The sequence below is a fragment of the Ranitomeya variabilis genome, chromosome 1, assembly GCF_051348905.1.
Source record: "Ranitomeya variabilis isolate aRanVar5 chromosome 1, aRanVar5.hap1, whole genome shotgun sequence".
In the NCBI taxonomy this organism is placed as follows: domain Eukaryota; kingdom Metazoa; phylum Chordata; class Amphibia; order Anura; family Dendrobatidae; genus Ranitomeya; species Ranitomeya variabilis.
In genome coordinates, this window is record NC_135232.1 from 629804132 (window position 1) to 629948310 (window position 144179).

The 144179-nt window shown below is 45.4% G+C and overlaps 1 protein-coding gene and 1 long non-coding RNA gene across 5 annotated transcripts in view; one reads left to right on the forward strand and one right to left on the reverse strand.

Moving 5' to 3' along the window:
* The window catches only part of EXD1 (exonuclease 3'-5' domain containing 1), a 178305-nt gene extending 146225 nt beyond the window's left edge, over positions 1-32080 (forward strand). For 3 of the 4 annotated variants that reach the window (XM_077293359.1, XM_077293375.1, XM_077293365.1), the window contains exons 9-12: positions 2267-2347; positions 8978-9121; positions 18723-18914; positions 31770-32078. In XM_077293359.1, coding sequence (XP_077149474.1) covers positions 2267-2347; positions 8978-9121; positions 18723-18914; positions 31770-31895 — 543 coding nt within the window. In that variant the 3' untranslated portion in view covers positions 31896-32078. Of the gene's footprint in view, positions 1-2266; positions 2348-8977; positions 9122-18722; positions 18915-31769 lie in introns of all 4 variants that reach the window. The other variant, XM_077293348.1, reaches the window with a different exon arrangement.
* Positions 32081-43789: 11709 nt separating this feature from the next.
* On the reverse strand, positions 43790-110936 carry LOC143813382 (uncharacterized). The gene is made up of 4 exons (XR_013223607.1): positions 110721-110936; positions 96658-96722; positions 92126-92179; positions 43790-43856 (listed from the first exon to the last, which is right to left on the reverse strand). It is a non-coding gene; the product is annotated as an uncharacterized LOC143813382 (long non-coding RNA).
* Positions 110937-144179: the final 33243 nt, after the last annotated feature.

Sequence of the window (144179 nt, forward strand, 5' to 3'; positions counted from 1 at the left end):
TGAAAGTGGTTTTGGGCACCCTGAGGGGTGCAGTTTTTAGAATAGTGTCACTTTTGGGTATTTTTTTGTCATAAAGACCCCTCAAAGTGACTTCAAATGTGATGTTATCCCTAAAAAAAAAATAAAAAAAAAAAATTGAAAATTTTGTTGCAAAAATGAGAAATCTCTGGTCAACTTTTAACCCTTATAACTTCCTAACCAAAAAAAAATTGTTTCCAAAATTGTGCTTATGTAGACATGTGCGAAATGTTATCTAATAAGTATTGTGTGTGACATATCTCTCTGACTTAAGGGCATAAAAGTTCAAAGTTTGAAAATTGCAAAATCTTCAAAATTTTCTCCATATTTCCATTTTTTTCATTAAAAAAATGCAAGCTATATCAAAGAAATTTTACCACTAACATGAAGTACAATATGTCACAAAAAGAAATCTCAAAATCAGTGGGATCTGTTAAAGCGTTCCAGAGTTATAACCACGTAAAGTGACAGTGGTCAGAATTGTAGAAATGTGCTTGGTCATTAAGTAGCAAATTGGCTCTGTCACTAAGGGGTTACATTTCTAAGACACATCTACATTCTTTTTCTATGATTTTGGGGGCTATTATGATATCTATTTTCAATTTGCAGCGTTTATTATATTATATATACTATGACCATTTTGGATATTGCCATTTCCTTTCCAAGTGTACCCAGTTTTAATTTTAAGTAAAAAGGACCTTTCACCAATTTGAGCATATCAAACTGACCACATCATGGAATAGTGAAAGCAGAGCTGAATAAAAACATAGTTTTTAGTTTTTTTCTCCCCGTTATGGAGATATCGGCTTGCAAAGCTTAGGTTATAACTTACATGAAGTCCAAGGAGTTGTTAGCAGAGATTTTTCTTTTGGGAGTGTGTACTTCTTCCCCTGTATGTTGTTAATCAATCACAGTCGGGGAGCAACATACAGGGGAAAAAAGAACACTCCAATTAAAACAGGTTTCTCAGTGTGAGACCTGTTATGACCAATGGTCTGCTCTCCTCGCTATCTTCAGACTGGGAGTGCAGAAGAGATTAGGAACGCCCTTCAGTTTTCAAACCACAGGAGTCGGTGTGGGAGGAGGGGCAATGCAGTTGAGCTGAGCTCTGTCTCATTAATAAACATCATTTCAGCTCAAGTTCGCTTCTCACAGTGCGGTCAGCTCTGCTCCTGCCTCTATAAACCCCCAAAAGTGTCCACTACTTGCAAACTACACCCTTGCAACAAGTCATTAATGCGTGCAGTGGCTATATTGATCCTTCAAAATTTTTTTTTAGAAGTTAGTTTGCAGTCGATGTTGTAGAATAAAAATTACAAATACATTGTGCCCATAAATTGTTGAAATGTTATTCCCACAAGATCAATCGTACCTCGGTGGCTTTAAATCCTAAAATAAAGTTGTCAACTGCAATCAGTTTCTAAAAGTGCTTGCTGTTCCAGAGATTGCTCTGAAAACCCACATGTCAGAATATCAGAGGCTTTTGTTTACCTGCTTGCCTGTGTATGTCTTGTACTTTTTGTTATAACCAGCCGCACATTCTCAGTAGGCAGCTTTTTTTTTTTTTTCTTCCTTTGAGTGGGTGAAAATCGCAAGGAAAAATAAGCAGCGTGTGCATGAGGTTTCAGGAATCTCATTCACTTTGCTGGTACAAAAAAACAGTGGGGTTTTTTTTACAGCAAAAATGCACTGGGGTGGAAAACGCAACATGTGAACAAGCCCTACGGCTATGTGCACACGTTGCAGATTTCCTGCAGAACTGCAGCAGATTTTTCTGCGCAGAAAAGGTGCAGTTTCGCACTGTGATTTACAGTACAATGTAAATCAATGGTAAAAAAAAAAAGCTGTGCAGAATTGCTGCAGATTTAAAAGAAGTGCATGTCACTTCTTTTGTGCAGTTCTGCAGTGTTTCTGCACAAAAACTGTACAAAATCCGCAACAAAAACACACAAAAACTGCAGAAAATCTGCACCTGCGGATTCTGCCAGGAGATGCAGATTTAATGCAGAAAATTCTGCACCACATTTCCTACGTGTGCACATAGCCTAAAACAGTTTAACCATCTTTTAGGGAAGGGGAGCACTGTAAAACAAATTTAAAAACAATGCCAGTATTGCATCGCTACTGAGCTGGCTCTTTCTGAATGACTATTAGTCAGTGCCGGGCCATGCTTACAGTCACCGCGTCTAGTGCCTCGAGCAAATGTGCATTAATAAAAATTAAAAATCTATATATTTCCTGTTTGTAGGTTGTTCATGACTGCCGTTGGCTTGGGAATTTTTTGTTCCATAAATACAGCGTGGTACTCGCCAATGTCTTTGATACACAGGTATGTTTTTAATACTAATGCACAAGCAAAATGCATAGCTATAATAATGATATATAGTATTCACATGACTCTAACTACATAATAAAGAAATATACCTATTAGGAAAAAAAAGGGAACATTAAAAATCCATGTGAGGAGCCGTCACCAGGTGGACAGGTTTTGCTTGAATTTTACTCACTGCTCCCCTGAGTATTTGTATTTTGTTGTGCATACAGTGGATTATAAAAACAAACAAAAAAACAAAAACAAAGCAAAATACGAATACAATTCTATAGCATAAACATATATGAACATAAAGAACATTGAAGAGAGGGGAAGAAGCATTGGGAATAGGGATGATGGATGTATATGGAAACCATTAAGCAAGGTGTTCTCCTAGTGGGAGTTATCTATTATGAACAAAGAAAATATGTGTACATTAATATATTATCTTCAGACATTTTGACCTTTCTTGCAAGTTCTGTGTGACATATTAAGAGACGCATTTTTCGCATGTATTTACTTTGCACTGTGAGCACTGTAGCATAGATATTAGTATTATTGCTATAGTATTAATATGATTTATCCTCCCCTTTCTGTATCTTGGGTAGGTACTATGTAAATTATATTCCTGTATCTGCTGACAAATTATTATCTGATGCATGTCTATGACTATTGACTTGATCTACTTTTTGCACTAATGGGGTGTTATTTCATCTAGGTTTGGGATCAAAGTAGTTACTTATTAAGGTAACCTAGGGATTTTCTACACGGAGTGGGGGGGCGGGCACATTGTTTTATTAAGGGGCAGGTAGGGATAACTTAGGGCGAGTTTAGGGTCATCTCCCTCCCCCTTCATTATATAGTGGATAATTTTGTTCCTTCGTCTATGACCTTTTCCCTTTATCTGACCATGTCTTTGTATTGCCCTTCTTTTTAAAGGTACTTAACGAAGATATTTTTTAGTTTTGTTTTTTTTTTCTTTTCCTTTCTTTAGTTGGTTTATAAGTTTAGGCCCTCTTATACTTTTATCTTCTACTGGTTGTGTTCGTAAGTGCCAACACAGCACTAATTTAAAAAAAAGATAGATCTTTGTTTTTCCCTTCCCCCATGACAGCACACCTGAGAGAGGGGATCCGCCCAGTCAGGACAGGAACCCTACTGAAAATAAAAGGGCGGTACCTTTCCCTCACTTGAGTTGGGTTTCCTGTCCTGACAGGGACCCTTGTGCTGAAGACGGCGATTCAAGGATTTTTCTTTTTTACTCACCCATGCCTGTCCCGGCACTGGAAGAACAGGCAAGGGCGCCTGTATTCCGGCCTTCTGCTGCTGGAAGCGCCGTCCGCAGGTCCTGGGGCCTTGTCATACGTGCGGGTGTGGGGCAGCGCAGTCAGGGATCCAGCGACTCTTCTGTGGGTGCCGTGCCGCTCTCCCTCCTCTGCCGGCCATCCATCACTCCAGGTTAGGAGCTCCACTTCCGGGTAGCACTGCTGGCACTGGGAATGGACATGCCCACGTGACGCCGGTGTGATGCGCCGGATCCAAGATGGCGGCGCCCATGGTGGATACGCCGGCCTGTGGCGTGGAGTTTTTTCAAGCATCCCGACGGGGGGGGGGGGGGATGAGTTGGGAGGGGCACCGGAGGAGGCTGAGAGCGCCGTGCATCCCTCTTAAAAGGAGGGATGACCACTGAAGAGGCACTCATGTCCAGTACTCAATGGAAGAGTATATGGTGCAGGAGCCCTTAGCAAGTTCTAAGCCTGGTTGCCAGAGAGGATCAGGCACTGGGAGAAGCAGCCGTTCGAGTGGCAGGAGTGGCGTTCGTCCCGACCAGAGGTCACAGTGCTCCTCAATATCTAGGAGGGACGTGGTTCGTACCCCTGACCAGCCTCCGAATCCGGTACCCTTGATTGACAGCGGAGGTGACTGATCTACGAGAATGTCACCCTGATGTTAATGGGTGTCATATCTCTGTGCTTAAATCACCAGGGGCCAAGGAAGGCTGGTGCCAAAACAAGGAGTAAGGCGTGTGCCCTTTGTAAAACCCCGCTGGGAGTTCAGTAGCAGAAGGATATCTGCGCTGACTGAATACATAAAACAATAAGGGATGAGACCCCTAACTTTGCCACAAGCCTTAGGGCCATAATCAGGGTGGAGGTAAAAGGTTCCTTAAAGTCAGGCTTGGACTCCACCTCGACAGTGATATAGGGGGCCGTTTGTTCTTCCCAACCGAGGATGTGGGCAGATTGATTAAGGCGGTCAGATCGACTATGGGCTTTAAAGAGGACAAAACACCTAGATCCATGGAGGATGTTATGTTTGGAGCCCTGGAGGAAAAAAGGAAGTGTACCTTCCCCGTTAATACGCAGGTGAAGGCACTTATAGATAAACAGTGGAAGAGGCCAGAGAGGTCGGGTAGCTTACCTTCCTCTTACAAAAGGAGATACCCCTTCGAGGAAAAAGACTCCGATACCTGGGAAATCCCTAAAATTGATCGGGCCGTGGCTAGGTCCTCTAAAAAAAAAAAAAATGTCCCTGTCCTTAGAGGACTCTGGCATACTAAGAGACCCATTGGACAAAAAGGCAGATGGGTTCTTGAGGCACACCAGGGAGGCAGCGGCAGGGGGCTTGAAACCAGCAATAGCTGGGACATGTACTGCTCGCTCTCTCTTGATCTGGCTGCAACAAATTAACGAACAACTGACGAATAAAGTTCCAAGGGAGGAGATCTTGGCCAACATGGCGCTGGTGCAGGGGGCAGCAGCCTTCTTAGTGGACTCCTCAGCTGACTCAGTAAAGTTGGCAGCCAGGGGCGACAGGCCTGTCGAACGCATTGAGATGCGCCCTGTGGCTAAAAGGGTGTCCTGGTGATTTGCCTTCAAAAAATAGACTCTGTTCCATCCCGTGTGACGGTTAATTCCTCTTTGGGCAGAAGCTAGCAGATATTTTGGCATATCTCCCTCAGTGGTTGGGTTCTGAATGTCATCAGACATGGCTTAAGAATGCATTTCATCCGTCAACCCCGACAGACCTTTGTGTTAACACCTCACAAGAAGTCACAGGAGGAACAACTAGACAGAGGTCTTGGGACTTGTACAGAAACAGGTTCTACGGGAAGTCCCGAAGGAAGGGGATTTTATTCCCCCCTCTTTTTGATACAAAAGCCGGACGGTTCTTGGAGAACTTCAAGATGGAGTCATTAAACACAACACAAAGATGTTTTTCCAGCACTGCTTCATGGCTTCACTGCTTCATGGCAGTGATGGACTTAAAGGATGCTTATTACCATATCCCAATCTATCGGGATCATCAAAAGTACCTGAGGGTAGCTTTATGTATCCAGGGACAGATCAGGCACTGCCAATATGCAGCCCTTCAGTTTAGTCTGTCTACAGCTCCAAGGGTTTTTACCAAGATAATGGCAGAAGTGATGTCTTAACTATGTTCCGAGAACGAAGGTATCCCATACCTGGACGACTTCCTCATAGTAGGGAGGTTGGATGGTCACTGTATAGATCAGGTGAATTAAGTGACTTTAATTCTAATGGAGCTGGGATGGGTGGTGAACACCCTCAAGTCGAAGTGAGTACCAAAAAAGTACAATCCTTCCTCAGGTTGGTACTGGACTCCAACTTTGCCTCCTGCCAGAGAGCAAAATTGTAAAGATAAGGGCTTTGGTTCTGTCAGCAATACAGGAGCCATAATGACACTGAGAAGGGCAATGTCACTGCTAGGCTCTCTAACATCTTGTATACCATCAGTAAGATGGGCACAGTTTCACCTAAGGCAGCTACAGTTGGAGGTTCTGTCAGCGCAGAGATTATTGAAAGGACATTTGAAAGTAAAGTACATCTTTCCTTGATCGTAAGAGATTCTCTAACTTGGTGGACTGTAAGAGGACATTTGGCATTGGGGGTCCAGTGGCTAAGACCAGTGGAAGATATGATCGCGACCAATGCGGGTGGTACGGGATGGGGAGCACATCTTAGATCCCACGCAGTGCAGGGAACATGATCTTCTTTAGAAAAGAGTCAGTGTTCGAATATAAAGGAACTGTGGGCTGTGGAAAAGGCCTTGAGACGTTTTCTTCCCTTGCTTCGGGGCCGCCATACCCAGGTCATGTCGGACAATCGAGCAGTGGTGGCTATCGACCTTCAGGCGGGAACAAGATACCGTACTCTTATGGAGATGGCCAGCATCCTGTTTCAGTTAGCAGAACAACACCTGTTATCTCTCACAACACTTCACATAAGGGGCGTCGAGCGTACAAAGGCAGACTTCCTGAGTCGCAGGGAATTGAGACAGGGGGAATGGTACCTGAACCCTCGAATGTTCCAGCAGATAGTACAGGTCTGGGGCAAGCCAGAGACAGACCTATTTGCCACCTTATGCAACAGAAAGGTCAGGAATTTCAGCTCTCTAAATCCATCAGAAAATCCGTTAGCGGTAGATTCCCTGGACATACCCTGGAAATTTACCGTGGCCTACGTGGTTCCCCTGATAGCAATGAATTCTGACAGTAGTGAGGAAGATTAGAGAGGATCAAGCAAGGGTGATCCTTATTGCTTCATTTTGGCTGAGGAGACCGTGGTTCTTCCTTCTAAGGAAGATGTCGGTTTCAGATCCATGGATTTTACCAGAGATTCCGGACCTACTTACCCAGGGGCCAGTGTGCCACTCTCAGGTGAAGGGCTTCCATCTAACGGCATGGAATTTGAGAGGGTGTTACTGAGTCACCGGGGGTTCTCTCCAGGGCTAGTCTCCACCCTGTTGAAGAGTAGGAAGCTGATTACATCTAGAATCTATGGTAGAACATGGAGAAAATTTCTTGAATTCCTGGGTCAACCTTTGGGGGAGGAGGCGCCAGTGGACCCTATTCTAGAATTTCTACAGATGGGATTACAACTTGGGTTAGCAACTAGTACACTCAAGGTTCAGGTTTTGGCCTTGGGGGCCTTATATAATGCCAACCTAGCATCCAATAGGTGGGTGTTCCGTTTCATAAAATCCTGTAGTAGATCTAGACCGGTTGTAGTATCCAAAATTCCTCCCTGGGATCTAAATCTAGTCTTAGACCCGTTTGAGCCCTTACAGCAGTTGTCACCAAAATTCCTCACGTGTAAAACGGTGTTGCTAGTGGCCCTAACATCAGCCCGTAGGGTGAGCAACTTACAGGCTTTGTCTATATACCCTCCATACACTCAGGTTTTTGAGGATAGGGTAGTTCTAAGACCAGATCTGGCCTATCTCCCCAAAGTAGTTTTTAAGTTCCATAGGATCCAGGAGATCACCTCGCCATCATTTTGTAATAACCCTAGGAATCCAGGGGAGGAGAAGTTCCATACTTTAGACGTGATAAGGTCCATTTTGCATTACATATCTGACTAGTCAGTGGAGGAAAGATCAGTCCCAATTTGTAGCCTTCCAGGGTAGCCGAAAGGGGTACGGTGTATCTAAATGTACCATTGCCAGATGGATCAGGAAGGCCATTAGTTTATCCTATTCTGCGAGTGGCGCTCCAGTTCCTGAAGGCATCAAGGCTCACTCCACCAGAGCCGTGGCTACCTCCTGTGCAGAAAAGGCAGAGGTATCGATTGATCAGATATGTAAGGCCCATACCTGGTCCTCACCATCTACTTTCTTTAAACACTACCTACTAGATCTATCCTCCTCTGCTGACCTAACCTTCGGCAGAAGGGTGCTGCAAGCGGTGGTCCCTCCCTAAGGTTTTTCATTCTCCAAAAGTCTCTCAGGTGTGCTGTCATGGGGGAAGGGAAAAAAAACCGAGGTTACTTACCGGTAGCCGTTTTTTCCGGTACCCATGATAGCACCTGTATATTCCCCCCCTTTTCACTCTTTTGGTGTGCACTATAGTTTGGGGTGTTTTTTTGTTAGTTTAATGTGGTGATAGTTTGCCATGTGAGCTAACCGGGGGGGGGGGCCTCTCATGCTCTGTAAACCAACTGAAGCGAGGGAGAGGTATCACCCTTTTATTTTCAGTATGGTTCCTATCCTGACTGGGCGGATCCCCTCTCTCAGGTGTGCTGTCATGGGTTCTGGAAAATCTGGCTACCGGTTAGTAACCTTGGTGTTTTCCAGTTCCTTTACTCTCTCACCTTGAGTTGACAGATCAGGAGGCTGAATTCATGAAATGTAGCTGCCTGTGCTGGTCGCTGAACGGCAGCTTTGCACCAAAAATGTATGTTGCGTGGATAACAAACATTAATGTTCAAACTAGTGTGTCAGTTTCTGATTTTGCACAGAACAGAAGATCGATTATGCTACTGTAAGACCATCTAGTGTAATTATAACACAGCACTTCCACTCCAAGCTACTTTCTAGATTAAGGCTATGGTGAACCGTCAAAAACGGATGCAAAATAGGTGACACATGAGAAAAAATGGCTTGGAATATCAAGATTTTTTTTGTATTCCATATACCTCAGCAACATTTCCTTGAGATCTATTCCTCCTGCAGCCTAGAATGTTTCGCATATCAAAGGAATATTGTAGAATGGTGCAATCCCTGACCACTTGTCCTGTCATGGTCTATACCTTAGAGAGTGACTTTATTATTAATCCAATGTTTGTCTTCTTATTTTAGGATGTCTATGAAATACTATACTGTATCTGTTATGCGTTTTTTTTGTAGGTAGCAGACGTCTACCTTTTCTCAATGAATACGGGTGGCTTTCTTCCCAATCGCACAAGTACATCTACAGAATGTTTGACTCGATATCTCAACTTGTCGTCCTCTCAAGTTTCTTTCTTAAAGTACAAGCAAACAATAATGAAGGTTAGTGATTCTAGAAATAAACCACAATTTGGCATATTAATATCTACATTTGTGACCAGAATGTTGTGTTTCTCCATTTCTTTAAATTCCGGAACTATCAGCGCTTTGGACGCAGCTTATTTTCAGTGCGCCCAAAGCGCTGCCGTCAATTTAACGCAGGTAAAGCCGCATGTGATCACTGAACCGTGCGGATTCATTGCCTTCAATATATATCTATTGATTACATTTCTGTTGCGGAGACTAGCATTTTGACAAGAAAAATTGACATGCTGCGGTCCTGAAAGACATGCCACGTGTCAGCGTTCGAAGGCGCACATGCATGCGCTGTGGACATGGGATTTCTAGAAATCCCATCCACTATGCTGTAACATCTGGCCGCTGTGGTTTTGACACTTCATGAATATGCAGCGTCCAACCCCCAGCAATTCCTGATTGTGGGCACATATACTATTAGTACCTTGACAAATATCCCCACAGTATCATAGCTAGCTATGTACAGCAGGGGTGTCAAACTGCATTCCTCAAGGGTTGCAAACAGGTCATGTTTTTCGAATTTCCTTGTATTGCACAGGTGATCATTTAATCACCTGCACAGAATGATTCCAGCACCTTGTGCAATGAGAAGGAAATCTTGAAAATACACATGGTTTGAGGCCCTCGAGGAATGCAATTTGACACCCCTGATGTACAGTATTTTGAGTTTGGAGACTTAAAAGGGTTACCACTACCTGGGCAGCCCCCTTTTAAAATTAGTAGCCCCTTTTTAAAAATAGCATTTACTCACCTTTCCAGTAATGTCTGCACTGGGTCTCCCAGGGCTCGTGTGACATTGTTATGCAAAGTGGGCCTTGAAGTCAATCAGTGACCGCTATTGGGCTGCTGCTCCATCACTACTCGCATTTTTCTCAGGGTCTACTTATTTTATAAAGGGATTTTCCAGGTACTGGACAACCTGTTTAAACCCCCCATACACATTAAATGGTTTGGCAGATGCTTCGGCTGGCAGCGATCTCGCCCCACTCTCCCAAATGCAGGAGTGCTTACTATGCCAACTATTCTTAAAGCAAGCAAAGACTTCAAAAGTTTCAGACCTGACACCTGAGAATCCCAGATATAGAATTTTCTACATGCGTGAGCTGAAATCTTGTGTAAAACCTTCCGAAGTGCCCAAATTGCCTTTGTGCCAAATTTGGCATAAAGCACAGACAACAGATTTTTATTTTTTTTAACCCATAAGATTAATATATAAACTCATTTAGAAATGGATAGCGGCGACACACCTCAAAATAGTTGGGTCTTGGCCATGTCTACCATTGTGTAGCATCAACTCTTCTTTTTGCAACTGTCTGGGAAGAGATGGGACAACTGCTGGAGTTTTGGAAGGAATGTTGTCCCATTTTTGTCTGATGTAGGATTCTTGCTGCTCCACAGACCCATAATGCACCAAATGCTTTCTATGGGGTAAAAGGTCTGGATTGCCAGCGGCCGTCTCGTTATCCGACTTCTGTGAAGCTGTGCTTTTTGTGATGGATGCAGTATATGGGTTAGCATTGTATTGCTGTAATATGCAATACCTGTCCTGAAACAGACGTTGTATGGATGGGAGCATATGTTGTTCTAAAACCTCTATATAATTCTCAGCATTGATAGTACCTTTCAAGATGTGTAAGCTGCCCATGCCATAGGTACTAATGACCCGTGATGTTGCCTCCAGAGATACTTGCTCGTGCAGCTTGGTTCTTTTCTACCCCCATCCTGTCTCCCCATTACCATTTAGCCTCATTTACTTTTATTCAACCCCAAAACTGTTAATTCAACACACCTTATACACAGCTTCACATACTGATCCATGAGCGGTGCAAAGACAAGAATCCTGGACCGGTATCGGGTTAGCTCTCTGTAATTTCACAAAAGGAAATAATCCAGCACTCAATCTCCAAAAAGATTTTTTTCTTGAAACACTAGTACTTTACCTGTATTAAAAGCAATATAAAACAGGTCATCTACGCGTTTCAAACCATTGTGTTTCATGAGTATGAACCTTTAGAAACACGTAGTATAGTGTTTTGTTTTGTCAGGTTTTCCCTTTTCTTAATTGTGTAAAATTACTACATTGTTCTAAGAAAAACCTTTTGGAGATTGAATGTTGGACTACATCTGTGAAATGACATGTTCTCAAACCTACACATCTGACTGTAATCTCCCATGAAAAAATAACTAACCCATAACTACCATTCACATCTTTATCATCACTTCCATAATTTATGTAAGATAGTAATGCACAATTACCGTATATACTGGAGTATAAGCCGAGATTTTCCGCCCACTTTTTTGGGCTGAAAGTCCCCCTCTCGGCTTATACTCGAGTCATACCCAGGGGACGGCAGTGGAGGGGGAGCGGGGGCTGTCTAATTATACTCACCTGCTCCCGGCGCGGTCCCTGGCGCCCCAGCTTCTTCCTGTACTGAGCGGTCACATGGTACCGCTCATTACAGTAATGAATATGCGGCTCCACCTCCCATAGAGGTGGAGCCGCATATTCATTACTGTAATGAGCGGTAACGGTGACCGCTCAATACAGGAAGAAGCTGCTGGGGAAGCAGGGACTGCTGTTGTGAACTCTGTTTTCAGGCTCCCTCTTGTGGTCACTGGTGGTATGGTGTGACTTTTGCTTTGGGCTCCCCCTGGTGGCTTTGTTTGTTATCCTGCTGGTCTCTGGCTATCAGCTGGTTCGTTATCCTCTGGGAGGTTCCTATATAGCTCTGTTTTACTTTCACTTGTTGCCGGCTGTCGATGTAATCAGTGCTACTCAGATTCCTTCTGACTACCTTGCTCCCAGTCCATCCAGGACAAGCTAAGTTTTGTTTGCTCATTTTTTGATCAGCAGTGTTTATCATGTTTTCTTGTCCTGCTTGCTAAAATGTGATTCCCTCGCTTGCTGGATGCTCTAGTGGACTGAGTTTCTCCCCACACACCATTAGTTGGTGCGTGGGTTCTTGAAATCTCAGGATGGATATTTTGTAAGGGTTTTTTGTTGATCGCATAGACCCCTGCTCTATTTTCTGCTTTCTAGTACTAGTGGGCCTCTTTTGCTGAATCTGATTTCATCCCTACATATGTGCCTTCTTCTTACTTCACCGTTAATATTTGTTGGGGGCTTCTATATCTTTGGGGATTATTTCTCTGGAGGCAAGCGAGGTCTTTCTTTCTCTTTAGGGGTAGCTAGTTCCTCAGGCTGGCTCGAGACGTCTAGGAATTTTTTAGGCACGTTCACCGGCTACCTCTAGTTGTGTTGGATAGGTTCAGATTTGCGATCAGTCCAGTTACCATCTCCCTAGAGCTTGTCCTTAGTTTATTCACTTGCTGGTCTATTCGTGATCCTCAGCCACTAAGGATCATAACAGTACAGCCGGCCCATAAAGTGGTAATTGCATGGCAGAAGCAGGAGAAAAGAAGCCTTGAGAATTTTTTTTTTTTTTGTTGCCGTGTGTCTAGCTGCTGTGGCTAGCTTCTCTCCTCCTCTTAATCTTGGTGTGGCTTTGAGTTCAGCTGCTGACATGGATGTCCAGAGCTTGGCTTCCAGTCTGGATCATCTTGCTGCTAGGGTTCAAAGTATTCAGGATTTTGTTGTTCACAGTCCTATGTCAGAGCCTAGAATACCTATTCCGGAGTTGTTTTCTGGAGATAGATCTAGGTTCCTGAATTTTAGGAACAATTGTAAGTTGTTTCTTTCTTTGAAACCTCGTTCCTCTGGTGATTCCGTTCAGCAAGTTAAGATTAGTATTTCTTTCTTGCGCGGCGACCCTCAAGATTGGGCCTTCGCATTGGCGCCAGGGGATCCTGCATTGCTTAGTGTAGATGCGTTTTTTCTAGCCCTTGGATTGCTCTATGAGGAACCTAATCTTGAGAACCAGGCTGAAAAAACGTTATTGGCCCTCTCGCAGGGGCAAGATGAAGCAGAGGTGTACTGCCAGAAATTTCGGAAATGGTCGGTGCTTACTCAGTGGAATGAGTGTGCCCTGGCTGCAAATTTCAGAGAAGGTCTTTCTGAAGCCATTAAGAATGTCATGGTGGGGTTCCCTACACCTGCAGGTCTGAATGAGTCAATGACTCTGGCCATTCAGATTGATCGGCGTTTGCAGGAGCGCAAACCTGTGCACCATTTGGCTGTGTCTTCTGAACAGACACCTGAGTCTATGCAATGTGACAGAATTCTGACCAGAAGTGAACGGCAAAATTATTGACGGCAAAATGGGTTGTGCTTTTACTGTGGTGACTCAGCTCATGTTATCTCAGCATGCTCTAAGCGCAAAAAAAAGGTTGATAAATCTGTCACCATTGGTACTTTACAGCCTAAGTTCATTTTGTCTGTTACCCTGATTTGTTCCCTGTCATCTTACCCGGTTAATGCTTTTGTAGATTCAGGTGCCGCCCTGAGTCTAATGGATTGGTCATTTGCCAGGCGCTGTGGTTTTGATTTGGAGCCTTTAAAATTCCCTATTCCACTAAGGGGAATTGATTCTACACCATTGGCTACGAATAGACCTCAGTACTGGACACAAGTGACCATGTGCATGACTCCTGTTCATCAGGAGGTGATTCGCTTTCTTGTACTGCATAATTTGCATGATGTCGTCGTGTTGGGTCTACCATGGTTGCAGACTCATAATCCAGTCCTGGATTGGAAAGCTATGTCGGTGTCAAGTTGGGGTTGTCAGGGAATTCATGGTGACGCTCCTGTGGTGTCAATTGCTTCGTCCACTCCTTCTGAAGTCCCTACGTTTTTGTCAGACTACCAGGATGTATTTGAGGAGCCCAAACTCAATTCTCTACCTCCTCATAGGGACTGTGATTGTGCTATAAATTTGATTCCTGGTAGTAAGTTTCCTAAGGGACGACTTTTCAATTTATCTGTGCCGGAGCATGCTGCCATGCGGAGTTATATAAAGGAGTCTTTAGAGAAGGGACATATTCGCCCGTCCTCATCCCCTCTTGGTGCAGGATTCTTTTTTGTGGCTAAAAAGGATGGTTCCCTGAGACCCTGTATTGATTATCGCCTTTTGAATAAAATCACGGTCAAATTTCAGTATCCTTTGCCATTGTTAACTGATTTGTTTGCTCGCATTAGGGGGTCTAGTTGGTTCACCAAGATAGCTCTTCGTGGTGCGTATAACCTTGTGCGTATAAAACAGGGTGATGAATGGAAAACTGCATTTAATACGCCTGAAGGCCATTTTGAGTACTTGGTGATGCCTTTTGGACTTTCTAATGCTCCTTCAGTCTTTCAGTACTTTATGCATGACATCTTCCGTGAATATCTGGATAAGTTTATGATTGTGTATCTGGATGATATTCTGTTTTTTTCGGATGATTGGAAGTCTCATGTTAAACAGGTCAGGATGGTCTTTCAGGTCCTGCGTGACAATGCTTTATTTGTGAAGGGCTCAAAATGTCTTTTTGGAGTCCAGAAGATTTCTTTTTTGGGTTTCATTTTTTCTCCTACTATTGAGATGGACCCAGTCAAGGTTCAGGCTATTCATGACTGGACGCAGCCTACATCTGTTAAGAGTCTTCAGAAGTTCTTGGGTTTTGCTAATTTTTACCGTCGCTTCATAGCTAATTTTGCTGGCGTTGTTAAGCCTTTGACGGATTTGACCAAGAAGGGTTCTGATGTGACTAATTGGTCTTCTGCGGCTGTGGAGGCCTTTCGGGAGCTGAAGCGTCGGTTTTCTTCGGCTCCGGTCTTATGTCAGCCAGATGTCTCACTTCCCTTCCAGGTGGAGGTTGATGCTTCTGAGATTGGAGCGGGGGCTGTTTTGTCGCAGAGAAGCCCCGATGGCTCTGTGATGAAGCCATGTGCTTTCTTTTCAAGAAAGTTTTCACCTGCCGAGCGGAATTATGATGTCGGTAATCGGGAGCTGTTGGCTATGAAGTGGGCATTTGAGGAGTGGCGACATTGGCTCGAGGGAGCTAAACATCGTGTGGTGGTCTTGACTGATCACAAGAATTTGATTTATCTCGAGTCGGCCAAGCGGCTGAATCCCAGACAGGCTCGTTGGTCGTTGTTTTTCTCTCGTTTTGATTTCATGGTCTCGTACCTGCCGGGTTCGAATTATGTGAAGGCTGATGCTCTTTCTAGGAGTTTTGTGCCTGACTCTCCTGGAGATTCAGAGCCGGCTGGTATCCTTAGAGAAGGGGTGATTTTGTCTGCCATCTCCCCAGATTTGCGACGTGTGCTGCAAGAGTTTCAGGCGGATAGACCTGACCGCTGTCCACCGGAGAGACTGTTTGTCCCGGATAGATGGACCAACAGAGTCATCTCCGAGGTTCATTCTTCGGTGTTGGCAGGCCATCCTGAAATATTTGGTACCAGAGACTTGGTGGCCAGGTCTTTTTTGTGGCCTTCCTTGTCGCGGGATGTGCGTTCCTTTGTGCAGTCTTGTGGAATTTGTGCTCGGGCGAGGCCTTGCTGTTCTCGTGCCAGTGGTTTGCTGTTACCTTTGCCTGTCCCAAAGAGGCCTTGGACGCACATTTCCATGGATTTTATTTCAGATCTCCCTGTCTCTCAGAGAATGTCTGTCATCTGGGTGGTGTGTGATCGTTTTTCTAAGATGGTCCATTTGGTGCCCTTGCCTAAGTTGCCTTCCTCCTCCGAGTTGGTTCCACTGTTTTTTCAAAATGTGGTTCGTTTGCACAGGATTCCTGAGAACATTGTTTTTGACAGAGGATCCCAGTTTGTGTCTAGATTTTGGCGGACCTTTTGTGCTAAGTTGGGCATTGAATTGTCTTTTTCGTCGGCCTTCCATCCTCAGACGAATGGCCAAACTGAGCGAACTAATCAGACCTTGGAGACTTATTTAAGATGTTTTGTTTCGGCTGACCTTGACGACTGGGTTACTTTTTTGCCGTTGGCCGAGTTTGCCCTTAATAATCGGGCTAGTTCTGCTACTTTGGTTTCTCCTTTTTTTTGTAATTCGGGGTTTCATCCTCGTTTTTCCTCGGGTCAGGTGGAGCCTTCTGACTGTCCTGGAGTGGATGTTGTGGTGGATAGGTTGCATCAGATTTGGAATCATGTGGTGGACAATTTGAAGTTGTCACAAGAGAAGGCTCAGCTCTTTGCCAACCGCCGTCACTGTGTGGGTCCCCGACTTCGCGTTGGGGACTTGGAGTGGTTGTCTTCTCGCTTCGTTCCTATGAAGGTCTCCTCTCCTAAGTTCAAGCCTCGGTTTATCGGTCCTTATAAGATTCTGGAAGTCCTTGGCCCTGTGTCATTCCGTCTGGACCTCCCGGCATCATTTGCTATTCATAATGTGTTCCATCGCTCGTTGTTGCGGAGGTATGTGGTACCTGTGGTTCCTCCGGTTGAGCCTCCTGCCCCGGTGCTGGTTGAGGGAGAATTGGAATATGTGGTGGAGAAGATCTTGGATTCTCGTGTTTCTAGACGGAGGCTCCAGTATTTGGTCAAATGGAAGGGCTATGGTCAGGAGGATAATTCTTGGGTTGTCGCCTCTGATGTTCATGCGGCCGATTTGGTTCGTGCCTTCCATGTGGCTCATCCTGATCGCCCGGGGGGTTTTCATGAGGGTTCGGTGACCCCTCCTAAAGGGGGGGGTACTGTTGTGAACTCTGTTTTCAGGCTCCCTCTTGTGGTCACTGGTGGTATGGTGTGACTTTTGCTTTGGGCTCCCCCTGGTGGCTTTGTTTGTTATCCTGCTGGTCTCTGGCTAACAGCTGGTTCGTTATCCTCTGGGAAGTTCCTATATAGCTCTGTTTTAATTTCACTTGTTGCCGGCTGTCGATGTAATCAGTGCTACTCAGATTCCTTCTGACTACCTTGCTCCCAGTCCATCCAGGACAAGCTAAGTTTTGTTTGCTCATTTTTTGATCAGCAGTGTTTATCATGTTTTCTTGTCCTGCTTGCTAAAATGTGATTCCCTCGCTTGCTGGATGCTCTAGTGGACTGAGTTTCTCCCCACACACCATTAGTTGGTGCGTGGGTTCTTGAAATCTCAGGATGGATATTTTGTAAGGGTTTTTTGTTGATCGCATAGACCCCTGCTCTATTTTCTGCTTTCTGGTACTAGTGGGCCTCTTTTGCTGAATCTGATTTCATCCCTACGTATGTGCCTTCTTCTTACTTCACCGTTAATGTTTGTTGGGGGCTTCTATATCTTTGGGGATTATTTCTCTGGAGGCAAGCGAGGTCTTTCTTTCTCTTTAGGGGTAGCTAGTTCCTCAGGCTGGCTCGAGACATCTAGGAATTTTTTAGGCACGTTCACCGGCTACCTCTAGTTGTGTTGGATAGGTTCAGATTTGCGATCAGTCCAGTTACCATCTCCCTAGAGCTTGTCCTTAGTTTATTCACTTGCTAGTCTATTCGTGATCCTCAGCCACTAAGGATCATAACAGACTGCACCACGCCAGGAGCAGGTAAGTATAACGGGGAGAGGAGCGCTGTACGATATTCACCTGCTCTTCGTTCTGGGCGCCGCTCCGTCTTCAGCGTCTTCTGCAGTGATGCTCAGGTCAGAGGGAGCGATGACGTGGTTAGTGCGCGCCCTCTGCCTGAACGTCAGTGCAGAAGATGCTGAAGATGGAGCGGCGCCGGAACGAGGAGCAGGTGAATATTGAAAGTGCCGGGGGCCTGAGCGACGGAGAGGTGAGTATGTGATTTTTTTTTTTATCGCAGCATCAGCATATGGGGCAAGTGTCTGTATGGAGCATCTATGGGGCCATAACGTTTGCGCAGCACTATATGTGGCAAGTGTCTGTATGGGGCCATAACGTTTGTGCAGCACTATATGTGGCAAGTGTCTGTATGGGGCCATAACGTTTGTGCAGCACTATATGGGGCAAGTGTCTGTATGGGGCCATAATCAACGTTTGTGCAGCACTATATGGGGCAAATATCTTTATGGAGCATCTTATGAGGCCATAATCAACATTTGTGCAGCATTATATTGGGCAAATATGTCTATGGAGCATCTTATGGGGCCATTATTAAGCTTTATGCACGATTATATGGGGCATATTTTAACATGGAGCATCTTATGGGGCCCATCATGAACTGTATGGAGCATTATATGGGGCTCCTGATTCGATATGGATATTCAAAAACACTTAACCTACTGATGTCTCAATTAATTTTACTTTTATTGGTATCTATTTTTACTTTTGACATTTACCGGTAGCTGCTGCATTTCCCACCCTAGGCTTATACTCGAGTCATTAAGTTTTCTCAGTTTTTTGTGGCAAAATTAGGGGGTCGGCTTAAACTCGGGTCGGCTTATACTTGAGTATATATACGGTATGTATTTTGGTCCCCATGTCCCTTAATATCATACCATAATACCCTTTTCCTATAGCGGTGTTCCATTTCTCCTCTTCTGTCCTCACTTGTGACTTGTTGAATCCTTATATGATTGTGACGCTGTTGCTTTATCTTTTTAAATGTTGAATTTTCAGAAAAAAAAAAAAAAAGCGTCAGACCCCCAATTCTTCATGTCTAAGGGAGGAAAAATAGATGTTACAGTTGTGAAAATTCCTTAAATGGAATATTATAAAAAAAAAATCTTTATATATGGAAAATCTCTCTCTGCAGGACAACCCAAATATTTGGTGTGATCGTCCAATGCAAACGGCTGCCCAGAAGCTCCTGTCTCTGGAAGTGATGCACCTACTGGCTCTGCGCTCCGCCATGCTGGATGCTATGCTGTCTGACTATACACTACTGGTTGATAGTTATCTTAATGGATATTGCCACAAAGCATCTGATGTGTTGCTTACTATGGAGGTACTTAAAAGTTGTTTTATGGCAGCTGGTAATGGAATTATTAGTAATTCAAAGTTTTAATGTTTTCAGTTTTATAGGTTTTTTAGATTCTGGTGAAGGGGAAAGAAAGGAAGAAAGCGCACCAATGTAAATGTATAATTAGATTGTAGGAGAATATAGGTGGCACTCACCTTTTATAAATCTTGATAGCTTGCATATAGGTCACTCACTCGGGACCATAGGATATTCTTCTGTGGTAGGTATTCTATAGGAAGTAGTATTATGCGAAGTAGGGTGTGGACCACTCTGCAGTATCAGGGACAGTCCTCACTGGGAACCTCTAGATCAGTGTTCCCCAACTCCTGAATGTTCCTGTGTCTACCGTGCGCAGTGTCATCAAGAAGTTTAACCCCTTTCTGACATCGGACGTACTATGCCGTCGAGGTGGGGTGGGCCCCCATGACCACGGACGGGATAGTACGTCCAGCGCGATCGGCGGTGCTCACGGGGGGAGCGCGGCCTATCGCGGCCGGGTGTCAGCTGCCTATCGCAGCTGACATCCGGCACTATGTGCCAGGAGCGGTCACGGACTGCTCCCGGCGCATTAACCCCCGGCACACCGCGATCAAACATGATTGCGATGTGCCGGCGGTGCAGGGAAGCATCGCGCAGGGAGGGGGCTCCCTGCGGGCTTCCCTGAGCCCCCCGCAGCAACGCGATGTGATCGCGTTGCTGCGAGGGTCTTACCTCCCTCCCTGCCTGCTCCAGACCCGGATCCAAGATGGCCGCGGATCCGGGTCCTGCAGGGAGGGAGGTGGCTTCACAGAAGCCTGCTCAGAGCAGGCACTGTGAAGCAGCCTGCACTTCTCTCAGATCGGTGATCTGTCAGAGTGCTATGCAAACTGGCAGATCACCGATCTGTATTGTCCCCCCCTGGGGCAAAGTAAAAAAGTAAAAAAAAAAAATTCCAAATGTGTAAAAAAAAATAAAAAAAAATATTCCAAAATAATGAAAAAAAAAAAAAAATATTATTCCCATAAATACATTTCTTTATCTAAATAAAAAAAAACAAAACAATAAAAGTACACATATTTAGTATCGCCGCGTCCGTAACGACCCGACCTATAAAACTGGCCCACTAGTTAACCCCTTCAGTAAACACCGTAAGAAAAAAAAAAAAAGAGGCAAAAAACAATGCTTTATTATCATACCGCCGAACAAAAAGTGGAATAACACGCGATCAAAAAGACAGATATAAATAACCATGGTACCGCTGAAAGCGTCATCTTGTCCCGCAAATAACGAGCCGCCATACAGCATGATCAGCAAAAAAATAAAAAAGTTATAGTCCTGAGAATAAAGCGATGCAAAAATAATTATTTTTTCCATAAAATAGTTTTTATCGTATAAAAGCGCCAAAACATAAAAAAATAATATAAATGAGGTATCGCTGTAATCGTACTGACCCGAAGAATAAAACTGCTTTATCAATTTTACCAAACGCGGAACAGTATAAACGCCTCTCCCCAAAAAAATTCATGAATAGCTGGTTTTTGGTCATTCTGCCTCACAAAAATCGGAATAAAAAGCGATCAAAAAATGTGACGTGCCCAAAAGTTACTAATAAAAACGTCAACTCGTCCCGCAAAAAACAAGACCTCACATGACTCTGTGGACCAAAATATGGAAAATTTATAGCTCTCAAAATGTGGTAACGCAAAAAATATTTTATGCAATAAAAAGCGTCTTTCAGTGTGTGACGGCTGCCAATCATAAAAATCCGCTAAAAAACTCGCTATAAAAGTAAATCAAACCCCCCTTCATCACCCCCTTAGTTAGGGAAAAATAAAAAAAATGTATTTATTTCCATTTTCCCATTAGGGTTAGGGTTAGGGCTAGGGTTGGGGCTAGGGTTAAGGCTACAGTTAGGGTTGGGGCTAAAGTTAGGGTTAGGGTTGGGGCTAAAGTTACGGTTAGGGTTTAGATTACATTTACGGTTGGGAATAGGGTTGGGATTAGGGTTAGGGGTGTGTCAGGGTTAGAGGTGTGGTTAGGGTTACTGTTGGGATTAGGGTTAGGGGTGTGTTTGGATTAGGGTTTCAGTTATAATTGGGGATTTCCACTGTTTCGGCACATCAGGGGCTCTCCAAACGCGACATGGCGTCCGATCTCAATTCCAGCCAATTCTGCGTTGAAAAAGTAAAACAGTGCTCCTTCCCTTCCGAGCTCTCCCGTGTGCCCAAACAGGGGTTTACCCCAACATATGGGGTATCAGCGTACTCAGGACAAATAGGACAACAACCTTTGGGGTCCAATTTCTCCTGTTACCCCTGGGAAAATACAAAACTGGGGGCTAAAAAATAATTTTTGTGGGAAAAAAAAAGATTTTTTATTTTCACGGCTCTGCGTTATAAACTGTAGTGAAACACTTGGGGGTTCAAAGTTCTTACAACACATCTAGATAAGTTCCTTGGGGGGTCTAGTTTTCAAAATAGGGTCACTTGTGCGGGGCTTCTACTGTTTAGGTACATTAGGGGCTCTGCAAACGCAATGTGACGCCTGCAGACCATTCCATCTAAGTCTGCATTCCAAATGGCGCTCCTTCACATCCGAGCCCTTCCATGCGTCCAAACGGTGGTTCCCCCACATATGGGGTATCAGCGCACTCAGGACAAATTGGACAACAACTTTTGGGGTCCAATTTCTCCTGTTACCCTCGGGAAAATACAAAACTGGGGGCTGAAAAATTATTTTTTGTGGGAAAAAATTTTTGTTTTATTTTTACGGCTCTGCATTATAAACTTCTGTGAAGCCCTTGGTGGGTCAAAGCACTCACCACACATCTGGATAAGTTCCTTAGGGGGTCTACTTTCCAACATGGTGTCACTTGTGGGGGGTTTCTACTGTTTAGGTACATTAGGGGCTCTGCAAACGCAATGTGACGCCTGCAGACCATTCCATCTAAGTCTGCATTCCAAATAGCGCTCCTTCACTTCCGAGCCCTTCCATGCGTCCAAACGGTGGTTCCCCCCCACATATGGGGTATCAGCGCACTCAGGACAAATTGGACAACAAATTTTGGGGTCCAATTTCTCCTGCTACCCTCGGGAAAATACAAAACTGGGGGCTAAAAAAATAATTTTTGTGGGAAAAAATTTTTGTTTTATTTTTACGGCTCTGCATTATTAACTTCTGTGAAGCCCTTGGTGGGTCAAGGCGCTCAAAACACATCTAGATAAGTTCCTTAGGGGATCTACTTTCCAAAATGGTGTCACTTGTGGGGGGTTTCAATGTTTAGGCACATCAGGGGCTCTCCAAACGCAACATGGCGTCCCATCTCAATTCCTGTCAATTTTGCATTGAAAAGTCAAACGGTGCTACTTCCCTTCTGAGCTCTCCCATGCGCCCAAACAGTGGTTTACCCCCACATATGGGGTATCAGCGTACTCAGGACAAATTGTACAACAACTTTTGGGGTCCAATTTCTTCTCTTACCCTTGGGAAAATATAAAATTGGGGGTGAAAAGATAATTTTTGTGAAAAAATATGATTTTTTATTTTTACGGTTCTGCATTATAAACTTCTGTGAAGCACTTGGTGGGTCAAAGTGCTCACCACACCTCTAGATAAGTTCCTTAGGGGGTCTACTTTCCAAAATGGTGTCACTTGTGGGGGGTTTCAATGTTTACGCACATCAGGGGCTCTCCAAACGCAACATGACGTCCCATCTCAATTCCTGTCAATTTTGCATTGAAAAGTCAAACGGCGCTCCTTCCCTTCCGAGGTCTCCCATGCGCCCAAACAGTGGTTTATCCCCACATATGGGGTATCAGCGTACTCAGGACAAATTGTACGACAACTTTTGGGGTCCAATTTCTTCTCTTACCCTTGGGAAAATAAAAAATTGGGGGCGAAAAATAATTTTTGTGAAAAAATGATTTTTTATTTTTACGGTTCTGCATTATAAACTTATGTGAAGCACTTGGTGGGTCAAAGTGCTCACCACACCTCTAGATAAGTTCCTTAGGGGGTCTACTTTCCAAAATGGTGTCACTTGTGGGGGGTTTCAATGTTTAGGCACATCAGGGGCTCCCCAAACGCAACATGGCGTCCCATCTCAATTCCAGTCAATTTTGCATTGAAAAGTCAAATGGCGCTCCTTCGCTTCCGAGCTCTGTCATGCGCCCAAACAGTGGTTTACCCCCACATATGGGGTATCGGCGTACTCCGGACAAATTGTACAACAACTTTTGGGGTCCATTTTCTCCTGTTACCCTTGGTAAAATAAAACAAATTGGAGCTGAAGTAAATTTTTTGTGAAAAAAAGTTAAATGTTCATTTTTATTTAAACATTCCAAAAATTCCTGTGAAGCACCAGAAGGGTTAATAAACTTCTTGAATATGGTTTTGAGCACCTTGAGGGGTGCAGTTTTTAGAATGGTGTCACACTTGGGTATTTTCTATCATATAGACCCCTCAAAATGACTTCAAATGAGATGTGGTCCCTAAAAAAAAATGGTGTTGTAAAAATGAGAAATTGCTGGTCAACTTTTAACCCTTATAACTCCCTAACAAAAAAAAATTTTGGTTCCAAAATTGTGCTGATGTAAAGTAGACATGTGGGAAATGTTACTTATTAAGTATTTTGTGTGACATATCTCTGTGATTTAAGGGCATAAAAATTCAAAGTTGGAAAATTGCAAAATTTTCAAAATTTTTGCCAAATTTCCATTTTTTTTGCAAATAAACGCAGGTAATATCAAAGAAATTTTACCACTATCATGAAGTACAATATGTCACGAGAAAACAATGTCAGAATCGCCAAGATCCGTTGAAGCGTTCCAGAGTTATAACCTCATAAAGGGACAGTGGTAAGAATTGTAAGAATTGGCCCGGTCATTAACGTGCAAACCACCCTTGGGGGTGAAGGGGTTAAAGCCCATGGCACTGTGGCTAACCTCCCTAGATGTGGACGGAAAAGAAAAATTGACAAGAGATTTCAACGCAAGATTGTGCGGATGTTGGATAAAGAACCTGTCACAGGTTCCTTCTCCGGTATCACACAATCAACAGAGCAAGAGAATAGTCAACAATTCCAAGACCTTTATTTAGGCAAAACCCGAAAGGTCCATATATACGATCCATCACACAAAGGATAAAATATTACAGAACACGAATGCATTTCAGTAACAGGATAAAAGTCCAACAATCCAGCACAGAGGATATTTACAAATCTCCCCCCTCATTCACAGGCCAGGGGGGGGGGGGGGGGAACGTCTCAGGGGCTCATTGTTTCAACAAGCTAGGTCAACATGTCATTAGCATATTAGCAAACAACATTATTCACTGACCCTGTGGAGAGATAACAATACAGAACTGTGGGGAGAATATCAGATGGCAACTCATCCTACAAGATACAGTAACACCATGATAATCAGTAAAAATAGAAATATACACGAAAATGATACCCACATAGCATATCACACCATCACAGCCTCTCCCCCCTCATAATAAGTGAGCACGCCATTAGGTCTACACAGACCTCTGGCCTGCTCACTTTAGTCCACTTTGCTCCACTGTGTATAGTTCCTTGTACAGTGGCAGGGGTTGCAATAATCAAGAGCATTTGTCCATAAATTCCCGGGTCCTGGCTTTATGGTCATACCAGGCTTTATGGTCATACCAGGCTTTTTTGACTGGACTGGACCGTTCGCTGACGTTCATTAGCCAAGGTAGCTAGCTGGGCGAGACAGTCTCTGAACTCTAGAACGTAGGGAATGATGGGCGTTACGGTATCTGCGATATCTCCCTCCAATTGTTCTTTCAGAAGGAGAGGCCCACAGACCTTCTGCTCCCACAAAATGACTTTGCAACTCCCCAATGTCATTTCCAAGGAGAATATCTGCAGGAAGTCCTCCCATAACGCCAATCCAACACAGTTTTTCTCCAAAACCGAAATCCAAACGTACCAAAGCTCTCTGTATATATTTGCGGACACCCCCTGCCAGGACAATGGGAATTCCCGGGCCCTGGTGAATTGCCTCGGGTCGAACCACACGGGGGTTAGCGAGTCAGGAATGCGCCTGTGTCTCTAAATCCCGTCACTTTGTATCCATCAATTAAGACATCTGCAGGTGGCAATGCCGTTGCTGTGTATTTCTGATGGACAAAGGCCGGAGTCCGTATACTCCAGGAGGGGTATCTATGGTGCCGTGGTCGGTGGTCCACTCTGGTTGGGGTGGTGGTAGCTCTTTCTCAGGTGGGATGGAGTGCACAAGATGCACTGGACGAGGTGGGGCTGCGTGGGGCTCCCTCCGAATCCTTGAGGGACAGCCAGACTGCAAATGTCCAGGTTGCCCACACCCGTAACATCTCCTCTCTGTGATACCCCCAGGTCGTGGTCGGAACTGTTGGGGCCCAGGATTGTGAGTTGTGAATGTCATTGGCCTGCGGCTGGGTGGAGGGGCAGATATAATCGGAGGGGGCCGGGGCACGGGAGCAGGCCGTGGTTCATTGTCCAGAAGCCTCCTCCTTGTACTCCTGAGAGACGCCTGGGCCCAGAACCGCCATCTCTTCTTCGTACCACACCACCCATTGGCTTTTTGGGGTAGGGGTCCTCATCTCCAGGGCTCGTCCTTCGGACATATGGGAGTAGGTGGTCTGGCTAGCACACACCAGTAGATCTATTAAGGCCTCTTTAGTCAGTCCCTGGTAGTTCAGGCCCAGGTCTCTGGCTCTCTCCTGTAAACTGGATACAGTCCAATTTCTGTACTCACTCTGTGTGTGGTTCTCCATTAAGTTACGCTCTGTTGATCCCACTGCTGCCACCAGTTGTCACGGGTTCCTTCTCCGGCATCACACAATCAACAGAGCAAGAGAATAGTCAACAATTCCAAGACCTTTATTTAGGCAAAACACGATAGGTCCATATATACGATCCATCACACAAAAGATAAAATATTCCAGAACACAAATGCATTTCAGTAACAGGATAAAAGTCCAACAATCCAGCACAGAGGATAACAGTCCATATTCCCTTCTTTCTCTCTCATATGCTCTCCACATCATGGTTCCACATCAGACTGATCTGTGTCTCACCTCCTTGATATTTACAAATCTCCCCCCTCATTTACAGGCCAGGAGGGGGAAGGTCTCAGGGGCTTATTGTTTCAACAAGCTAGGTCAACATGTCATTAGCATATTAGCAAACAACATTATTCACTGACCTTCTGGAGAGATAGCAATACAGAACTGTGGGGAGAATATCAGATGGCAAATAACAATTGTGTAATAGTGAATTGTGTATATTTCTATTTTACTGATTATCATGGTGTTACTGTATCTTGTAGGATGACTACAAGATACAGTAACACCATGATAATCAGTAAAATAGAAATATACACAAAAATGATACCCACATAGCATATCACACCATCACAACCTCGAATAACATCCAAACAAGTTCAAGCTGCCCTGCAGTCCGAGGGTACAACAATGTCAACCTGTACTATCCGTCGGCGTCTGAATGAAAAGGGACTGTATGGTAGGAGACCCAGGAAGACCCCACTTCTTACCCCGAGACATAAAAAAGCCAGGCTGGAGTTCACCAAAACCCACCTGAAAAAGCCTAAAACGTTTTGGAAGAATGTTCTTTGGTCAGATGAGACAAAAGTAGAGCTTTTTGGGCAAAGGCATCAACATAGAGTTTACAGGAGAAAAAAAGAGGCATTCAAAGAAAAGAACACGGTCCCTACAGTCAAACATGGCGGAGGTTCCCTGATGTTTTGGGGTTGCTTTGCTGCCTCTGGCACTGGACTGCTTGACCGTGTGCATGGCATTATGAAGTCTGAAGACTACCAACAAATTTTGCAGCGTAATGTAGGGCCCAGTGTGAGAAAGCTGGGTCTCCCTCAGAGGTCATAGGTCTTCCAGCAGGACAATCACCCAAAACACACTTCAAAAAGCACTAGAAAATGGTTTGAGAGAAAGCACTGGAGACTTCTAAGGTGGCCAGCAATGAGTCCAGACCTGAATCCCATAGAACACTTGTGGAGAGATCTAAAAATGGCAGTTTGGAGTAGGCACCCTTCAAATATCAGGGACCTGGAGCAGTTTGCCAAAGAAGAATGGTCTAAAATTCCAGCAGAGCATTGTAAGAAACTCATTGATGGTTACCGGAAGCGGTTGGTCGCAGTTATTTTGGCTAAAGGCTGTGCAACCATGTATTAGGCTGAGGGTGCCAATACTTTTGTCTGGCCCATTTTTGGAGTTTTGTGTGAAATGATCAATGTTTTGCTTTTTGCTTCATTCTCTTTTGTGTTTTTTTCATTTAATATAAAGTAAATGAAGATAATAATACCAAAGAATTTGTGTTTGCAATTATTTTCAGGAAGAAACTGAGTATTATCTGACAAAATTGCAGGGGTGTCAATACTTTTGGCCACAACTGTAGGTTGCCTCCCCGCTATTGATGTCGACTCTGGTGCTGAGCTTGCATCTTTTAAGGCACATAACAGCTGAATTGTACATCTGTCATGTGCCCCTAACAGCCACGAGTGGAATCGCAATCTACCCGTAGCTTTTAACCCATTAGCCCCCAAGGGTGGTTAGCACGGTAATGACCAGGCCAATTTTTACAATTCTGACCACTGTCCCTTTATGAGGTTATAACTCAGGAACGCTTCAACGGATCCTGTTGATTCTGACATTGTTTTCTCGTGACATATTGTACTTCATGATAGTGGAAGAATTTCTTTGGTATTACCTGCGATTATTTGTTAAAAAAAACCAAACGGAAATTTGGCGAAAATTTCGCAATTTTCCAACTTTAAATTTTTATGCCCTTAAATTACAGAGACATGTCACACAAAATAGTTAATAAGTAACATTTCCCACATGGCTACTTGACATCATCACAATTTTGGAAACAAATATTTTTTTTTGTTAGGAAGTTATAAGGGTTAAAAGTTGACCAGCAATTTCTCATTTTTACAACACTATTTTTTTAGGGACCACATCACATTTGATGTCACTTTGAGGGGTCTATATGATAGAAAATATCCAAGTATGACACCATTCTAAAAACTGCACCCCTCAAGGTGCTCAAAACCATATTCAAGAATTTTATTAACCCTTCAGGTGTTTCACAGGAATTTTTGGAATGTTTAAAAAAAAAAAAGAACATTTAACTTTTTTTTCACAAAAAATTTAATTCAGCTCCAATTTGTTTTATTTTACCAAGGGTACCAAGAGAAATTGGACCCCAAATGTTATTGTACAATTTGTCCTGAGTACGCTGATACCCCATATGTGGGGGTAAACCACTGTTTCGGCGCATAGCAGAGCTCGGAAGGGAAGGAGCGCAGTTTGACTTTTCAATGCAAAATTGACTGGAATTGAGATAGGACACAGTCACGTTTGGAGAGCCCCTGATGTGACTAAACATTGAGACTCCCCACAAGTGACACCATTTTGGAAAGAAGACCCTCTAAGGAACTTATCTAGATGTGTTGTGAGAACTTTGAACTTCCAAGTGTTTTACTACAATTTATAACGCAGAGCCGTGAAAATAAAACATTTTTTCCACAAAAATTTATTTTAGCCCCCAGTTTTGTATTTTCCCAAGGGTAACAGGAGAAATTGGACCCCACAAGTTGTTGTCCAATTTGTCCTGAGTACGCTGATAACCCATATGTGGGGGGGAACGACCATTTGAGCGCATGGCAGAGCTCAGAAGGGAAGGAGCACCGTTTGGAATGCAGACTTGGATGGATTGGTCTGCAGGCGACACGTTGCATTTGCAGAGCTCCTGGTGTACCTAAACAGTAGAAAACCCCCATAACTGACCCCATATTGGAAACTAGACCCCCCAAGGAACGAACTTATCTAGATGTGGTGTGAGAGCTTTGAACTCCCAAGTGTTTCACTACAGTTTATAACGCAGAGCCATGAAAATAAAGTCTTTTTTTTTTCCACAAAAATAATTTTTTAGCCCCCAGTTTTGTATTTTCCCAAGGGTAGCAGGAGAAATTGGACCCCAAAAGTTGTTGTCCAATTTGTCGTGAGTACTCTGATACCCAATATGTTGGGGTAAACTTCTGTTTGGGCACACGGGAGAGCTCGGATGGGAAGGAGCGCTGTTTTACTTTTTCAACGCAGAATTGACTGGAATTGAGACTGGACGTCGTGTTTGGGGAGCCCCTGATGTGCCTAAACAGTGGAAACCCCCAATTCTAACTGAAACCCTAACCCAAACACACCCCTAACCCGAACATGCCCCTAATCCCAACACACTTCTAGACCTAATCCCAACCATAATCCTAACCACATCCCTAATCCCAACCATAAATGTAATCCAGACCCTAATTTTAGCCCCAACCCTAACTGTAGCCCCAACCCTAACTGTAGCCCCAACCCTAACTGTAGCCCCAACCCTAACTGTAGCCCCAACCCTAGCTGTAGCCCCAACCCTAGCTGTAGCCCCTACCCTAGCTGTAGCCCCAACCCTAGCTGTAGCCCCAACCCTAACTTTAGCCCCAACCCTAACCCGAACGGGAAAATGGAAGTAAATACATTTTTTAAATTTTATTATTTTTCCCCAGCTAAGGGGGTGATGAAGGGGGGTTTCATTTACTTTTATAGCGGGTTTTTTAGCTGATTTTTGATTGGCAGCTGTCACACACTAAAAGACTCTTTTTATTGAAAAAAGTAGTTTTTGCGTCTCCACATTTTGAGGGCTATAATTTTTCCATATTTTGGTCCACAGAGTCATGTGAGGTCTTGTTTTTTGTGGGACGAGTTGACGTTTTTATTGGTACCATTTTTGGGCACGTGACATTTTTTGATCGCTTTTTATTCCGATTTTTGTGAGGCAGAATGACCAAAAACCAACTATTCATGAATTTCTTTTGGGGGGCGTTAATACCGTTCCGCGTTTGGTAAAATTGATAAAGCAGTTTTATTCTACGGGTCAGTACGATTACAGCGATACCTAATTTATATCTTTTTTTTTATGTTTTGGCGCTTTAATACGTTAAAAACTATTTTATATAAAAAAAAATAATTATTTTTGCATCGCTTTATTCTGAGGACTATAACATTTTTTATTTTTTTGCTGATAATGCTGTATGGAGGCTAGTTTTTTTTGCTTGACAAGATGACGTTTTCAGCGGTACCATGGTTATTTATATCCGTCTTTTTCATTGCGTGTTATTCCACTTTTTGTTTGGCGGTATGATAATAAAGTGTTGTTTTTTGCCTAGTTTTTTTTTTTTTTTTTACGGTGTTTACTGAAGGGGTTAACTAGTGGGACAGTTTCAAAGGTCGGGTCGTTAAGGACTCGGTGATACTAAATATGTGTACTTTTATTGTTTTTTTTTATTTAGATAAAGATGTATTTATTGGAACAATATTTTTTTTCTTCTTTATTTAGGTTTTTTTTTTTTACACGTGTAAATATATATTTTTTTAACTTTATAACATTGGGGGGACATCACTATATATTATCAGATCGCTGATCTGACACTTTGCAGTACACTGTGTCAGATCAGCGATCTGACAGGCACTGCAAGGAAGCTTGCTGGCGCCTTATCTGAGCAGGCGCTTGCAAGCCACCTCCCTGCAGGACCCAGAAGGAGCCCCGCTGCCATTTTTAATTCGGGGCCTGCAGGGTGGAGGAGGTAGGAGACCCTCTGAACAACGAGATCACATCGCCTTGTACCGAGGATCTCAGGGAAGCATGCAGGGAGCCCCCTCCCTATGTGATGCTTCCCTATGCCACCGGAACGCTGCAATAATGTTTGATCGCAGTGTCCCGGGGGTTAATGTGCCGGGAGCGGTCCGTGACCGTTCCTGGCACATAGGTCCGGATGTCAGCTGTAATAATCAGCTGACACCCGGCAGTGATCGGCCGCGCTCCCCCCGTGAGCGTGGCCGATTGACTATGACATACTATCCCGTCACTGGGAATTAAGTCCCAGGTCACCTCGACTGGATAGTGCGTCATATGGGATTAAGGGGTTAATATGTTAAATGCCGCTGTCACTCTGACAGCAGCATTTAAAATGCACAGACTGGAAGCGCGTCACAAACCCTAATTATCGGCGCCCTGGAGCACCGATGGGATGGCATGACAACTGGGGGGGTCTGTAGCGTTCATAGCAGATGATCATTTCTGCTACCCATAGTAGGGCTTCAGATGGCTGTGGTGACTTTGGTCTTTATAAAACAAAGTGGACCTACACCAGCAGATGACATGGCTCCTGAAACGATCATTGGTTGTGGATACTTCACACTAGACCTTGGAAATTAAGGTCCCAGAGTTTGGAGGAAGAATGGAGAGACAGGCAATCCAAGCTGCTTGTGATCTAGTGTGAAGTTTCCACAATGTATAAGTTACTTTAAAACCAAGCACACCATTGTTTTTCTTGTGAAATTCTCAATAAGTTTGATGTGTCACATGACCCTCTTCCCATTGAAAAAAATAATGTTGGATCCAAAATGGCCGACTTCAAAATGGCCCCCATGGTCACCACCCATCTTGAAAAGTTTCCCCCCTCCCATATACTAATGTGCCACAAACAGGAAGTTGATATCACCAACCATTCCCATTTTATTTAGGTGTATCAATTAAATGGCCCACCCTGTATGTTGTCAGAGCCGTGACTGAAACAGCACCCCCTCCTACTCCCCATGACTGAAACCGGATGCTGCTGGGGTGGGGGAATAAAGTTAATTTTCTCTTTTCAGCTAAGTGCGGGCGCCGGTCAGATGTTTATGTTGAGATACTTAACATGATAGAATTCAGTGATTGTGTACTTGGTTTTTCTCATGACTACCTTGAGTTCTAAGATTTGTTCTTGTTCTGTTCTTGGGCAGGCCGCCTCCTGTGAGATTCCAAAAGAACTTCAACAGATTTGTGTATTACAGCAAAGGAGAAGAGAAAAAGCCTTGCAATTATATCAAGTCAATTCCCAAGGGCACCTAATAAGGGAAGAAATTTAAAGCACAACATTTATGGAACGGTCTTGAGGCTGGGGTCCCACATGTTCCCCAAGGTACAGCTGCTTCATAAGTTTTAGCAGCTTTCACCTGTATTGTTATGATTTGAATGCTCCTTGTTACTGTTTGGTAGAAACAGCTTCACTACTTGTAATGGTTCAGATATTGGTTAATTACAATAAATTCAAAGAAATAAAAAAAAAAAAAATCAGCCTTTCTTTTTTTTTTTGTTTGCAAAATAATTTGTATAGTCCACCACAATTTGATCATTCTTTTATTTTCACGTAATTATACATTTACTTGTATGAATGAGAGAGAATGGAGAAACACAGGTCAACTATAATATGTTACCCAAAGAAATTTAGGATCTCGCTCTTAACCTCGGTGTATGCCCCCCTCCTTTTTTTTTTTTTTTCTTTGGCATATGAAATTGTGAGAAAAAGTTGAATTGAGGTATACTTTATTGCATGCTGTATTATGGAGAACACAATGATCATATAAAGCCATTATACAGAGTCGTATGGATTGTGCCCTTTACACATGTGAAAGCATTCATGTTTGCATTCTGATCAATAAAGTATATATGTTATGGAGATCGGCCGCTCGCAGGAGGCTGTGTGCGAGCGCTCACCGCCGAGTGTTCAGCTGATATGACAGCCATCACCCATTACTCACTACCAGGAGGGGTGCCATCACCGCTTCCAGCAGTTTAACCAGCTAAATTCTGCGATTGGTATCAATCAAAGCCTTTAGTACGCAAGCAAAGCGAGGGGGCCCTTCTGCCTTTCATTTGGCTCCCCCGTGACGTCATCGTGAGGGGCTGATCGTTGCCTTAGTGATCCAATGTCATCATGATGACAGCCGGGTCACCAGAGCTAGCAAACTTGTTACACCTTTTTCAGAATAACATGTGCAGCACTGACAGTTTATAACGCACAGCAATGCTCGTACCTTTGCAATGCTTTGTAAGCAATCAGACCTGTGGAAGTCCCTTAGAGGGACTAAGTAAAAAAAAAAAGTAACAAAAAAAAAAAAAAGAAAAGGTAAACATATATAAAAAAGTGGAATAAAACGCAATCAAAAAGACGAATGTACATTAAAAATGGTATCTCTGAAGACGTCAACTTGTCACGCAAACACAAACCACCACACAGCTCCAAAGTGTAAAAATAAAAGTTATAGCTCCTAGAATAAAGAAATGCAAACATAATAATTTTTTTTCTGTGAAATGGTTTGTAATTTGTAAAAGCACCAAAAAATAGATATAAATGAGGTATCGCTATAATCGTACTGACCCGAAGAATAAAGCTGCCTTATCAATGTTACCACTCGCGGAAAGGTATAAAAAAAACTCCAAATAAACAATTCCTGAATTGCTGGGTTATGTTAATTCTGCCTCCCAAACATCGGAATAGAAAGCGATCAAAAAATGTTATGTGCCTGAAAATGGTACGAATAACAACGTCCACTCGTCCCGCAAGAAACAAGCAGTCTCATGACTGTCGGCAGAAATATGGGAAAAAAATTATAGCTCTCAAAATAGTGTGATGCAAAAACTATTTTTTTTCAATAAAAAGCGTCTTTTAGTGTGTGACAGCAGCCAAACTTAAAAACCTGATATAAATCCGGTATTGCTGTAATTGCTCCGACCGGAAGAATAAAGTCCCCTTTTACCACCAAATCACTTACCGCATGAGGAGCATCTTAAATAGTAAATACAACCAATTCTTGACCTACTACTGATTTTGTTTTTTTTTTTATTCAGTCTCCCAAAGTTCGCAGTAAGGCTTGGCTCACATTTATCCTATGCTCTGTTCTCAGCGCTTACACTGAGGTTTCCATGTAAATCTCTGAATTGCTTGATTAAGACGAAACCTCGTTGGAAGATTCCCTATAATGAGGCACTGTGGACGCCATAGGACTTGTAATCCGGTGGTGTCTGTCTTTTTAGGCATGCATAAAGCACGGTCTTTCCACAGTTTTATGCACTTCTGAAAAGGACAATGCTGAACAGTGTGCTTGATAAAGGTCTTCTGAACGAAACGTCGCCGCGGGAGGCAGAATAAAATGTAAGCTATTTCACTGTCCATTGTGGCGCTGTCTCTTTGACCCTTTTGGATATGGAATTTTTTCTGGGATGGACCCCCTGATATTGACGTGTGCCCTTGTGTCCTTGGAGACTTGATGATTATGGGGTGCGGTTCAACTCCTTTAATGCTGAACAGTGGTCAGGTGAAGTCCAGAGTAACTCTGCTGCCTCATTATGGTGAATGGGTCCCTCGGAGGTTTCATCTAAATTGCGTCACTTGGAGATTTGGATGGAAACCCCAAGGTAAATGCTCAGCGTAGAGCGCCAGATAAATGATCCTAACTAGAGATGGGCGAACCCAAACAGGAAAGTTTGGTAACTACTGTTCGGGCATGGTCACCAAACACAGACAACAAGAAGTTTGCGCTACTTTTTAGGTTCGGCCCCCCGAACACCGGGTGTTTGTTGAGCTGTCATGTGCATAATAACGTGGCAAACACTGCCTCTGATCGGCGGTAAAATCATTACCACTGATCAGACAACCGCAGTTCCACCGGTGCCCGCAGCTGTGACCGGAGGGAAACTGGTATCTGATGATGGGACTACTGCTTCCATCAGTCTGCCTGCTGCCGCTAATAACAGCGAGAGCAGGTGCGGCTGATTGGAGTATTCATCAGCTGACACTTGCGTTCTAAATAAATAGTTTTAAAAAACGGCATAGGTTTCTCTGTATTTTTAATAACCAGCCAGGCAAAACTGACAGCTGGGGGCTGCAACCCTCAGCTGTCAGCATTAGCAAGGCTGGTTATCAATAATAGAGGGGTCCCCACACTGTTTTTTTAGATTTAGACAAATTTATCAGGGTGTGTCACGTGAAAAGACCAGAGTAGCTTGGCCTCATGTACGTCAGATGCTGATACCCTCATCCTCTCTTCAGGACCGTATGCCTTCCAGTGTACCAGATACTGAAGTGACTGACGAACTAAGTGAGAATCAAAAATCTTGGCTATTTGAAATTCCAAATTTCCATCCACAGTGACTGGAGCCCTGGTAGCAGTGATGTTACAGAGGACACAACATATTTTTTGAGTAGAGATCGATGAAACACGTTATGGATCCTAAAAGTGGGCGGCAAGGCAGAATGGTACGGGTTGACGACTGTTACAATCTTCTAAGGACCGATGAACCTTGGACCCAGTTTTCAAAAGGGAACCTTCAATTTAATGTTCCTTGATGACAACCACACCAAGTCACCAACACACAGGTCTGGACCCACCAAACTTCTCCAATCAGCTACACTCTTGTATTTGGACCCCATCTTCCTCAAATTATCAGGAACCCCTTTGCCACACAGACTTAATTGATGATGAAAATCGTTCTACAGGTATTCCAGAAGGATTCCTATTAAAGGAGCTGAACGGAGGATGAAACCCATATGCTCTGAAAAATGGTGACTTACCAGTAGACTTATGACTATTATTTACCGCAAATTCAGATAGAGGTAAGTAGGTAACCCAATTCAACTGATTCTCAGACACAAAAAATCTAAGATAAGTCTCAAGATTTTGTTTAACCCCTTCAGTTTGACCATAAGTCTGCGGGTGAAATGCTGAATAGAAAGACAGATGGATCCCCAAACGAGTTCGAAACGGCCTCCAAATTTTGGAAATAAACCATTCCCAGTCAGAAACATCGGTAGGGATCCCATGTAATTTTACAATCTCTGATGAAAATTGTGCTAAGGTCTTGGCATTGGGTAAAGCTAGTAGCGCAATAAAATGTGACATTTTACTGAGTCTGTCCTCCACCGCCAAAATTACAGTATTACCTGACGACATGGATTGATCCTGGATAAAATTGACCAATAAATGAGTCCAAGGTCTACTGGGAATCACCAATGGTTGGATAGACCCAGACGAATGAGTATGAGAGGTTTTAAAACAGACACTGCAGGCAGCCACATACTCCTGGACATCCTGATGTACCCCTGACTACCAAAAAATGCTGAGTAAGAAGATCTGTGGTGGCTTTAATGCCGGGATGTATGGCCAAGACTGAATCATGATATTCACTCAGAACTCTCAAATAGAGATTCACAGGCACAAACCGTTTACCTAATGTACAGGCAGCAGGGGGCGTCCCCCTGAGCCTCAACAACCTCTTTCAAGGTTCTAGTGTCCCTCGGGCGTTCTGAAAGCTGTTTTCAATCATCCCGCAATTTAATATGAATGAGTATATGTGCACGCGTGAGATCCAGTTTAGAAAACCATTTTGCGCCTACAATCTGATTAGAGGTCTGGGATGAGAGGGAGCAGATACAGATCTCAGACTGTGATCTGATTGAGTTCGCGGAAATCAAGACAGAGGCGTAACCCCGTGTCTTTCTTCTTTATAAAAAAAATACCCTGCAGTAATGGAGGATGAGGATGGTCTGATATGACTGTTTGCCAAACTTTCCGCAATATAGTCCTTCATGGCCTGCCTCTCTGGACCAGAAATATTATATAGTCTGCTCTTTGGCAGCTTGGCCCCATGGACCTCCGAGGGACCCATTCACCATAATGAGGACATGGAAAGAAGTTCTTGGCATTCCTGCTCCGAGAACACATCCCCAAAGTCCGATAGGTATTTAGGCACAGACTGGGTATGCACCCTTGCAAGCCAGGTGCTCAAGCACTGTCCTTGACAATACTCACGCCACTTTACCACCTCCCGAGTATGCCAATCTAACAAAGGGTTGTGCAGAGTGAGCCAAGAAAGTCCAAGAACCACAGGAGAGGGCAGACCCTCTAGCACAAACCAGTCAATACATTGAGTGCATTGCCCCTACCTGTAGATGTACCCCTGGATAGTTTGAGTAAAATACCCATCTCAAAGGTGCAGAGTCTATGATGATTATGGGTATTGGTTTGGACAGTGTATGTGGTTTGAGGCCCTGGTCATGGACGAACCTAGCGTTGATCAAGTTAAACCCCGTCCTACTGTACAGAAATGCCAAAATATCCACCTTATTTTTGCCCAGATGGATTTCAGCAGGCAGAAAAAAATTGTGTCCTACCCACGGAGGAGATATGTACACCCGGGTTTCAAACCTCCCCGCAACCTGGGCTCCTTAGTTTTCCAGCGGCTTTTAACAGTGAGATGGAAAAGGACACGTGCCCACGAAATGGCCTTTTCTACCACAGTATAAACATACTCCCCCCTCTACGTGCAACAACAGACTGCATTCCAGAACGAGTTGCCCCACCCAATTGCATAGGTTTTTCAGAACGGGTTTCCCATGGCCCCGGACCTTCCACACATTGGGGTGTCTCTTTATGTCTCTTAGACGGGGATGTACTCAGATAGCCAGAGTCATGGCCACCTCAAAGGAAACTGGAGTCTCATACAGGGCTAAGGCATCCTTCACTGATGGCCCTTCACAGAACTGGCTACGGAGCACGGGGTCATTCCATTTAGTGTCAGTGGACCACCTCCAAAACTCTGGGCAATACTCCTCTGCTGTCCGGTGTCCCTTTTGAAGCTGACGTAGTGTGACTCAGCCAGGGAGACATGGTTGGGTTGTCTTATATATGACCCATCGCCAGAAAAAAATCCTCCACTGTCTGGAGCAACTGGGAGGGAGACAGGAGAGAGAATGCCCATGCTAAAAGAGTGAGATTATAATCCCTACCCATTGCTCCTCGGTTCCTATGGAACAAGGACGTAACCTGAAGTGAAGTTTACAGGCTTCCCTGAAAACAAACTTTAACACCCCCCAGAAAACTTGTCAGGCAAGGCAATCTTGGACTCCACTAAGGGTTTCCTGGGAGTCATGGTCCCCAGCATGATGTGTTATGGTGCTGCAAAATGACAGTGCATAGATCTGTAATCTCCAGGCAGAGCTGCTGCAGTTGCCCTGTCAGAGCAATGATAGGATCCATACTGAAGTAGACACTATTGTCAGCAAAGGTTAAGCCCTTGGGTAATGTAGGGGACATGTGATGAGTATCACCATTGTGGATGTGGTGTGAGGTGTAGTGATCGGCGCTGCACTGCCACAGATAAAAGCACAGGATCACTTCTCAGTCAGCTCCAATGCTGGAATAAATGAGGTCAGTGCTGAGGCAGATTACGAACAGCCAATGCTGTGTATTGGGAGGCTAAAGGCAGCACTGGACAATGGAGCCTGGCTGTGCCAGCTCTGGGGGTGAGGTTAGAAAAGAAAGCACAGGGAGTTGCCCAGTCTGGAGAGGAGCATGTAACCAAAAAGGGGGCAGGAAATGAAGTGAAATTAAAGAGGAACAATAGATACAGACCAAAAACGAAATTTATTGAGGTCGTATAAAATGATCTTTAAAAAAAAATAAATTATTGGTTGGACAATCTCGAGGATTATTGCCAGAAAGTAAGATTGTTGCCAGATGTTAAGCGGATTCTTTCCAGATGGTAAGCGCATTGTTGCCAGATGGTACAGGAATTGTTGCCAGATGGTATGTGGACTTTTGCCAGATGGTATGTGGACTGTTGCCAAGATGTTATGCCGACTGTTGCCAAGATGTTATGTGGAATTTCCAGGACGTCCCCCTGACAGCACACTGGAGGACGTCCTCCTCCTCCTTGCAGGGACAGGAAAAACAACATGAGAGATTAAAAGGTCCCACTCCGCCCCCTTTCCTTCAGTGTTTTTCCGGTCCCTGCATGGAGGGGCACACGAGAGCAGCGCAGAAGCTTACCGGTCCGGAGGGCTCGGGGGATCGTGCGGCTGGGCCTATATCCTTCCCCCCGCGATAATAGCCCAGGGCAGAAACTTCCCGGTGGGGAGTCCCTCTGCCCAGAGACCAGTCGAGCGGACGAGCTCCTGGGTTGAGCCGCTTCCTCCCGGTGGGGGGCTCTCGGCTCAGGCACCATGGCAGGACAAGAGGCGCCACATAGAAATGCAGGAGTATCCGGCAGCAGCAGGCTCAGCGTGCGTTCCACAAGGTGGAATGTGGAAGTAAGTGAGTCAGATATCTAAAACGTCACTTCCGGTGACGTCGCGGGGGTAGGTCCGCGTCATATCCGGTGTCGGCGGCGTCCCAGCGTGCGTTCCACCTCGTGGAACGCGGAAGAAGGTTTAATAGCAGGTGCAGACCCTGGGAGGCCGCAAATATTTCGCCCAGCGTTCTGCAGAGCGAGGGACGTGGAAGGCGCCAGGATTTGAATACCTTGGCGATATTCCGACTGCAAGGCACGAAGCTATCATGGGGCAGTCGGTGCTGGCCGAGCACATAGCGGATACGGATGCCGGAAACTAAGGGTGAGTGCAGCAGAAGCTGCTATACCCTTTATTTGTTTAAAGAGAGTACACATTCACCCTGGGTGTCTCAACAGAGGATATGGAGGTCAGAAGTGAGGAGGCAGGGGTAAGTGCGCAGTGCGCAGAGTTATATACATACTTCCACACACACACTGAGCAGTTCCTATTCTTATGTTTAGGATAAAGAGGTCACTCAGACACCCCTCCCTCCGACAAAAAAGCCTGGCAAGGTGTCATCAAAATCTGCTTGGTGCTCCATATGTCACGTGAAGCTTCCAGAATCATACAAAAAAGCTCTCTGCAGCTCTTGTATTTCCAAGATTGTCAGAGATGAGCAACCAACTTTGTTATCAGAGATGAGAAGTTTAATCCGGGAGGAGGTTCAAAGTTCTTTGGCCTCAATGTCTCAACAGGGCTCGTCCAGTCCGGGTCCGGTTTGTAAGAGACCAAGAAGGGATCCAGACCAAGAGGATCTGGATGCTTCCTCAAATGGAGAATCGGAGTTTGAAGGTTCAGACCAGCAAGAAGGAGAGTTCACACTGGAGCAGGAACAAGGAAGAAAGTATTACTTTCCAGTGGAAGACACGGAAGAGTTGGTTCAAGCAGTAAGAAATACTATGCAGATTAAGGAAGAACCACGTCCAAAATCTAGACAAGATCTGATGTTCGGAGGTCTCACATCTCAAAAACAGACAGTGTTCCCAGTGAGCGAACACATTAGATTAATGATATCACAGGAATGGAAGGATGCGGAACGTAGATTGGTGATGTCTCGAGAGTTTAAGAACCATCTACCGTTTGACCTAGAAGAGATCAAGACTTGGGAGGAAATTCCTAAAGTGGATGTTCCTATAGCCAAGGTTACAAAGAAGACATCCATCCCCTTTGAGCATTCATCCAGCCTCAAAAATGCAATGGACCGCAAGGAACGTGACAGCAGTATCCTTTTTGAGACACCAAGGAGGCCCCAGACACAAGGCACTTCAAGATCTAGCGCAAACAATACTTGCTTGGGCAGAAAACACAGTTCTGTCAATTACGGCAGTGCATCTAGAAGGATCTCAGAATATTCTGGCCAACTACCTGAGCAGAAGGGAAGTTTGTCCAACAGAATGGGAACTAAATCAGGAAATTTTTCAAATACTATGTCACCGTTGGGGAACTCCCAGGATAGATCTGTTCGCCACAAGAAAAAATTTGAAGGTGCCCAGATTCTATTCCCTCAACCCTTCAGACCCTTCAGCAGTTGACGCTTTAAGTCAAACATGGAACGAACCTCTCTCTTATGCGTTTCCCCCAATAGCGCTCATTCCAGTAGTGCTCAGAAAAATTCAGGAGGACCAGGCAACAGTACTAACGATTGTACCATTCTGGCCAAAGAGAAGTTGGTTTCCATTGTTGGGAGCCATGACAACGGAGAACCCTATCAAGCTTCGGTTATGGAAGGACATCATTCATCAAGGGCCTGTATTACAACAATCATTACACCTATCAGCATGGATCCTGAGAGGGACATTTTGAAAGCCCGAGGTCTATCTGATGAAGTAATTACAACCATCCAGGTTAGTAGGAAACCTGTGACTGCAGCCATCTACCACAAGATCTGGAAGAAGTTTTGTACAGAGAGTGGCAGGTCGGCCGTGATGCCGGGAGCCTTGGATGTTCCTAGAGTTTTGAATTTTCTTCAATCCGGCTTTAATATGGGGCTTAGGCCAAGTACTCTTAGGGTACTGTCACACTCTGCAACTTTCCAACGATCACGACCAGCGATACGACCTGGCCGTGACCGTTGGAAAGTCGTTGTGTGGTCGCTGGGGAGCTGTCACACAGACAGCTCTCCAGCGACCAACGATGCCGAAGGCCCCGGGTAACCAGGGTAAACATCGGGTTACTAAGCGCAGGGCCGCGCTTAGTAACCCGATGTTTACCCTGGTTACCATCGTAAAAGTAAAAAAAAAACAAACAGTACATACTGACATTCCGGTGTCCGTCAGGTCCCTCGCAGTCTGCTTCCCGCTCTGACTGAGTGCCGCCGTAAAGTGAAAGCACAGCACAGCGGTGACGTCACCGCTGTGCTCTGCTCTTACTTTCCGGCTGGCAGTCAGTCAGAGCGGGAAGCAGACTGCGAGGGACCTGACGGACACCGGAATGTCAGTATGTACTGTTTGTTTTTTTTCACTTTTACGATGGTAACCAGGGTAAACATCGGGTTACTAAGCGCGGCCCTGCGCTTAGTAACCCGATGTTTACCCTGGTTACAAGCGAACGCATCGTTGGATCGGTGTCACACACACCGATCCAACGATGACAGCGGGAGATCCAGCGACGAAAGAAAGTTCCAAACGATCTGCTACGACGTACGATTCTCAGCAGGGTCCCTGATCGCTGCTGCGTGTCAGACACAGCGATATCGTATGGATATCGCTGGAACATCACGGATCGTACCGTTGTAGCGACAAAAGTGCCACTGTGAGACAGTACCCTTAAAGTTCAGATCTCGGCCCTCAGTACTTTCTTAGATTATCCATTGACCTCCCACCCTTGGATAATTAGATTTGTGAAAGCCATTCAGAGATTACGTCCTACCTTAAGGGTACCTTCACACTGGTCGATTCTGCTACGATTACGACGCATTTGCGTCATATTCGACATCGCAGTACGAGCTCGTAGCCAGCGGTCACACTCTACGATGTTAACGCTTTTTCTGACGTAGTTGCGATGTGAACGTCACGCGTCGCAATCGTACGCTACCCTTCACACCGCCATAGTCCTACGACTCCGAGCGTGACGTATTACCAGCATGGGCGTGCTAAAACGTCACGCCCAATCAGGAGACAGGTATGCGGAAGCCCAACCCACGTAGTCGCATTACGAGCTCGTATGACCGCCGTCACATACTACGATTTCGACCGCCACAGCGGGACATTTACGACGAAAGAAAGTTCTGCTCTTTCTTTCACATCGTACGATGCTGGGCTGCGTCGCAAATCGTAACGCCATGTCACACTTTGCAACCTCGGAACGAGGACGGATAAACGTCACAAATCGAACGCTCGTTCAGACTTTGATTGCACAGTGTGAAGGGGCCCTTAGACAGTTAGCACCTACATGGGACTTAAATCTTGTCCTCAGGGCTCTATGTAAAAGCCCTTATACTCTTGAGGAGGACATGCCTATTTCAATACGTACTTGGAAGACGGCCTTTTTAGTAGCAATTACAACGGCTAAACGTGTGGCCGAAATTCAAGCTCTGTCAATTAAAGATCCATACCTTCAGGTCCGTGATGACCATATAGTACTAAAATTAGATCCATCATTTATCCCTAAAGTAGCCTCAGTAAAAAATCGAAACCAAGAGATAATTTTACCCTCCTTTTGTGAAAACCCCTCTAATGTAAAGGAGCAAGCGTTACATTCCTTGGGTGTCAGACAGGCAGTATTAAACTATCTAGAGGCCACTAGTTCCTGGAGGAAGGATTCTAACCTTTTTGTTTTGTTTGGGGGTAAGAATAGGGGTAAAAAAGCTTCAGTAGCTAGATGGATAACGACTGTAATTTCAAAAGCCTACTCATCAGAAGGGGTAGACTGTCCAACAGGGATTAAAGCTCATTCTACTAGGGCTGTCTCAGCATCATGGGCTGAACGGGCAGGGGCATCCCTAGATCAGATTTGCAAGGCCGCAACTTGGGCCTGGGTAAACACATTCTGCAAGCATTATAAACTTGACATATTAGCAGCCCAGCAGACATCATTTGGGAGAAAAGGTCTCCAAGCAGTTGTCCCACCCTAAAGGAGGTTTCTTGGGTATTCTCCAGTGTGCTGTCAGGGGGACGTCCTGGAAAATGGGTATTATACCTACCGATAATTCGGTTTCCAGGAGTATACTATTTTCATATACTGTAATATGTTGGTTAATAAAGATTTTAATTTGCATCTATCCATGGTGTGGTACTTGTCAAAACACTGAAGGAAAGGGGGCGGAGTGGGACTTTTTAACCTCTCGTGTTGCTTTTCCTGTCCCTGCAAGGAGGAGGAGGACGACGTCCTCCAGTGTGCTGTCAGGATGGAATCCTGGAAACCGAATTATCGGTAGGTATAATACCCATTTTTGCCAGATTTTAAGGGGAATTTTGCCAGGTGATAAGGGGACCGTTGCCAGATGGTAAGTGGACTGCTTCTTTTTCCTACAGAGTGTGGAGATATAACAAACAATTTGTTATTAAAATAACATTTTAGTCACAAAATATTTGATAATTTATCCTAGGGACCTACAGTATATCATAAAAGTGAGTACATCCCAAAGTGTAAATAACCAAATTGTTCTCAATTAGGCATTTTTTCCTACTGTATATTAACAATAACTATACAGATTTGGGGCTTGGTGTAAAACATTGCCATTGGGGGAATATTGTTTTATATGCCCAAATGCAGAAACCAGAACAGCAGACATACAAAACTGTTTCATACTGACTGCCATGAACTTTACCAGCTAGTAATTTAGTAAAAATTTAGCGTACTGGAAATGCCAATCTTAAAACTGGAGGTCGAAGATTACAGAATGACGGTGAGACCTGGGGGTGACATGTACGGAGAGGATCTTGTATACTCACTGTTTCAGATTCTGAAGCAGATAAACCAAGAGAAGAAGGATCGAAGCCTAAAAAATGAATAGAAACAAGGTAGCATAAGAGTTAAGATAAACCTCCTCCATTTCCAGAGATCCCATGATAGTGAGTACACCCACTTTACTCCACAAATAGTCCAGAAGACTTGTGAAATATGAGGGATCTTCTGGGACAGTAGACAAGTAGCACAGTTTATAGTCTGTCCTGGTCATCGACATAATGAATGGAAGTGCCAGATACTGAGCTCGCATCATGCAAGTGAATAAAACCGCCATCGATTTATTCTTTCCCGACATCCACTGTACATGTACGATGCAAGTCACCAGTGGGTGTATGGAGCAGAGCCACAGGGTGAGCCCACCCTATACCTCTAACAGCCGTGACTGGTAACTTATGAAATGCCTCAGTCAAACTCTGACAGTAACATTAACAGTCAGCATTGGGGCGCATCATTATATGCACCCATGTAAAGTGATCGCAGGACACTGATGAAGGCCTCCATGACCGTCATTACTGAGATCCTTTAACCCCTTTACCCCCAAGGGTGGTTTACACGTTAATGACCGGGCCAATTTTTACAATTCTGACCACTGTCCCTTTGAGGTTATAACTCTGAGACGCTTCAACTGATCCTGATTAGTGATGAGCGAATAGGATAGCCAGCATAAGTACATGTGGGGGTTGACTGGTTGCTAGGGAATCCCCACATGTACTTAAGCTGGCGAACAGATGTAAATCATTCAGCTGCGGCAAGAAAAACTAAAACTCCAAGCACTAAAAAATACTTGGAGGACCCCCGAGCATGCTCGAGAAATCTCGAGTAACGAGTATATTCGCTCATCACTAATCCTGATGATTCTGACATTTTCTCGTGACATATTGTACTTCATGATAGTGGTAAAATTTCTTTGATATTACCTGCGTTTATTTGTGAAAAAAATGGAAATTTGTCAAAAATTTTGAAAATTTCACAATTTTCTAACTTTTAATTTTTATGCCCTTAAATCACAGAGATATGTCACACAAAATACTTAATAAGTAACAATTCCCACATTTCTACTTTACATCAGCACAATTTTGGAACCAACATTTTTTTTGTTAGGGAGTTATAAGGGTTAAAAGTTGACCAGTAGTGATGAGCGAATATACTCGTTACTCGAGATTTCCCGAGCATGCTCGGGTAACGAGTATATTCGCTCATCACTATTGACCAGCAATTTCTCATTTTTACAACACCATTTTTTTTGGGGGGACCACATCACATTTGAAGTCACTTTGAGGGGTCTATATGATAGAAAATACTTAAGTGTGACACCATTCTAAAAACTGCACCCCTCAAGGTGCTCAAAACCACATTCAACAAGTTTATTACCCCTTCAGGTGTTTAACAGGAATTTTTGGAATGTTTAAAAAAACAAAACAAGAACATTTAACTTTTTTTCACAAAAACTTTACTTCAGCTCCAATTTGTTTTATTTTACCAAGGGTAACTGGAGAGATTGGACCTCAAAAGTTGTTGGACAACTTGTCCTGAGTACGCTTATACCCGATATGTGGGGGTAAACCACTGTTTGGGCGCATGGCAGAGCTCGGAAGGGAAGGAGTGCCGTTTGACTTTTCAATGCAGAATTGGCTGGAATTGAGATAGGACGCCATGTCTGGAGAGCCCCTGATGTGCCTAAACATTGAGACCCCCCACAAGTGACACCATTTTGGAAAGTAGACCCCCTAAGGAACTTATCTAGATGTGTTGTGAGAACTGTGAACCCCAAGTGTTTCACTACAGTTTATAACGCAGAGCCGTGAAAATAAAAAATCTTTTTTTCCCACAAAAATGATATTTTAGCCCCCAAATTTTTATTTTCCCAAGGGTAACAAGCGAAAGTAAACCCCAAAAGTTGTCCAATTTGTCCTGAGTATGCTGATACCCCATATGTTGGGGTAAACCCCTGTTTGGGCGCACAGGAGAGCTCGGAAGGGAAGGAGCACTGTTTTACTTTTTCAACGCAGAATTGGCTGGAATTGAGATTGGACGCCATGTCGCGTTTGGAGAGCCCCTGATGTGCCTAAACAGTGGAAACACCCCAATTATAACTGAAACCCTAACCCAAACACACCCCTAATCCCAACCCTAACCATAACCCTAACCACACCCCTAACCTGAACACGCCCCTAATCCCAACCATACCCCTAACCCCAACAAACCCCTAATCCCAACCCTAACCACACCCCTAACCCTGACACACCCCTAATCCTAACCCTAACTTTAGCCCCAACCCTAACCCTAACTTTAACCCTAACTTTAGCCTCAACCCTAACTTTAGCCTCAACCCTAACCCTAATGGTAAAATGGAAATAAATACATTTTTTTTTTTAACTATTTTTCCCTAACTAAGGGGTTGATGAAGGGGGTTTTGATTTACTATTTATAGCGGGGGTTTTTAGCGGATTTTTATGATTGGCAGCTGTCACACTAAGACGCTTTTTTATTGCAAAAAATAGTTTTTGCGTCTCCACATTTTGAGAGCTATAATTTTTCCATATTTTGGTCCACAGTCATGCGAGGTCTTGTTTTTTGCGGGACGAGTTGACGTTTTTATTGGTACCATTTTCAGGCACGTGACATTTTTTGATCACTTTTTATTCCGATTTTTGTGAAGCAGAATGACCAAAAACCAGCTATTCATGAATTTCTTTTTTTTTTTTTTTTTGGGGGGGGGGGGGGAGGGGACGTTTATACCGTTCCACGTTTGGTTAAATTAATAAAGAAGTTTTATTCTTTGGGTCAGAATGATTACAGCGATACCTCATTTATATCATTTTTTTTGTTTTGGCGCTTTTATACGATAAAAACGATTATACATTACAAAAAATTATTTTTGCATCGTTTTATTCTGAGGACAATAACATTTTTATTTTTTCGCTGATGATGCTGTATGGCGGCTCGTTTTTTGCAAGGCACAAGATGACGTTTTCAGCGGTACCATGGTTATTTATATCCGTCTTTTTGATCGCGTGTTATTCCACTTTTTGTTCGGCGGTATGATAAAGTGTTGTTTTTTACCTCGTTTTTTTACGGTGTTCACTGAAGGGGTTAACTAGTGGGATAGTTTTATAGATCTGGTCGTTACGGATGCGGTGATACTAAATATGTGTACTTTTATTTTGTTTTTTTATTTAGATAAAGAAATGTATTTATTGGAACAATATTTTTTTTTTCTTTATTTAGGTTTTTTTTTTTTTAAACATGTAAATATTTTTTTTTTTTACTTTGTCCCAGGGTGGGACATTATGCTATAGTGTCAGATCGCTGATCTGACACTTTGCAAAGCACTGTGTCAGATCAGCGATCTGACAGGCAGTGCAGGACGCTTACCAGCGCTTGCTCTGAGCAGGCGCTTAAAAGCCACCTCGCTGCAGGACCTGGAAGGAGCCCCGTGGCCATTTTGGATCCAGGGCCTGCAGGGAGGAGACGCTCAGAACAACGCGATCACGTCGTGTTGTTCCGAGAGTCTCAGGGAAGCACGCAGGGAGCCCCCTCCCTGCGCGATGCTTCCCTATGCCGCCGGAACGTTGCGATCATGTTTGATCGCAGTGTTCCGGGGTTAATGTGTCAGGAGCGGTCCGTGACCGCTTCTGGCACACAGTGCCGGATGTCAGCTGTAATAATCAGCTGACACCTGGCCGCAATCGGCCCCGGTCCCCCGTGATCGCGGCTAATCGCGTTAGACGTACTATCCTGTTGGTGGTTCATACAGGCCCATACCACCTCGATGGGATAGTACGTCTAATGTCAGAAAGGGGTTAAAAGCCAGCCAGTCCGTTGTGGTAAAATAAATGGTGTCATTCACAAGTATAACTTGTCCAGCAAAAACACAAGCCCTCATAAAGCCCAATAAGCAATGGGGAAATTACTGCAGATTTCATCTCATTCCCTAAGAAACTTACAAGTTTTTCAACACTTTTTATATCTTTATGGTGTTTATAAAAACTACAATGCATCTCCCAAAATGCAATGATGTACTGTATACATATACACTCTACATACTGTATACAAACACTGTCATGATCTCCATGGCCAGAGAACTAGCATAAGCCTATATAGGAACAAGCTCTTGGAAGATGGTAACTGTACTGACCATGAACTAAACCTACCGCACAACTAGAAGTAGCCAGGTAGCATGTCCTACTTTTTATCCCTATATGCCCAGCGCCGGCCGGAGAACTAAATAATGCTAGCAGAGGGAAATATAAGACCTGACTCACCTCTAGAGAAATGCCCAAAAAGGAGACAGAGGCCCCCCACATATATTGGCGGTGATTTTAGATGAAATAACAAACGCAGCAGGAAAATAGTTTTAGCAAATTTGAGGTCCGCTTTCTAGATAGCAGAAGACAGAAAGCACACTTTCATGGTCAGTAGAAAACCCTAACAAAACACCATCCAGAAATTACTTTAGGACTCTGGCATTAACTCATAATACCAGAGTGGCAATTCCTGATAAACAAGAGCTTTCCAGACACAGTAACGAAACTGCAGCTGTGAACTGGAACCAAAAAACAAAAACAAACAAGGACGAAAGTCCAACTTATCTAGTAGATGTCTGGGAGCAGGAACAAGCACAGAGAGGCTTCTGATAACATTGTTGACCGGCAAGCAACTAACAGAGAAGCCAGGTTATATAGCGACACCCAGATCTGATGAGAACAGGTGAACAGGGAAGATGATGACACAAGTTCAATTCCACCAGTAGCCACCGGGGGAGCCCAGAATCCAAATTCACAACAGTACCCCCCCCTCAAGGAGGGGGCACCGAACCCTCACCAGAACCACCAGGGCGATCAGGATGGGCCCTATGAAAGGCACGAACCAGATCGGAGGCATGAACATCAGATGCAGTGACCCAAGAATTATCCTCCTGGCCGTATCCCTTCCACTTGACCAGATACTGGAGTCTCCGTCTGGAAACACGGGAGTCTAGGATTTTCTCCACAACGTACTCCAACTCACCCTCAACCAACACCGGAGCAGGAGGCTCAACGGAAGGCACAACCGGTGCCTCATACCTGCGCAATAACGACCGATGAAAAACGTTATGAATAGAAAAGGATGCAGGGAGGTCTAAACGGAAGGAAACAGGGTTAAGAATCTCCAATATTTTATACGGACCGATGAACCGAGGCTTAAACTTAGGAGATGAGACCCTCATAGGGACAAAACGAGAAGACAACCACACCAAATCTCCAACACAAAGCCGAGGACCAACACGACGGTGACGGTTGGCAAAAAGCTGAGTCTTCTCCTGGGACAACTTCAAATTGTCCATCACCTGCCCCCAGATATGATGCAATCTCTCCACCACCGCATCCACTCCAGGACAATCCGAGGATTCCACCTGACCGGAGGAAAATCGAGGATGGAACCCCGAATTACAGAAAAACGGGGACACCAAGGTGGCAGAGCTGGCCCGATTATTGAGGGCGAACTCCGCCAATGGCAAAAAAGCAACCCAATCATCCTGGTCAGCAGACACAAAACACCTCAGATATGTCTCCAGGGTCTGATTAGTCCGCTCAGTCTGGCCATTAGTCTGAGGGTGAAAAGCAGACGAAAAAGACAAATCTATGCCCATCCTAGCACAGAATGCCCGCCAAAATCTAGACACAAATTGGGTTCCTCTGTCAGAAACGATATTCTCAGGAATACCATGCAAACGAACAACATTTTGAAAAAACAGGGGAACCAACTCGGAAGAAGAAGGCAATTTGGGCAGGGGAACCAAATGGACCATCTTAGAAAAACGGTCACACACCACCCAGATGACAGACATCTTCTGGGAAACAGGCAGATCTGAAATAAAATCCATCGAGATGTGCGTCCAAGGCCTCTTAGGAATAGGCAAGGGCAACAATAATCCACTAGCCCGAGAACAACAAGGCTTGGCCCGAGCACAAACGTCACAAGACTGCACAAAGCCTCGCACATCTCGTGACAGGGAAGGCCACCAGAAGGATCTTGCCACCAAATCCCTGGTACCAAAAATTCCAGGATGACCTGCCAATGCAGAAGAATGCACCTCAGAGATGACTCTACTGGTCCAATCATCAGGAACAAACAGCCTATCAGGCGGACAACGATCCGGTCTATCCGCCTGAAACTCCTGCAAGGCCCGCCGCAGGTCTGGAGAAACGGCTGACAAAATAACTCCATCCTTAAGGATACCTGTGGGCTCAGAGTTGCTGGGTGAATCAGGCTCAAAACTCCTAGAAAGGGCATCCGCCTTAACATTCTTAGAACCCGGTAGGTATGACACCACAAAATTAAACCGAGAAAAAAATAATGACCAGCGCGCCTGTCTAGGATTCAGGCGCCTGGCGGTCTCAAGATAAATCAAATTTTTGTGGTCAGTCAATACCACCACCTGATGTCTGGCCCCCTCAAGCCAATGGCGCCACTCCTCAAACGCCCACTTCATGGCCAAAAGCTCCCGATTCCCAACATCATAATTCCGCTCAGCGGGCGAAAATTTACGGGAAAAGAAGGCACAAGGCCTCATCACGGAGCAGTCAGAACTTTTCTGCGACAACACTGCCCCAGCTCCGATCTCAGAAGCGTCGACCTCAACCTGAAAAGGAAGAGCCACATCAGGCTGACGCAACACAGGGGCAGAAGAAAAACGGCGCTTAAGCTCCTGAAAGGCCTCCACAGCATCAGGGGACCAATTAGCAACATCAGCACCCTGTCTAGTCAAATCGGTCAATGGCTTAACGACATCCGAAAAACCAGAAATAAATCGACGATAAAAGTTGGCAAAGCCCAAAAATTTCTGAAGACTTTTAAGAGAAGAGGGCTGCGTCCAATCACAAATAGCTTGAACCTTGACAGGATCCATCTCAATGGAAGAGGGAGAAAAAATATATCCCAAAAAGGAAATTCTCTGAACCCCAAATACGCACTTAGAACCCTTGACACACAGAGAATTAGACCGCAAAACCTGAAAAACCCTCTTAACTTGCTGAACATGAGAGTCCCAGTCATCCGAAAAAATCAGAATATCATCCAGATACACTATCATAAATTTATCCAAAAAATCGCGGAAAATATCATGCATAAAGGACTGGAAGACTGAAGGGGCATTAGAAAGACCAAAAGGCATCACCAAATACTCAAAGTGGCCCTCGGGCGTATTAAATGCGGTTTTCCACTCATCCCCCTGCCTGATCCGCACCAAATTATACGCCCCACGGAGATCAATCTTAGAGAACCACTTGGCCCCCTTTATGCGAGCAAACAAATCAGTCAGCAACGGCAATGGGTATTGATATTTAACCGTGATTTTATTCAAAAGCCGATAATCAATACATGGTCTCAAAGAGCCGTCTTTTTTTGACACAAAGAAAAAACCGGCTCCTAAGGGAGATGACGATGGACGAATATGTCCCTTTTCCAAGGACTCCTTTATATATTCTCGCATAGCAGCATGTTCAGGCACAGACAGATTAAATAAACGACCCTTTGGGTATTTACTACCCGGAATTAAATCTATAGCACAATCGCACTCACGGTGCGGAGGTAGTGAACCCAGCTTGGGTTCTTCAAAGACGTCACGATAATCAGACAGGAACTCAGGGATTTCAGAGGGAATAGATGATGAAATGGAAACCAAAGGTACGTCCCCATGAGTCCCCCTACATCCCCAGCTCAACACAGACATAGCTCTCCAGTCAAGGACTGGGTTGTGAGACTGCAGCCATGGCAATCCTAGCACCAAATCATCATGTAGATTATACAGCACCAGAAAACGAATAGTCTCCTGGTGATCCGGATTAATACGCATAGTTACTTGTGTCCAGTATTGTGGTTTATTATTAGCCAATGGGGTGGAGTCAATCCCCTTCAGAGGAATAAGAGTCTCCAAAGGCTCTAAATCATACCCACAACGATTGGCAAAGGACCAATCCATAAGACTCAAAGCGGCGCCAGAGTCGATATAGGCGTCCGTGGTAATAGATGACAAAGAGCAAATCAGGGTCACAGACAAAATAAATTTAGACTGTAAAGTGCCAATGGAAACGGATTTATCAAGCTTTTTAGTACGCTTAGAGCATGCTGATATAACATGAGTAGAATCCCCACAATAGAAACACAACCCATTTTTCCGTCTAAAATTCTGCCGCTCGCTTCTGGACAGAATTCTATCACACTGCATGCTTTCTGGCGTCTTCTCAGTGGACACCGCCAGATGGTGCACTGGTTTGCGCTCCCGCAGACGCCTATCGATCTGAATGGCCATTGTCATGGACTCATTCAGACCCGCAGGCACAGGGAACCCCACCATAACATCCTTAATGGCATCAGAGAGACCCTCTCTGAAAGTAGCCGCCAAGGCACACTCATTCCACTGAGTAAGCACAGACCATTTACGGAATCTTTGGCAGTAAATTTCAGCTTCATCTTGCCCCTGCGATAGGGACATCAAAGTTTTTTCTGCCTGAAGTTCCAAATGAGGTTCCTCATAGAGCAACCCCAAGGCCAGAAAAAACGCATCCACATTGCGCAACGCAGGATCCCCTGGTGCCAATGAAAAAGCCCAGTCTTGAGGGTCGCCGCGGAGCAAGGAAATCACAATCCCAACCTGCTGTGCAGGGTCTCCAGCAGAACGAGATTTCAGGGACAAAAATAACTTGCAATTATTTCTAAAATTCTGAAAGCCAGATCTATTCCCTGAGAAGAATTCCGGCAAAGGAATTCTCGGCTCTGATACCGGAGCATGAACAACAAAATCTTGCAAACTTTGTACTTTCGTGGCGAGATTATTCAAACCTGCAGTTACGCTCTGAAGATCCATTATAGACAGGTGAACACAGAGCCATTCAAAGATTAGAAGGAGAGAGAAAAAAAAGAAAGACTGCAGCATAGACAGACTGGCAAGTGATCCAATTAAGAGCACAAAAAAAAAAAAAAAAAAAAAACTCTCAGCAGACTTCTTATTTCTCTCCTTTCTCAGCCAAGGATTTTAACCCTTTAGTGGGCCGGTCAAACTGTCATGATCTCCATGGCCAGAGAACTAGCATAAGCCTATATAGGAACAAGCTCTTGGAAGATGGTAACTGTACTGACCATGAACTAAACCTACCGCACAACTAGAAGTAGCCAGGTAGCATGTCCTACTTTTTTATCCCTATATGCCCAGCGCCGGCCGGAGAACTAAATAATGCTAGCAGAGGGAAATATAAGACCTGACTCACCTCTAGAGAAATGCCCAAAAAGGAGACAGAGGCCCCCCACATATATTGGCGGTGATTTTAGATGAAATAACAAACGCAGCAGGAAAATAGTTTTAGCAAATTTGAGGTCCGCTTTCTAGATAGCAGAAGACAGAAAGCACACTTTCATGGTCAGTAGAAAACCCTAACAAAACACCATCCAGAAATTACTTTAGGACTCTGGCATTAACTCATAATACCAGAGTGGCAATTCCTGATAAACAAGAGCTTTCCAGACACAGTAACGAAACTGCAGCTGTGAACTGGAACCAAAAAACAAAAACAAACAAGGACGAAAGTCCAACTTATCTAGTAGATGTCTGGGAGCAGGAACAAGCACAGAGAGGCTTCTGATAACATTGTTGACCGGCAAGCAACTAACAGAGAAGCCAGGTTATATAGCGACACCCAGATCTGATGAGAACAGGTGAACAGGGAAGATGATGACACAAGTTCAATTCCACCAGTAGCCACCGGGGGAGCCCAGAATCCAAATTCACAACAAAACACACTTATATACTCTATATACACACACTATATATACTGTATACATACACACACTATTACACTCTATACACACTATATCTACAGTATACCTACACACACTATATACTAAAAAAAACAAACACAAACTGACTGATGAGTAAGTCTGTAAAACAAGTCAGAATGGATGTGGTAAAATAAATAAACCCTTATTGAAGTATATGGGTGTGTGGGACATAAAAAGAAAAAGGGGGCGCATATCTATATATATAATTGTCTAAGGGTTTTTCCGTCTGTCTGTCTGTCTGTCCTGGAAATCCCGCGTCTGATTGGTCGAGGCCGCCAGGCCTCGACCAATCAGCTACGGGCACAGTATCGACGTAGATGTCATAATGGTTGCCATGGCGACGATGATGTCATAAAGGTTGCCTCGACCAATCAGCTACGGGCACAGTATTGACGTAGATGTCATAATGGTTGCCATGGCGATGATGATGTCATAAAGGTTACCTCGACCAATCAGCGACGGGCACAGTCTGCCGCGAATTCTGGAATCATCATTGTCCATATACTACGGGGACATGCATATTCTAGAATACCCGATGCGTTGGAATCGGGCCACAATCTAGTCATAAATATAACATGGTAAAGTGATTTTTCTCTTTAGGCCGGGGACACACACAACATATTAAAAAACGGTCCGTTTTTCACGGACGAGAATCGCACATATGTTTCCAAAACAGTGATCTGTGTGCAGTGCGAGTATGCAATTTCCTCGCATCAAATTATCCGTGTGACATCCGTATGGCATCCGTATGGTGAGATTTTCTTGCAGGCTTGCAAAACCAACATCTAATGGATTTTTCGGCTCAAATGTTCGTTTAAATATATATACAGTATATATATATATATATATATATATATATACTGTATTTATATTTAATTCAGCGCTAGATATCCTAAAAGCCGGTAATTCAATTGCCGGCTTTTCATTTCTCCTTCACAAACCCGACATGATATGAGACATGGTTTACATACAGTAAACCATCTCATATCCCTTTTTTTTTTTTGCATATTCCACACTACTAATGTTAGTAGTGTGTATGTGCAAAATTTGGGCGCTGTAGCTTGTAAAATAAAGGGTTAAATCGCGGAAAAAATTGGCGTGGGCTCCCGTGCAATTTTCTCCGCCAGAGTGGTAAAGCCAGTGACTGAGGGCAGATATTAATAGCCTACAGAGGGTCCATGGTTATTGGCCCCCCCCTGGCTAAAAACATCTGCCCCCAGCCACCCCAGAAAAGGCGCATCTGGAAGATGCGCCTATTCTGGCACTTGGCCTCTCTCTTCCCATTCCCGTGTAGCGGTGGGATATGGGGTAATGAAGGGTTAATGTCACCTTGCTATTGTAAGGTGACATTAAGCCAGATTAATAATGGAGAGGCGTCAATTATGACACCTATCCATTATTAATCCAATAGTACGAAATGGTTAATAAAACACACATTATTTAAAAGTATTTTAATGAAATAAAGACAGGGTGTTTTAATATTTTATTATACTGGTAATCCACCTGAAGACCCTTGTGTTATGATCTGGTGGCCTAAGAGCAGCATGAGACGTACTCTGGAGAAGGTGGTACCTGTACTGACCGCAGACCCTGAACTTAACACCGCAACTAGAAGTAGCCGTGGAATGTACCTAGCGCTCCCTAGACATCTCGACACAGCAGGAGGACTAATTACCCCTAGAGATAGAAAAGGGAAAACTATCTTGCCTCAGAGAAAATCCCCAAAGGATAGACAGCCGCCCACAAATATTGACTGTGAGAGGAGAGGGAGTAAACATACACAGACTGAAATGAGAATTTAGCAAAGGAGGCCACTTCTAGCTAAATAGAAAGGATAGGACAGAGTACTATGCAGTCAGTAATAAAACACTAGAAAATATCCACCACAGAAAATACAAAATCTCCACAGCTAACTAAAGATATGGAGGGTATATCTGCATCTCCAGGGAGACCAGCTTGGCTAAACAAATCCTTATACAGACCAAGCTGGACAAGACAAAAACATGGAAAAGAACTGAACAATAAGGCCACGGCATGTGGACAGCAAAAATCAAGGCCAGAACTTATCTTTGTTGAAATGAACTGCAAAGCAGAAGAGACCAGGCAGGGATGTGAATCCTCCAGGAACAATGGACAACTGGCACTGACTAAAGGGTGAAGCAAGACTAAATAGCCCAGTCAAAATTGCAAAAAGTGAACACACCTGATAAATGCTGCGATTCAGAGACAGCAGCGCTACCACTTACAACCACCGGAGGGAGCCCAAGAGCAGAATTCACAACAGTACCCCCCCTTGAGGAGGGGTCACCGAACCCTAGCCAGAGCCCCCAGGCTGATCCGGACGAGCCAAATGAAAGGCACAAACCAAATCATCAGCATGAACATCGGAGGCAACAACCCAAGAATTTGGGCTGGCCATAACCAGAATTTCCTGGCCATAACCCTTCCATTTGACAAGATACTGAAGCTTCCGCCTCAAAAAACGAGAATCCAAAATCTTCTCAACCACATACTCCAACTCCCCATCAATCAACACCGGGGCAGGAGGATCAACAGAGGGAACAACGGGCACCACATATTTCCGCAACAAAGATCTATGAAAAACATTATGGATGGAAAAAGAGGCTGGAAGGGCCAAACGAAAAGACACTGGATTGATAATCTCAGAAATCCTATAAGGGCCAATAAACCGAGGCTTAAACTTAGGGGAAGAAACCTTCATAGGGACATGACGGGAAGACAACCAGACCAAATCCCCAACCCGAAGCCGGGAACCAACACACCGGCGACGGTTAGCAAAACGCTGAGCCCCCTCCTGAGACAACACCAAATTGTCAACAACATGAGCCCAAATTTGCTGCAACCTGTCAACCACAGAGTCCACCCCAGGACAATCAGAAGGCTCAAACTGCCCCGAAGAAAAACGAGGATGAAAACCAGAGTTACAAAAGAAGGGTGAAACCAAGGTAGCAAAACTAGCCCGATTATTAAGGGCAAACTCGGCCAATGGCAAGAAAGTCACCCAATCATCCTGATCAGCAGACACAAAGCATCTCAAATAAGTTTCCAAAGTCTGATTAGTTCGCTCGGTTTGGCCATTTGTCTGAGGATGAAATGCGGAAGAAAAAGACAAATCAATGCCCAGCCTAGCACAAAAGGCCCGCCAAAACCTAGAAACAAACTGGGAACCTCTATCGGACACAATATTCTCCGGAATGCCATGCAAACGAACCACATGCTGAAAAAACAACGGAACCAAATCAGAAGAGGAAGGCAACTTAGGCAAAGGTACCAAATGAACCATCTTAGAAAACCGGTCACAAACCACCCAGATAACTGACATCCTCTGGGAAACCGGAAGATCTGAAATAAAATCCATAGAAATATGCGTCCAAGGCCTCTCAGGGACCGGCAAAGGCAAAAGCAACCCACTAGCGCAGGAACAGCAAGGCTTGGCCTGCGCACAAGTCCCACAGGACTGCACAAAAGAAGGCACATCCCGTGACAAAGAAGGCCACCAAAAGGACCTACCAACCAAATCTCTGGTACCAAAAATCCCAGGATGACCAGCTAACACAGAACAATGAACCTCCGAAATCACTTTACTAGTCCATCTGTCAGGAACAAACAATTTCCCCACTGGACAGCGGTCAGGTTTATCAGCCTGAAATTCCTGAAGAACCCGTCGTAAATCGGGAGATGGCAGAATCAATCACCCCTTCCTTCAGAATACCGACCGGCTCAAGGACCCCAGGAGAATCAGGCAAAAAGCTCCTAGAGAGGGCATCAGCCTTAACATTCTTAGAACCCGGAAGATACGAGACCACAAAATCAAAACGGGAGAAAAACAGGGACCATCGGGCCTGTCTAGGATTCAGCCGTTTGGCAGACTCGAGATAAATCAGATTCTTATGATCGGTCAACACCACAATACGGTGCTTGGCCCCCTCAAGCCAATGTCGCCACTCCTCAAATGCCCACTTCATAGCCAACAACTCACGATTGCCGACATCATAATTGCGTTCCGCAGGCGAAAACTTTCGAGAAAAGAAGGCACACGGTTTCCTCAAGGAACCATCAGAATTCCTCTGAGACAAAACGGCCCCTGCCCCAATCTCAGAAGCGTCAACCTCAACCTGAAAAGGAAGAGAAACATCCGGCTGACGCAACACAGGGGCAGAAGTAAATCGGCGTTTAAGCTCCTGAAAGGCAGAAACAGCCGCAGAGGACCAATTCGTCACATCAGCGCCTTTCTTCGTCAAATCTGTCAGGGGTTTAACCACACTGGAGAAGTTGGCAATGAAACGGCGATAAAAATTAGCAAAGCCCAAAAATGTCTGAAGGCTCTTCACGGATGTGGGCTGGATCCAATCATGAATGGCCTGAACCTTAGCCGGATCCATTTCTATAGATGAGGGAGAAAAAATGAAGCCCAAAAAATAAATCTTCTGTACTCCAAAGAGGCACTTAGACCCCTTCACAAACAAGGCATTATCACGAAGGATCTGAAATACCATCCTGACTTGTTTCACATGAGACTCCCAATCATCTGAAAAAAATCAAAATATCATCCAAATATACAATCATGAATTTATCAAGATAATTCCGAAATATATCATGCATGAAGGACTGAAACACAGATGGAGCATTAGAGAGTCCGAATGGCATCACAAGGTATTCAAAATGGCCTTCGGGCGTATTAAACGCAGTTTTCCATTCGTCACCCTGCTTAATACGAACAAGATTATATGCCCCTCGAAGGTCAATCTTCGTAAACCAACTAGCCCCCTTAATCCTAGCAAACAGATCGGAAAGCAAAGGCAAAGGGTATTGGAATTTGACCGTGATCTTATTCAAGAGGCGATAATCAATACAGGGTCTCAAGGAGCCATCTTTTTTGGCAACAAAAAAAAAACCTGCTCCCAATGGTGAAGAAGATGGCCGAATATGCCCCTTCTCCAAGGACTCCTTCACATAGCTCCGCATGGCAGTATGTTCTGGCACAGACAGGTTGAAAAGTCAGCCCTTAGGGAACTTACAGCCTGGAATCAAGTCAATAGCACAATCACAGTCCCTATGTGGTGGAAGGGAACTGGACTTGGGCTCATTGAATACATCCTGGAAATCTGACAAAAACTCAGGAATTTCAGAAGAGGGGGAGGAGGCAATTGACATCAAAGGAACGTCACCTTGAACCCCCTGACAACCCCAACTAGTCACAGACATAGATTTCCAATCTAATACCGGATTATGCACCTGTAACCATGGGAAACCCAGCACAATAGCATCATGCAAATTATGCAACACCAGAAAACGACAATCTAACTGATGGGCTGGCGCCATGCACATGGTCAGCTGTGTCCAAAACTGAGGTTTATTTTTTGCCAACGGTGTAGCATCAATGCCCCTCAAAGGAATAGGACTCTGCAAAGGCTGCAAGGGGAAACCACAACATCTGGCAAATTCTAAGTCCATTAAGTTTAGAGCGGCGCCTGAATCCACAAATGCCATGACAGAAAATGACGATAATGAGCAGATCAGGGTCACAGATAACAGAAATTTAGGTTGTACAGTACTGATGGTAACAGAACTAGCGATTCTCTTGGTACGCTTAGGGCAATCAGAAATAACATGAGCAGAATCGCCGCAGTAAAAACACAACCTATTCTGACGTCTGAATCGTTGTCGTTCAGCTCTAGACACAATCCTATCACACTGCATAGGCTCAGGACTCCGCTCGGAAGACAACGCCATAGTGTGCACAACTCTGCGCTCACACAAGCGCCGATCAATTTGAATGGCCAGAGACATAGAATCACTCAGACCTGCAGGCGTGGGGAACCCCACCATAACATCTTTAACGGATTCAGAAAGACCCTTTCTGAAGATTGCCGCCAAGGCATCCTCATTCCATTTAGTCAGTACAGACCATTTTCTAAACTTCTGGCAATATGATTCTGCCGCTTCTTGACCCTGAGACAGGGCCAACAAAGTCTTCTCAGCATGATCCACTGAATTAGGTTCGTCATACAATAACCCAAGCGCCTGAAAAAAGGTGTCTACATTAAGCAACGCCGGATTCCCAGGTTCCAGGGCAAATGCCCAATCCTGGGGGTCACCACGCAGCAGAGATATAACAATTTTAACCTGCTGGATGGGATCACCAGAGGAACGGGGTTTCAGAGCAAAAAACAGTTTACAGTTATTTTTAAAGCTCAGAAATTTGGACCTATCCCCAAAAAACAAATCAGGAGTTGGAATTCTAGGCTCTAAAACCGGAGTCTGAACGATATAATCGGAAATACCCTGTACTCTAGCAGCAAGTTGATCCACACGAGAAGCCAATCCCTGAACATCCATACCAGCGCCGAACTCCTGAGCCACCCAGAGGTAAAGAGGGAAGAAAAAACCAACAGAATACAGAAAAAAAAATGGCTCAGCACTTTCCTTCCCTTCTTCTGAGATGCGGTTAACTCATTGTTGGCCAGTTGTACTGTTATGATCTGGTGGCCTAAGAGCAGCATGAGACGTACTCTGGAGAAGGTGGTACCTGTACTGACCGCAGACCCTGAACTTAACACCGCAACTAGAAGTAGCCGTGGAATGTACCTAGCGCTCCCTAGACATCTCGACACAGCCGGAGGACTAATTACCCCTAGAGATAGAAAAAGGAAAACTATCTTGCCTCAGAGAAAATCCCCAAAGGATAGACAGCCCCCCACAAATATTGACTGTGAGAGGAGAGGGAAAAAACATACACAGACTGAAATGAGAATTTAGCAAAGGTGGCCACTTCTAGCTAAATAGAAAGGATAGGACAAAGTACTATGCGGTCAGTAATAAAACACTAGAAAATATCCACCACAGAAAATACAAAATCTCCACAGCTAACTAAAGATATGGAGGGTATATCTGCATCTCCAGAGATACCAGCTTGGCTAAACAAATCCTTATACAGACCAAGCTGGACTAGACAAAAATATGGAAAAGAACTGAACAATAAGGCCACGGCATGTGGACAGCAAAAATCAAGGCCAGATTTTATCTTTGTTGAAATGAACTGCAAAGCAGAAGAGACCAGGCAGGGATGTGAATCCTCCAGGAACAATGGACAACTGGCACTGACTAAAGGGTGAAGCAAGACTAAATAGCCCAGTCAAAATTGCAAAAAGTGAACACACCTGATAAATGCTGCGATTCAGAGACAGCAGCGCTACCACTTACAACCACCGGAGGGAGCCCAAGAGCAGAATTCACAACACCTTGTCACCTGAAACAAAGTTAAACAAAACAAACAACAATATTCCATACCTTCCGTCGTTCCGTCAGTCCCACGATGTAAATCCATCTGAAGGGGTTAAATCATTTTACAGCCAGGAGCTGTGCTAATGCACCCGCTCCTGTCTGTAAAATGTTGTGAATGAATGGAGTGCAGGGGATTGTCCTGTAGTTACCTTGATTCGCGGTGATGTGCCCCCTGCTGGATGTCCTTATATGAACTCGAGCGTGGGAAAAAGGCTTTTCTATAGAACACCGCTGCGTATTTCTCGCAAGTCACACTGCTGGTCCGTGTGAAATCCGATTTTTTTTCTCGCACCCATAGACTTGCATTGGTGACTCTCGGCCGAGATACGCTGACAATCGCAGCATGCGATTTCACTCGGATCCTGAATACGGCCGAAAAAATATCGGATGATGGGAGCTGCCCCATAGATTAACATTGGGTCGAGCGCTATGCGATTTTTTTCTTGCATTGCACTCGTCCGTATTACGGTCTAGTGTGACCCCGGCCTTATAGGTATATTTTTGAGTAAAATGTAAATTGTTCTTTTATTCTATAAACTACTGACAACATGTTTCCGAAGTTCCAAGCAATAAAGTGAGAAATGGTCAAAATAACAAAAGAATGCATTGCTTGCAGACCTCAAATAATGCAAAAAAAACAAGTTCATAATCATTTAGAAACAACAATGCTAGTGTTTTAACTCAGGAAGAGTTCAGAAATCAAAATTTTGTGGAATAACCATGATTTTTAATCACTGCTTTCATGCGTCTTGGCATTTTTTCCACCTGTCTTTCTCACTGCTTTTGGGTGACTTTATGCCACTCCTGGTACAAAAATGTAAGCAGTTCTTTGTTTGATGGCTTGTGACCATCCATCTTCCTCCTGATTACAATCCAGAGGTTTTCAATGGGGTTCAGGTCTGGAGGTTGGGCTGGCCATGAGAGGAATTTGATGTGGTGGTCCTTCATCCACACCTTGATTGACCTAGCTGTGTGGCATGGCGCATTGTCCTGCTGGAAAAAACAGTCCTCAGAGTTGGGGAACATTGCCTGAGCAGAAGGAATCAACTGTTTTTCCAGGATAACCTTGTATGCGGCTTGATTCATACGTCCTTCGCAAAGATTAACCTGCCCAATTCCAGCCTTGCTGAGGTATCCCCAGATCATCACCGATCCTCCCCCAAATTTCACAGTGGGTGCAAGACACTGTGGCTTGTACGCCTCTCCAGGTCTCTGTCTAACCATTAGGCTGCTTTTACATTTTCCATGATTTTGCAGCCCCAATAAATTTCTATGGGGCCTCAAAAATGGTCCGCAATAATTTCATGGTGCACTGTACGATATATAGCCGTGAGGGCCATATTTACGGCCGTGAAAAAATATCTGGCTTCATTTTTCTTTTTCATGGCTTACGGACACGGCCCCCATTGTAAATCAATGGGGCCGCAAAAACAACGGAACGCTGTTTTTGCGGTGCGCCGTGACTTCCTGTTTTGCGGACTGACGTTTTTTTCCTCAATATTTCCCAATACTTTTGCTATAGTATTGGGAACCTGAAAAACGACGATCCGCAAGTTTTTTGCGGTCCTATATTGTAGCATACCATGAAAATTGCGGCGATATTGCCTGCAAAAAAGGCCCGCAATAACGGGCCACAAAAACCCAGTAAGTGTAAAAGCAGCCTTAGACTATCAGGTGTTGGGCAAAGGTGAAAATTAGACTAATCAGAGAAGATTGCTTTACTCCAGTCCTCTAAGGTCCAATCCTTATGGTCTTTGGCAAACTTCAGCCTGGTTCTCCTTTGCTTCTCATTAATGAAAGGCTTTTTTCTAGCTTTACATGACTTGAGTCCTGCCTCTAGGAGCCTGTCACGAACTGTTCTTGCCGTGCACTTCACCCAGCTGCCATTTGCCATTCCTTTTGTAGGTCACTTGATGTCATCCTGCGGTTGCTGAGGGACATTCGAATAAGATGACGGTCATTCCGGTCTGTAGCTTTGTTGTCCCCAATATCTGCTGCTTGACCTTGTTGTAATGGACTGCAGTCTTAGAAATGTTAAGGATGGAGGCAACATGACGCTCACTGTATCCCTCTGCTAGTAAAGCCAGAATTGAGCCATTCTTTTCCTCACTCAAGACTTTTCTTTTCAACTCCTTTGGCATGGTTAAAAGTTATTTTTTTCATTCCTATTACTTTTGGGATATTACTAGCATTTGTTTTGCCATCCAGCTTGTTTTTTATACTTTCCTTCGTTAAATAAGATTTGGTTCAGGTGATGATCACCTAATCAGAAGCACATTAAGGTGAGTGAATGAGGTGTACTCTGTTTGATATACAACTGACACTGGAATGGATTTTTATAAAACTGTGCAGTGGTCTCTTAATTTTTGCCAGAGCTGTATATAAAAGGAACGTTGTATAGGGAATCGAGCTGCTGGTGAGAATTCACCAGTGTGATATATTATGTCAGCTGTATAGTATAGATATAAAAATATGTGACTAATACAAAGACAGAATAAATACATCTACAATGTGCCACAGAGGATAACTAATGAGCGATATAAGGTCAGAGTGAGGAGACTGCAGCCATATTATATAATGACAGTCAGCACAATTAGTACAGGTACAAGTCCAACATAATCCGAGCAAATAGCAGATGCACAGTGTGATGGTGGTACAATGAGTCTGGTACATAGGAGCAGGGGCTCCATGTAATCTGCCCACCCCAGGGATCCCAATATACCATACTGGTGACCCCTCACAAGCAGCATGGCTCCCTATACACCTTTCCTTTATATATCACTTTACCATTTACCCAATGATATAATACAGTCTGATCAGAACGTTACACTAAGACCCTCATGGTCAGTTATAAATATTCTTGCCTAGCGGCATTACATCAGTGTATGATTGTTGGAGGTCCAGTCCAGGCTCTTTTTTTAGAATATTGCATCTTTTCTGTGGGGTTATTCTTCATGTTACTCAAGTTTTTTTTTGGTGGGGGTGGGCAGTAGTAAAATCCTAGTGACAGATCCCCTGTAATGTGTTCCCATCTGGGCATTCACCACTCCGTATAACTGAGGAATATTAATATCCATCATTATTATATATACTAGCTGGTGGCCCGATTCTAACGCATCGGGTATTCTAGAATATGTATGTATATAGCAGCCACATAGTATATAGCACAGACCACGTAGTATATAGGAGCCACGTAGTATATAGCAGCCATGCAGTATATAACACAGCCCACGTAATGTATAGCACAGGCCACGCAGTATATAACACAGCCCACGCAGTATATAACAGCCCATGCAGTATATAACAGCCCACGTAATATATAGCACAGCCCACGTAATATATAGCACAGCCCACGTAATATATAGCACAGCCCACGTAGTATACAGCACAGCCCACGTAGTATATAGCACAGCCCACGCAGTATATAACACAGCCCACGCAATATATAACCGCCCACGCAGTATATAACACAGCCCACGCAGTATATAACACAGCCCACGTAGTATATAACACAGCCCACGTATATAACACAGCCCACGCAGTATATATCACAGCCCACGCAGTATATATCACAGCCCACGCAGTATATAACACAGCCCACGCAATATATAACACAGCCCACGCAATATATAACACAGCCCACGCAATATATAACACAGCCCACGCAATATATAACACAGCCCACGCAATATATAACACAGCCCACGCAATATATAACAGCCCACGCAATATATAACACAGCCCACGCAGTATATAACACAGCCCACGCAGTATATAACACAGCCCACGCAGTATATAACACAGCCCACGCAGTATATAACACAGCCCACGCAGTATATAACACAGCCCACGCAGTATATAATACAGCCCACACAATATATAACACAGCCCACGCAATATATAACAGCCCACGCAGTATATAACACAGCCCACGCAGTATATAACACAGGGCCCGCAGGATATAGCACAGCCACGCAGTATATAACACAGGCCAGGCAGTATATAATAGTGGCCACGCAGTGTATAACAGTGGCCATGCAGTATATAAGTGGCCACGCAGTATATAACAGCCCACGCAGTATATAACACTGCCCACGTAGTATATAGCAGCCACACAGCATATAACACAGCCCACGTAATATATAGCACAGCCCACGCAGTATATAACAATGCCCACATAGTATATAGCACCCACGCAGTATACAGTTGTGGCCAAAAGTATTGACACCCCTGCAATTCTGTCAGATAATACTCAGTTTCTTCAGGAAAATGATTGCAAACACAAATTCTGTGGTATCTTCATTTAATTTGTCTTAAATGAAAAAACACAAAAGAGAATGAAGCAAAAAGCAAAACATTGATCATTTCACACACAACTCCAAAAATGGGCCAGACAAAAGTATTGGCACCCTCAGCCTAATACTTGGTTGCACAACCTTTAGCCAAAATAACTGTGACCAACCGCTTCCGGTAACCATCAATGAGCTTCTTACAATGCTCTGCTGGAATTTTAGACCATTCTTCTTTGGCAAACTGCTCCAGGTCCCTGATATTTGAAAGGTGCCTTCTCCAAACTGCCATTTTTAGATCTCTCCACAGGTGTTCTATGGGATTCAGGTCTGGACTCATTGCTGGCCACCTTAGAAGTCTCCAGTGCTTTCTCTCAAACCATTTTCTAGTGCTTTTTGAAGTGTGTTTTGGGTCATTGTCCTGCTGGAAGACCCATGACCTCTGAGGGAGACCCAGCTTTCTCACACTGGGCCCTACATTATGCTGCAAAATTTGTTGGTAGTCTTCAGACTTCATATAGCCATGCACACGGTCAAGCAGTCCAGCGCCAGAGGCAGCAAAGCAACCTCAAAACATCAGGGAACCTCCGCCATGTTTGAATGTAGGGACCGTGTTCTTTTCTTTGAATGCCTCTTTTTTTCTCCTGTAAACTCTATGTTGATGCCTTTGCCCAAAAAACTCTACTTTTGCCTCATCTAACCAGAGAACATTCTTCCAAAACGTTTTAGGCTTTTTCAGGTAAGTTTTGGCAAACTCCAGCCTGGCTTTTTTATGTCTCGGGGTAAGAAGTGGGGTCTTCCTGCGTCTCCCTACCATACAGTCCCTTTTCATTCAGACGCCGACGGATAGTACGGGTTGACACTGTTGTACCCTTGGACTGCAGGGCAGCTTGAACTTGTTTGGATGTTAGTCGAGATTCTTTATCCAACATCCGCACAATCTTGCGTTGAAATCTCCTGTCAATTTTTCTTTTCCGTCCACATTTAGGGAGGTTAGCCACAGTGCCATTAGCTTTAAACTTCTTGATGACACTGTGCACGGTAGACACAGGAACATTCAGGTCTTTGGAGATGGACTTGTAGCCTTGAGATTGCTCATGCTTCCTCACAATTTGGTTTCTCAAGTCCTCAGACAGTTCTTTGGTCTTCTTTCTTTTCTCCATGCTCAATGTGGTACACACAAGGACACAAGACAGAGGTTGAGTCACCTTTAATCCATGTCAACTGGCTGCAAGTGTGATTTAGTTATTGCCAACACCTGTTAGGTGCCACAGGTAAGTTACAGGTGCTGTTAATTACACAAATTAGAGACTGGGGTCTAAGGGGTACTAAGTCATATTGCACGACTCGTTAGAGGGTTGTTGTGACTTGTAGTATCGCTACTTCCAACAGGTGGCGCTATAGAGTTAAGTCCTCTTTTTCTCAGAAGAGGCAATTTGCATATTTAATTTCCCAGAGGAGCATTGTACGACAAATAAGCCTCCTTACCTTGACAAGCCAGAGATGGTATGTCACTCTCCATAAGGAGAAACGATACCCCTTAGACCCCAGTCCAGAGCCTCTCACCTAGCCAAATCAGTTCTCATGCTTCGCACTGACGAGGGCCAACAGCCCGAAACACCGTGTCTGCGAATTGAGGTACTGATTTGGCTTTTATCCTAAGTCATATTGCACGACTCGTTAGAGGGTTGATTGTGACTTGTAGGATTGCTACTTCCAACAGGTGGCGCTATAGAGTTAAGTCCTCTTTTTCTCAGAAGAGGCAATTTGCACAAATTAGAGAAGCATCACATGATTTTTCGAACAGTGCCAATACTTTTGTCCACCCCCTTTTTTATGTTTGGTGTGGAATTATATCCAATTTGGCTTTAGGACAATTCTTTTTGTGTTTTTACATTTAAGACAAATTAAATGAAGATAATAATACCAAAGAATTTGTGTTTGCAATCATTTTCAGGAAGAAACTGAGTATTATCTGACAGAATTGCAGGGGTGTCAATACTTTTGGCCACAACTGTGTAACACAGCCCACGTAGTATATAGTCCATGAGCCGGGCCAGATATCGGTACCACCCGGAGTGACTAATTTTCTTTGGTATTTTTAGGTAGATGCATGTCTGTAGTTTATTTTTTGATATGATAGCCCTTACATATACGTAGCTTATTAACCCCTTCAGCCCTAGGCCTATTTGTACCCAAGTGCCTAAGCCAATCTGACCTGTGCCACTTCATGGGCTAATAACTTTGGAACGCTTTCACCTATCCAAGCCATTCTGAGATTGTTTTCTCGTGACATATTGTACTTCACGTCAGTGCTAAATGGGAGTCAATATATTTTACCTTTCTATATAAAAAAATGCTAAATATTCGGAAATTTTGGAAAAATCGGCAATTTTTTAACTTTGAAATTCTCTGCTTTTTACAAAAATACTGATACCCCCCATAATAGTTATTAATTTACACTCCCCACATGTTTACTTCATATTGGCATCATTTTGAAAATGAAACCTTATTGTTTTACGACGTAATAGGGCTTATAGTTTTATGCGCAATTTTTCACATTTACAGCAAAACCCACTTTTCAAAGGACCAAGTCACTTCTGAAGTCACTTTAAGGGGCTTACATAACAGAAACCACCCATAAATTACCCCATTTTGCAAACTACACCCCTCAAGCTGTTCAAAACTCATTTTTAAAAACTGTTAACCCTTTAGGTGTTCCACAGGAATTTTAGCAGAATGAAGGCGAAATTTCAAAATTTCATTTTTTTTCCAGATATTACATTGTAATCCAATTTTACCTGCAACCTAGCAAGGGTTAACGGCAAACCCAAACTTGGTTACCCTAATTCTGCAGTTTATAGAAACACCCCACATGTACTCGTAAACTAAAGTATGGGCACACAGCACAGCTCAACACGGAAGGAGCGCTATGTGGTTTTTGGGTGGCGGATTCACTGGAAGAAATCTAGGGGGCCATGTCACATTTGAAGGCTGCCTGAGGTACCCCCACAGTGGAAACCCCAAAAAGTGACCCTATTTTGGAAACTACACCCCCAAGGAATCTTTTAGGGGGTATAGTGACCACTTTGACCCAACCAGTGTTTCACAGTAGTTGGAAACACTTGGTTGAGAAAATGGAAAAAGTGCATTTTTTACATGAAGGTGTCATTTTAGGCTCATTTTTTTATTTTTAAGAGGTGTACCAGCAAAAAATGCACCCCACTATTTGTTCACCAATCTCTCCCGAACACAACAACACCCGATATGTTGTCGTACACTGCAGTATTGGGGAACGGCAGGCCTCGGAAGGGAAGGAGCGCCAAATGACTTTTGGAGTGCAAATTTTACTGGAAGAAATCTAGGGGGCTATGTCACATTTGAAGACACCCTGAGGTGCCCCAACACACGCACACACACTGACACATACACGTTCTGTGCTGAACAGGACTCTCCGGTCTTCTCTGCAGAGCTCCTATCTCCCTCTGTAGAGGCTGACACCTCCCAGGCTTGTGACTGATCACATGGCCGTGACATCACCACAGGTCCTGTAGTCCTGTACTGTGTGCTGCTGCTGGTAAGGAACTTGTGGAGAGAGGGGGAACAGTCACCTAGCACCAGCGCTCCCAGCTCTAAGAACGAGCGCCTCATGAAGGTGGGCCCCTGCCTCCTCCTTCCCTGCGCGGCGGCCTTTCCCCCCGGCGGCTGTATTCGGCGTATAAGACAACCGCCCTCTTGGAGCCATGTTTTTCATGGCTAAAAAGTCGTCTTATACGCCAGGAAATACGGTAAATAAAATTTTAATGTTTTTCTTTGTGTTTGCAGGTGTTTACTGACTATCTAACGGCATGATGGAAGTACCAGCAAGGAAGAAATCACGGATCGACTGTATCATACACTGCTCTAATGATGACAGCGATGATCTGGCGTCCCTTAAGGATTTGGACTCCTGGAAAACATTGCTTAGGGCTGCAGAGATCAGGCAGCATGAATCAGTCCTGGTAGCAGCTAAGGGCCTTGAAGAAGGAGAAATACCACACATACAATATCACCGTAAATGTCGTAGTATCTTTACAATGAAGAAGTCACTGGATTCTATCCTTGGCAAGGGTGTCAATGTCGAAACAGCAAGCAAAATCTCCATGAGGAAGCTACCGAGGGGTGCCCCCAGTGATAGCAGGGTGTATGCCAAAGTATGTATCTTCTGTGAGAAGTCAAGCAAGTACCTAAAAGGAAAACAAACAAGGGAGCCAATTGTCCAGTGTGTTGAGCTACGAGCAGATGAGACGATCCGCAGAGCAGCGATAAGGAAAGGCACACAGAGAATACTTGGTTTACTTAGCAGAGACCTTGTTGCTGCAGAGGGGCACTACCACAAGTCGTGCTACAAACTATTCACAAAAGATGATTCCCAAGTGGCCTGTAGGTCTAGTGCAGCTGAAAATCAGGTCGAAAGCGAGGAAGTACGCTACGAAGAGGCAGAGAAAGAGGCCCTTGAAGAACTCTTCTTGTATATAAGGACTAAATTGTTCCCAAACCCAGAAGTACTGCCTATGATAAACCTCACATCTAGGCTTGAGAGATTAATGATATCCCGTGGTATCATCCAACTGAAACCATCGACAAAGAAACATGTTCGACGAAAACTTGAAACAGAGATTGGGGAATCACTCCGCTTTCTCTCAGATGAGAAAGGTAAGCTTCTAGTCTATCCATGTAGCCTATCAATGGACGACCTTGTCCGGCAAGTACACAGCATGACAAAAGATCTGCAAGAAGCAAGAGCTGCTAACTCTGGAGATATCGTAACCAAAGCAGCAATGCAGCTAAGGAATGAGATCAAGAAGCAAGATGTGAGTCAGCCATGGCCTCCCAATACAGATCAGAATGTCGTTCCTGCATTAGTCACTCAATTCCTGCAAACCCTGCTTACAGGAGATTGTGAGTGCCAAACTACCTGTGAAAGAGCTCAACGTCTTGCCACATCCTTCGGCAGTGACTTGGTTTTTGCTGTTACCAATGGAAAGACAAAGCCACCAAAGCACGTACTGCTATCCTTTGCAGTTAAGTCTTTGACCGGCAATACAGAACTGATTCGAACTCTGAATCGTCTTGGCCACTGTGTGTCATATTCAATGGCTGAGGAGATCGATACAGCCCTTTGTATCCAGAAGTTGGAATGTTCAAAGGATGACATCCCAATGCCAGCAAGTATCTACCCAGGTGTGTTCACAACCCTGGCCTGGGATAACATTGACAGACTTGAGGAGACACTAAGTGGAGCAGGTACATCTCATAGAGTCAATGGCATTGCTGTTCAGTCCAATGTTGCATGCTCTGTGACAAAGAAAGTCCTGCCAGATGTAACCAAGTCGAAGAAAAGAAGCATAACTCTGACAGAATTAATGCTACCGATATACAATGTTGGGCAGCGGGGAGAGCCACCCAGGATTGAGACTTCGAATGTTAACACTACCAAGGAGGTCCAGGATTCAAAAACCAAAAACCATATCTGGCTTCTGGCTAGAATGTCAGACCATGAGGATCAGACCACCAGCAGTTGGACTGGGTTCAACATAAAAATCCGCAGCGACATTGTAGTGGCCCAGGACACTGTAAGCTACCTGCCCACTATCAATGCTCCTGCAACAGCCATGTCCACTGTGAATGAAGTCTTGGAGCAAACACATGCCATCATGCAGACCCTGAAGCTTAACAGAATTGTGTGTGTGTTTGATCAAGCACTCTATGCCAAAGCTGCCGAGGTTATCTGGAAACAGGAGAAGTTCAAGAACATTATAATTAGAATGGGTGTCTTCCACACAATCTGTAATCTCCTCTCTATCATAGGGAACAGATTTCAGGATGCAGGCCTTAGAGATCTGTGTGTTGAATCCGGTGTAATCGCTGAAGGATCAGTGTCTGGAGTGATGGACGGCCGGAGGTACAACAGAGCAGTGAGACTACACAAGCTGGTCTATGAAGCACTTATGAGGCTTGCATGGAAAAACTTCCTTCCATGGCTAGAAGAAAACCATGCAAGGGACCTTCACCATCTGGATGAAACACTGAAGAACATCACAAACTTTCGCATCAGTGTGTCGCAGGGATCCTTCGAAAAGCTCTTGGATAATGAATCTTGCACACTTACCCTGAAGCTCTTTCAAGTTTATCTTGAGACCCTCAGAAATGAACAACTCTCAGCATTCTGGATGTCATACTTGGACATGGTCGAGACCATGCTGGCCCTGGTTCGAGCTTCAAGAGAAGGCAACTGGATGCTTCACCTAGGAGCAATCCGACAGATGATACCATGGTGTTTTGCCTATGACAAGGTCAACTATGCCCGATACCTAACCTATTACTATGCCACAATGTCTCGGCTGCCCATAGAACACCCAGAGGTCCATGAATACTTCATGCAAGGTGGCTTTTCGGTCCAGATCGGTAGCAAGAATCCTTTTGGACGAATTCCTGTGGACCAGACCATTGAAGAGACAATCAACAAAGACACCCAGACACCAGGGGGCACAAAAGGCTTCAGCCTCAAAGTTGGAGCTGTTTCCAGGTTCTACCTGACATCAGAGTACCGCAGTATGTACTTGAGGCAGCTGAGGGCCCTGGTAGGCCAACAATATACTGACTTCAGCCATTCAGACCTACAGGTGTCTAGGATTAGAAGAGATGAAGCCGATGTCCAATCTTTCGTTCAACTGCTGGAGACAGGTTGGGTGAACCCCTTCAACAAAGAGCATAATGGTGAACTTATCAGTTTGTCAACAGCGACTGTAGCACCACCAGATGTAGCCAAAGACCTTCAAGGGGCATACAGTATAGGAGAGGATGCATATCAAACATTCAAGGATGAGCGTTTGGGTACCGATAAGCCAACTACATTGTTTCATGACAAGATGACGAAGAACAAACTTAAAACGTTCTCTAACATCCAAATGAAGACACGCAGACAAGGTCTTGGCAAGGAGGTAATTTTGAAGGCTGACAGAAACCTATTTGGCCAGATGATACTTGTAGCTGAGAACAGAAAGCTACAAATGAGTGATGTCTTGACTCATCCCCTGGGTCCATTGCCATGGGCACTTGCCAATGGTGATGGGTCTATCCGCAAGACCAACAAGGCTGCCCTCGCAAGGGAGTTGGAGAGGAATGCTCGTCCTGCAGAAGTGATCCCCGAGCCCTCTGCAACCATCATTGATGGGATGAGCCTGGTTCAGAAACTGAAGGGAAACAATGCAACATTTGGCCAGCTAGCAGGCACAGCAATGAGTCGCGCTATCCATGAGGGTGCTAAGAGCAAGCGCATTGATATTGTCTTTGACGTCTACAAGGAGACATCCATCAAAGATACAGAAAGAGTCAACAGATATGAAGGCACAGGGATCCATTTCAAGAACATTCAACATGGGCACAACATCCAGCAGTGGAAAAAGCTTCTAAGTAGTTCCTCCAACAAGGCAAGTCTCATAAAGTTTCTGGTAGAAGAATGGAAGGCGAAACACCACAGGGAGAAGCTTGAGGAGAAGGAGCTGTATGTCACATGTGAGCAGCTCTGCTTTAAGATCACCAAAGAACAGTGGGAAGAGGCTGCTGACCTTAAGTCAAATCAAGAAGAAGCAGACACACGCCTCCTTCTCCATGCTCTTCATGCAGCAGAATCTGGTTACAAGTCGGTCATCATCACTTCGGAGGATACTGATGTCATGGTCCTGTGTCTGGGCATGTGCCACAAAATCCCATCCCACCTGTTCCAGAAATGCGGTACACAGAACCGGACAAGATTCCTGGATATCACCACTCTGAGCCGAACATTGGGAGGCAGCGTATGTGATTCATTGATTGGTATGCATGCATTTACAGGCTGTGACACCGTCAGTGCATTCGCTGGCCGTGGGAAGATGACGACACTCAAGCAGTTGAAGATGAACAAGACATACCAGGATGCCTTTCAGGAAGTTGGTCGTTCATGGGAAGTGTCTACCGAACTTTTTGAGAAGTTACAGGAAATCACCTGCCACATGTACCTGCCAACTACCCAAACAACTGAGGTAAACAGGCTCCGTTATCAGCTGTTCTGTGCCAGACGTGGAGTGGTAGAGTCAAGTCAACTCCCTCCTTGCCAGGACTGCCTTTTCATGCATGCACTGCGTGCAAACTACCAGGCTGCGATCTGGAGGAGAAGTCTGCAGAGCCAGCCATGGGTTGCAAACCCAACAGACTGCGGTTGGATGATAGATAACGACGGAAAGCTTGTTGTCAAGTGGATGCAAGGGGCACCAGCACCAGAAGCTATTATACAGCTACTGTCCTGCAAGTGTGTGCGGTCATGTGAACTTCCTCAGTGTACTTGCCTCAGCAATGGCCTGAAGTGCACAGACATGTGCAGATTACAGACATGCCAGAACAAGGGTACTGAAGACGAGCCAGTAGAACAACAGTCAGATTCAGAGTCCGATGTTGAAGATATTATGGAGTAACATATATATATATATATATATATATATATATATATATATATATATGCACATGACATGTTCAGTGTGTATTTACATAACTTGGATTAAATTTTGTTACAAATACTACATCTAGTCACTCCGGGTGGTACCGATATCGTCATATTTGGTTCTTGGCTCATGCTAAAATTCCTGTGGAACACCTAAAGGGTTAACAGTTTTTAAAAATGAGTTTTGAACAGCTTGAGGGGTGTAGTTTGCAAAATGGGGTAATTTATGGGTGGTTTCTGTTATGTAAGCCCCTTAAAGTGACTTCAGAAGTGACTTGGTCCTTTGAAAAGTGGGTTTTGCTGTAAATGTGAAAAATTGCGCATAAAACTATAAGCCCTATTACGTCGTAAAACAATAAGGTTTCATTTTCAAAATGATGCCAATATGAAGTAAACATGTGGGGAGTGTAAATTAATAACTATTATGGGGGGTATCAGTATTTTTGTAAAAAGCAGAGAATTTCAAAGTTAAAAAATTGCCGATTTTTCCAAAATTTCCGAATATTTAGCATTTTTTTATATAGAAAGGTAAAATATATTGACTCCCATTTAGCACTGACGTGAAGTACAATATGTCACGAGAAAACAATCTCAGAATGGCTTGGATAGGTGAAAGCGTTCCAAAGTTATTAGCCCATGAAGTGGCACAGGTCAGATTGGCTTAGGCACTTGGGTACAAATAGGCCTAGGGCTGAAGGGGTTAATAAGCTACGTATATGTAAGGGCTATCATATCAAAAAATAAACTACAGACATGCATCTACCTAAAAATACCAAAGAGAATTAGTCACTCCGCTTGGTACCGATATCGTCAAATTTGGTTCTTGGCTCATGGACTAATATAGCAGTGTGGGCACCATATCCTTGTTAAAAAAAAATAAATTATTAAAATAAAAAATAGTTATATACTCACCCTCCGGCGTCCACCGAGGCTTTCCCGATGCGCATGCTGCTGCCGCCAGCTTCCGTGTTATTGCGAGACCGCTATGTCTTCTGGGTAATTTCGCAATGCATCTCTGGGAACGGAAGCTGGCGGCAGCCGCGCGCGCTTCAGCGGACGACGGAAGGTGAGAATAGCAGGTTTTTTGTGTTTTTTTAATTTTTAGCATTAGATTTTTTTTACTATTGATGCTGCATAGGCACTGCAGCATCAATAGTAAAAAGTTGTTCACACAGGGTTAATAGCAGCGTTAAAGGAGTGCGTTACACCGCCGTCCGTTAACGCTGCCGTTAACCCTGTGTGAGTGCTGACTGGAGGGGAGTATGGAGCGGGTGCCGAGCACTGACTGGACGGAAGTAGGGGGGGACTAATTCTCAGCCGGGCTGTGCCCGTCGCTGATTGGACGCGGTCTGGCTACCGCGACCAATCGGAGACGCGGGATTTCCATGACAGACACAGACGGAAGTGCCCCTTAGACGATTATATATATACGCTAGATGGTAGCCCGATTCTAACGCATCGGGTATTCTAGAATATGTATGTAGTTTATTTATGAAGATTTTAGAATAATACATTGAATACACAGGATTCGGCCGGCCGCGGCCAATTAGGTTCAAATCCCATGCCAATTCGCGGCCGGACTGCGCCTGTTGCTGATTGTTCGCGGCCGGCCATGTAGTATATAACAGCCCACGTAGTAAATAGCACAGCCACGTAGTATATAGCACAGCCACGTAGTATATAGCACAGCCCACGTAGTATATAGCACAGCCACGTAGTATATAGCACAGCCACGTAGTGTATAGCACAGCCCACGGAGTATATAGCACAGCCCACGGAGTATATAGCACAGCCCACGGAGTATATAGCACAGCCCACGGAGTATATAGCACAGCCCACGGAGTATATAGCACAGCCCACGGAGTATATAGCACAGCCACGTAGTATATAGCACAGCCCTCGGAGTGTATAACAGCCCACACAGCATATAACACAGCCACGTAGTTTATAACAGCCCACATAGCATATAACACAGCTCACGTAGTATATAACAGCCCACGTAGTGTATAACAGCCCACGTAGTGTATAACAGGCCATGTAGTGTATAACAGCCCACGTAGTGTATAACACAGCCCACGTAGTGTATAACAGCCCACGTAGTATATTGCACAGCCCACGTAGTATATTGCACAGCCCACGTATTATATTGCACAGCCCACGTATTATATTGCACAGCCCACATAGTATATTGCACAGCCCACGTATTATATTTTGCGCAGCCCACGTATATAGCACAGCCCACGTAGTATATTGCACAGCGCACCTATTATATTGCACATCCCACGTAGTATATTGCACAGTCCACGTAGTATATTGCACAGCCCACGTAGTATATTGCACAGCGCACCTATTATATTGCACATCCCACGTAGTATATTGCACAGTCCACGTAGTATGTTGCACAGCCCACGCAGTATATTGCACAGCCCACGTAGTATATTGCACAGCCCACGTAGTATATTGCACAGCCCACGCAGTATATTGTACAGCCCACGTAGTATATTGCACAGCCCATGCAGTATATTGCACAGCCTACGTAATATATTGCACAGCCCACGTAGTATATAGCAATGTGGGCATCATATCCCTATTGAAAAAAAAAAAAAAGAATTAAAATAAAAAATAGTTATATACTCACCTTCCGTTGGCCCCGGATCCAGGCGAAGCGGTTACCGACGCTCCTCGCGCGCTCCGGTCCCAAGAGTGCATTGCGGTCTTGCGAGATGATGATGTAGCGGTCTTGCGAGACCGCTACGTCATCATCTCGCGAGACCACAATGCATGGAGCGGTCACTGGGGCATCGCAAGGAGCGGGAAAGGCCGTTTCTGGATCCGAGGGGCCGACGGACGGTGAGTATATAACTATTTTTATTTTTTTTTGCTATTTTTAACATTAGATCTTTTTACTATTGATGCCGCATAGGCAGCATCAATAGTAAAAAGTTGGTCACACAGGGTTAATAGCAGCGGTAACGGAGTGCGTTACCCGCGGCATAACGCGGTCTGTTACCCGTGCCATTAACCCTGTGTGAGCGCTGACTGGAGGGGATTATGGAGCGGATGCCGGGCACTGACTGCGGGGAGTGAGGAGCTGCCATTTTGCCGCTGGACTGTGCCCATCGCTGATTGGTCGTTGCCGTTTTGCCGCAACCAATCAGCGACTTGGATTTCCATGACAGACAGAGGCCGCGACTAATGAATATCCGTGACAGACAGACAGACGGAAGTGACCCTTAGACAGTTATATAGTAGATAGGTGTGAGCCAGACCTGAGGACGTCTCCGCTGTTACCAGCAGGTATCACTAGAAGACTCCTTCCTCATGTTATGGCTCCTGCTCTGTGTAACCTCGCCCTCAACACTAATTAGCAGATGTCTCCCAATGTATGGTCGTGGGGGTCTCACTACCAGTACTCCCACCACAGATCCTAAGTGGAGAGTCTGCAGTGCTGGTCACTGCCGTAGCCCCTCTATTAATCCAGGTAGCACTGTGTTCTGCGCCATGTCTGTATTGGCCGTACTGCCTCAGTCCCCTACATGGAGCAGTGTTGTAGCCCCCTGTATAGTAGGGGAGTCATTGGAGAGAACCATAGTTACCAGCAAGATTCAGTCAGATTCTCTTGGTTTCCCTGTAAGTCAGGGTAAAGTGTAACTAAGCCCCCCAGTCAGTGACCGTCCACAGTGGGGGGACACTGTAAGAATATATATCATTGTGTCCTCTAGAACGTTTGCTGGAATCAGCGCAATAAACCTCAGCACTTACAGAGTCAGCTGAATCATCATGACGATTTTCTCTTGTATTTCTTCCTTTAGAATCTTTATATTCTCCTACCTATTGTATATGGAAAATACATCTCATATTGAAATCTACAAATACCAGTAAGTATTAAGATGTTCCCAAATATTAGTGACCAGTAGTGTTGAGCATTCCGATACCGCAAGTATCGGGAATCGGCCGATACTTGCGGTATCGGAATTCCGATACCGGGATTCCGATACTTGCCGCGTATCGGATACCGGAATCGGAAGTTCCCAGATTCAAACTGCACAAATTCAGCCAATGACAATGATTCCAAGTGTGGGCACATCCTGTTCAGCATGGAGGGCATGAAACTACTGGCATGGCTGTGATTGGCTGCTGAAATGATGTCATGATGCAGTTTAAAAGTCGCTGGCGCCATTTTGCGCTCACTCTGCTGTGAATTCAGTTAGTGACAGGACGCTGTTTGCTGACTGAGGGCCAGTTTAGAGATAGCGATTTGCTTTTTTGTGCTTTTCAAAGGCTAATTTAGCTACCGCTGTGTTCACCTACTATTCACCTTGCTTTTGCCTTGTAGCGCTGTTTTCACAGCGATCTGCAAGGTCTGTGTGTGTGTGTGTGTGTGAGTGCAGCCCACTCTCTAGTCTGAGTGCAGCCACATAGGCCATCCATAGCTGGTTGTATTCAGTTCAGGGAGGGTGGTTCATTGCCTCATACTGTTTTTTTTTTTTTTTGTTTTTTTTCCAAGTAGTGTAGTCTGCTGCTACTTTTTTCAAAAAAATCCTATTAGTGTCTTTCCACCCGTCTCCAGCTAATTTGTGGAAAAACACTACATAGGATAACGTAGAGGAGGGTTTTTGGGCCTTGCAGCGCCGTTTACGGCTGTCTGCATGGTCTCCGTGTGACTGCAGCTCGCCCTGTAGTCTGTGAGCAGCCATAGCCTGGTTGTCTCCAGCTCAGGGTTCTTCACTGCGTCATACCGTAAAATCAATTTTCCTTTTCTTTTAAGTAGTGCAGGCTGCTGCACATTTTTTCAAAAAAATCCTATTAGTGTCTTTCCACCCGTCTCCAGCTAATTTGTGGAAAAACACTACATAGGATAACGTAGAGGAGGGTTTTTGGGCCTTGCAGCGCCGTTTACGGCTGTCTGCACGGTCTCCGTTTGACTGCAGCTCGCCCTGTAGTCTGTGAGCAGCCATAGCCTGGTTGTCTCCAGCTCAGGGTTCTTCACTGCGTCATACCGTAAAATCAATTTTCCTTTTCTTTTAAGTAGTGCAGGCTGCTGCACATTTTTTCAAAAAAATCCTATTAGTGTCTTTCCACCCGTCTCCAGCTAATTTGTGGAAAAACACTACATAGGATAACGTAGAGGAGGGTTTTTGGGCCTTGCAGCGCCGTTCATGGCTGTCTGCACGGTCTCCGCGTGACTGCAGCTCGCCCTGTAGTCTGTGAGCAGCCATAGCCTGGTTGTCTCCAGCTCAGGGTTCTTCACTGCGTCATACCGTAAAATCAATTTTCCTTTTCTTTTAAGTAGTGCAGGCTGCTGCACATTTTTTCAAAAAAATCCTATTAGTGTCTTTCCACCCGTCTCCAGCTAATTTGTGGAAAAACACTACATAGGATAACGTAGAGGAGGGTTTTCTGGCCTTGCAGCGCCGTTTACGGCTGTCTGCACGGTCTCCGTGTGACTGCAGCTCTCTCTGTTGTCAGTTCAGCCCCCCCCAAAAAAAATAAATAATAAAGTTCACCAAACACACCAGTGACACCACTTTACATTTGTGTAGGCCACATTAGCTCATATTAAAGTTTAGTCCACACTTTAGAAAATTAGTGTTTCTTATACCTGTTAGGAGTTGTTCAGGAATAAGCACACAAAGCCGTTAGTACTTTTCTGCTTATCTTTATCAGTCAACCAAGATGAAGAAGGCAGTGAGTAAGGCACGTTGGCGTGGGCGTGGGCGCGGAGCAGGGAGGGGACGTGGGGATTCTGTGCCTGCTGCGGGCACCGGTGACTCATCAGCACCCACTTTCACCAGGGAACAGTCATTCATGCGCAGCTTTGTCGCAGAGCGCCGTACACCGCTGCTGCGTGAAGAACAAATTGAAGCCGTTGTCGGATGGATGGCAGCTAATGCATCAACTTCAATTAGTGCCACATCCTCTCAGACACAGAGCACTGGAGAGCAGCCATCTGTCTCTTCACCACCTGCCAAATTGCCCAGGCAGACAGAGAGCCCAGGACAGGAGCCGTCTCTACTTCTGTTCTCTGAATCTCTTGGCTTGGAAACAGGGGGCCAGCCAAGCAGCATTGGAGAAATGGAAGAAGAGGCAGGGTGCAGTGATGCCCAACAGCTTTTTCTCTCTGAGTCTGAAGAGGCGGGTGGGCCAGTGCCTCCGGTCACCACATCGCAGGCCGCATCCGCTGATGATGACACTCAGGTGCCACTTACTGGTGCGTGCTCTGCTGCTGAGACTACCCAGGAGGAGCAGTTGGGGGCAGAGGGTAGTGTAGATGATGAGGTCCTTGACCCATATTGGCGTGAGGGACAGGAAGGTGGTGGGAGCAGCTCTGAGGAAGAGATTCCCCGTACAGCCCAAAGAGGGAGAGGGAGGGGGAAGACTGCGGATCCTGCAGCCTCCGCTTTGGCACCCGTTAGGAGCATGTCTCTTCCAAAAGCCAAAAAGGGCGCTCCCAAGACTTGCAGTGCCTGGTCCTTTTTTGACACAGTTGCAGATGACATTTGCTATGTCAAATGCAAGGTGTGTCATCACAAAGTAAAAAGAGGTCGAAATGTCAGCAACCTCAATACCTCCAACATGTGGAAACATGTGCGCAACAGGCACGCGGCGGAGTTACAAAAACACACTGAAGAGCTAGGCCAACCAACAGCGGCAGCTACCACCTCTTCAGCTCGTGTTGCCTCTTCCTCCAGCTCACACGCAGCTGGTTCGGCTTCCTCCCAGGATCGCCGTGGAAGAACCTCTGGCCCTGTTGTCCAGAGACCCGCTGTAATTCCACCCGCAGCACCACTTTCCCAGTCATCCACACACTCCCAGCCCAGTCTACAGCCATCGGTAGTACAGGCATGGGAGAAAAGGCGGCCTTTCTCGTCAAACCACCCACGAGCACAGGCTCTGACTGCAGGCATTGCCAAACTTCTGTCACTGGAAATGCTGTCATTCAGGCTGGTGGAGACTGACAGCTTCCGTGACTTGATGTCATTGGCAGTCCCACAGTACAATGTGCCCAGCCGCTTTTACTTCAGCAGGCAAGCCGTCCCTGCCCTGCACAAGCATGTGGAGGGACACATAAAACACGCGCTACTGAATGCCGTCAGTAGCAAGGTCCACCTCACCACCGATGCGTGGACCAGTCAACATGGACAGGGGCGATACCTTTCCCTCACTGCCCATTGGGTTAATGTCGTTGAGCCGGGTACAGATCGTGCGAGTGGCGCAGGACGTGTCCTGCCCACTCCAAGGATTGCAGGAATCCATTCTGTACGCATTGACTCCTCCTCTTACACCAGTTCCTCAGAATCATCGCTGCAGGAGCCGTCACAGTCCACCTCCACATGGACCCGTGATGAACGTTTACCTGTTACGACCGACATGAGCACAGCCATGGCCAAACGTCAACAGGCCGTCTTGAAATTAATTTCTTTGGGGAATCGAAGCCACACAGCGCAGGAGCTCTGGAATGCCATCAAGCAGGAGAGCGATGTGTGGTTTGTGCCAGCGAATCTCCAACCAGGCATGGTAGTGTGTGATAATGGCCGAAATCTGGTGGCAGCTCTGGGCCTCGGCAACCTCACTCACATCCCATGTCTGGCACATGTGCTCAATTTGGTCGTGCAGAGTTTTTTGAGGGACTATCCGGATCTTGATGCGCTGCTGCACAAGGTCCGCCTAGAGTGTGCTCACTTTCGGCGTTCCAGCACGGCAAAAGCGCGCATTGCGGCTCTGCAGCGCCGACACCACCTGCCGGAACATCGCATCATATGTGACCTACCTACCAGGTGGAATTCCAGGTTACATATGTTGGAGCGGTTGTGTGAGCAGCAGCAAGCTGTAATGGAGTACCAGCTGTATCAGGCGCAAAGAAGTCGCACTCCGCGCCGTACAGACTTCACAACCACAGAGTGGGCCACTATGAATGACGTCTGCCAGGTTTTGCGTCCCTTTGATTATTCCACGCGGATGGCGAGTGCAGATGATGCACTAGTCAGCATGACTGTCCCCCTTATCTGCCTGCTTGAAAAATCACTGCAAGCGCTAAGGGATGATGTTGTGGAAGAGGTGGAGGATGAGGATTCACCACTTCCATCATCTTCTGGACAGTCAGCGCCACGTGGTTCCTCACAAACGCATAGGCAGGGGACAGTTTGTGAGGAGGATGAGGAGGAGTCAATGGAGGAGGAAGACATCCGTCCAGAGGAGGGAGTTACACAATTGTCCAGTACTCAGTGTGTACAGCGAGGGTGGGGTGATGACGAGCGGGCAGAGATCACGCCTCCAGCAGGGGACAGCGTTTCTTGGGCAGTTGGCAGTCTGCAGCACATGGTGGATTACATGCTGCAGTGCCTGAGAAACGACCGCCGCATCGCCCACATTCTCAACATGTCTGATTATTGGGTGTTCACCCTCCTCGATCCTCGCTACCGGGACAACGTAGAAAGCCTCATCACACCGTTGAACCGGGAGCGAAAAATGTGGGAGTACCAAGACACACTGGTGAATTCCATCATCTTCTCCATTCCAAGTGAGAGAAGTGCTGCTAGTGCATTACAAAGCAGCTCAGTGCATCCAGGCAGTGGTGGAGGCTCTGCACAAAGAGGGAGCAGAAGCAGTGCCTCTGCCCAAGGCAAGACCAGTATGGCCCAACTGTGGCACAGTTTTCTGTGCCCGCCACAAAAGTCTACACCATCACAGACGGCTCCAGTCAGCAGGAGGCAACAGTTCCGTCAGATGGTGACAGACTACATGTCTTGCCCTCTTGCTGTACTCCCAGACGGCTCTTCCCCTTTCAAGTTTTGGGTCTCAAAGCTGGATACATGGCCAGAGCTAAGCCAGTATGCATTGGAGGTGCTGGCTTGCCCTGCGGCTAGTGTATTATCGGAACGCGTCTTTAGTGCTGCAGGTGGTGTACTAACTGACCGTCGCATGCGACTATCCTCCGATAACGTTGACCGGCTTACTTTCCTGAAAATGAACAAGGCCTGGATCTTGAAGGAATTTGCCACTCCTCTTCCTGATTAAATAATTAGGTGACTGTCTACGTTATCCAGGTCTCCTGTTGTGTTCATCTTTCTACCACCTGAACTTAAATTCCTGGGCTCCAACACCGCCAGTTGAGGCTCAGAAGTGCCGTCTGCACAGTCAAAACATACGACCCAGTGTTATTGGGTTTCAGTAACGTCAGCTGATCCCCAGCTGTGTAGCCGGCAATGTGTCCTGCGACCGCCACGCTGACACAACAACTGAAATGTAAGGGAACCTGTCCCCCCCCCCCCAAGGCGTTTGTTACTGAAAGAGCCACCTTGTGCAGCAGTAATGCTGCACAAGGAAAAGGTAGCTATTTTCATTATGCTCCTTGCACACGCAGAACTTAACACTTATAAAATGTAATGCCCCGGCTCCTCAGCGTTGTTTGATTACGTCACGGAGCCTGCGCTGTTATGTTATCCCTTGGCCAGGCACACTTAGGGCTGCCCATCTTCTGACATCATTTGGTGTCAGGCTGGCTGCGCCTGTGCGGCCGCGCTGGCCGAGAGCCCGCCTCACATTGTCTTCTGATTTAATCCCACTGGGGGCCTGAGATCCATGGACATGCGCAGTGCATATCTGAACCTCCGCCTCTCACTCATCTCCCTACGCCTTCTTCAGACTGTGCGCCGTCAGCTGATCCCTAATAGCATGCCACGGCCGTGACGCCGCACAGTCTGAAGAAGCCGTAGGGAGGGGAGTGAGAGGCGAGGATATGCACTGCGCATGGCCACGGATCCCAGGCCCGCGGTGGGATTACATTAGACGACACTGCGAGGCGGGATCTCGGCCAGCGCGGCCGCACAGGCGCAGCCAGCCTGACACCAAATGATGTCAGAAGATGGGCAGCGCTAAGTGTGCCTGGCCAAGGGATAACATAACAGCGCAGGCTCCGGGACGGAATCAAACAACGCTGAGGAGCCGGGGGACGGCGCCGAGGGGGTAGGAATGACAGCTGTGCTGCGTCTTATTACGAAGGAAAGTCCCACCTCCGGGACGGTCTCACGGTTTCAGGGGACACATTTTATAAGTGTTTAGTTCTGTGTTTGCAAGGAGCATAATGAAAAGAGCCACCTTTTCCTTTTGCATCTTTTGTGCTGCACAAGCTGGCTCTTTCAGCTACAAACGCCTTGGGGGGGAGTTAAAGGTTCCCTTTTGACTTTCTCCAATCAGGCTTCGGCCTACATTGTGTTCCTCTGCTTCTCCTCCTGTCCCTGGGCTCCAACACCGCTAGTTGCTGTCCAGAAGTGCTGTACGCACAGAGCCAAACACCTCGCCAATGTGTTAGTGGGGTTCAGTAACGTCAGCTGCTCCCCTGCTGTGTGTGTGGCAATCCCTCCTATCTCCTCCTCCTCCTCCTCCTCCTGTCCCTGGGCTCCAACACCGCTAGTTGCTGTCCAGAAGTGCTGTACGCACAGTCAACAGTCCCTCCTCTGTTATTGGGGTTCAGTAACGTCAGCTGTTCCCCTGCTGTGTGTGTGGCAATCCCTCCTATCTCCTCCACCTCCTCCTCCTCCTCCTGTCCCTGGGCTCCAACACCGCTAGTTGCTGTCCAGAAGTGTTGTACGCACAGTCAACAGTCCCTCCTCTGTTATTGGGGTTCAGTAACGTCAGCTGTTCCCCTGCTGTGTGTGTGGCAATCCCTCCTATCTCCTCCACCTCCTCCTCCTCCTGTCCCTGGGCTCCAACACCGCTAGTTGTTGCCTGGTAGTGCTGTACGCACAGTCCCAACAGTCGCTCCTCTGTTATTGGGGTTCAGTAACGTCAGCTGTTCCCCTGCTGTGTGTGTGGCAATCCCTCCTATCTCCTCCACTTCCTCCTCCCCCTGTCCCTGGGCTCCAACACCTCTAGTTGCTGTCCAGAAGTGCTGTACGCACAGTCAACAGTCCCTCCTCTGTTATTGGGGTTCAGTAACGTCAGCTGTTCCCCTGCTGTGTGTGTGGCAATCCCTCCTATCTCCTCCACCTCCTCCTCCCCCTGTCCCTGGGCTCCAACACCGCTAGTTGTTGCCTGGTAGTGCTGTACGCACAGTCAACAGTCCCTCCTCTGTTATTGGGGTTCAGTAACGTCAGCTGTTCCCCTGCTGTGTGTGTGGCAATCCCTCCTATCTCCTCCACCTCCTCCTCCTCCCCCTGTCCCTGGGCTCCAACACCGCTAGTTGTTGCCTGGTAGTGCTGTACGCACAGTCCCAACAGTCCCTCCTCTGTTATTGGGGTTCAGTAACGTCAGCTGTTCCCCAGCTGTGTGTGTGGCAATCCCTCCTATCTCCTCCACCTCCTCCTCCTCCTGTCCCTGGGCTCCAACACCGCTAGTTGCTGTCCAGAAGTGCTGTACACAGTGTCAACAGTCCCTCCTCTGTTATTGGGGTTCAGTAATGTCAGCTGTTCCCCTGCTGTGTGTGTGGCAATCCCTCCTATCTCCTCCACCTCCTCCTCCTCCTCCTCCTGTCCCTGGGCTCCAACACCGCTAGTTGCTGTCCAGAAGTGTTGTACGCACAGTCAACAGTCCCTCCTCTGTTATTGGGGTTCAGTAACGTCAGCTGTTCCCCTGCTGTGTGTGTGGCAATCCCTCCTATCTCCTCCACCTCCTCCTCCCCCTGTCCCTGGGCTCCAACACCGCTAGTTGTTGCCTGGTAGTGCTGTACGCACAGTCAACAGTCCCTCCTCTGTTATTGGGGTTCAGTAACGTCAGCTGTTCCCCTGCTGTGTGTGTGGCAATCCCTCCTATCTCCTCCACCTCCTCCTCCTCCTGTCCCTGGGCTCCAACACCGCTAGTTGCTGTCCAGAAGTGCTGTACGCACAGTCAACAGTCCCTCCTCTGTTATTGGGGTTCAGTAACGTCAGCTGTTCCCCTGCTGTGTGTGTGGCAATCCCTCCTATCTCCTCCACCTCCTCCTCCTCCTCCTGTCCCTGGGCTCCAACACCGCTAGTTGCTGTCCAGAAGTGCTGTACGCACAGTCAACAGTCCCTCCTCTGTTATTGGGGTTCAGTAACGTCAGCTGTTCCCCTGCTGTGTGTGTGGCAATCCCTCCTATCTCCTCCTCCACCTCCTCCTCCTCCCCCTGTCCCTGGGCTCCAACACCGCTAGTTGTTGCCTGGTAGTGCTGTACGCACAGTCCCAACAGTCCCTCCTCTGTTATTGGGGTTCAGTAACGTCAGCTGTTCCCCAGCTGTGTGTGTGGCAATCCCTCCTATCTCCTCCACCTCCTCCTCCCCCTGTCCCTGGGCTCCAACACCGCTAGTTGTTGCCTGGTAGTGCTGTACGCACAGTCCCAACAGTCCCTCCTCTGTTATTGGGGTTCAGTAACGTCAGCTGCTCCCCTGCTGTGTGTGTGGCAATCCCTCCTATCTCCTCCACCTCCTCCTCCTCCTCCTGTCCCTGGGCTCCAACACCGCTAGTTGTTGCCTGGTAGTGCTGTACGCACAGTCAACAGTCCCTCCTCTGTTATTGGGGTTCAGTAACGTCAGCTGCTCCCCTGCTGTGTGTGTGGCAATCCCTCCTATCTCCTCCACTTCCTCCTCCCCCTGTCCCTGGGCTCCCACACCGCTAGTTGCTGTCCAGAAGTGCTGTACGCACAGTCAACAGTCCCTCCTCTGTTATTGGGGTTCAGTAACGTCAGCTGTTCCCCTGCTGTGTGTGTGGCAATCCCTCCTATCTCCTCCACCTCCTCCTCCCCCTGTCCCTGGGCTCCAACACCGCTAGTTGTTGCCTGGTAGTGCTGTACGCACAGTCAACAGTCCCTCCTCTGTTATTGGGGTTCAGTAACGTCAGCTGTTCTCCTGCTGTGTGTGTGGCAATCCCTCCTAACTCCTCCACCTTCTCCTCCTCCTCCTGTCCCTGGGCTCCAACACCGCTAATTGTTGCCTGGTAGTGCTGTACGCACAGTCCCAACAGTCGCTCCTCTGTTATTGGGGTTCAGTAAAGCCTGCTGCTCCCCTGCTGTGTATACGGCAACGTGTCCTGCGAACGCCACGCAGGCACAACAAGGTAAATTTAAGGGAACCTGACCCCCCCCCCCCCAGGCGTTTGTTACTGAAGGAGACACCTTGTGCAGCAGTAATGATGCAAAGGGAAAAAGTGCCTCTTTTCGTGGTGCTCCTTGCACATGCTGAACCTAACACTTATGAAATGTGTCCCCTCACACGGTTAAACCGTCCGGTCGGTGGAACTTTCCTTTGTCATGTGACGCAGCACAGCCGTCATTCTTACCCCCTTGGCGCCGTGCGCCTCCTCCTCAGCGTTGTTTGAATCTGTCCCGGAGTCTGCGCTGTTATGTTATCCCTTGGCCAGGCACACTTAGCGCTGCCCGTCTTCTGACATCATTTGGTGTCAGGATGGCTGCGCCTGTGTGGCTGCGCTGGACGAGATCCCGCCTCGTAGTGTCTTCTGATTTAATCCCACTGCGGACCTGTGATCCATGGACATTAGCAGTGCATATCTTAACCTCCGCCTCTCACTCATCTCCCTACGCCTTCTTCAGACTGTGCGCTGTTAGCTGATCCCTAATAGCATGCCACGGCCGTGACGCCGCACAGTCTGAAGAAGCCGTAGGGAGGGGAGTGAGAGGCGAGGATATGCACTGCTCATGCCCATGGATCACCGGTCCGCAGAGTGATTACATTAGATGACACGGCGAGGCGGGATCTCGTCCAGCGCGGCCGCACAGCCGCAGCCATCCTGACACCAAATGATGTCAGAAGACGGGCAGCGCTAAGTGTGCCTGGCCAAGGGATAACATAACAGCGCAGACTCCGGGACAGATTCAAACAACGCTGAGGAGGAGGCGCACGGCGCCAAGGGGGTAAGAATGACAGCTGTGCTGCGTCACATGACAAAGGAAAGTTCCACCGACCGGACGGTTTAACCGTGTGAGGGGACACATTTCAAAAGTGTTAGGTTCAGCATGTGCAAGGACCATAATTAAAAGAGCTAAGTTTACCTTTTCTAGCATTAGTGCTGTACAAGATGGCTCTTTCAGCTACAAACGCCTGGGGGGGGGGGGGTTAAAGGTTCCCTTTCAACTTGCTCCAGTGCAGGCTGCGGCCTACACTCTGCTCCACCTGCAGAGCCCGGGCTCAAACACCGCTAGTTGCTGTCCGGAAGTGCTGGCTGCACAGAGAAAAACACCCGCCAATGTGTCAGTGGGGTTCAGCACCGCCAGCTGTTCCCCTGCTGTGTAGCCGGCAACGTGTCCTGCAACAGCCACGCAGACACAAAGCTGCCGCCAGTGCAGGCTTCGGCCTACACTCTGCTCCCTCTCCTCCTCCTGCTGACCCTGGGCTCTAACACCGCCAGTTGGTGCCCGGTACTGCTAGCTGCACAGAGAAGAACACCAGCCAATGTGTCAGTGGGGTTCAGCACCGCCTGCTGTTCCCCTGCTGTGTAGCCGGCAACGTGTCCTGCGACCGCCACGCAGACACAACAGACCCAAAGCTGCCGCCAGTGCAGGCTTCGGCCTACACTCCCCTCCCCCTGCTCCTCCTCCTGCTCCTCCTCCTGCTGACCCTGGGCTCTAACACCGCCAGTTGGGGCCCAGATGTGCTAGCTGCACAGAGAAAAACACCAGCCAATGTGTCAGTGGGGTCCAGCACCGCCAGCTGTTCCCCTGCTGTGTAGCCGGCAACGTGTCCTGCGACCGCCACGCAGACACAAGAACTGAAATTGAAGGGATCCTGTCCCCCCTCCCCCAGGTGTTTCTATGTTTTACAGCCACCTTGTACAGCAGTAATGCTGCATGTGTGCAAGGTGGCTCGGAAACTCATTCTCCTTGCCCATGGGGAACCGAACACGTCTAAAATGTGTCCTCTGTGACCATTTAACCGTCCCGGAGGTGTGACTTTCCTTTGTAATGACACGCTGCAACCCCCTTGGTAGCGCAGCCCGTCTTCTGGCATCATTGTTTGGCTGGCTGCGCCTCTGCGGCCACCCTGACCCACACAACGCCCCTCGGTGTCTTATTTATTTGGACTGCGAGGGTGTGATTGATGGGCATGAGCAGTACCTATGTTCGCCTGTCCCTCATCTCCTTCCGCCTTCTTCAGACTGTGCGGCTTCATGGCCGCGGCATGCGATAAGGGATCAGCTGACGCCGCACAGTCTGAAGCGGGTGTAAGGACCCGAGTGTGAGAGGCGAACATATGTACTGCGCCAGGCCATGAATCCCAGCCCCGCAGTGTTTTAACAATGTTAAGACACTGCGGGGCTGGGATTCATGGTCATCGCAAAGCGCAACGGCCGACATTAAATGATGTCAGAAGATGGGCAGCGCTAACAGCGCAAGGCCAAGGGATAACACGACAGCGCAGACTCCTGTACAGCAAATAACGACGCTCAGGAGGCTGCGCCCAGCACCAAGGTGGGATTCTTGACATCTGTGCTGCGTCTCATTACGAAGGGAACTCTCGCCTCCAACACAGTTTGACTGTATAAAGGGCTAAATGTTATACGTGTTTCATTCAGCGTGTGCAAGGAGAAAAATTAAAAGAGCAACCTTTGACTTGTGCAGCACTACTGCTGCATAAGCTGTGGCTCTTCTAGTTTGTAACCCCTGAGGGGGGGTTAAAGGTTACTTTTGAAATCGGTTCAATTAGGCTTCGGCCTACACTCTGCTCCACCTGCAGAGCCCGGGCTCCAACACCGCTAGTTGCTGTCCGGAAGTGCTGGCTGCACAGAGCCAAACACCTTGCCAATGTGTCAGTGGGGTCCAGCATCGCCAGCTGTTCCCCTGCTGTGTAGCCGGCAACGTGTCCTGCGACCGCCACGCAGACACAACAGACCCAAAGCTGCCGCCAGTGCAGGCTTCGGCCTACACTCCCCTCCCCCTGCTCCTCCTCCTGCTCCTCCTCCTTCTGACCCTCGGCTCTAACACCGCCAGTTGGGGCTCTAGGAAGACAAGCTTGAATAGGTCCCCATCCTGGGTCCAGTACCGTCAGCTGGTTCCAGGCAGAGCCTTTGGCTTAGGTGCCTCCCTCTGGGTATCCGAGTTCCACCAACGTCAGGTGGTCCTTGGTAGTGCTTTCAGGCACGGGTACCTCCTGCTTAGTAACCGGGTTCCAGTAACGTCAGCTGGTCCTCGGTAGTTCCATTGGCTCTTGGACCTTCGGCTACTCATCCGGGTTCCAGTACCGTCAGCTGGTTCTCGGCAGTGTCTTTTGCTCTTGTACCTTCTGCTCCCCATCCTGGTTCCAGTACCGTCAGCTGGTTCCGGGCAGAGCCTTTGGCTTAGGTGCCTCCCTCTGGGTATCCGAGTTCCACCAACGTCAGGTGGTCCTTGGTAGTGCTTTCAGGCACGGGTACCTCCTGCTTAGTAACCGGGTTCCAGTAACGTCAGCTGGTCCACGGTAGTTCCATTGGCTCTTGGACCTTCGGGTAGCCATCCGAGTTCCAGTTCCATCAGCTGTTTCTCGGCATTTTCTCAGCCTTCTTGTACCTTCTGCTACATTTCCAAGTTCAAGACCCTAAAGACGATGACCCGGAAGACCACCCCTAAGATGACGACGACACCAGAGACGACAACCACCGTGATGACGACGACCCTGGAGACGATGACCCTGAAGACCACCCCGATGACTACGACCCCGGAGACGACGACCCTGGAGACGACAACGACCTGGAAGACCGAGAAGCAGAAGAACAAGAGGCTGCAGAACAAAGAGCAGAAGAACATTAAGCATAACACTAAATATCAGAGCAAAAGATATTATCTAAATTATAAGCAGAAGAAGACTAAGCAGTGTATGGGGGTGAGTCCGTTCCTCCTCGTGGTGCCCCTGGATTAAGCCTGATGCTGCAGGCCAAACTGAACGCGGACAAATGTAACTCTTTTGTGACAGGCAGAACGGAAGGTGTAATCTTCAAAATTTTATAGATAACAACTACGGGAATGCCTGTCACAAATAAGAATATGATGAAGAAGTTGAATATGAAGAAGATAATAGTTAAATTAAAAGAATATGAACAATGTAACAAAAAAAAAAAAATAGGTAGAAGATGGAAAAGAAGATGAATAAGGTGAAGAAGTTGATGTCAAAGAAGCTGATGATGAGGATAATGAAGAAGAAAGTGTCGGAGAAGTAAAAAAGAAGGTGAAGGGCGTGGAAGTAGTGAAACATCAATATCTGACAAAAATAAGTAAAAAATTAACATAGTCAAAATCTTTCTAACGCCTAACGTCATAAAAAAAAATAAAAATCCTGCTATTCTATTTGATTGGGCTAAACCTCTGTGCCTTTAATGTCTCCGCCACCTCCCCCCAATACATCCTACATTATTCTTTGTTGTTTTCCTTCATGTAGAATTAACCTACAAGGAAAGAAAGGGTTTATTTTAATTCCGATATTTTCGTCCCATTGACTTGCATTGGGATCGGGTATCGGTATCGGATTAGATCCGATACTTTGACGGTATCGGCCGATACTTTCCGATACCGATACTTTCCGATATCGGAAGGTATCGCTCAACACTAGTGACCAGGACAAATGTAGACAATTCCTCTCTTCTCCCGCCATTCTAGGGACTTTCTTTACCAACACTTTTACATTTACTATATTCCACTGTGAAAGGGGATCTGTCAGCAGGTGTTTTTATATTTAACATGGGAGCAGCCTGATATAGGGTCAGAGACCCTGATTTCAGCAAGATGTCAGTTACTGGGCTGCTTGCTGTAGGTTCAATAAAATCAGTGTTTTATCAGAAGGAGATTATCACTAGAGGACTAGTTGTCACTTGTCATGTAGTCCTCCTGCTCTATATAACTTCATTCCCACCACTGATTAGCTTTTTCTGTCAAAGTACAGGTTACTCTGAAAGCTTCCAATCTGTAATATGGGTGGGGGGGTTTATACACAGAAAGCTACCAATCAGTGATGTGGGTGGGGTTATACACAGAAAGCTACCAATCAGTGATGTGGGTGGGGTTAGACACAGCTGCCAATCAGTGGTGTGGGCGAGGTTTTAGAGGGCTCAGCATTCAGAGAACTGCAAGATCTGCAGCAGAGAAAACAGGGATTTTATTAAAACTGCAGCAAGCAGCCCAGTAAGTGACACATTGCTGGAATTGTTGCGTTTAAATGGGCGAGCAAAAACATGGTGATAGATTCCCTTTACTGCCAGGGTCACACAACTGTAATTTTATCCAAGAGAATCAGGTTGATGATTCTAATGACACTCTGATTAACCTCTGACCTAAATGTCAGTATAGTCTGATCCGACTCTCAGAAGAGAGAACAGGAGATCACTGTGAGGTGAAGATGGAGTGCAAAATTTCTCCATCTTTCTATTGTGTGAGTGCACGGAAATCGGACTGCACTCAGCTGTCATCCAAGTGCAGGTCTGGTCTTTTCCACGCACCCATAGGCTTCAGTGGGTGAGTAGCATCTGTTTTCAGAGTGAAATCGCTGCCTGCTGTAAAAAGAAAAAAATGGTCACGGTCATCAGCACTGCCTGTTTGAATAACATTGGTCAGACTGCTAACCAAATATAAAAATTAGACAGCACTTGTCCGATGTATACGGCGGTACGAGCAAGTTCTAGATGCTAAAGTTCTGTCTGTCAGCAGCTGCCAATAGATGGCATTTCTGTACGGGGATACCTAGAGATCTAGAAGATTATTGGCAGAAAAAGACCACGTGCTCCATCTTTTCTGCTTCACTTTTTACATTTACAATAGAGGATTGTTTACTCCAGACATAATTAATTTCATTTACTGGTGAATTTCTATCTATGTACCAGAAAGTGAATATTGTAAACATTCATTGCTAAAAACATAGCAATATTGCAGATGTTTGGGATTTTGTTTTCTGCAGCCTCCATACACTGTAATACACTGCAGGCTGTTCACTGTGAAAACTGTCAGATGAGCTCTGTATACACAGCCCTACAGAAAGTGCACGGCAAGAAGTCGCACTACGATACTGGCTCATGTGTGTTTTCTCCTGGTACCCACTTAGCAAGTTAAAAAAGCCGCCTTCCTCCTCCAATCAACATTCTTAATATATTGCAGTCATCTTATTATATAACACTGTGTACTTACAATTGCTCATTTTGCCTTCTATCCAGCTAATTCTTCTCTTTTCCATTAGGTCTATGACCTCACATGATTAATAACGGACTATCTGAATCCTTCTAAGCTCTATGTAGAAACAGGAGTCAGGAGGTCAATTTTCCCTGTATGAGTCATGAGTCACTGCAAAAGTCCCTGGCAGGGGGAATAGTGGAGCAACTGAGTCAGGAGTTTAAGGTGAGAATGAGTCGTGCAAGGACAATATACTCCCTGTTTCTACACACACCAGAGAAAAAAGAATAACTGGGTAGAAAGGCAAAGTGAGCAATTGTAAGTACACAGTGCTATACAGTTATATGAAAAAGTTTGGGCACCCCTATTAATCTTAAGCTTAATGTTTTATAAAAATTGTTTTTTTTTGCAACAGCTATTTCAGTTTCATATATCTAATAACTGTTGGACACAGTAATGTTTCTGCCTTGAAATCAGGTTTATTGTACTAACAGAAAATGTGCAATCTGCATTCAAACAAAATTTGACAGGTGCATAAGTATGGGCACCTCACCAGAAAAGTGACATTAATATTTAGTAGATCCTCCTTTTGCAAAAATAACAGCCTCTAGTCGCTTCCTGTAGCTTTTAATGAGTTCCTGGATCCTGGATGAAGGTATTTTTGACCATTCCTCTTTACAAAACAATTCCAGTTCAGTTAAGTTTGATGGTCGCTGAGCATGGACCTCCCTCTTCAAATGATCCCACAGATGTTCAATGATATTCAGGTCTGGGGACTGGGATGGCCATTCCAGAACAGTGCAATTGTTCCTCTGCATAAATGCCTGAGTAGATTTGGAGCGGTGTTTTGGATCATTGTCTTGCTGAAAGATCCATCCCCTGCGTAACTTCAACTTTGTCACTGATTCATGAACATTATTGTCAAGAATCTGCTGATACTGAGAGGAATCCATGCGTCCCTCAACTTTAACAAGATTTCCGGTGCCGGCATTGGCCACACAGCCCCAAAGCATGATGGAACCTCCACCAAAGTTCACTGTGGGTAGCAAGTGTTTTTCTTGGAATGCTGTGTTTTTTTACCGCCATGCATAACGCCTTTTTGTATGACCAAACAACTCAATCTTGATTTCAGGACCTTCTTCCAAAAAGAAATTGGCTTCTCCAAATGTGCTTTTGCATACCTCAGCCGACTCTGTTTGTGGCGTGCTTGCAGAAACGGCTTCTTTCGCATCACTCTCCCATACAGCTTCTCCTTGTGCAAAGTATGTTGTATAGTTGACCGATGCACAGTGACACCATCTGCAGCAAGTTGATGCTGCAGCTCTCTGGAGATGGTCTGAGGATTGTCCTTGACTGATCTCACTATTCTTCTTCTCTGCCTTTCTGATATTTTTCTTGGCCTGTCACTTCTGGCCTTAACAAGAACTGTACCTGTGTTCTTCCATTTCCTTACTATGTCCCTCACAGTGGAAATTGACAGGTTAAATCTCTTAGACAGCTTTTTGTATCCTTCCCCTGAACAACTATGTTGAATAATCTTTGTTTTCAGATCATTTGACAGTTGTTTTGAGGAGCCCATGATGCCACTCTTCAGAGGAGATTCAAACAGGAGAACAACTTGCAAGTGGCCACTTTAAGTATCTTTTCTCATGATTGCATACACCTAGCTATGAAGTTCAAAGCTCAATGAGGTTACAAAACAAAAAAAGTGCTTTAGTAAGTCAGTAAAATGTAGGTAGGAGTATTTAAAACAAGAAAATGATAAGGGCGCCCATACTTATGCACCTGTCAAATTTGTTTTTATGCAGATTGCACATTTTCTGTTAGTACAGTAAGCCTCATTTCAAGGCAGAAACATTACTGTGTCCAACAGTTATTAGATATATGAAACTGAAATAGCTGTTGCAAAAAAAAAACAATTTTTATAAAACATTAAGCTTAAGATTAATAGGGGTGCCCAAACTTTTTCATAAAACTGTATAATATGACTGCAATAGATTAGGAGGACTAAAACTTTGATGGGAGGGGTGCTTCTTTAAATAATAATAATTCCTGTACTGTTTGTGTCCCATAAAATCTACTATGGCATCTTTGTATGTAAAATATGATACGTGACTGGTTCCCGATACATAAACAACACATAGCCACATCATAGTAAAGGGTGGCCAAATAAAGAGATCCATGAATAAAACTTAATTTTTTATTAAGTATTCCTTAAAATGATATTCAAAAAATGGTTTAAAAAGAAAAAAGCAATTATGCACAAAAAATACAAAATGCACAAAATGTTGCTGCTCAGCCCAGGGTATTGTGCATTACCCCTTTAAATAATTTTTGTGTTTTGTTGGAGCAGTTTCCTAGTTTATTTGTACTCCCCAGGATGTTGTCCCTGTCTTTTCTTATTACGGTCACTGTTTCTTTGCACCTTTTTCCTATTTTGACTTCTTTTAATATCCCTTTTAGGGAATTAGCACTTGGGTTTGTGTTTCACCCCTAATTGGTCCTTTTTATGATGCACTTTTTCACTTTATTTACCCACCCATACTTAATCCAGTATGGCACTCGTCACTTTTATATTCATATATCATGATTGGGACTTTCACCTTTTAATGTAATATTTCTGTATTTATACCCCTTTTTTAATCTATAATAATCACTAGATGTATTGATAAGAATGGACACTTTATTCATGTAATAAATAATATGTATTTTATAAACAATATCCTATTAGCCTTTGGTCCATCTTGGCACTTGTCTTTTTACGCTTACCTGGGTTTAGGCACTGGCACAATATTAGTCTGCTCCCACCGTCGTACACCATCGGCCGCCTTGATCGTGCGCTTGTTGTCACAGCTCCACGGTGCATTCCAGCATGCGGTCCAGAAAGCGTGATCCCGGAAGTACTTATTCACCAAGGAGAGTGAGGACAGCGCTTCATGCCGCTGCGTCTATGGCGTCTGATTGGTGTACTAAGGGGTATGTACTGTTGTCTAATGCTGATTGGTCCCAACTGGGTTTGTGATCTCCCCTCTTCACCCTGATGACACCCCCCTGGAAGAAGCTCAGGGCGAAACGTGCGTCGGGGTGAGGAGGAATACCCGGATTGTCCACCATCATCTCTGTTGTAGTCCTAGCATTCAAGGTATTATGGTTTTCACTATGTTATACTACATTCATGCTGCTGGTCCGGTTGAGCACTAGCCCCAGATGTAGTGTGAAGGTGCAGATTTGATGAAGATATGCTGTAGGCACTCATTCACCTTAAACATTTTCTATACCTTTTCCTTGTGGATGCACTGTCTTATTCCACTTTAGATATTGTATTGCCCTTATTTTTGTATGCGCACTTTCTATCATTTTTCATCTAGTGATTCAATATTCAATTTTTTGGATTTATTTACTTACAATATTTTGCTCAGGATCATTACTTTTATACAGGGCTTTTTTATGTGGGCTTCCAGTTGTCCTAATCATCTTACTTGTTGGATGGTGCTTGGGCTCCCCCTACAGGATGTTTTGTGCATAATTTTTTTTTATTTTTTATCAGTTTTTGAATATCAGTTTATGGAATACCTAATAAATAAGTTTAATTCATGGATCTCTTCATTTTGGCCACCCTTTACTATGTTGTGGCTATGTATTGGTTAAGTGTTTGAAGTGCCATCAGTGTTGAAGTTGGACATTTTGTGATTTATTGGTCCCCAATACATGGCTGCCCTGTGTGTAGACAGATATTTGTGTGCAGACAGGTTACATTGTATCATCTCTACCTGAATAACATGAATCAATCGTCACAGATAAGAAAACATCTCTATCGTTCTGGAATCTCTCAGGTTTGCTTTATTAGATCATTACATTTATCACTTACATATTTGTGATGTCCTCAATCACTTCACTCCTCTGCATCATTAATGCAGTAATCTCATGTTTGCCCTATAGTGCAAGGAAACATCAATGTGTATATTAGTAAGGGATATACTGGGACTTCTGTAACACTTGTCATTGATACAAACAATTAAAATACATGTCTCATCCACAGTATAGGGAATAAGCTGCTGATTGCTGGGGTCCGTCCGCCAGACCCTCCAGCGCTGAAATAGCCCCTGCAGGATGGAGTCGATTTGACGCATGCGCAACACACACTGTACAATGAGAAGAAAGACTCTTACCTGTGATTTCCATCTACAGCTGAAACACAAACAACAGTTTACAATTAGATTTACTGAGGTAGTTAATGTCATGTTGGACACTGTTCAGACCAGGTCGTCCGACAGACAGCGGTAATTCTGCTTTTGACAACTATTTGCTCATTGGCGTCTGCTAGATTTTATCTAGCTGTTCCGGGGTTAATTTACCTAATCCTCGGATTGGCAGCTGGGCCATGCCCACTGCCTTTAAATAGTTCTCCTGATCATTGGGTGTCGCCGATTATAGCTTCTGTCTTGTGCGTTGTTATCTCGGTCTGGAGTGGAGAGCTGGTTGTTGGAGATTCGTTGCTGGTGGTGTATTTTCCTCTGTCTTATTTACTCCTTCCTATATTTGTATTTATTTTGCCCTGCGCATTTATAGTGTATTCCTGAGTGACTGCGGCGTGGTGTATATTTTCCTTTATCCTTGTCTGTGCTAACTGTGGGTATTGGAATATTACCTTTTCACTGGGTGGAGGGCGGAGGTATCAGCCTAGGGTTAATACAGGAGTCAGGGTGAGGTTCGAGGCCTGGACATGCACACCATCAGTGTAAACTCCAGGTAGAGGGTCAGTCAGTATTTCCCTAGTCTGAGGGAAACTTCAGGGGCCCGGGTTTTTAGCTCTCGCTCACCTAGTCTCCCCGTGACATTATAATCGGCCCAACAACATGGATCCCATGACTTCCATAACCCGCCAGTTGGAGGCGCTGTCCCTACAGGTCACTGAGTTGAGGGGGGCAGTGCAGCAACAGGGACTAGCAGTATCTAATGTGCAGGCTGGAGCGACAGGAAGAGTTGCTGAGCCTAAATTTCCTTTGCCTGAAAGATTTACTGGGGAATGCAGTAAATTTGTTTCTTTTCGTGAAGCTTGCAAACTATATTTCTGCATGCGCCCGATCTCCTCGGGTAATGAGGCTCAGCGTGTGGGCCTGGTGTTGTCATTGTTAAGCGGGGATCCCCAAGCATGGGCATTTTATTTGCCATCTGATTCTGTTGCATTGGACTCTGTGGAGAGTTTTTTTTTCTTCTCTTGGGAAAATCTATGATGAACCTGACAGAATGGCTCTAGCAGAATCTAAGATACGCACTATTCGCCAGGGGGACTGAGTTGCAGAGGATTACTGTTCTGAATTTCGTCGCTGGGCGATCGATACACAATGGAATGATCCAGCATTGCTGAGTCAGTTTATACATGGGATTTCTGGAAGGGTTAAAAAAGCCCTTCTGATGTACGAGACTCCTGCTTCTCTAGATTCTGCCATGAGTCTGGTTGTCCGCATTGATCGTCGTTTGCGTCAGGGGGAGCATGAGACGCCGCCTGTGGGAGAAGGTTTAGGTTCACGTGAGGTTGCTGCAGGTGAGCCCACGGAACCTATGCAAATCGCAGGGGTGTCACATGTCAAGCGTCAAGCCCCTGAGCTCAGGAAGCAGGGAGCCTGTTTTTACTGTGGTAAAACGGGTCATTTTATTAACATCTGTCCTCTGCTGTCTAAGAAAAACGCAACGGCGGAAAACTTCTAAGCTCAGAGGGTGTGAAGGAGACCAATCTGAGCTTATGTATATCTTCCATGGTGGTTTCTCAATGCATGCTCCCTGCTAAGGTTTTTATTGCTGGCAGTGAGCTGCCAATTACTGTTTTTGTGGATAGTGGTTCAGCCACAAATCTCATTGATGAGGAGTTTGCGTGCACAGCAGGTTTTAGGATTGAAAAACTGTCTCATCCTATCTGCGTGGTCACCATCAATGCTGCTCCTCTCTCGCAGGGGGAGATAACTGAATTTGTGGCTGAGGTGCAACTCCACATAGGAGTTCTACATTCCGAGCGGGTTACATGTAAGGTGCTCAGGAATCTTCCTGCTCAGGTGGTTTTGGGTTTTCCTTGGTTGTCTATGCACAACCCAGTAATTGACTGGAAAACTCAGGACATAATTCGGTGGAGCGAGTTCTGCCAGGAGAATTGCCTGGCCACATGTGTAGCTGCGGTGACTTCAAGCGTTCCGGAATCACTTCTGGATTTTGTGGATGTGTTGTCTGAGAAGGGTTGTTCAGAGTTGCCGCCACATCGTCCTTATGACTGTTCTATCAGGTTTAAACCAGGGGCCAAATTGCCTAAAGCAAGGATGTTTAACATCTCCGGTTCGGAGAGACAAGCGTTAAAAGATTACATTGCTGAAAGCTTGAGCAAAGGGCACATCAGGCCGTCTTCCTCGCCGGTGGCAGCAGGGTTCTTCTTTGTGAAGAAGAAGAAAGATGGCGGATTACGCCCGTGTTTGGATTTCAGGGAGTTGAACCAGATTACGGTTCGTGATCCATACCCTATGCCTCTGATACCAGATTTGTTCAACCAGGTGGCAGGTGCTAAGTGGTTTACCAAGCTTGACCTCAGGGGGGCGTACAACCTCATAAGAGTCCGTCAAGGTGACGAGTGGAAGACGGCTTTTAATACCCCTGAGGGTCATTTTGAAAATTTGGTGATGCCGTTTGGGTTGACTAACGCACCTGCAGTGTTCCAACATTTCATCAATGATGTGTTCTCGCATGTTTTGCGGAAATTCGTTATCATGTATCTAGATGACATTCTCATATATTCTTGCGACCGTGATGCTCATTTAGATCATGTCAGGCAGTTGTTACAGCTTCTCAGAGAGAATAAGCTGTATGCTAAACTTGAGAAATGTGTATTTTCTGTTGCCTTTCTTGGGTTATATTGTGTCTGCTTCTGGGTTTAAAATGGACGCCGCTAAGGTGCAGGCGGTGCTGCATTGGGAACGTCCTGATAACCTGAAAGCACTTCAGCGGTTCCTTGGGTTTTCTAATTACTATAGGAAATTTATCAAGGATTTTTCCATCATTGCTAAACCGCTAACTGACATGACTAAAAAGGGTACCAATTTCTCCGTTTGGCCTGAGGCTGCTGTGCGCGCATTTGACTTTCTTAAGAACAGTTTTGTTTCAGCCCCCAATCTTGTGCAGCCAGACGTACCTAAACCCTTTGTTGTGGAAGTCGATGCGTCTGAGGTTGGGGTGGGGGCGGTACTATCTCAAGGCTCATCTTTGAGTGGTTTACGTCCGTGCGCCTATTTCTCCAAGAAACTGTCGTCCGCCAAACGTAACTACGATATCGGCAACCGGGAGTTGTTGGCAAATAAGTTGGCCTTTGAGGAATGGCGACACTTCTTGGAGGGGTCGGTACATCAGGTTATTGTTATTACCGATCATAAGAATCTGCTGTATTTGGAGTCAGACAAGCGTCTGTCCCCCAGGCAGGCTCGATGAGCATTGTTTTTCACGCGGTTCAATTTTGTGGTCACTTACAGACCGGGGTCTAAAAACACTAAGGCGGATGCTCTGTCCAGGTGTTTTCTGGGGGGAGAACCTCGGGAGGATCCAGTACCCATCCTCCAAAAGGGTGTTGTGGTTTCGGCTCTCGCTACCGAGGTTGAGGCTGAGATTGCCGAGGCTCAGGAGGAGGTACTATCTGAGCTTCCCGTCAACAAATCTTTTGTACCGCTTCATCTCCGCCTAAAGGTTTTGGCGGAGCATCATGATGCTGTCCTGGCTGGCCACCCAGGGGTTAGAGGTACCTTGGAGTTGGTGTCACGTCGGTTTTGGTGGCCCAATATCCGTCAGGATGTGGTCTCATACGTGTCAGCTTGTACCACGTGCGCTAGGGCTAAGACGCCCCGCTCCCGTCCTGTTGGCACACTACTTCCTCTTGAAGTACCTAGTAAGCCATGGATGGAAATCTCCATGGATTTAATCACTGATTTGCCCTCATCAGCTGGGAACACGGTCATCTTGGTGATTGTTGATCGGTTTTCTAAAATGTCGCACTTTGTGTCTTTGCCTTCGTTGCCTGACGCTAAGACTCTGGCTCAGGTTTTTGTGCAGGAGGTGGTCAGACTTCATGGGGTTCCGTCTGACATCGTGTCTGATCGGGGTCTCAGTTTGTAGCAAAATTTTGGAGAGCATTTTGCTCACGGCTGGGGATCAAGTTATCTCATTCTTCGGCGTTTCATCCTCAGTCAAATGGTCAGACTGAGCGTATGAACCAAAATTTGGAACAGTACTTACGCTGCTTTGTCTCTGATAATCAGGAGGAGTGGTCTACCTTTCTTCCTTTGGCTGAGTTTGCCATCAATAATCACCGCCAGGAGTCATCTGGGGAGTCTCCGTTTTTTTGTGTTTACGGGCTACATCCTCAATTTTGTACCTTGAGTCAGAGGGGCTCTTCCGGCGTTCCGGAGGAGGACCAGTTGGGGACACAATTGTCATCAGTCTGGAGGAGAGTTAAACAGCGCTTGTTGAGTGTGGGTGCTAGGTACAAGCATGTGGCTGACAGTAGGCGTGTGCCAGGTCCGGACCTGAGTGTGGATGACTGGGTGTGGTTATCCACAAAAAACATAAGACTCAAAATACCGTCCCTTAAATTGGGTCCACGGTGTATTGGTCCATTTAGGGTCACCGCCGTCAAACCCAGTAGCGTACCGATAGGAGCTCCCTACGGTGTATAAGATACACAACGTGTTCCACAGGTCTCTTCTAAAGAAGGTGGTGGGTTCTGTGGACGCAGCGCCTATGCCACCTCCAGTCTTGGTGGATGGTAATTTGGAGTTTGAAGTCTCCAAGGTGGTTGACTCTCGTGTAGTGCGTCGCACTTTACAGTACTTGGTACACTGGCGTGGTTATGGGCCTGAGGAGAGGTCCTGGGTACCAGCCTCGGACATTCATGCGGATCGGCTGGTCAGGTTTTTTCATCGTCGCCATCCAGACAAGCCGGTCCTATAAGCCATGAGGGCCCTGGGGTCCCTCGTAGAAGGCGGGGTACTGTCATGTCGGACGCTGTTCAGACCAGGTCGTCCGACAGACAGCGGTAATTCCGCTTTTGACCACTATTTGCTCATTGGCGTCTGCTAGATTTTATCTAGCTGTTCCGGGGTTAATTTACCTAATCCTCGGATTGGAAGCTGGGCCATTCCCATGGCCTTTAAATAGTTCTCCTGTTCATTGGGCGTCGCCGATTATAGCTTCTGTCTTGTGCGTTATCTCGGTCTGGAGTGGAGAGCTGGTTGTTGGAGATTCGTTGCTGGTGGTGTATTTTCCTCTGTCTTATTTACTCCTTCCTATATTTGTATTTATTTTGCCCTGCGCATTTATAGTGTATTCCTGAGTGACTGCGGCGTGGTGTATATTTTCCTTTATCCTTGTCTGTGCTAACTGTGGGTATTGGAATATTACCTTTTCACTGGGTGGAGGGCGGAGGTATCAGCCTAGGGTTAATACAGGAGTCAGGGTGAGGTTCGAGGCCTGGACATGCACACCATCAGTGTAAACTCCAGGTAGAGGGTCAGTCAGGTTTTCCCTAGTCTGAGGGGAAACTGCAGGGGCCCGGGTTTTTAGCTCTCGCTCACCTAGTCTCCCCGTGACAGTTAATAACTGTCCCTCAGTTGCGGACGATTTATTTTTAGGCCGTATTCACACGTCATTTTCTCCTTCACCTCATTGGGGGACACAGAACCATGGGTGTTATGCTGCTGCCACTAGGAGGACACTAAGTAATACAGAAAGAATAGCTCCTCCCCTGCAGTATACACCCTCCTGCTGGCTCCAAGTGAACCAGTTCTTGCTTAGTGTCTGTAGGAGGCACTTGGGTCTGCTTTCAGACCCCACCGTTTTTATCTTTATTCTATTTTTCCCTTAACGGAGCAAATGGGGGCGACAGATCCTTTCTAGGTTCCAATCTCCCCTGAACCATCAACAGGCAAGAACGTGGAACGTCCCTCCTCGTACCCTTTCCTGCAACGTTGGATGCCAGCCCTGAGCTCACTTCAGGGCGATGGTTCCTTCGCGTTCCGATCTCCCCCCTCCATAGCAGGCGACCACATGGAGTAGCCCTCCATTTACTTCTCCTGGAGCCAGGTGCATAGCCGGACATGATGTTTATGGCATCTGTGCAGCCCCCCACTGCATCACCACTGTTATAGCGGATGATGGAAGGCGGCAGAAGATCTCCACCCCCTCCCTGACTATGGCGACGGTGGATTGAGCACCGGCCCACCGCATCTACCGTGAGTACAACTGCGGGGCCGAGGCGCTGGGGGTCCTGGTCCCTGGGATAAGGGAGGTCCGCAGATACCTTAAAGCCCGGGTCCGTGGGTCACGTCAGTCCGCACAAATAGCGGTCGTGGCGCTGCAGGCCGCAATCGCAAGCTTAAAATTTAGCCCCCGGCTTTTTCTCTCCTCCAGGCCAGAACGTTGGCTCCACCCAACGGCAGTTACCGCTGCCCACTCTCTCTGGCGCTTCTCGTTCTGCGAGAAGCGCCATCTCTTCCTGATCTCGGCGACATCTTTGGACACCCACAGGGCTGATGCTGCAGCGCTGCTCCAGCGTTTTGAATCACAGCTTCAGGGATTAGCAATTTCTGTGGACACGTTGCGGACCTCCCCTGGGGACTCAAGACACAGGTCCTGGGTAAGCTGCAGAAACATAGCTTAACCCTTCCCCTGCTAGTAAGCGCTCTCCTCAAGGCTACAATGTCTCAATCAAAGCCTAACAAAAAGTCTGGGAAAACCCACACTGTGTTTTTTGCTGCTTGTACCTCTTGTAAGGTATCTCTACCCTGGGGTCACAATGCTGCGTTATGCTCAGCTTGTGAACCGGTGACTGCTCAGGAACCACCTGTTACTGATACTGAACCCAGTGAGCCTAGTCCCCCTGAGTGGGTTTCCTCCCTTACCCGGTCTATGGCATCCCTGGCCAAAGCGTTAGACTCGTTCTGAGACCCTTCCTCTAACCAGGGAACTCTTACAGACAACGCTTCCGATAATCAGAACCCCTTGTACATTAGGGGTCGTACCTTACCAAAGAGCTCTCTCTCTTCCAGGAAAGGACTCATGCCTTGTCCCCAGACCATCACCAGGAATCGAGTTCTGAGAGTTCCATTTCTCGCTCCCTCTCCCTTGGGGCTAGTAGAGAACCTGTCTCAGAGGACGATTCTGGCACGTTCCTAGATCAGGAATTTCATCACGATCAGGAGACTCTCTCATTGAGTCAGTAAACAAGGCCCTGAAGCTAGATGAGGAACCTTTATCTAAAACGCATCATGCTGTGTCCTTTAAGAGCGGGCTCACAGAGTGTTCGCCAATCATCCCAAATTTAAGGAAATCATTGAATCTCATAGGATCCGTCCAGATAAACTCTTCACAGGGCAAAAGCCCATGGAGTAAAAATATCCCTTTGCTCCTGATCTAAGAAAGGATTGGTCACAGTCTCCTCCGGTAGATCCTCCAGTGCCTAGCTACTAAATCTATTTTATCCTCTTCAGAGGACACCTCAATTAAAAACCCCACCGATCGTCAGATTGACAATATGGCTCGTTCAGCTTTTGAAGCCTCAGCAGCCCTACTCTTTCCATCTTTTGCCGTTACGTGGGTGGCTAAGGCTATGACCCATTGGTCTGAGGTCTTGTGTTCAGCTGTTCTGGATACCAATCTTTCCCCCGAGGTAGCAGACCTTGCTACTCAGATAGCCAATGCTGGGGATTTTCTAGTGACTGCGTCTCTGGATGCCGTTGACTGTGCTTCTCAAGCAGCAGCGAATGCCATCACCATTTGGAGGTCCTTATGGCTCAGGGACTGGCGTGCTGATTCTGATTCCAAAAAGTCATTGACTTCTTTACCATATCAGAGCGGTCGCCTTTTTGGCGAAAAACTTGATCAATTAATTTCCAATGCCACTGGGGGGAAGAGTAAATTTCTCCCACAACAGATACACTTTCGGCCCTTTCAGAACCAGCAACAGCAGGCTCGGCCCGATTTTTTTGCTCCAACTCAAATTGGTCCTCAACTTCCACACCCAGCCGGGCACAATGTAGGGATAGAGGTCCCCAGTCCTCTTACAAACCTTCCCATTCATGGAGAGGAAGGCCTAGGCAGTCAGGATCCAGGGGGTCTAGACCGGGCAGATCTCCCACACAATGACTCCCTGTGGTATCCGGAGGACACCCTCAAAGTAGGCGGCCTCCTGCTTTCCTTCAGCGACACGTGGCTCTCGGTCGTTCACAACGAATGTGTCCGCGACCTAGTGTCCTCCGGATACAAGATAGAATTCTCCTCTCTTCCACCAAATCGTTTTTTCCTGTCTTCTCCTCCCAGGGCAAAGGCATCAGAGTTCTTCCAAGCCATAAGCTCTCTAAAGGAAAACGGGGTTATTATCCCTGTCCCTTAAAGCGAAAGGTTTCAAGGTTTTTATTCAAACCTGTTCATTGTTCCAAAGAAGTATGGTACAGTATGGCCCATACTGGACCTAAAACTGCTGAACAAGTTTGTCAGGGTACGATGGTTCCGAATGGAATCGCTTTGTTCTGTCGTCGCCTCCATGGAAAAAGGCGAGTTCCTGGCGTCTATAGACATCCAGGACACGAACCTCCACGTTCCAATTTTCCCTTCTCAGCAGAGGTTCCTTTGCTTCGCAGTAGAGGAACAACACTTCCAATTCGTTGCTTTGCCCTTCGGCCTCGCCACCGCTCCCAGGGTATTCACCAAGGTCATGGCGGCCGCCGTGGCCATCCTTCACACCCAAAGTGTGGTGGTGCTACCGTATCTAGACGATATCCTCATCAAAGGCCCCTCTTTCCGCTTCTGCAAGGAGGCTGTGAACATCACAATAGATTCTCTTTCTCGCCTAGGTTGGAAGATAAACTTCAAAAAATATTCCCCAGTACCGGCTCAGCGAATTTCCTTTCTAGGAAAGATACTGGACTCTTCCCAGAGGTTGGTGCTTCTTCCCCCGGAAAAGATCTCAGCCTTACAGCAGGAAGCTCAGAAGCTCTCTCAACCTCGCACTCACTCTCTGCGCTTCAGTATAAGAGTCCTCAGCAGTATGGTAGCAGCCATGGAGATGGTTCCATTTGCCCAATTACACCTCCGTCCCTTACAGCATGCCCTCCTGACTGTTTGGGACAGGAACCTGTTCTCCCTCAACTGTCGGTTCCTCCTTTCCCAGCGAGTCAGACAGTCTCTCAGGAGGTGAACATTGAAGTCCTCCCTGAATCAAGGGAAGTCTTTTCTTCCAGTACATTGGCTAGCTGTGACAACAGATGCCAGTCTTCTATGCTTGGGAGCGGTGTTCCTACATCACACTGCTCAGGGCCAATGGTCACTTCAGGAATCACGCCTTCCGATCAACATCTTAGAAATTTGGGCAATCAGGTTAGCTCTTCTCCAATTCCATCCCTTCCTGGCGGGTCGTCCCATCAGGATTCAGTCCGACAATGCCACTGCAGTGGCATACATCAACCGACAGGGAGGAACCCGCAGCCATGAGCGAGGTAGGCTACATTCTCCGTTGGGCCAAGAAAAAACGCTCATTGATTTCTGCGGTTCACATCCCGGGAGTGGACAATTGGGAGGCAGATTTCCTCAGTCGTCAAGGCCTCGACTCCGGGGAGTGGTCTCTCCATCCAGAGATCTTCCACCAGATCTGCTGCCGTTGGGGAACTCCGGACGTGGACCTGATGGCCTCACGGCTAAATTCCAAATTTCCCGACTTCATAGCTCGGTCCCACGATCCAGCAGCCATCAGGGCAGATGCACTTGTACTCCCGTGGCATCATTTTCGGCTTCCGTACATATTTCCCCCGCTCCCCTTACTGCCGAGAGTCATCAAGAAGATCGGAGCGGAGGGAGTACCAGTAATCCTGATTACGCCAGATTGGCCTGCACCGGGCGTGGTACGCGGAACTAGTTCAACTAGTCGCTGATGTTCCCTGGCGATTACCAAATCGCACAGACCTGCTATCACAGGGCCCCATTTACCACCAGAACTCCGAGGCCCTGTGTTTGACGGCATGGCCGTTGAGTCCTGGGTTCTAACCCAGGCAGGTTTCTTTCCGGATGTCATCTTAATCTGGTCCTCGGAGTCTTGCAAGAAGCTCCTTTCGAACCTCTACAGGAGGTTTCCCTGTCCTTTCTTTCATGGAAGGTTGCCTTCCTGGTTGTGGTCACGTCCATTAGACGAGTCTCAGAGCTGGCGGCTTTGTCTTGTCAGGTTCCGTTCCTGAATTTTCATCAGGATAAGGTGGTTTTGAGAACATCCCCATCCTTTTTGCCAAAAGTTGTCTCATCCTTCCATCTCAATCAGGAGATTCTTACCGTCACTCTGTCCGGCACCAGTACATCGCATCGAGAAGGCCCTCCACACACTGGATTTAGTGAGAGCTCTCAAGAGATACGTCTCGCGGACGGCGTTTTTCCACAGGTCAGATGCCCTGTTTGTGCTCCTGGAAGGGCCAAGGAAGGGGTTTCCCGCTTCCAAGGCGACAATAGCCAAATGGATTAGTTTGGCTATTCAGGAGTCCTACCAAGTCAGAGGTCATCCTGTCCCAGCAGGGATTAAGGCTCATTCTACTCAATCAGTGGGTGCGTCTTGGGCCATCCGGCACCAAGCTTCGGCAGCACAAGTTTGCAGAGCTGCGACCTGGTCCAGTCTGCATACGTTTACAAAACATTACCATATTCATTCTCAGGCCTTGGCAGATGCGACCGTTGACAGACAAATTTTGCAGCCGGCTGTGCCGCATCTGTAACCTGGGGGTACAAGGAGCAATTACAGTTGATTGTTCCCCACCCAGGGACTGCTTTAGGACGTACCATGGTCCTGTGTTTCCCAATGAGGCATAGGACAAAAAAACAGGGATTTTTGTGCACTCACCATAAAATCCTTTTCTCCGAGCCAATCATTGGGGGACACAGCACCCACCCTGTTAGCCTAACGGCTTTGGTTTTCTGTGTTGATTTGGTTTTGACATAGTTCATCCTGGTTAAATGTTAAGCTCCTACTGCTTTGTTACAAAACTGGTTCACTTGGAGCCAGCAGGAGGGTGTATACTGCAGGGGAGGAGCTATTCTTTCTGTATTACTTAGTGTCCTTCTAGTGGCAGCAGCATAATACCCATGGTCCTGTGTCCCCCAATGATTGGCTCGGAGAAAAGGATTTTACGGTGAGTACACAATAATCCCTGTTTTTTCTTATCTGTATAAATCCAAACCAAGTTTTTCCTAGTAGTTAGTCAATGGGTAAAGCTCCAAAGCTGTCATGTTACTAGCTACACAGAATATAAGAGCCAGTGATAAAGCTGAGCGCACACCTGGTACATAATCAACCATGTGAATGAGCCCTTCATTTACAACCTGATTATGCAGAGACTTCCTTACACAAAATCGGATGTGATGTGGCATTCAGGTTTCGACTATACAGTCACTACTGGCATACAGGGGTGTTGCATCCATAGCAGCAGATCACGCGGCCATGAGTCCTGGGGAATGTTGGCTCTGTTCCCCCCACACCACAACCATCATCCCAATGTTACTATCAGCTTCCTGTTCCCCATCACCCCAACCATCATCACAGTGTTACTCTCAGCTTCCTGTTCCCCATCACCCTAACCATCATCACAATGTTACTATCGGCTTCCTGTTCCCCCATCACCCCAACCCTCATCACAATGTTACTATCGGCTTCATGTTCCCCCATTGCCCCAACCATCATCACAATGTTACTATCAGCTTCCTGTTCCCCATCACCCCAACTATTATCACAATGTTACTATTGGCTTCATGTTCCCCCATCACCCCAACCATCATCACAATGTTGCTATCGGCTTCCTGCTCCACCATTCAGCCCCTTTGCGTCTGAGTTTCAGCTCAGCAGGTGCGATTACATCACTAGATGGCGCCTGCTGTGGAAAGCCTCAAGCCCCACCCGGCACAGACCAAGCATGGCGCTGGGGGGACAAGGCTGGGTACAAATATGTGTGAGAATGTCATTACTTACATGGGATGTTGCTGTCTGCAGGCTGTAATAGTAAAACAGAAGTGTAAAAAGTCCATGAAATATTTCATCTTCTTACATTGTCCTGTACATCACATACTCATAGGCTTCCCTTACACTGGATAATGGACGAGCTGTTACATTATCCCACTAGATAGATTTATTAATACAAGCACAGTCTATGAGCAGAGCACAAGTCCGTGGCCCATGCAGCATCCATACAGTCCATAAACAGCACGCCTGGTATGTGACCCGGCATATGCTGACAACTCAGGACGGCATCTGCTGGCAACTTAGGGGGCATCTGCTGACAAGTCAGCCCCATCTGACTTTCTTTCCTACTCCCTCAGGTATAGAATATGTGGAATGTTTCTATAAATCCGTTGTGTTTTGTGAATCTCTGAAGCTTCGTTCATTTTTCCATATTTCTTTGTGTTAATAAATGGGGACAAACTGGCATCGCTGCATCTGCCCTAATGTCACCCAGAATGGGGGAATCCCGGGGCGGCTGTACGCCACATAGATTTATCCTTTACTGCCCCATGACAGATGTATTCGTCATGCAGTGTGTCGGGGACTTTGGAGGGGTCTCAGAAGCAGAGCCGACCCCACCATGGGCAGATGTCGGCTGTATTATACAGATGCCATCTGCCCCTATCCGCGGTGATCGGCGTGCCCACCGATGGCTGCTGGTGACCTATTTAATGCTGCTTTCAGTTGGTGACAGAGGCATTGAAGCATGATGTGATCCCAGGAGCCGGTGGGCTGTTATGACAGTTAGGGGCCGGATGAACACCACGTGTGTTGTGAATTCCGTTCTCGGGCTCCCTCCTGTGGTCATGAGTGGTATTGTGTGAGTTCTGTTCTTGGGCTCCCTCTGGTGGCCTTTAGTGCTTACTGCGGGTCTGTAGCTGGAATCCAGCTGCCTCGTTTTCTGCTAGTCTGGCCTCTATTTAACTCCACCTGGACCTTCACTTTTTGCCTGCTGTCGTTGTATTCAGTACTGGTTCTGATCTCTCTGGACTTTCCTTGTGACCTGTCTCCTCCTGAGAAGCTACGTCTTGCTAGTTCATGTTTGCTCATTATTTCCTTGAAAATGTTTCTCTGTATATGATGAGTTCTGTCCAGCTTGCTTATATGTAATATTCTCGCTTGCTGGAAGTTCTGGGGTGCAGAGTTGCGCCCCTCACATCGTGAGTCGGTGTGGGGGTTCTTGTAATCTCTGCGTGGATTATTTTTTATAGCATTTTATACTGACCGCACAGATCCCTTGCTGTCTTCTGTCTATTTAGTGTTAGCGGGCCTCATTTGCTAAAAAACCTGTTTTCATTTCTACGTTTGTGTTTTCCCCTTAACTCACTGTTATTATTTGTGGGGGGCTGTCTAAAAACTTTGGGGTGATTTCTCTGAGGCAAGTGAGGCTTGCTTTCTCTCTAGGGGTAGCTAGTTTCTCAGGCTGTGACGAGGCGTCTAGGATTTTAGGTAACGCTCCACGGCTGCCTATAGTGTGTATTGATAGAATCAGGGTTGCGGTCAGTATAGCTCCCACATCCCCAGAGTTTGTCCTAAGGATTTATGTTACTTAGCAGGTCAGTTTGCGATCCTTGCCACCAGGATCATAACACACGTGTCTGCCATGTCATCTCTTCTGTGACGTTCTGCCTGTGGTTGGGCACCATAGAGGACAGTGATTGTGCTGAGATCAGACGAGTACAGATTCAGGTCCCCTAAGGGGACTAACAGAGAAAAAGAAAGAGGAAAAGGTAAAAAGTAAAAAAAAAACAACTAAAATCACTCCGCCTTTTCTCCAGTTACCATTAAAGAAAGGAAAAAAAAAAAAAAGAAACTACACCTATACAGGCGGCATTGCAGTCACTATTCTGATTACAGGGCGGATCTCATTTCCCACTTACAGGAATCACTCTCTGATTTTCTCTCTGATTTTTGCTCGTCATTTTCAAATAGAAATTAATGCCAAATCCTGAATGGAACAAATAGAGAAGTTTCCATATAAATAGTCTGATCCTAAATACCACTGTTATCAGTAGTAAACCTCGCCATAACGAGCTCATTACCAAATATAAGGTTTTCTCATTCACCCCTTAATCCCCAAGGGTGGTTTGCACGTTAATGACCGGGCCAATTTTTACAATTCTGACCACTGTCCCTTTATGAGGTTATAACTCTGGAACGCTTCAACAAGTCCCAGTGATTCTGACATTGTTTTCTCGTGACATATTGTGCTTCATGATAGTGGTAAAATTTCTTTGATATTACTTGCGTTTATTTGTGAAAAAAATAAAAATTTGACGGAAATTTTGAAAATTTTGCAATTTTCCAACTTTGAATTTTTATGCCCTTAAATCACAGAGATATGTCACACAAAGAACTTAATAAGTAACATTTCCCACATGTCCACTTTGCATCAGCACAATTTTGGAACCCAAATTTTTTTTGTTAGGGAGTTATAAGGGTTAAAAGTTGACCAGCAATTTCTCATTTTTGTCAAAAGAATTTTGTATATACTTGAGTATATACCGGTACGCGCTGGGTAGTGGCAAAAATAAGAGAAAACACGAGCGCAAACTTCCACGAATAGAATACTGGCAATATAGCCCAGGAGAATTGTAACAATTAAGGTGTATTAGAATCCGTTATCCCTACCTTTGCTAGTAAGTTCGCATGAACAAGAGGACTGTAGTGATAAAAGTTCACCAAATGAGGAGGCTGAAGCGATGTGTGCGTTCTTCTCCTATTGGATCCAGGTGATAGTACGTGTGTCCAAGCTTGTGGCTGCCCCGGCCGGTAGCAGCCACCTGGAACTAACCTTCTGTGAAGAGCGGGGGTCCAGCGTTACCGGCGCCGCGTGTGGTGTAAGCGGTGATCCGGATGGTGCGCAGGACCTGTGTGACGTAGGTTGTCACGTGACCGCTTACAGAAGCCGAAGTAAGTACGGGGTGCGAGAAGGATCAAAAACCAACACGTTTCGGAGGAAACTTCCTCCTTCCTCAGGGTTAATCCGTGCCCCGTACTGGCGATCCTTATATAGCCTGACTGTCATGTTCCCAATGGCAGGGAATTAAACACATAACACGGGCAAAAACAGGACGAGCTCTAGGGTGATGGAACCTGAGCTGACCGCGATCCTGAACCTCAACACTCAACTAACAGCAGCCGGGGAACGTTCCTGGGGGGACTCTAGACATCTCGCGCCAGCCGGAGATCTAGCTACCCCTATCAGAAGAATCACAGACCTATCTTGCCTCCAGAGAAATATTCCCACAGAAATAGCAGCCCCCCACATATAATGACGGTGAAATGAGAGGAAGGCACAAACGTAGTTATGAAAATAGATTCAGCAAAATGAGGCCCGCTTAAGCTAGATAGCAGAGGATACAAAAGGTGAACTGCGCGGTCATCTTAAAACCCTTCAAAATACCATCCTGAAATTACTTGAACTCATGTGCCAACTCATGGTACATGAGTGGTAATTTCAGCCCACTAGAGCAACCAGCAGCAGAGAATTACATATCTGCAAGCTGGACTAAAAACATGAAAGCAAACATGAAACAGGGAAATCCAGACTTAGCTTGTCTTGAAGGCCTAGGAGCAGGTAGCAAAGGTAACAGAGACACACTGATACATTGATAGCCGGCAAGGGAATGACAGGAAAGCCAGGTTAAATAGGAAACACCCAGCCTCTGATGGACAGGTGGAAACCAGAGACCGCAACCCACCAAAGTCACCCAGTACCAGTTGTAACCACCAGAGGGAGCCCAAAAACAGAATCCACAACAGTACCCCCCCCTTGAGGAGGGGTCACCGAACCCTCACGAGAACCCCCAGGGCGATCAGGATGAGCTCTATGGAAGGCGCGGACCAAATCAGTCGCATGAACATCAGAGGCGACCACCCAGGAATTATCCTCCTGACCATAACCCTTCCACTTAACCAAATACTGGAGTTTACGTCTGGAAACACGAGAATCCAAGATCTTCTCAACAACATACTCCAATTCTCCCTCCACCAGCACCGGAGCAGGAGGCTCAACCGAAGGAACAACGGGCACCTCATACCTCCGCAATAACGACCGATGGAACACATTATGAATAGCAAACGATGCTGGGAGATCCAAACGAAAAGATACAGGGTTAAGAATCTCCAAGATCTTATAAGGACCGATGAACCGAGGCTTGAACTTAGGTGAAGAGACCTTCATAGGGACAAAACGAGAAGACAACCACACCAAGTCCCCAACAAGAAGTCGGGGACCCATGCGGCGACGGCGATTAGCAAACTGCTGAGTCTTCTCCTGAGACAACTTCAAATTGTCCACCACCTGATTCCAAATCTGTTGTAGCCTGTCCACCACCACGTCCACTCCAGGACAATCCGAAGGCTCCACCTGACCAGAGGAAAAACGAGGATGAAACCCCGAATTACAAAAGAAAGGAGAAACCAAAGTAGCAGAACTAGCCCGATTATTAACCCCTTCCCGACATGTGACGTAATAGTACGTCACATGTCGGGACCCCCGCTTTGATGTGCGCTCCGGCGGTGAGCGCACATCAAAGTCGCGACATGTCAGCTGTTTTTTACAGCTGACATGTGCGCGCAATAGCGGCGGGTGAAATCGCGATCACCCGCCGCTATTAACTAGTTAAATGCCGCTGTCAAACTCAGACAGCGGCATTTAACTACCGCATCCGGCCGTGCGGCCGGATATGAGCGCATCGCCGACCCCTGTCACATGATCGGGGGTCGGCGATGCTTGTGCATTGTAACCATAGAGGTCCTGGAGACCTCTATGGTTACTGATTGCCGGTGGCTGTGAGCGCCCCCCTGTGGTCGGCGCTCACAGCACACCTGCATTTTAGCTACATAACAGCGATCTGATGATCGCTGTTATGTAGCAGAGCCGATCGGGCTGTGCCTGCTTCTAGCCTCCCATGGAGGCTATAGAAGCATGGTAAAAGTTAAAAAAAAAAGTAAAAAAAAATGTGAAAAAAATAAAAAAAATATAAAAGTTTAAATCACCCCCCTTTCGCCCCAATCAAAATAAATCAATAAAAAAAAAGCCCAACCTACACATATTTGGTATCGCCGTGTTCAGAATCGCCCGATCTATCAATAAAAAAAATGCATTAACCTGATCGCTAAACGGCGTAATGAAAAAAAAAATCGAAACCCCAGATTTACGTTTTTTTGGTCGCCACGACATTGCATTAAAATGCAATAACGGGCGATCAAAAGAACGTATCTGCACCGAAATGCTATCATTAAAAATGCCAGCTCGGCACGCAAAAAATAAGCCCTCACCCGACCCCAGATCACGAAAAATGGAGACGCTACGGGTATCGGAAAATGGCGCAATTTTATTTATTTATTTTTTTGCAAATTTTGGAATTTTTTTTCACCACTTAGGTAAAAAAGAACCTAGTCATGTTTGGTGTCTATGAACTCGTACTGACCTGGAAAATCATAATGGCAGGTCAGTTTTAGCATTTAGTGAACCTAGCAAAATAGGCAAGCAAAAAACAAGTGTGGGATTGCACTTTTTTTGCAATTTCACTGCACTTGGAATTTTTTTCCCGTTTTCTAGTACACGACATGGTAAAACCAATGATGTCGTTCAAAAGTACAACTCGTCCCGCAAAAAATGAGCCCTCACATGGCCAAATTGACAGAAAAATAAAAAAGTTATGGCTCTGGGAAGGAGGGGAGCGAAAAACGAAAACGGAAAAACGGAAAAAGCTCCGGGGGTGAAGGGGTTAAGGGCAAATTCGGCCAGTGGCAAAAAGGCAACCCAGTCATCTTGATCAGCAGAAACAAAACACCTTAAATAAGTTTCCAAGGTCTGATTAGTTCGCTCCGTCTGGCCATTCGTCTGAGGATGGAATGCAGACGAGAAAGACAAATCAATGCCCATCTTAGCAAAGCGGTCACACACAACCCAGATAACGGACATTTTCTGTGAGACAGGGAGATCTGAAATAAAATCCATGGAAATGTGCGTCCAAGGCCTCTTCGGGATAGGCAAGGATAACAACAACCCACTGGCCCGAGAACAGCAAGGCTTAGCCCGAGCACACACTTCACAAGACTGCACAAAGGTGCGCACATCCCTTGACAAGGAAGGCCACCAAAAAGACCTGGCCACCAAGTCTCTAGTACCAAATATTCCAGGATGACCAGCCAACACAGAAGAATGGACCTCGGAGATGACTCTACTGGTCCAATCATCCGGAACAAACAGTCTTTCTGGTGGACAACGATCAGGTTTATCCGCCTGAAACTCCTGCAATGCACGTCGCAAGTCTGGGGAGACGGCGGACAATATTACCCTGTTGTGAATTTACCTTTTGGCTCCCTCTAGTGGCTGCTAGTGATTTTTCTCTGGGTATGTCTATCATCCCTTGTATGCTCACCTGGGTCGTTAGGTCAGGGGTGTTGCTATATAAGCTCCCTGGACCTTCAGTTCAATGCCTGGCAACGTTGATATCAGAGCTAATCTGTAGTGCTCTTGTCTACTGATCCTGGTTCCTGCGTTATTAAGCTAAGTCCGCTTTCTTGCTTTTTGCTATTTGTTTTTGTTTGCATTTTTGTCCAGCTTGTTCATTATCTGTATTCTTTCCTTGCTGGAAGCTCTAGGGAGGCTGGAGTTCTCCCCCCGGGCCGTTAGACGGTTCGGGGATTCTTGAATCTCCAGTGTGGAATTTTGTTAGGGTTTTTGTTGACCATATAAGTTATCTTACTACATTCTGCTATTAGTAAGCGGGCCTCTCTTTGCTAAACCTAGTTCATCTCTGTGTTTGTCATTTCCTCTTTCCTCACCGTTATTATTTGTGGGGGGCTTGTATCCTACTTTTGGGGTCTATTCTCTGGAGGCAAGAGAGGTCTTTGTTTTCCTCTTCTAGGGGTAGTTAGTCCTCCGGCTGGCGCGAGACATCTAGCGACCAACGTAGGCATGTTTCCCGGCTACTTCTAGTGTTGGCGTTAGGAGTAGATATATGGTCAACCCAGTTACCACTGCCCTATGAGCTGGATTTTTGTACTTCGCAGACTTGCTGATATCTCTGAGACCCTCGCCATTGGGGTCATAACATTACCCCATCCCTAAGGATACCAGTAGGCCCAGAGTCTCCAGGAGAGTCAGGCACAAAACTCCTGGAAAGAGCATCTGCCTTCACATTCTTTGAACCTGGCAGGTATGAAACCACAAAATTGAAACGAGAAAAAAACAACGACCAACGAGCCTGTCTAGGATTCAGACGCCTGCAGACTCAAGGTAAATCAGATTTTTGTGATCAGTCAAGACCACCACACGATGTCTAGCACCCTCAAGCCAATGACGCCACTCCTCAAATGCCCACTTCATGGCCAAAAGCTCCCGATTACCCACATCATAATTGCGCTCGGCGGGCGAGAATTTTCTAGAAAAGAACGCACATGGCTTCATCACCGAGCCATCGGAACTTCTCTGTGACAAAACCGCCCCCGCTCCAATCTCGGAAGCATCAACCTCAACCTGAAAAGGAAGTGAAACATCTGGTTGACATAACACAGGAGCAGAAGAAAACCGGCGCTTAAGTTCCTGAAAGGCCTCCACAGCCGTAGGAGACCAATTAGCAACATCATCACCCTTTTTAGTCAAATCAGTCAAAGGTTTAACAACACTGGAAAAATTAGTAATGAACCGACGATAAAAATTAGCAAAACCCAAGAACTTCTGAAGACTCTTAACAGATGTAGGTTGTGTCCAGTCACAAATCGCCTGAACCTTGACGGGATCCATCTCAATAGTAGAAGGAGAAAAAATGTACCCCAAAAAAGAAATCTTCTGGACTCCGAAGAGACATTTTGAGCCCTTCACAAACAGAGAATTGGCCCGCAGGACTTGAAACACCTTCCTGGCCTGTAGAACATGAGACTCCCAGTCATCAGAAAACACCAAAATATCATCCAAATACACAATCATAAACTTATCCAGATATTCACGGAAAATATTGTGCATAAAGGACTGAAAGACTGAAAGAGCATTAGAAAGTCCAAAAGGCATTACCAAATACTCAAAATGGCCCTCAGGCGTATTAAATGCGGTTTTCCACTCATCACCCTGCTTTATCCGCACAAGATTATACGCACCGCGAAGATCTATCTTAGTGAACCACCTAGCCCCCTTAGTGCGAGCAAACAAATCAGTCAATAATGGCAATGGATACTGATATTTGACTGTAATCTTTTTCAGAAGGCGATAATCTATACAAGGCCTCAGGGAACCATCTTTTTTTGCCACAAAAAAAAACCTGCTCCCAGAGGGGACGAAGATGGACGAATATGTCCCTTTTCCAAGGACTCCTTAATATAATTCCGCATAGCAGTATGCTCTGGCACTGACAGATTAAATAAACGACCCTTAGGGAACTTACTGCCAGGAATTAATTCTATAGCACAGTCACAATCCCTATGAGGAGGGAGCGAATTGAGCTTAGGCTCCTCAAAAACATCCCGATAGTCAGACAAAAACGCAGGGACCTCAGAAGGAGTAGATGAAGCGATTGAAATCAGAGGTGCATCATCATGAACCCCCTGACATCCCCAGCTTAACACAGACATTGTTTTCCAATCCAGGACTGGATTATGAGTTTGTAACCATGGCAGACCAAGCACTAGTACATCATGTAAATTATACAGTACAAGGAAGCGAATCACCTCCTGATGAACGGGAGTCATGCGCATGGTCACTTGTGTCCAGTACTGCGGTTTATTCATAGCCAATGATGTAGAGTCAATTCCCTTCAAAGGAATAGGAACTTCCAGAGGCTCCAGACTAAAACCGCAGCGTTTGGCAAATGACCAATCCATAAGACTCAGGGCAGCGCCCGAATCCACATAGGCATCGACGGAAATGGATGACCGTGAACAAATTAGAGTTACAGACAAAATGAACTTAGACTGCAGAGTACTAATGGCAAAAGATTTATCAACCTTTTTTGTGCGTTTAGAGCATGCTGATATAACATGAGCTGAATCACCACAATAAAAACACAATCCATTTTTCCGCCTATAATTTTGCCGTTCACTTCTGGACTGAATTCTATCACATTGCATAGTCTCAGGTGCCTGTTCAGAAGACACCGCCAACTGGTGCACAGGTTTGCGCTCCCGTAAACGCCGATCAATCTGAATGGCCATAGCCATAGACTCATTCAGACCTGTAGGCGCAGGGAACCCCACCATAATATCCTTAATGGCCTCAGAAAGACCATCTCTGAAGTTTGCAGCCAGGGCGCACTCATTCCACTGAGTAAGCACCGACCATTTCCGAAATTTTTGACAATATACTTCCGCTTCATCATGCCCCTGAGAGAGGGCTAATAAAGCCTTTTCAGCCTGAATCTCCAGGTTAGGTTCCTCATAGAGCAATCCCAGTGCCAGAAAAAATGCATCCACACTGAGCAATGCAGGATCCCCTGGTGCCAATGCAAATGCCCAATTCTGAGGGTCGCCCCGCAGGAAAGATATTACAATCTTGACCTGCTGAACAGGATCTCCAGAGGAGCGAGATTTCAAAGAAAGAAACAATTTGCAATTGTTCCTGAAATTCAGGAAGGTAGATCTATCTCCAGAAAAAAACTCTGGAATAGGAATTCTAGGTTCAGACATAGGAGTGTGAACAACAAAATCCTGTATGTTTTGAACTTTTGCAGCAAGATTATTCAGGCTGGAAGCCAAACTCTGGACATCCATGTTAAACAGCTAAGGTCAGAGCCATTCAAGGGTTAAGAGGAGGTAAGAAGCAGCTAGACAGCAATTAAGGGCTAGGCAGCAAAACTCTGAGGGAAAAAAAAAAAATTTCCCTTCAACACTTCTTTTTCTCCTGCTTCAGCCCAAACAATTAACACTTTGTGGGCCGGCTATACTGTCATGTTCCCAATGGCAGGGAATTAAACACATAACACGGGCAAAAACAGGACGAGCTCTAGGGTGATGGAACCTGAGCTGACCGCGATCCTAAACCTCAACACTCAACTAACAGCAGCCGGGGAACGTTCCTGGGGGGACTCTAGACGTCTCGCGCCAGCCGGAGATCTAGCTACCCCTATCAGAAGAATCACAGACCTATCTTGCCTCCAGAGAAATATTCCCACAGAAATAGCAGCCCCTCACATATAATGACGGTGAAATGAGAGGAAGGCACAAACGTAGTTATGAAAATAGATTCAGCAAAATGAGGCCCGCTTAAGCTAGATAGCAGAGGATACAAAAGGTGAACTGCGCGGTCAGCTTAAAACCCTTCAAAATACCATCCTGAAATTACTTGAACTCATGTGCCAACTCATGGTACATGAGTGGTAATTTCAGCCCACTAGAGCAACCAGCAGCAGAGAATTACATATCTGCAAGCTGGACTAAAAACATGAAAGCAAACATGAAACAGGGAAATCCAGACTTAGCTTGTCTTGAAGGCCTAGGAGCAGGTAGCAAAGGTAACAGAGACACACTGATACATTGATAGCCGGCAAGGGAATGACAGGAAAGCCAGGTTAAATAGGAAACACCCAGCCTCTGATGGACAGGTGGAAACCAGAGACCGCAACCCACCAAAGTCACCCAGTACCAGTTGTAACCACCAGAGGGAGCCCAAAAACAGAATCCACAACACCTGACCCCTTATTAGTTGATTACTGAAAACCGAACAGTTCCACTCCAGCGTTAAGACCTCTTGGTATAATGGTATCAAGAGTGAAAATCCATTTAGTTTCCAATCTGGACATAGCTTTAATGTAGTCCCCCCCTCTCCAATGTTGTTGTACCGTAGCTATGCCTTGTATCTTCATCTGCTCTGTTTGTCCGCTATGGTGATCTATAAAATGTTGGGAAAGTGGGTGTCCCATAAACTTCTTTTTGATATTGCAGATATGTTCACCAATCCTAACTTTTAGTGATCGTTTGGTCCTCCCCACATATAGTTTTCCGCAGGGGCACTCAATAGTATAGATTACCCCTGTGGTTGAACATGTAATGAAATCCTGAATCAAAATTTATTTTTCCCCTCTTATGATACATGTGCCCTTTTTAGTGAGCACCTGTTTACATACCTTGCACTTTCCGCAAGGAAAAAAACCTTTTAATCTAGTGTGAGAGAGAGTGAGTTGAACTGAGTGGGGTTTGTCTTGAACTGTGGGGGCAATCATATTTTCCAAATTTTGAGATCTTGTATATACAAAACGAGGTTGATTGGTTATTTTCTCACCCAGGATTTTATCATTTTTTAGAATATGCCAGTGTTTTCTGACAATTTTACGAAAAATGTTTGAATTAGTGTTGAATTTGGTAATAATGGGGATAATATTCATATTTTCTTTTTCTTTTTCTTTGGGTGTTGGATTAATGAGGTCTTTTCTTGGTTTTAATAAGGCTAGCTTTTTTGATGTCTCTAAGGTAGCTTCATCATAACCTTTCTCCAAAAATTTATTTGTCAATTTTTTAGCTTCAATTTCAAAGGTACTATATAAAAAATCCTGAGATTAAAAATGTAGAATCTGTCACAGAAAATCCATATGTCCATACCAATTTGAGGAATCGGTCTAAATTTCACCCAGTGCAAGAATATTCGGAACATATGAATACCTTTCAGACTATGGTAACAGATGAGATTAGAAAATTAAGCGATAAAAAATGTAACAGATATAAATTTAATTTGACTAATAAAGAAAGGACCGCCAACCTATACGTAGGGGGTTGGGAGGAACAATTCATCCACCCCGGGGGGCGGCTGCGCGCGGGCCTGGTCCTCTGGCGGCGTTTTATAGATGATGTCATTTTTATCTGGTCTGGTGGTATGGACTCTTTGAATCAGTTTTTAATAGATATCAATAAAAATCAATATTTTTTAAAGTTTACTTCTACCACCAGTTCCACTCAAATTCACTTTTTAGATTTAAATATTTTTATTGAGGACTCTAAAATCCAAACAAGTACCTTTACGAAATCCACCGATACAAATAGCTATATTCCACTAGACAGCTGTCATCTCCCCAGTTGGTTGCTGAATATTCCAAAAAGTCAATTCATTAGGATCCATCGGAACTGCTCCAAGCCCCAGGACTTTGAAATTGAAGCTAAAAAATTGACAAATAAATTTTTGGAGAAAGGTTATGATGAAGCAACCTTAGAGACATCAAAAAAGCTAGCCTTATTAAAACCAAGAAAAGACCTCATTAATCCAACACCCAAAGAAAAAGAAAAAGAAAATATGAATATTATCCCCATTATTACCAAATTCAACACTAATTCAAACATTTTTCGTAAAATTGTCAGAAAACACTGGCATATTCTAAAAAATGATAAAATCCTGGGTGAGAAAATAACCAATCAACCTCGTTTTGTATATACAAGATCTCAAAATTTGGGAAATATGATTGCCCCCACAGTTCAAGGCAAACCCCACTCAGTTCAACTCACTCTTTCTCACACTAGATTAAAAGGTTTTTTTCCTTGCGGAAAGTGCAAGGTATGTAAACAGGTGCTCACTAAAAAGGGCACATGTATCATAAGAGGGGAAAAATCAATTTTGATTCAGGATTTCATTACATGTTCAACCACAGGGGTAATCTATACTATTGAGTGCCCCTGTGGAAAACTATATGTGGGGAGGACCAAACGATCACTAAAAGTTAGGATTGGTGAACATATCTGCAATATCAAAAAGAAGTTTATGGGACACCCACTTTCCCAACATTTTATAGATCACCATAGCGGACAAACAGAGCAGATGAAGATACAAGGCATAGCTACGGTACAAAAACATTGGAGAGGGGGGGACTACATTAAAGCTATGTCCAGATTGGAAACTAAATGGATTTTCACTCTTGATACCATTATACCAAGAGGTCTTAACGCTGGAGTGGAACTGTTCGGTTTTCAGTAATCAACTAATAAGGGGTCAGGCTATATAAGGATCGCCAGTACGGGGCACGGATTAACCCTGAGGAAGGAGGAAGTTTCCTCCGAAACGCGTTGGTTTTTGATCCTTCTCGCACCCCGTACTTACTTCGGCTTCTGTAAGCGGTCACGTGACAACCTACGTCACACAGGTCCTGCGCACCATCCGGATCACCGCTTACACCACACGCGGCGCCGGTAACGCTGGACCCCCGCTCTTCACAGAAGGTTAGTTCCAGGTGGCTGCTACCGGCCGGGGCAGCCACAAGCTTGGACACACGTACTATCACCTGGATCCAATAGGAGAAGAACGCACACATCGCTTCAGCCTCCTCATTTGGTGAACTTTTATCACTACAGTCCTCTTGTTCATGCGAACTTACTAGCAAAGGTAGGGATAACGGATTCTAATACACCTTAATTGTTACAATTCTCCTGGGCTATATTGCCAGTATTCTATTCGTGGAAGTTTGCGCTCGTGTTTTCTCTTATTTTTGCCACTACCCAGCGCGTACCGGTATATACTCAAGTATATACAAAATTCTTTTGACATAGCATTTTCTTACAGGCTGTTTGTGGAAGCCTGCTGGTGTCGCTGCGGGTAGATGGTTTTGTGACACTTTTGCGCCACCATATCTTATATTTTTATAAATTTCTCATTTTTACAACACCATTTTTTTTTAGGGACCACATCACATTTGAAGTCACATTGAGGGGTCTATATGATAACCAAGTGTGACACCATTCTAAAAACTGCACCCCTCAAGGTGCTCAAAACCACCTTCAGGTGTTTCACAGGAATTTTTGGAATGTTTAAAAAAAAAAAATGAACATTTAACTTTTTTTCACAAACAATTTACTTCAGCTCCAATTTGTTTTATTTTACCAAGGGTAACCGTAGAAATTGGACCCCAAAAGTTGTTGTACAATTTGTCCGCAGTACGCCGATACCCCATATGTGGGGGTAAACCACTGTTTGGGCACATGGCAGAGCTCGGAAGAGAAGGAGCGCCATTTGACTTAATGCAAAATTGGAATTGAGATGGGACACCATGTCGTGTTTGGAGAGCCCCTGATGTGGCTAAACATTGAAACCCCACACAAGTTACACCATTTTGGAAAGTAGACCCCTTAATGAACTTATCTAGATGTGTGGTGAGCACTTTGACCCACAAAGTGATTCACAGAAGTTTATAATGTAGAGCCGTAAAAATAAAAAATCATATTTTTTCTCAAAAATTAAATTTTCGCCCCCAATTTTTTATTTTCCCAAGAGTACCAGAAGACATTGGACCCCAAAAGTTGTTGTGCAATTTGTTCTGAGTACGCCGATACCCCACATATGAGGGTAAACCACTATTTGGGCGCATGGCAGAGCTCGGAAGGGAAGGAGCGCCATTTGACTTTTCAATGCAAAATTGACTGGAATTGAGATGGGACGCCATGTCGTGTTTGGAGAGCCCCTGATGTGCCTAAACATTGAAACCCCCCACAAGTGACACCATTTTGGAAAGTAGACCCCCTAAGAAACTTATCTAGATGTGTTGTGAGAACTGTGAACCCCCAAGTGTTTCACTACAGTTTATAACGCAGAGCCATGAAAATAAAAAATCTTTTTTTCCACAAAAATTATTTTTAGCCCCCAGTTTTGTATTTTCCCAAGGGTAACAGGAGAAATTGGACCCCAAAGGTTGTTGTCCAATTTGTAATAAATGTACACTGATACTCCATATGTTGGGGTAAACCCTTGTTTGGGAGCACGGGAGAGCTCGGAAGGGAAGGAGCACTGTTTTACTTTTTCAACGCAGAATTGGCTGGAATTGAGATCGTACGCCATGTCGCATTTGAAGAGCCACTTATGTGTCTAAACAGTGGAAACCCCCAAATTCAAACTGAAACCCTAACCCAAACACACCCCTAACCCTAATCCCAACCATAACCCTAACCACACCCCTAATCTGAACATGCCCCTAGCCCTAATCCCAACCACACCCCTAACCCCTACACACCCCTAACCCTAATCCAAACCCTAACCACACCCCTAACTCCAACACACCTCTAACCCTAATCCCGACCATAACCCTAAACACACCCCTAACCGTAATCCCAACCGTAATTCCAACTGTAAATGTAATCTAAACCCTAACTTTAGCCCCAACCCTAACCCTAACTTTAGCCCAACCCTAACCCTTACTTTAGCCCCAACCCTAACTTTAGCCCCAACCCTAACCCTAACTTTAGCCCCAACCCTAACCCTAACTTTAGCCCCAACCCTAACCCTAACTTTAGCCCCAACCCGAACCCTAACTTTAGCCCTAACCCTAACTGTAGCCCCAACCCTAACTGTAGCCCCAACCCTAACTGTAGCCCCAACCCTAACTGTAGCCCCAACCCTAACTGTAGCCCCAACCCTAACTGTAGCCCCAACCCTAACTGTAGCCCCAACCCTAACTGTAGCCCCAACCCTAACTGTAGCCCCAACCCTAACTGTAGCCCTAACCCTAACTTTAGCCCCAACCCTAACCCTAACTTTAGCCCCAACCCTAACCCTAACTTTAGCCCCAACCCTAACCCTAACTGTAGCCCCAACCCGAACCCTAACTTTAGCCCCAACCCTAACCCTAACTTTAGCCCCAACCCTAACCCTAACTGTAGCCCCAACCCGAACCCTAACTTTAGCCCTAACCCTAACTGTAGCCCCAACCCTAACTGTAGCCCCAACCCTAACTGTAGCCCCAACCCTAACTGTAGCCCCAACCCTAACTGTAGCCCCAACCCTAACTGTAGCCCCAACCCTAACTGTAGCCCCAACCCTAACTTTAGCCCCAACCCTAACCCTAACTTTAGCCCCAACCCTAACCCTAACTTTAGCCCCAACCCTAACCCTAACTTTAGCCCCAACCCTAACCCTAACTTTAGCCCCAACCCTAACCCTAACTGTAGCCCCAACCCGAACCCTAACTTTAGCCCTAACCCTAACTGTAGCCCCAACCCTAACTGTAGCCCCAACCCTAACTGTAGCCCCAACCCTAACTGTAGCCCCAACCCTAACTGTAGCCCCAACCCTAACTGTAGCCCCAACCCTAACTGTAGCCCCAACCCTAACTGTAGCCCCAACCCTAACTGTAGCCCCAACCCTAACTGTAGCCCCAACCCTAACTGTAGCCCCAACCCCAACCCTAACTGTAGCCCCAACCCTAACCCTAACTTTAGCCCCAACCCTAACCCTAACTTTAGCCCCAACCCTAACTGTAGCCCCAACCCCAACCCTAACTGTAGCCCCAACCCCAACCCTAACTGTAGCCCCAACCCTAACCCTAACTTTAGCCCCAACCCTAACCCTAACTTTAGCCCCAACCCTAACCCTAACTTTAGCCCCAACCCTAACCTTAATGGGAAAATGGAAATAAATACATTTTTTTTAAATTGTATTCTTTCCCTAACTAAGGGGGTGATGAAGGGGGGTTTGATTTACTTTTATTGCGGGTTTTTTAGCAGATTTTTATGATTGGCAGCCGTCACACATTAAAAGACGCTTTTTATTGCAAAAAATAGTTTTTGCGTCTCCACATTTTGACAATTCCAACTGTAAATGTAATCTAAACCCTAACTTTAGCCCCAACCCTAACCCTAACTTTAGCCCCAACCCTAACTTTAGCCCCAACCCTAACCCTAACTTTAGCCCCAACCCTAACCCTAACTTTAGCCCCAACCCTAACCCTAACTGAAGCCCGAACCCTAACTTTAGCCCTAACCCTAACTGTAGCCCCAACCCTAACTGTAGCCCCAACCCTAACTGTAGCCCCAACCCTAACTGTAGCCCCAACCCTAACTGTAGCCCCAACCCTAACTGTAGCCCCAACCCTAACTGTAGCCCCAACCCTAACTGTAGCCCCAACCCTAACTGTAGCCCCAACCCTAACTGTAGCCCCAACCCTAACTGTAGCCCCAACCCTAGCTGTAGCCCCAACCCTAGCTGTAGCCCCAACCCTAACTGTAGCCCCAACCCTAACTTTAGCCCCAACCCTAACCCTAATGGGAAAATGGAAATAAATACATTTTTTTAAATTGTATTCTTTCCCTAACTAAGGGGGTAATGAAGGGGGTTTGATTTACTTTTATTGCGGGTTTTTTAGCAGATTTTTATGATTGGCAGCCGTCACACATTAAAAGACACTTTTTATTGCAAAAAATAGTTTTTGCGTCTCCACATTTTGACAGCTATAATTTTTCCATATTTTGGTCCACAGAGTCATCTGAGGTTTTGTTTTTTGCGGGACGAGTTGACGTTTTTATTGGTACCATTTTCGGGCATGTGACATTTTTCGATCGCTTTTTATTCCGATTTTTGTGAGGCAGAATGACCAAAAAACAGCTATTCATGAATTTCTTTTTTTTTTTGGGGGGGGGGGGGGGGCGCGCTTATACCGTTCCATGTTTGCAAAGCGATACCTCATTTATATAATTTTTTATGTTTTGGCGCTTTTATACGATAAAAGCTATTTTATATAAAAAATTATTTTTGCATCGCTTTATTCTGAGGACTATAACTTTTTTATTTTTTCGCTGATGATGCTGTATTGCGGCTCAATTTTTGCGGGACAAGATGACGTTACCATCGTTATTTATATCCGTCTTTTTTATTGCGTGTTATTCCACTTTTTGTTTGGCGGTATGATAATAAAGCGTTGTTTTTTGCCTCGGTTTTTTTTTACGGTGTTAACTGAAGGGGTTAACTAGTGGGACAGTTTTATAGGTCAGGTCGTTACAGACGCGGCGATACTAAATGTGTACTTTTATTGTTTTTTTTTATTTAGGTAAAGAAATGTATTTATTGGAACAATATATATATATTTTTTCTTTATTTAGGAATTTTTTATTTTTTTTTACACATGTAAATATATATTTTTTTAACTTTATAACATTGCCCCGGGGGAGACATCACTATATATTTGCAGTGCACTGTGTCAGATAAGCGATCTGACATGCAGGGAAGCTTGCTGGCGCCTTATCTGAGCAGGCGCTGTGAAGCCACCTCCCTGCAGGACCCAGAAAGAGCCCCGCTGCCATTTTGGATCCGGGGCCTGCAGGGAGGAGGAGGTAGGAGACCCTCTGAACAATGCGATCACATCGCGTTGTTCCGAGGGTCTCAGGGAAGCACGCAGGGAGCCCCCTCCCTACGCAATGCTTCCCTGTGCCGCCAGAACGCCGCAATCATCTTTGATCGCAGTGTGCCGTGGTTATTGTGCCGGGAGCGGTCCTTGACTGCTGGCATATAGTGCAGGATGTCAACTGTAATAATCAGCTGACAACCGGCGGCGATTGGCCGCACTCCGCACGTGAGCGTGGCCGATCGACTATGATGTACTATCCCGTCACTGGGAACGAAGTCCCAGGTCACCTCAACGGGATAGTATGTCATATGGGATTAAGGGGTTAATAATTATGGGAGATGGGAATTGGGAAGTAGAGGAAGCTCGTCATGAGAAATCAGAAAGTTCTAGGGATCGGAAATGGGAAATAATAAGGTCAGACCCGGAGTGTAAGAGACGCATACTCACTCTCAGCTCCTGTACTATAACCCTCAGCGGAGTCCTGGCCGAGCGGCTGCTCATATATCCTTCATGATGTCATAAGAGGTGACCTTGGCGCTGATCCTGTGATGTTACAACATTCTGTGCCCTGCAGCCAATGAGATCCCAGATAATCCTGTGTAATAGTCTATTCAGGGATATAAGTGTGTGTAATCTGATACAGCAAATGCTGGAAACCCCCCACACATCCATGATCACATGTACGCAGAAGGGTCTGATAATGCAATGTTAGTCTTATATTATTATGATATATACAGTCATGGCAAAAGTGTTGGCACCCTTGAAATTGTTCCAGAAAAGGAAGCTTTTCTCCCAGAAAATTATCGCAATCACACATGTTTTATTATACACATTTATTTCCTATGTGTATTGGAAAAAAAAAAGAAAGAAAACAGGGCAAGTTGGGCAACATTTCGCACAAAACCCTAAAAATGGGCCAGACAAAAGTGTTGGCACCCTCAATTTAACCCCTTCTCCACCTTGGGTTTTTCCATTTTTTTTGTACCCCGTTTTTTTGTTAGAGCCATAACTTTTTATTTTTCCTTCAATGTGGCCATGTGAGGGCTTGATTTTTGCGGGATGAGTTTCACTTTTGAACGACACCATTGGTTTTGTCATATAGTGTACTGGAAAACGGGATTAAAGTTCAACGTTCAATGAAATTGCAGCTCCACAATTGTTTTTTTTGTTTTACTATGTTAACTAGATGCTAAAACTGACCTGCCATTATATTCTCCAGGTCTTTATGAGTTTGTAGATATCAAATATGTCTAGGCTTTTTTTTTTATTTAAGTGGTGATATAACAAATCCAAAGTTTCTCCTCATTTTTCGAGTCTCGTAGCGTCTCCGTTTTTTGTGATCTGGAGCTGGGTGAGGACTTATTTTTGGCGCATCGAGCTGATGTTTTTATTGATACCATTTTGGTGCAGATACAATCTTTTTATCTCCCGTTATTGTATTTTAATGCCATATTGCGGCGACCCAAAAAACTTAATTCTGGCATTTTGATTTTTTTCTCGTTACACCGTTCACCGATTGGATTAATACCTTTTATATTTTGATAGATCAGGTCTTTCATATTTGAAGTCTGATATCTCTGAACAGCAATTTTAAGATTTCTCCACAATGGGATTTAGATCCAGACTCATTGCTGTCCACTCCAGAACTCTCCAGTGCTTTGTTTCCATCCATTTCTGGGTGCGTTTTGAAGTATATTTGGGCATATTGTCCTTCTGGAAGACTCGTGACCTAGGATGCAAACCCAGCTTTCTGACACTGGACACTACATTGCGACCCAAAATTCTTTGGTAATCTTAAGATTTCATGAGGCTTTGTACACAGTCATGGCATCCAGTGCCAGAGGCAGAAAAAAGAGCCCCAAAAGTGTTTTATTTCATTCAAATGTCGACAGATAGTTCTCACTGATACTGATGCACCCTGAGCCTGCAGAACAGCTTGAATTTCTTTGGAACTTGATTGGGGCTTCTTATCCACCATCCAAACTATCCTGCATTGCCAAATTTCATCAATTTTTATTTACCATCCACATCTAATTAGATTAGCTACAGTATCATTTTTTGTAGACTTCTTGATTATGTTGTGCATCGTGTACAAAGGAACATTAAAATCTGAGGAGATGGACTTGTAACTTTGAGATTGTATATGTTCAGCAATTTTGGTTCTCAAGTCCTCAGGCAGTTCTCTTCTACTCTTTCTGTTCTCCATGCTTAGAGTGACACACACAGACACACAATGCAAAGATTGAGTCAATTTCTCCCTTTTTTTATCTGGTTTCAGATGTGATTTTCATATTGCCCACACACATTACTTGTCACAGGGGAGTTTGAATGAGCATCACATGCTTGAAACAAAGTTATTTACACACAATTTTGGAAAGGAGCCAACAATTTAGTCCTGTCCATTTTTGGGATTCTGTGTGAAATTATGTCCAACTTGCCTTTTCTCTGTTTTTTTGTGTTGTTCCAATACACACAAAGGAAATAAACGTGTATAACAAAACATGTGTAATTGCAGTAATTTTCTGGGAAAAATATTTAATTTTCTGGAACACTTTAAGGGTGCCAACACTTTCCACCATGACTGTATTCACCATGTGGAAATAAGTATAGGGATACAGAATTTTATAACATTTTATTCTAAATCTTTAGGCATTAATTTGATGTTGGTTCCTTTCTTCAAGATTTTGGAGTCATTTGGGGAAATTTTTGCCCATTCATTAAGAAGAGCATTTTTGATGTCCTACACTGATGCTGGATGGGTGGTTCTGACTAGCAATCTTCATGCCAAAGGTGTTGGATGGGGTTTAAGTTGGGGCACTGTGCAGCCAGTCAGGGTCTTCCACACCAAACTCTTGCAGTCTTACCATTGTTTTGTGCTCTGGGGCACAGTCATGCTGGGACAGAAAAGGGCCTTCTCCAAACTTACCACAATGTTGAAAACATACATTTGTCCATAATGTCTCCTATGCTAAAGAAATTAAGACTTCCCTTCACTGAAACTATGATGCCAAGGCCGACCCCTGAAAAACAACCCCATAACAGTATCCTCCTCCACCAAACTTTACAGCTGCCACAATGAAGTCAGGCAGGTCACATTCTCCTGGCAGTCACCAAACCTAGAGTCCTTCACAGATGACAGACAGAGAAGAGCGATCCGTGACTGCACTGGACACATTTCTACTGCTCTGCAGTGTGACAGATTTATAAGTGTTAATACAGAAAGGACATTTTAAGAAAGATGGAGAGAGAAAAAACTGGATATTCAAGCTGATAAGGACGTTCATGTCTCACTCCACTAGACTCACTCCAGATCACTAAACTCCCTAAGTCATCATTCTCATCACCTCTGCATTTGTAACGAAAAGCGTAAAGGTGACCTTTCACCAGGTTTTTCCCATATAAAGTAGGGTTAGCAATTTCTCCTAGAAATTATGCAATCAGTGTTTCACTGCTAAAAACAGCAAGTCATTACCATCCGCATTCTCTGGTACGCAGAGGTCTATAGGCCATCTGTCATGGGTTGGCCGTTGGCAGAGAGGGTCCAGTAGACCCGGGTCCCTGATGTCATATACTCCTGCACTGAATAAAACCACATCTCCATCATATTAAACAGTTCTGGTTTCTGCTAGCAATGCAGGAGTTAATCCGTTCAGTCAAGATCTGGAGCTTTCCTGCTTGACGGTCTCAGCTGTTCAGTGTTGGCCACTCCCCTCTGCTATATATACTCGCCTCTGGCAATTATGGATTGCCAGTGTAAGTTCATACTGCCTAGGTTAGGAATTGGAGGTGATGGTTGTTTGAGGAAGTGTTTGGAGTGTTGTTCAGCAGACTGTTGCTTGGTGATTTGTCTGTGTTCATATCCCCAACCTTTCCTATCTGTTTTTTTCTTCCCGGTATTCCACATTGTTGTTTGTGAGTGCATATTTATATAATTGGTATTTTCATGGTTCCCTGAAAAATCCCCACAGAACATCTGCCGCGTAAAGTATAATCACAGAGTGACAAGTTAGAATAGATATATGCACACAAATATATATTCTATGTTTGTCAGTGACACACACATGTATATATATATTCTATGTGTATGTCAGTGACACACGTGTGTATATATATATATATATATATATATATATATATATATATATATATATATATATATATAATTATGTATTTATATTGCATAGATAGATACAAGAAAAGCCGGCAAATCATCTGCTGTGTTCTTTAAAATCCCTGCAGGAGCTGACAGGATAGAAGAGATGGATTACATACAGTAAATGCGAATAGAATAGGTAGATATAAAGATGTCAGTGACAAATACAATTAGTACAGTGTGAGTGCAAATTACTGTACATGTATTTAATAAAAAAAGGCGTGGGCTCCCGCGCAATTTTTATAACCAGCCGAGGGAAAGCCGAAGAATGGTGGCAGATGTTTATAGACTGGGAAGGGGGTAATACCCATGCAGCTTCCCAGGCTATTAATATCAGCTCACAACTGTATACTTAGTCTTTACTGGCTATTAAAATGGGGGACCCCCTCCCCCCCAAAAAAAGACGTGGGATTCTCCCTATAATTAATAACCAGCAAGTGCTATGCAGACAGCTGTCGGCTGATATTACTAGCCTCCCTGGCTAAAAACATCAGCTCTCAGCCGCCCCAGAAAAGGCGCATCTCTAAGATGCGCCAATTCTGGCACTTAGCCTCACTCTTCCCACTTGCCCTGTAGTGGTGGAAAGTGGGGTAAAAGTTGGGGTGCCTATTGATACTGGTATGTGCATGACTGTGCTTCCACATACTGGGTGTTACCACCAACGTGCACAAGTAATCGCTATACTATTTTAATATCTCATCTAAACAGGACTATTTTCTTTTGCGGGGGATCCCCACAACTCCTCAAAGTATTCGTTTTGGCTAGGTCCTGCTTCCGACTAATTTCTATTTTACTTTCCCTCTCCCACCTTCTTTTTCTATGGTGCCATGTACAACTCATTGTCCTGATCTGTTCTATTCCTTTGGTTGCATCTACTATTTTGACTAATGATGAACGGTATGCTCTCTAGCCATTTTTTCTGTATTCCCTTTGACCCATCTTTTAACAATTTTGAATATTATTGTATATACTTCATTTTGAATGTTTTATTTTATTTCTTCGCTTCACTTGTAGTACATTGAGGAAGGTCTATATGACCGAAACCTTTATTAATTGTATGTATTGGACCACATTAAATCTTTTCACTTCAACATCTGGTGTGTGCCAAGTTTTCTACACAAGACTGTACGGTTTGGTAACCAACTTGAGCACCATCTTTCAGTTGTGCTAATGCTTTTCTTGCTATTACTGACAGACATAGTGACTAGTGATGAGCGAGTATACTCGTTGCTCGGGTTTTCCCGAGCACGCTCGGTGGTCTCCAAGTATTTGTTAGTGCTCAGAGATTTCGTTTTCGTCGCCGCAGCTGCATGATTTACGGCTGCTAGACAGGCTGAATACAGGTGAGAAATGCCTGTTTGTTAGGGAATTCCCACATGTATTCAGGCTGTCCAGCAGCCGTAAATGATGCAGCTGAAACGAGGAAAACGAAATCTCCGAGCACTAACAAATACTCGGAGATCACCCGAGCATGCTCGGGGAGACCCGAGCAACAATGCTATTCGCTCATCACTAATAGTGACCCCTGAGCGTTCCAATATTTCTGTTTTCAACTTGGCATATTCCCGGGCATCCTGCATGGCAAAGTCAAAATTGGCTTTCTGGGGTTCACCTGTCAGATAGGAGGCCAGCACCTCTGCCCACTGCTCCGGGGGTAGCCTCTCCCACTCTGCAGACCTTTCAAAATCAGTAAAAAATGCCTCTATATCATCCCCTGGGGTCATCTCTGGACGCACAAGTCACCACCTTGATGTGGGGAGGGGCGGTTTCTCTGCTGCGGACATCTCCCGCCAGGAGTTCCATCTGCCTTTTTCTATTGTTGCAGCTGTTGTATTAGGAGTTTATTAGTCTTCTGCTGTACCTGGTGCTGGCTCAGGGTCAGGTGCTTGAGTAGCTCGTCCATTTTGTCTGACCGCTGTTCAATATCCATAGCTGCCTTAACCCAGGACTTATGATTTGTCCACGGCTGCTACACGTGTTCTTGGAACATTGCCCGCATCCGAGACACCACTTGAGGAAGGTTGGCTCATTTATCTGCTCCTTGAGGTAGAACACAGGCAGGGCCACCATCAGGGCATTAGCATTACTGCCCTGACTAGTGTATGGGACCAGATGACCAGAGGGAACCTGCATTGGGCCCCATCTCTTCTGGTCAATGGGCCCAATGCAGGCCACTGCAAAAACTGAACCTGCACCCGAGACGCAGGTTCAGTTAAACTTTATTGCCATGCGGGCCTGGGCCTGCACGGCAATAGTTAAAAGCTGCCAGCCAATTGGAGGCTGGCAGCTGAAGTCAGCGCGCACGTCGCCGGCATATGACATAATTGTCATTCGCTAGCGAGTGCGCGCTTCATCTGCATGGAGGGAACATCGCTGCAGGAGCGTGGCAAGGTAAGGAGAACGTTTTTTTACATTTTTATTGATAGCGGCAGGGGGCAGGATGGGACACACAGGGGGAAGAATGGAGAAGCAGGGAAGAATAGAGACACGGGGCAAGAATGGAGACAGAGGGCAAGAATGGAGACACGGGAAAGAATGGATATGCAGGGGACAAGAATGGAGACACGGGGTAAGAATGGATACACGGGGCAAGAATGGAGACATGGGGCAAGAATAGGGACACGGGGCAAGAATGGAGACATGGGGCAAGAATAGGGACACGGGGGAAGAATGGAGACATAAGGGGCAAGAATGCAGACACGGGGAAGAATGGAGGCACAGGGGGTAAGAATGGAGGCACAGGGGGCAAGAATGGAGGCACAGGGGGCAAGAATGGAGACACGGGGCAAGAATGGAGACACGGGGAAGAATGGAGACACAAGGGGCAAGAATGGAGACATAGGGCAGGATGGAGACAGCGGGCAGGATCATGGGGCAGGATGGAGGCAGATGGGGCAGAATCACGGGTCAGATGGGGCAGGATCACAGGACATCACATGGGGGCAGGATGGGAGAACATATTGGGCCAGGATGGGACAACATATGGCTGGAGCCAGGAATGAGACACACGGGGGCCAGGATGGGGGATATTATTACCATAGGGGCTTAGTAAGGGATATTATTACTGCAGTCATGTATTTACTTTATTTTTTGAGGATACTGTTTTAAATGGGGGGGCGGTCCTGTTACTGTGCAGAGTGACACTGTCGCCTTTTCTTCATCTGGTGCAGTGTAGAAGTTGGGAAAAAAATTAAGTAATGTGTTCTGCAAGTGGTGCTCTAGATAACTGTCTTATTTCCTGCAGAGACAAGCCCTGGCTGGAAGAAGTGATGGCGGTCTGTGCTGGATGAAGATGAAAAGCAAAGATGAAGGACTAAGCCTAGAGGCATCATTGGTGAGTCAGTGTGTTACCTATACACTGATACTACACACTGTATACTATATACAGTGGTCCTGTGTACAATGTCACCAGTGATCACTGTATTACCTTTAGAGTCACACTATATACAGAACTCCTGTGTATAATGTCATTGATCACTGTATAACCTGTACAATATATACAGTGCTCATGTGTATGATGTCACTGTTGATCACTGTATTACCTGTACACTGATACTGTATACAGAGCTCCTCTGTATAATGTCACCGGTAATCACTGTATTACCTTGCACATACACTGCATACTAAGTACAGATCTCCTGTGTATAATGGCACTTATGGTGATACTACTATTGTTTTTTCTATCAATGATCAGTATTGTAGTATTCAGTCACTATGTGGCGGTAATATTTTGTCCGGTCATGGTGTGGCGGTATTTGTTCCTTGTATGTGCTATCATTTCGTCACAATGTGGTGGTAACATGTGGTCTGGACATTTTGTGTATTTGTTCCTTGTATGCGGTATTATAGGTCACTATGTGTTGGTAATATGGTGTCTGGTCATGTTGCGGTGGTATTTGTCCCTTGTATGTGATGCTATTGGTCATTTAAAAAAATTTAGAATAAATAAAAATATACCAAAATTGTATTGGATATTTTAACAAATGATTATTAGGATAGAGTAGAGTAGTGCTCGCCTAAAAGAGTACTTTGTCATGGTGGCAGCTTAAAAAATCCTTTGGCCAAAACAAAAGCTGCTGGCTATATGTGTGATCTGGTGATGGGAACTGTTAGTGTGAGATTGGTGAGAAGTGGAGCTTTTACAAGAGAGAGCGGTGGGGCTGTGGACAGTTCAAGGGGTGGAGTCTCAAAGGAGCCCTGAAAATTTTGCCAGTATAGGGCCCCGAAATTCCTAGTGGCAGCCCTGGACACAGGCACATGTGTGGTTAAAGTCTCTGGATAGTTTATTGCATCATAAACCAACAACCCAAACTGGTAACAGAAAAACAGCCTTACTGGCTCAAATGAAAATAAAAAGTTCATATACACTATGTTCCAAATTATTATGCAAATTACATTTTTATCGGATTTTCCTAAATGGTCGGTGCAAATGACAGTCAATCTAATAAAAGGAATCACCCATTAGAGTATACATCAAATTTTATTGAAGAAACCTCCCAATGATAACAGTATAATCTCCAAAATGAATAAAAACTCAAAATGCACTGTTCCAAATTATTAGGCACAGTAGAATTTCTAAACATTTGATCTGTTTTAAAGAACTGAAAATGCTCATTTGTGGAATTTGCAGCATTAGGAGGTCACATTCACTGAACAAAAAAGCTATTTAACGCCAAAACATCTTAACAGGCCAAGTTACATGTTAACATAGGAACCCTTCTTTGAAATCACCTTCACAATTCTTGCATCCATTGAACTTGTGAGTTTTTGGAGAGTTTCTGCTTGTATTTCTTTGCATGAAGTCAGAATAGCCTCCCAGAGTTGCTGTTTTGATGTCAACTGCCTCCCACCCTCATAGATCTTTTGCTTGATGATACTCCAAAGGTTCTCTATAGGGTTGAGGTCAGGGGAAGATGGTGGCCACACCATGAGTTTCTCTCCTTTTATGCTCATATCAGCCAATGACTCAGAGGTATTCTTTGCAGCATGAGATGGTGCATTGTCATGCATGAAGATGATTTTGCTCCTGAAGGCACATTTCTGCTTTTTATACCATGGAGGAAAGTTGTCAGTCAGAAACTCTATATACTTTGCAGAGGTCATCTTCACACCTTCAGGAACCTTAAAGGGCCCTACCAGCTGATTCCCCATGGTTTCGGTCCAAAATATGACTCCTCCACCTCCTTGCTGACGTTGCAGCCTTGTTGGGACATGGTGGCCATCCACCAACCATCCACTACTCCATCCATCTGGACAATCCAGGGTTGCTCAACACTTATCAGTAAACATGACTGTTTGGAAATTAGTCTTCATGTATGTGTGGGCCCAATACAACCATTTCTGCTTGTGAACACTGTTTAAGGGTGGCCGAATAGTAGGTTTGCGCACCACAGCAAGCCTTTGAAGGAGCCTACACCTTGAGGTTTGAGGGACTCCAGAGGCATCAGCGGCTTCAAATATCTGTTTGCTGCTTTGTAATGGCTTTTTAGCAACTGCTCTCTTAGGCCATGTGCACACGTTCAGTATTTTTTGGGTTTTTTTTCGCGTTTTTTTCGCTATAAAAACATGATAAAAACGCTAAAAAAATGCTAACATATGCCTCCCATTATTCTCAGTGTATTCCGCATTTTTTGTGCAAATGTAGCCTTTTTTTCCGCAAAAAAATCGCATCGCGGAAAAAAAAGCAACATGTTCATTAAAATGCGGAATTGCAGGGGATTCCGCACACCTAGGAGTGCATTGATCTGCTTACTTCCTGCACGGGGCTGTGCACACCATGCGGGAAGTAAGCAGATTATGTGCGGTTGGTACCCAGGGTGGAGGAGAGGAGACTCTCCTCCACGGACTGGGCACCATATAATTGGTCAAAAAAAAAGAATTAAAATAAAAATAGTGATATACTCACCTTCGATGTCTTCCCACCTCTCCGCTGCATGCTGCCGCTTCGGTTTCTATAGCTGGTGTGCGGTGAAGGACCTGTGATGACGTCACGGTCTTGTGATTGGTCGAGACCGGTCATGTGACCGCTCACGTGACCGCGACATCATGGAAGGTCCTGAACCACACCGGCATCTATAGGAACGGACGCCTGCAGGTGAGTATAACCATTTTTTTTATTTTTTTTATTATTTTTAAACATTCTAGCTTTTACTATAGATGCTGCATAGGCAGCATCTATAGTAAAAAGATGGTCACACTTGTCAAACGCTATATTTGACAAGTGTGACCAACCTGTCAGTCAGTTTTTCCAAGCGATGCTACAGATCGCTTGGAAAACTTTAGCATTCTGCAAGCTAATTACGCTTGCAGAATGCTAAAAAAACGCAAAAAAAAAATGCGGATTTCATGCAGAAAATTTCCGGTTTTCTTCAGGAAATTTCTGCAAGAAATCCGGACGTGTGCACATACCCTTAATCCGATGAACTTGCCTGGCAGAAATCCTCCTCATTATGCCTTTATCAGCACAAACACATCTGTGCTCAGATACAGCCACAAATCTCTTAACAGTACGATGATCACGCTTAAGTTTTCGGGAAATTTTTAATGTTTTCATCCCTTCTCCAAGGCATTGCACTATTTGTTGCTTTTCAGCAGCAGAGAGATCCTTTTTCTTTCCCATGTTACTTGAAAACTGTAACCTGCTTAATAATGTGGAACATCATTTTTAAGTAGTTTTCCTTTAATTAGAATCACCTGGAAAACCAATTATCACATGTGTTTAAGATTGATTTCAGTGATCCATTGAGCCCTGAGACACAATACCATTCACGAGTTTATTTGAAAAACAAAACAGTTAAATCTTTATGACACTTAAATCCAATTTGCATAATAATTTGGAACACTGTACAGTCCTGCCTAGGTCCCCTGAGACAACATATATGGCAGCTCTCTTAGGAGCTAACAGTCAGGATGCTTTCTAAGTCCACACAACTCAGACAGAAAAAAACATTTGCTGGACATTTATTTCCCCAGCCACACCCTTGAGGTGGAGATATGGTGAGTAGGCATCCAGCCCATCTCTTACCTATTCACCTAAAAACCTGCCCATAACATGGCCGCTTAACTCCTTCAGCACATAGCATGCTGAAAAGAAACTTATGGACTTCTAGATCATGGAGGAAAGCAATCTCTGTGACACATATTTCCCATCACAATCAATTCCAGTGATCCTGTCACACTAAGGTGTCGTCCCTTATTACATAGTATTCTCTCTAGCTATGAATTATGCTGTATCTTATTACCTATCATCCTCTCTAGGTATTTATGGTGTTGTCCTTTATACAGCATCCTCTCTAGTGATGTACGGTGCTGTCCCTTATTACATACCATCCTCTCTAGCTATGTATTGCGCTGTCAATTTTTCTATAGCATCATCACTAGCTATGTATGGTGCCATCTCATATTGTATAGCATGCTCTCTAGCTATGTATGCGGCAGTCCCTTATTACATGCCATCCTCTCTAGCTATGTATTATTCTGTCGATTTTTATATACCATCCTATACCAGCTATGTATGGCGCCGTCCCTTGTTATATACCATAATCTTTAGCTATGTATGGCGCTGTCCCTTATTATGTAGTATCTTCTCTAGCTCTGTATGGCGCCGGCCCAAGGACACTTTCCAGCAAAGGCTCTGGAATGGTTTTCGGACACTATCACAGACATTTTCCCCTCTCTGGAAGTCAGACACAGGGCAAAAATATTTTGTCTAAAAATTTTTTTTTCATAAATTACTTTTCTCCTTTCTTCCAAGCACACACTTCACCTCACACGTTTGGGACTCTTTTGGGACACCCTCAAACACATATTTCCCTCTCTATATGAAAAAATATTTTTCAGTCACAAAATGTGCTGAAAAAGCACTAAGTCCCAAGGACACTTAGCGCCAAACACTCTGGAACTAAAATCGGACACTCTCATAGACATTTTCCCCTCTCTGGAAGTCAGACACAGGGCAAAAATAATCTAAGTCCCCCCAAAAAAAATTTCCGAAATGTTTTTTCCCTTCTTTCAAGCACACATTTCACCCCACACTTTTAAGACTCTTTTGGGACACCCTCAAACACATATTTCCCTCTTTATGTGGAAAAAGAGATTTTTCACAGATTCTGACAAAGTCCAAAAATGTGCTGAAAAATGACTAAGTCCCAAGGACACTTTGCTCCAAATGCCCTGGAAATACAATCAGACACACTCACAGACATTTTCCCCTCTCTGGAATTCAGACACAGGGCAAAAATATTCTAAGGGCAAAATTTTTTTTTACACAAATTATTTTTTCCCTTTTTTCAAGCACAAATTTGCGCCCACACTTTTGGGATACCCTCAAACACATATTTCACACTCTATGTGAAAAAAGAGATTTTTCACAGATTCTGACAAAGTCCAAAAATTTGCTGAAATATGACTAAGTCCCAAAGACACTTTGCTCCAAACGCTCTGGAAATAAAATCAGACACTCTCACAGACATTTTCCCCTCTCTGGAATTCAGACACAGGGCAAAAATATTCTAAGGCCCCAAAAAAATTTTCACAAATTTTTTTTCCCTTCTTTCAATCACATTTCACCCCACACTTTTGGAACTCTTTTGGGAGAGACACATTGGGGGCATGTGAGACAGGTGCTTCAGATATTAAGGGATAACAAGCTTTATGCCAATCCAGAGAAATGTGTTTTTGCCATTCAGGAGGGGCAATTTTTGGGATATCTGTTGTCATCTTCAGGTTTTCGGATGGATTCTGGCTGTACTCGACTAGGACCATCCCAAGAATATGAAGGCTTTACAATGTTTTCTGGGTTTTACTAATTTTTACCGGAAGTTTATTCAAATTTATTCGGTAATGTTGAAACTTCTTACTGACTTGACAAGGAAGGGATCTGATTTTTCTAAATGGTTGGACGCTGCTCATCAGGCTTTTTCCTCCTTAAATAGTTGTTTTGACACCACCTATTTTCAGTCAACCGGATGTTTTTCAACCTTCTATCGTAGAAGTGGATGCATCGGAGGTGTGGGTTGGGGCTGTGTTGTCTCAGGGTCTGTCCCCTGGTAAATGGCTTCCATGCGCCTTCTTTTCCAAAAAATTATCCTCGGCTGAGAGAAATTATGACATGGGTAAATAGGGAGCTTTTGGCAATTAAACTGGGGTTCGAGGAGTGGCAATATTAGTTGGAGGGGGCAGTTCATCCTATTACTGTTTTCACAAACCACATGAATCTGTCATATCTTCAATTGGCTAAAAATCTCAATCCTAGACAAGCTAGGTGGTCCTTGTTCTTTACTAGATTCAATTTTGAGGTCATTTTATGTCCAGAAGTTAAAAACACCAAGGCGGATGCTTTGTCCTGTAGCTTCCCTGGTGGTGGTGACCATGAGGACCCTGCCCCAATTTTGCAGAAGGGGGTAGTCATCTCAGCCTTATACCCTGACCTGGAGGGTGAAGTGTTGGAGGCTCAGGGGGATGCCCCTGCCTCTTGCCATTTGGGGAGGTTATTTGTACCTTTTGATTTGCACAGTAAACTTAATTATGGAACATCATAACTGTGTACTTGCTGGTCATCCAGGTGGTAAGGCAACTGCAGACCTCCTTTCTTTTGTTTTTTTGGTGGCTGGGGTTGCGCATGTTCTAAAGTATCGCAAGCCTGTAAGTTTGGTCCCATTCTTTTACTACCCATTCCTAGCAGACCATGGACACACTTGTCCATGGATTGTATTACTGACCTACTGGTATCGGCAGGCAAGACTGTGGTTCTGGTAGTTGTGGATAGGTTCAGTAAAATGATGCATTTCATCACTTTAACGGCACTTCCGAAAGTCAGGACTCTTGCTCAGGTTTTTGTTAATGAGATTGTGAATCTTCACTGGGTTCCCTCTGATGTGGTGTCAGATCGAGGGACCCAATTTGTTTCCACGTTCTGGAAGGGATTCTGTACTCGACTGGGAGTGCAGCTGTCCTTTTCCTTTGCTTTCCATCATCAGTCGAATAGACAGAACGAGCGCAATAATCAGAATTTGGAGACTTACCTCAGGTGTTTTGTCTCTGAAAACCAGGAGGATTGGGCATTTTACTTACCATTGGCCGAGTTTGCTATTAGTAATCATCGCCAAGTATCTACTGGCCGGTCACCATTCTTTGGTGCATATGGTTTCCATCCACAGTTGAATACTTTTAGTTGGAGAGGGGCTTCGGGAGATCCTGAGGGGAAAGTTTTGCTTTGTCACTCTCTTCAATGTGGCGGGAGGTTCAGAGTAATTTGAAGGTCAAGGGAGACATGTACAAACATAGGTGACAGGAAACACTCACCAGGTCCGGATCCAAGTGTGAATGACTTTGTGTGGTTGTCTACCAGAAATATCAAGTTAAAGATCCCTTTCTGGAAACTGGGACCTAGGTTTATTGGCTCCTATAGAATAACGGCTGTCATTAACCCTGCAGCTTTTCATCTTGAGTTACTCCAGGCTCTTAAAATTCACAATGTATTCCACAGGTCTCTGCTCAAGAAGTATGTTGAACCTGTTGAGTCCTCTCCCCTGCAGCCACCCCTAATCACTATTGATGGTAATTTGGAGTTTCAGATTTTGAGGATTCTTGGTTCTCATCTTCAGCATCGTTCCCTAGAGTGCACTGGAGGGGTTATGGCCCAGAAGAAAGTATGTGGGTTTCAGCATCAGGGGTGAATGCCCCTAGACTGGTTCATTCATTCCATGCCTCTCATACTGAGAAACAGGGTTCTGAGTGTCTGGAGGCCACTCGTAGAGGGGGTTACTGTCACGGGTGTGTCAGGTGTGACAGACAGTCATCCTGGATCCAGCTGTAGAAGGTCTTTGCGTTTAGCTCAAGCTCCTTCTGGATTTTTTCATCTCTGTTATGGAGCGATAGTCTTCTCCCTCTAGGAACCAATAGTAACCTCCATCTTCTGCTGCTAATCATACACCTGGGCTGAAGGTTTAAATACATTCAATTGCTGCAGCATGGTGCGGGTATTAGCTCATACTTGCCTCAGTCTTGTTGGAAGTTCTAGCAGTCGGCTAGTGTCTTTCCCTGAGGATTGCTGGCTTGACATATAAGTTGTCTTCTCAAGCTAAGTGTTTTCCCATCCCTCTTCCCTCTCTGTCTTTAGTTTTAGTGGTGATTGACTAGCGCCTACCTCGTCATCTCCCTATGTAGGGCCTATCGCTAGGGTCAGGCAGGGAGTAGGTTCCTGCTCGGCGATAGGTGAAGAACCTATATAGGGACTTGTATGGCAGACAGGGTGATTTTAGATTTGCCTAGGGTCTCCACTCCCTCCTTCCCTAGTGTTTGAGTTCCCCTTTCCCTATTCTTGTTGTTGTGCACTTATCTTTCACCCAGTGTGACAGGTACCTCCTGGCTGAATCCCAATATTATGCCTAGTGATTTTGATTAGCAAATGGGGCCTTCTGATTCCAGACTGCCACACAGTTTTAGCCCAAAAGATTTGGATTAGTAAATAGGGCCTCCTGACTGCAACACAGTTTTATCCTAAATGATTTGGATTAGTAAATGTGGCCTCCTGGCTGAACCCCAATGATAGGACTAACAATTTGATTAGGAAATGGGGCTTCCTGATTCTTCACTGCAACAGTTTTATCCCAAACTATTTCAAATAGCAAAAGGGGCTGCCTGACTGAACCCCAATATTAGGCCTAATGATTTTGATTAGCAAATGGGTCCTGGTTAGTGATGAGCGAATATATTTGCCACTATTCGTTACTCACACGAATAGTACACTATTCCGGCTATTCGTTACTGGGCGAATAATTAACTGTTCACCTCAGTATATTCAAGTGACCCACTCAGCATGTTTGGTGCTTAAAGGCCCCGTCTCACACAGCGACGCTGCAGCGATACAGACAACGATGCTGATCGCTGCAGCGTCGCTGTTTTGTCGCTGTGTGGTCGCTGGGGAGCTGTCACACAGACAGCTCTCTCCAGCGACCAACGATCAGGGGAACGACTTCGGCATCGTTGAAACTGTCTTCAACGATGCCGAAGTCCCCCTGCAGCACCCGGTAACCAGGGTAAACATCGGGTTACTAAGCGCAGGGCCGCGCTTAGTAACCCGATGTTTACCCTGGTTACCAAAAAAAACAAACAGTACATACTCGCCTTTCGGTGTCCAGGTCCCTTGCCGTCTACTTCCTGCTCTGACAGTGCCGCTGTACACTGAGAGCAGAGCGCAGCGGTGACGTCACTGCTGTGATCTGCTCTCACTTTCCGGCCGGCAGTCAGAGCAGGAAGCGGACGGCAAGGGACCTGGACACCGAAAGGCGAGTATGTACTGTTTGTTTTTTTGGTAACCAGGGTAAACATCGGGTTACTAAGCGCGGCCCTGCGCTTAGTAACCCGATGTTTACCCTGGTTACCAGTGAAGACATCGCTGGATCGGTGTCTCACACACCGATTCAGCGATGTCAGCGGGGCCTCAACGACCAAAAAAAGGTCCAGGCCATTCCGACACGACCAGCGATCTCGCAGCAGGGGCCTGATCGCTGGTACGTGTCACACATAGCGAGATCGCTACTGAGGTCGCTGTTGCGTCACAAAACTTGTGACTCAGCAGCGATCTCGCTAGCGATCTCGCTATGTGAGACGGGGCCTTTATTTACAGCCAAGGAACATGCTGGGCTTGATCACCAATCATAGTAATGCTGTCGTGATCTTTTGTTTGGCATTACTGTGAATGGCTGGCATTACAGAATTATAGAGGACTAGATGGCAGCCCGATTCTAAAGAATCGGGAGTCTAGAATCCATATATACTTTATTTATTCAAATGTAAGAATAATACAATTAATAAATAATAGTAAGAAAGAACAAAAAATGGCTGCACTCACCAGCTCTTGACAATTCTTGACAGTACGGCACATTTCTGATTGGTCGCTCGCAGCAGGCGGCAACCAATCAGAAAAGTGCCGCGCACCACGAAGGCATATATCTTTGTCCACCCTGAGCGGGTGTAGGACGCTGGTGACGTCACTTATCTCCGGACATTATCTCCGGACAAAGCCACGGAAGTTGGCACAAATTGCCGGAAGTAGTATTCTAGGCAATTATATATTAGATTTTAATGTTATCAGTGTTTACCTTTGAACGTTTATATTGTATTGTCCTGTCACCAGCCATGTGTACGATTATCGG